The sequence below is a fragment of the Pinus tabuliformis genome, chromosome 7 (assembly GCF_031772625.1).
Source record: "Pinus tabuliformis cultivar Carrire ecotype Pingquan chromosome 7, CPIR1, whole genome shotgun sequence".
NCBI classification, from domain to species: domain Eukaryota; kingdom Viridiplantae; phylum Streptophyta; class Pinopsida; order Pinales; family Pinaceae; genus Pinus; species Pinus tabuliformis.
In genome coordinates this window covers 941,093,078-941,237,256 of record NC_142293.1, presented here as the reverse complement: position 1 = coordinate 941,237,256, position 144,179 = coordinate 941,093,078, and positions in this window count along the sequence as shown.

Here is a 144,179-nt window from a genome sequence, read left to right as displayed (position 1 = left end):
TCTTTGATTATCATAGCTTCATCACTTAGCTTGAGTTAAACATATAGTCCCTACCATTCTCTTTATCGACAATACACATACCAATCCAAGTCAACTGAGTTGTTTTGATTGGGGATGAAGGGTATATAAATGCATAACTAAAATAGATTGTTAGAGTTTTAGTTTCATCTATGGTGTTTCTCCACTACTAGCAGGCCTGGATAGTACCCCGACAGAGTCACTTCAGGAACATAAGTATTGCTCCACTACCAGCGATCCTGGATAGTACCTTGATGGAGTTACTTGCTTCACCTCTCTGTGCAGGAAGCCTTTCTCTTACACCCTTTATTTTTATTTTTTTTAATTTACAAAGAAATGTGCATAGGCACTTATTTAATTCATGATGTGGAATAGGTATCCCGACTTATTGAGAGCATAAGAGGTTTTCCTTCAGAGAAGGATGTTTATATATACCTTTGACATACTTGTTAAGGTTTTCCTTCTCTCCTTACTCTACTTGACTCACTTGACAAGGGTTAACCGAAAATAGAAAATTGATTAGAGTACGCGGTATTAGTTAAGAGTGTAAGCATCATGATTTCACCATGACTCTCTGAAAGGAACATATTTTCCATCATGGTATCATTGACTAGAAGAAATGAAAGACTCACATAAAGAGAGGGAATATACATATAACCAAGCGTTGATAGTTGGACAAGTTCTTCTTAGATTTCACCCTGCTTTCCTTAGAAGCCAAACACAGTCTTATGCGAAAAATAACCTACGGGTGAAAAAGCAAACAATCAAAGGAAAGAAGTGGGATACACAAAACAAAGTAATAAAAATAAAGAAAAAAACAAGGAAAGCCAAGCTAATCCTACTCCTACCCTAAGAAAAACGTAGGCCAACTCACGTAAAATGATACTTCGAATGCATCCACTGGCGCATTGGTTGGCCCATGAAGGTGAGATCATGACCGGCAAGAAATATATACAAGTAAACCAACAGAGACGAAAGATAAAACAATGCAAACCAGTACTTTTGAAGCTTGAATGCATCAACATAAAAGTAAAAGCGGAAGCACATGAAAGGAATTCTGTGGATGTATCATGGTGTCCTAACACATTGCAAGTGGAAGACAAGCATGTACACACGTTCGAACTTGAAAAATGAGAAAATACAAAGAAATATGAAAACTTCAATTTTGCAATAGTGCTTGCTACGTATGACTCCTCAAATTCGTGAGAAATAGGATCATGTGATTCCGATGGAGGAAGTGAAAATGGTAAGATAGATTGATTTTCAATGTGAATAATAAAGTGATGAGGGGCTTGGAAATATTCAACACATTTCTGATCTGAAGTGGAACTGACCTCAAGGCTACGAGAACCTGACATAACCATCAGCTTGGGCTGAAGTGCCTCGATAGCTTGAGGAGTTTCCAATTCATCAGAAGATGGATCATCAAAGACTAGTGGCTTAGAAAGATCAACAATAGACAAATCATAATTGTGATCGAATGAATGAATGAAAAGATCACGACAACCACGATAAAAAAGTTCAAGATGATGGACAAAGGCATCCTCATGATCTGACGAATCATAAAGAGGGGATGATGAAAAATGAGAAATTTCACCCTCTATGTTTTTGGAAAGGTAAGATGAGATATTGGGAGGATAAGGGAAGATAGATTTTTCCTTTCCACATTGAAATGAAAAATTGGCATTCCACGTGTTCTACGAATGATCAGAAATAGAAACATCTAGTAATGAAGTTTCACAAGATGGAATGGAAATGGAAGAATCTTGGAAGATGTTAGGATAAAGTGGATGAGATGCAGACAGAAGGAGGTCATCCTTCACTGCAAATTCTTGTTCAGATTCCCACACATACTCATTAGAAATGATACAGGTTGGCTGTTCAACACCAACTTTGTCCACAACTTGATCCTCATTAACATCACATGTGAGATATGAGACAATTGAACACAACAAACAAAAATTCGAAGGATCAAAGGGACTGAAGAACAGAGGATGAGGAGATATCACTTTGACAAAACCATCATAGTTACAGTCCAAATCTGCGCAGAAATCCTGAGCAAGTGGGGTAGGAGGAGATGGTGATAAATAAACATGTGCATTCTCAACCTCTCCCACCTCGACTTACGAAGATAGAGTTGTTTGATGGGAAGGGGATGGAGAATCTCTAACGCTGAGGTATGTTGGGTGAGGTTGGAAAGATTCTAACTCAAGTGGATTCTCATAAACATGAACAAGATATTGAAATATTTCATCCAAGAATCCCTAGTTAACTTCATCTTTAGGAAATTCAAAACAGTAATGAAGAAAATGATCGTGAAAATTTTGAAGAGATTCGTCAGGTGATTTTTGCAATTTAAATTTATTTATTCATTTATTTATTTATTTATTATTTTATTTCTTTATTTTATTTTATTTTATTATTTTATTTTATTTTATTTTATTTTATTTTTATTTTTTTTATTTATTTTATTTTATTTTTTTTTTCTGTTAAGGTCTTTACGGTTATAAAGAACGAAAGAATGAGATAATTCTCTAAAAAAATTATCAAAAGAGTGTATAGAGGCTGCGAGCAATGTGTGACACCATTGCTTTGCACGCCCTTCGAACATGAAAGTGAACAACCCACAAGCAATATAATAAGACGAGACATCATGTATATCATAGAAGCTAGCAAATGGAATTGTGTGCCTAAAAAAGGTTGCTCCACCTTTGTCATTGAACTTATATCTGGAGAAGTCATCTAAAATGCTTATCGACGCTTCAAAATGTGTAGAGTTAGAAAAACACGTCGAGGTTTTGATTTGGACAGAAGTCATGAAATAAGAGTAGAAATTCAAAATAGACTTCAAGGTCTCAGCTTTTCATATGGCCCTCCTTCTAGCACCAGAAATGTTGATGGTGTTGGACCCACTAACATTCAAGGGATCTCCCCGATATGAAGTTCCAACTAGACCTCACAACATATGGAGAAGGAGTCCCAGCAATGGGTGGTAGTGTAATGGCTTGAATGCAGTAACACGCAAAGGTAAGTATGATAGCTTTGGGTGAGAGTAAGTGTGTGACCTTGCAGAGAGCCAAGTGTGATGGATGAAGGTTCTAACACAGAGAGGGGAAAAGAAAGTGCACCCCTTAGAATCCTATAATAGTACACAATTTGAAAGGAACACAAGAAAAATGACATCACAAGATAAAATGTAGAATAGTCCACAAGTTAAAGTGATGACTTAATCCAACAACACGCATTCAAAAAGATTCATACAAATGCATACAAAGTAGTTCATAAGCATATGCGTAAGTTAAATAACATACATTGCCAATACAACAAGAATAATCCTACTATATTAACAACATATGCATGAAAGCGTGTTGGCTCTGATTTTATTATTACAAGTTAAAGTTCCATACATACATACCCCATTGACAACCACTAGCCCTAATAGTCGAACATTAGAGTCAAGAACACCTAATCCTCCAAAGAAGTATACTCGCTCTACGCTATGGAGAAGCCAAGGCTCTTGACAATACTCCCAAGCCTTTTCTAAGCCTAAGCCTAGCCAAAATTTTGGCTCCCAAAAGCATGTTCTATGAGTTATGAGGTTCTATTTATAACAAAGCGTTGGGTGACCCTTGAAATTCCCCTTTGCGACTCTTTGAATTCCCTCACGACTCTTCAACTTCTTCACTAAATGGCACATTACATTACAAAATGAATTTTCATATTTCAATATTGACACTTGGAATTTCACTTACAACATAATTACAAATAATATTACATTTTCCACATGTAACCATATAAGACAAAATAGGCTAGAGACAACCTAACAAGACAAAAAACTATGATTCCGAAGTTTGGGGGAATTCCAACTCGACAACCTCCAATTGGTGCTTCTCGGTCACATATCAGTGCCAATCTTGGGACTATATGATGGTGCCCCCAAACTATTTGATGGTACACAGTCTTGCCTCAATGGAATCTAGGTACACAGTCTTGGAACTTGTATGAAACTCTTTCTGAAGCATGAGCAACATGGTCTTGACTATGATAGGATCACCGATGTACTTCTTCATTTTGTGTACACTCAACTCTAAGTCTTCTTTGGTGGCCTCTCGTCTTAGGTGCTCCAAGTACTCATTGATCTCTAGCCGAACTGGGTTCTTGGGTTTAGCATCGGTGAGGGAACCGATTGATCGAATCCTGTGGTTTCTCACCATGACATCCAAACTATTGTACAACCACACATATGAATTTTGTATGCTACCGATGAATGAGGCAAGCTGCTCATAGTTCTAGATCAACATTCAGACCTTCGATTTCTCCAGCTTTTCCTATGGCTTCATCTTCTTCTCTAAGTCAAGCGGGGCCCCTTTGTATCGCATTTTCCACTCTTGTACATGGGTGATGACAACATGCATTTTATTGAGAGTTTGAACAAACTCTTTGCTCCACTGCTATAGGCCACGCACACGGACAACTACTTTATGCACGATGAAAAATCCATCATAGAGCTTCTGCATGGTATCAACAAGTGTTGATACTTCAACAAGTATCATTGTCTTCATCTCCCCCAATGTGGAAACTGTATTCTGTGTTATTGCTTGGAGTTGTTCTGCCTCTTGCCTGGTGTTGTAGTGTCCATCGTCATTCAATTTCATTTTCAATTTTACCACAAAAAATAAAAAATCAAATATTATGTTCTAGAAACAAAATTAAAAGAGAATGTGAAAGTCCAAAAGTAGTGATTTGTTTTATATTATTGATGGCTTTCAAATCTGATATAAGGCGGGGCCCCGACCCGTATGTTAAATTTCGAGCAGTATCATAAGATATGAGCAAGCATGGGCTCGAGAAGTAGGTAAAGTGCTCTACGGGGGAACAACGAGCACGAGTTATAACTCAGGATCAACCCCTGTAGTTGACCATGACGTCAAGGTGTTTGACCGAGATCTACGGCTTGAGATTGCTGCAGGGGTTCAAGCCCGATGAACATCCTATACACTCCCTACCCCCATAGTGGGCCACCCACATCGCTTTACTCCATCTCATCTCATCCACATCATTCGTCACCCTCATTCATTACCGTCCACCTCATCCACCGTACCTCGTCACCTCATCTGCCACTCCATTAATTAGTTACATTAATTACAGGTTCCCCCCCCCCCTGTTTGATTATTATATGTATAAAGGACAAGCAAAACCCCGTTGCATTAGTCTTTTGTTTAGTACTAAGCAACCTTGCATCGAGTTCAGCAGTCTGAGTCAGCAGGACCATCTACCCAAGCCATAGATTCAAACAGCGATCAGCAATCACCAATCATACTCTAATTTATGTTACTTTTATTTATCTTATTTTCTTGAGAAGATTATGGTGTCTCTTTCCCTCCAATGTAATATTCTGTAATGACTTTTACTTTAGATAGAAGGTAGTTAAGCAGTTTGACAGTTTGGTAGTTACCAACTGTCCCATGATGTATAAAAAGAGGCAAAGTTATAGAAAAAGGGTCTGAATTTTGAAGAACCTGGAGACTATGCTGTTGTATTCTTGATAAATTGATGATTAATGAAAGAATCAGAAATTTTCCACACATTGTTGGGTATGATTTTGTAATTTCTCTGTTATGTGTCATCATGTTTCTTCCTTTATTTAAATATGGTAATGAAGTTGCAGGTCTTTGTTTACTTATGTGAATGAAGTTGAAGTTCCTTAAAAGAGCGCTCCTATATTTAAAGTTCCTACCCATATATTTCTTCTAAGTTACAGATAGTAGTTTCTGTCAAACACAACATATTATCTTTAACTTCTCAAGGCATTCTTCACAAAACATTCATATTCAACATCACATGGCATTCTGATATTTTCATGTCAGCTAATTATTAAGGGTTAAAAGTCAGGTCCTTCAGGTCCTTCATATGAGGATACATTATACAAATAAGAGACATGCATAAATAAAGTTAATGTCTTAAGCACAATTTCTACACAACCAGGAAATTGGTTTCTTAAGAGACAACATTAATTGGCGCTACTGCCGGGGATGAAATCAAGAACATTTTTCCCTGGGTTGTCAATATTTTCCTCTGGTTGTTCAGTGAGAAGGGAATATTTGGCTGTATTAAATAGAAAACAATAACTCTAGCTTCAAAGAGGCCTCATACAAGGTCAAATACCTCACAACAAAAAGATCAAGCCCTTTCAGACCCTGAGAGACTAGTTTCCAAGAGGGTTGGAAGGCCAAAAACTCCATTTACACCAATTTCTACACCGTCTGCACCTCGCTGCAGTTCAACACATCCTTCATCCAAACATTCATCTTTTATTGACCAAGAGCTACCTTTTACATCCACTTAATTTCAAGAACCCAACTGTCAAGAACAGTCTCTAGAGTCTGTTCCTTTCTCAGTATTCAGAAATATATCTATTATAGTTGTTCAACCTGAACCTATAACTACATTGCCACCTTTTCATACTCCATTTACTCCTCAGACAGATTTACATCTGATGGTACTCAAGGTTCAGTAAGTTCAGGAGCAAACATTGCAGCACTTGCATTCTTGTTGAATAGGCATGCACCTATTCAGTTGCTACAATAGTTGAATCCAATGCCTCAAGAATACTTAAAACTTCTTCCTCGTTTCTCAGGGGAGGATGAAGAAACAACAGAAAGGCATACAATAGTGTTTTGTAATTTTGCAAAAAATATTAATGTTGAACACATGGATGTTGTTTTAAGACTTTTTGTGCAACCCTTGGATGGTGAAGCAAGAAAGTGGTTTAAAGGGCTTCCTAATAACTCTATTCCTACATGGGAAGAGATGGAGTGCTAGTTGACCTGTTGGGTTGTGTTATATTCTTTCCACGTAGTTAACAGGGGGTTTGAGGGGCACCCGTAACCCCACTTTATGGGGTCTGGGGTAGTGCCCCAAAATTTTTTGGTTTTGGACCCTATGTTACGTTGGGCGGACCCACCTATGGTTTTATGCATGATTTTCGCACATGTTTTTTGGACACAATGGTTTTCAGTCCATGGTATTGGACGCGATGGTTTTCGGTCCATGGTATTGGATGCTTCGGCATGTATAAATATGTATTATAACATTGAAAGGAACATAATAAAAAATCAAGCTGATAGTCCCGGTTTTTGGATCCAGGGGAAAATCTCTGTGTATATGTGTTTTATGTGTTCTGCTCTCGCATTATTTATTTTCTGTGTTTTAGAATTCGTATGCAGGTAATTTTTGTACGGGGTTAAAACTGACATTTGGTATCAGAGCAGATTTGGCTTCAAGGGGATGCCTTTGTTACTGAGGGGTTTCGCTTGGGCCTATGGTAGACCATTTTCAGTGGGAGATCTGCGAGATTGATTCTAGTGGTGAAAGAAAATGGCGAGCAATGGAAAGATAAAGATCGAGAAATTTAATGATCAGAGTTTTGAGTTGTGGAAACTCAAGATGGAGGATCTATTGGTGGATAGAGATCAGTGGAGCACGGTAGATCCGGGTACTAAACCAACGAGAGTGTTTGATGAAGAATGGAAGAAGTTGGATCAGAAGGCAAAGAGCACAATACGATTGTGTGTCTCAGATTCAATATTGCTGAATGTATCAGGGGAAGCTACAACAAAGGCTTTGTGGGACAAGTTAGGGACTTTGTACCAATCTAAGTCTCTCGTGAATAAACTGTTCCTATGGAAAAAGCTGTATAACCTGAGGATGAAAGATGGAGACTCGGTGACAGAGCATCTAAATGCATTTAATATTGTGGCAAGTCAGTTAGCATCTGTTGATATTAAAATTTCAAATGAAGATAAGTGCATCAGTTTGTTGTGTTCTCTACCAAATTCGTGGGACAGTTTAGTTATTGCAATAGGTAGCAATGCAACTGCCTTGTAGTTTGATGAAATAGTCTCAGCCTTGCTTACGGAGGAGATGAGACGAAAAAATATGGAGAGCCAAAATGGTGATGCCTTGTCTGTACGAGGACGGTCCCAGAATAGAAACAAAAAAAGTCATTGAGTGGGAGATATAAATCTAGAGGGAGATATAAATCTCCAGGAAAACATGTAAAGGTGGTGTGCTGGAAATGCGGAAAGGAAGGCCACTTCAAAGGAACTGTAAATCTAAAGCTCCTGACAAAAGAAAGGGATCTGATGAGGCTCCTTCTGCAAAGGCGAAAACCACCTCAGATGAAGCTGGGGATGTGTACTTGGCTTCTTCAAGTACACATGTAGATCATGAGGCATGGTTGATTGACTCAGGTGCATCCTTTCTCTTCACTCCCCATAGAGAGTAGTTCTGTGAGTATGAGAAATATGATGGTGGTGATGTCTTCTTGGGGGATGATAGGAAGGCTAGAGTCATTGGTTGTGGAAAAGTAAAGTTGAAGCTGCAAGGTGGAAGGGTTAGAACACTTCCGGGTGTTCTGCATATTCCTGCATTAGCCAGAAATCTGATTTCTATTAGTAAGCTGGATGATGTAGGTGTAAAAACAGTGTTTGAGAAGGATACCTGCAAGATGGTTCGGGGAGCACTGGTATTGATGTGGGGAGTTTGGATTTGAACTCTGTACAAGCTGCAAGGTAGCACTGTTGTTGATGGGTGCAATAGCTTCGTGGTTCCTGAAAGTGGAGCATAAAATCTAGTGGTCTTTGGAGAAAAGACCATGCTGTGGCATCAAAGGCTTGGACATATTGGAGAGAAGGGCCTTAGAATACTTCATGGTAAAGGTATGGTAGAAGGTATGAGTAATATCTCTCTGGATTTTGATTTCTGTGAAAATTGTGTATACGGGAAGCAGAATCGGGTGAGTTTCCCCTCTGGTGGTAAGAGGGCGAAACATATATTAGAGCTTGTGCACAATGAAGTGTTTGGACCTGTGAAGGTTCCATCACTGGGTAAGTTTGTGTACTATGTATCATTTATAGATGAATTCTCAAGGAATACATGGATATATTTCCTTAAGAAGAAATCTGAAGTCTTTGATAGGTTTAAAGAATTTAAGGTTCTAGTGGAAAACCAAACAGAGAAGAAGATAAAGGTGCTGAGGACAAATAATGGTGGAGAGTTTTGCAGTAAGGAATTTGAAGAATTCTGCAAGAAGTGTGGTATAGCACGGAAGAAGACTACTCCATATACACCTCAGCAAAATGGAGTTGCAGAAAGAATGAACAAGACGTTGATGGAAAGGGCAAGAAGCATGCTCAGTGGTGCCAGGTTAGGACAAGAATTCTGGGCAGAGGCGGTGGATACTAGATGTTACCTGGTCAACAGGTCACCTTCATCAGCGTTGGAGGATAAGACTCCATAGGAGGTATGGACTGGTAAGAAACCCTCTCTTTCACATCTGAGGGTATTTGGATGTGATGCATATGTACATGTTCCAAAGGGGAAAAGGACAAAGTTGGATAGTAAATCTGAAAAGTGTATCTTTATTGGGTATAAGAATGGTTTAAAGGGTTATAAGCTTTGGAACCCAGTAACAACGAAGGTTATGTACAACTGAGATGTTGTGTTCAGAGAGGTGAAAGATGTTATTAAACATGAAGTCCAACCAAAGGAACCTGAGAAGATAGAGTTTGAGCTAAAGGAGGAAGAATCAAACTCTACAGCAGAGGAGGAATCAGAAGATGAAGAGCCACAAACTGCGGCTGTGAGAAGATCAGTTCGAGAAAGAAGGCAGCCAAAAAGGTATATTCCATCTGCTTTCTGTTCTAATTTTTCTTTGTCTGTTATTGATGATGATCCCAGAATTGTGAAGGAAGCAGTGGATTCAGAGGATGGAAAAATCTGGAAAGAGGCCATGGTTGATGAAATGGCATCTTGCACAAAAATGAGGCTTGGGATCTGGTGGAGTTGCCGGCTGGAAGGAAACCCATTGGCAACAAAAGGGTGTTAAAAAAGAAGACAAATGTAGAAGGAAAAGTGGAGAAATATAAAGCTCGATTGGTAGCAAAAGGTTATTCCCAGGTGGCGGGAATTGATTTTGGTGATATTTTTTCTCCTATTACCAAGGTAACTTCTATTAGATTACTTTTATCTGTTGCTAAGGTAGAGAAAATGGATGTGAAGACAACATTTCTTCACAGGGATATGGAAGAGGAGATCTACATGAAGCAACCTGAAGGCTTTGCGGTGAAGGGTAAGAAAGAACTGGTATGTAAGTTAAAGAAGTCTCTATATGGGTTAAAGCAGTCACCAAGGACGTGGTATCAGAAATTTGATACATTTATATGGGGACTTAGCTTCACCAGAAGCAAAGCAGATCACTGTGTGTATTTTAAATTAATTGGTGACCGTGTTATTTATCTGTTCTTGTATGTGGATGATATGTTGTTGGTTGGAAATGACAAAGAAGTTATCCAGGATTTGAAGACCCAATTGTCCTCCAAATTCGACATGAAAGATCTTGGTGCTACAAACTATATTTTGGGCATGGAAATTAAAAGAGATCGGGCAAAGAGGAAGCCCTGGTTAAACCAGAGGAAGTATGTTAAGACAATATTGCAGAGGTTTAATATGCAAGATAGTAAACCGGTGAAGGTTCCTATTCCTGTAGATGTGAGGTTATCTGCTGAACCGTGTCCCAAGACACAAGAAGAGGAAGAGGACATGTCCCGTGTTCCATATGCAAGTGCAGTCGGTAGGCTGATGTATGCAATGGTCTATACTAGACCGGACATTGCACAAGAAGTGGGAGTATTGAGCAGGTTTATGTCAAAACCAGGGAAGGAGCACTGGACAGCAGTGAAGTGGGTTTTTAGGTATTTGCGTGGCACTAGTGATTGTGGTTTGTGCTACCAAGGAAGACTAGGATTGGATAGGGTGTTGGATATTCATGGCTTTGTTGATGCAGACTGGGCTGGAGATCTGGATCAGAGAAGATCTACAAGTGCATATGTGTTTAACCTATTTGGAGGTGCAATCAGTTGGATGAGTAAGAAACAATCTGTAGTGGCACTGTCAACTACAGAGGAAGAATACATGGCAGCCACTCATGCAAGAAATGAAGCAGTTTGGATGTAGAGATTGTGTTCACGTATGGGGTTAGTACAAGAAGCTATAAGGATAGACTGTGACAGCCAAAGTGCAATTTTCTTGGCAAAGAACCCCGCATATCATTCAAAGACAAAGCACATTGATGTTCAGTATCACTTTGTGAGGGATATGATAGAAGACAAAAAGGTGTTGCTGGTAAAGGTGGACACTTTGGAGAATACTGTAGATGCATTGACAAAATCTGTGAGCTCTGAGAAGTTCTCTTGGTGTAGAGAGACAATGGGCATTTTAGGGTTGGAAAAATGACTAAGCTCTCTTGTGGCCCCCTGTGGAAAGAAAACAACAAGTGGGAGAATGTTGGGTTGTGTTATATTCTTTCCACATAGTTAATAGGGGGTTTGAGGGGCACTCGTAACCCCACTTTATGGGGTCCGGGGCAGCGCCCTAGAAAATTTTGGTTTTGGACCCTATGTTAGGTTGGACGGACCCACCTATGGTTTTGTGCATGATTTTCACACATATTTTTTGGACGTGATGGTTTTTGGTCCATGGTATTGGACACGATGGTTTTCGGTCCATGGTATTGGATGCTTTGGCATGTATAAATATGTATTATAACATTGAAAGGAACATAATGAAAAATCAAGCTGGTAGTCCCGGTTTTGGGATCCAGGGGAAAATCTTTGTGTATATGTGTTTTTTGTGTTCTGCTCTTGCATTATTTATTTTCTGTGTTTTAGAATTCATATGTAGGTAATTTTTATACGGGGTTAAAACCGACATCACCCAGAGATTGGGAGAGAAACAAGACCATGGGTATTCAATTACAGAGTTTAATGTGCTATTAAAAATAAATCTAATGAAAGTGTTTTTGAGTTCATCAGAAGGTTTAATAAACTTTACAACAGTCTTCCAGTGGAGATCAAGCTCCATCCTACTGGTGCAAAAATAACTTTTGTAGGGGCATTTGAATAAGATTTTTGGGTCACATTGAGGGAGAGAAGATCCACAACCCTTGATTAGATCCAAAATTATGCTTTAGAAATAGAAGCAAATATGGTTTCTGCAGGTAAAGCACCAGAGGCACAACCTACCCAAGATAAGGGAAAGGATAAAGTGGAATCCTCTCAAAATCAAACATTAGAGGATATGAATAATGTGATTAAAAATTTGTCTAGTAAATTGATTAAATTGGAATTGGAGAGTAAGAATTCTCAGAGGCAAGTACAATAAAACAAAAACTTTAATCCTCAATATAGAAGACAACCTCTGAAAAATTTGCAGAAGGAGAGAAAAGACCAAGATCAGGTTCAAGCATCACTTTACTTGGAGGCAGATCCTGATGAAGTACTAGAGCATTCCAAGGATCATGATAATCATATTTCCACATTGTATGCAGGAGATGAAGATGAACTAGGTATTGAGGGAGAAGAATATACTGAAACATATGCAATTTATGATGAGACTGAAATTGATGAATATTCGAAGCAGTTTACTGATTTTATGCAAGAAAAATTAAATAAGAAATATGACTTGAGATCAAGAAAAAGAACTAGAATTCAAGAAAATGAAGGTGGCAGCAAGTTCCAACTCCCCTACAAAAGGCAAATCCACAAGAACCACAACCTGAAAAACAATTAAAGAAAGGAAAGCAACAACATAATACAAATAGCAAAACTCAAATACTTCAAGGTGAGTCTTCTCAAGATAAAAGTGATAAAATTCCTTTAGAAAAAATTGTTTCCATTCCACAAGAGATTTTAGTGATGAAGAAAAGTGAAGATGAAAATGAAAGGAATACTAAACATGTCCATGTATTTAGTCTCACTAAAGAGTTAGAAAAAACTAGAATTCAGGTGCCCCTCACAGAGTTGGTCAAAACACCAATTTATCAAAGAGAGATTGCTGAGTTTATCAACCTATCTTAGAATGTGAATATAAATGACACTGTGAATCTGCAAGAAGATAACCTAGTAGTGGTTTTTGGTCCACATGTGGAGGAGGTAGATTCTCCAACACCTCCTTTTTACATTTCTTTAGTGATTCATGATTTCCTCTTGCATAATTGTATGTTTGATTCAGGAGCTTCACATAACCTTATGCCACTATCAGTAATGAAACAACTGAACCTACAAGTTACTAAACCTTACATAGAACTTTATTCTTTTGATTCAAATAATGTCAAGTGTCTCAGGGTCATTAAAGATATGGTGGTGTCATTAGCCCAGATCCCATCTAGAAGCTTGGTAATGGATGTAGTGGTAGCAGATATCCCTGCTAGGTTTGGAATGTTGCTATCTAGGTCATGGGGGACTAAATTGGGTGCTGTTCTGAAATTGGATTTTACTTATGCTATCATACCAATTTTTGGTGGAGAAGAAACAAGGTTATACAGAGAAACAAGATTTGTTAAAACAATCACAAAGAACGGAGCAAGTAATTCACCTGTGTATAGCTAAGAAAAATATGACTTTTCTTGCTTCATGCTGCATGAAAATGCAGAGTTGGCTGAAGATAACCAGAGGCAACTTACTTCAACCTGTGTAATACAGAGCTGCAAACAAAAGGGGTGTGGAAGTGCTTCTTTGATGGAGCCTGTTCTAAAGAAGGAACAGGTGCTGGCTTCCTTTTAATTACACCTGGAGGTAATATGATCCCATTTTCTTTTAAATTGGAGTTCAAAGTAATTAATAATGTGGCAGAATATGAATCCTTGATCATTGCTCTGAAAATAACAAAACAAATGGGAGTCCAGTCAATTTTCGTTTTTGGAGATTTAGAGCTGATTATAAAGAAAATTAAGAACCATTGTCAAACAAAACACCCTAGGCTCAGGGCATATAGAAATGAAGTGTGGGATTTAGTTGAGAATTTCTTTGAGGATTTCAACATACAATTCATTCCAAGAGATGGGAATATATTAGCAGACTCCTTGGCTGTGGCTTCCAGTACTTTTAGGCCTCCTATAAATCCAAATCTAAGATATGAGGTTGAAATGAGGCATAGGCATTCTGTTCTGGATAATATAAAACAATGGCAGGTTTTTGAGGATGATCAACATATTAAGGAATTCTTGACTATGATTGAATATTTTCAGGGCACCAAGATTGATCAAGATGGAGATGAAACAATAGAAGGTGCAGAAGTAAGTGGTTTTAAAAATTCCATAGTTAATCAAAAAATTATTCAATTGAAAGATAATATTTTGCCAAGGGGGCTTGTCCCTCTTGAGAGACTTTTTAACTCCAATTATGTAGCTGTTAGTTCAGAAAAAATTCCACAAGATGAGCAGATTCAAGATCACAATATTGGAACCCAAAAGGAGCCCAAGTTAGTCAAATTATTTAATGGAGTTCCACTTAATTATAAGAAGAGATATATTAAGCTTTTCAGGGAGTATACTGATGTCTTTGCTTGGTCATATGAGGATCTCAAGACATATGATGTAAGCATTATTCAGCACAAGATTTCCTTGAAATAAGGGATCAAACCATTTAAGAAGAAACTCAAGTAGATCAATTCTTTGCTTTTACCATTGATTGGGAAATAAGTCAAAAAGATTCTTGATGCCAAGATAATAGTTCCACTCCGATACTCTGACTGGGTGGCCAAATTAGTACCTGTAAGGAAGAAAACTGGAGAAATAAGGTTATGTGTGGATTTTAGAAATCTAAATAGGGCTTCCTTAAAAGATAACTATCCATTACCTAAAATGGATCATGTGCTGCAAATGGTAACTGGATCATTTAGAATGTCAATACTGGATAGGTTCTCTAGGTATAACCAGGTGGCTGTTGATAAAGAATATTAGAAAAAGACTGCATTCACAACTCCTTGGGGAACCTTCATGTATGCTCAAATGTCTTTTGGGTTGACGAATGCCTTTTGGGCTGATGAATGCAAGTGCAGCATTTCAGAGGGCTATGGACATTGCATTTGTGGGTGATAAGTTTGTAGTGATATACTTGGATGACATCACTGTTTTGTCTAAGTCGGATGAGGATCATTTGGAACATATTAAAAAGACTTTTGAGAAATGTATAAAATTTGGGCTTTCTTTGAATCCTAAGAAGTCTATTTTTGCTCTAGAAGAAGGCAAACTGTTGGGGCACATTGTTTCGAGAGATGGAGTGAAGATAGATCCAATGAGGGTGCAAGCTGTGCAGAAAATACCCCTCCCCAGGAGTAAGAAAGACATTCAAATTTTTTTTGGGAAAAATAATTTTTCTAAGGAGGTTTGTGTCCAATTATGCTGAAATTGTAAAAGAGATTACCAATATGTTCAAGAAGGAAAATGAAGTACATTGGACCAAGGAAGCCAGAGAGTCATTCTCTAGGATCAAAGTAGCATTACAAGCAGCTCCAATTTTAATTAGCCTTGATTATCAAAATCCCTTTCAATTTTTTTCATTTGCATCAATTAATTCAATAGATGCTGTTTTCTTACAAAAAAATGATGAAGGAAAAGAGCAGATAATTGCTCTCTTTAGCAAGATTCTTAGAGATGCTGAACACAAATACAATATCATTGAAAAATAGGTATATGATTTGGTAAAAGCCCTAAATACCTTCAGGACTTATGTACTACAGTCACAGATCATTGCTTATGTGCCAAATGCTGCAATAAAGGATGTCTTAGTATAGAGTAACGTGGAAGGTAAAAGAGGAAAATGGATAACTAAGATCCAAGAGTATGAGCTGGACATAAAGCCCACAAAGCTGGTGAAAGGGCAGGGATTGGCAAAGATGTTGACAGAGTCAAATTTTCAGGCATTGGGAATCAACTTGCTAACACTTGTAAATGAGGAAATAATTGAAGAAGGTGAAGAAAAATCAAACCCAGGTATGAAGATCCAATATAATTTTTTATGTTCAAAATGGTACAAGCACATAGTTCATTATTTATGTTTTCTCTCTTTTCCCCAATGATTGGATAGAACAAGATGTAGAGCATTAAAAATCAAAGCATAGCCGTATGTGATTGTAGGGGGCAGATTGTATCAGAAGGATCCTGGGGTTATTTTATTGTTATGTTTAACAGAAGATGAATCTATAGAGACCATTACAGATTATCATGAGAGGTTATGTGGTGGACATTATAGTTGGAAAGCTACTGCACACAAAATCCTCTAGGTAAGATTTTATTGGCCCACCCTATTTGGTGATATATATAAGTTTGTCAGAAGTGTCATCTTTTTGCTGAGAAGAAGAGGTTAGCTCCTTTTCCATTGATCCCAGTCTTCATAGAAGAACCATTCAGACAATGGGGACTAGACTTTGTTGGAGAAATTAACCCACCTTCAAGTGGACAGCACAAGTGGGTTCTCACAACTACTGATTATTTCACCAAGTGGGTAGAAGCTATACCTACCAAAAAGGCAAATGACCAGGTGGTGATGAAGTTTTTAGAGGAAAAAAATTTCAGCAGATTTGGGTGCCTTGTCAAAATCATAACTGACAATGCTCAAGTGTTCAGTTTAATTAATTTTGTTGCTTTTTGTCAGAAGTATAATGTCATTTTATTTCATTAAACAGCTTATCATCCACAGGGAAATGGATTAGCTGAATCCACTAACAAAACATTGATGAAAATTCTTAAGAAAACTATTGCAGAGAACCAGAAAGACTAGGATTCGAAATTAGAGTTTTCTCTTTGGGTTGTCTGAGTGACTACAAAAAGGTCTATAGGAAAATCACCTTTTGAGTTAGTGTATGGAACTCAAGCTCTGTTCCCTATTCATCTTGTGAAGCCTGTGATTGCAATGATTCAGGAGGAAGAAGAAGAGCCCAATGCTCTAACGAGAAGGATGCATAAGGTAGTGGAGCTGAGTGAGAGAAGAGATAAGGTAAGAGATAATTTGATTATGTATCAATCAAAGATGAAGGGTATTTTTGATAGAAAAGCCAAAGAAATTGATTTTAAAGTTGGAAACCTGGTATTAAGGTGGGATACTAGAAGAGAAGATAAGGGGTAAACATGGGAAGTTTGATCCTCTCTGGTATGGCCCATTCAGGATCATAGAAGCAAGGGAAAATAATACATTCTTCCTAGAGAATCTTGATGGTGAAACTTTACAGCTGCCTGTCAATGGGCAGTACCTCAAACATTATTTCCAATTCTGAAGCACAAGCATCCTGTCATTTTAGATACCAGAGTGAATTCATTGAACAAATTCCATAGAATTAAAATTGGCTAAGCAATATATGACTCCATGCTTGAGGCGAAGGAACTAATCTGTGGTTCTTAGTGCTTCTATGGAAAAAGCACTATCCCTAGGTGGAGCAAGATGTTGTAGCGTCCATTGTCATTTAAATATCATTTTCAAGTTTATCACAAAAAAGAAAAAATCAAATATTATGTTCTAGAAAAAAAATTAAAAGAGAATGTGAAAGTCCAAAAGTAGTGATTTGTTTTATATTATTGATGGCTTTCAAATCTGATATAAGGTGGGGCCCCGAACCGTATGTTAAAGTTCGAGCGATATCATAAGATATGAGCAAGCATGGGCTCGAGAAGCGGGTAAAGTTATTTGTGGGGGAACAACGAGCATGAGTTATAACTCAGGCTCAACCCCCATAGTTGACCATGACGTCAAGGTGTTTGACCGAGATCTATGGCTTGAGATTGCTACGGGGGTTCAAGCCCGATGAACATCCCGTGCACTCCCTACCCCTGCAGCGGGCCGCGCCCATCGCTTCAATCCATCTCATCTCCTCCAAGTCATCCATCACCCGCATTCATTACCGTCCACCTCATCCACCGTACCCCGTCACCTCATCTGCCACTCCATTAACTAGTTACATTAATTACAGGTTCCCCCCCCGTTTGATTATCATATGTATAAAGGACAAGCAAAGCCCCATTGCATTAGTCTTTTGTTTAGTAATAAGCAACCTTGCATCGAGTTCAGGAGTCCGAGTCAACAGGACCATCTACCCAAGCCACAAATTTAAACAGCGAGCAATAATCACCAATAATACTCTAATTTCTGTTACTTCTGGTTATATTATTTTCTTGAGAAGAATGTGGTGTCTTTTGCCCTCCAATGTAATATTCTTTAATGACTTTTACTTTAGATAGTTAGAAGGTAGTTAAGCAGTTTGACAGTTTTGGTAGTTACCAGTTGTCCCATGATGTATAAAAAGAGGAAATGTTATAGAAAAAGGGTCTGAATTTGAAGAACCTGGAGACTATGCTGTTGTATTCTTGATAAATTGATGATTAATGAAAGAATCAGAATATTTCCACAATTGTTGGGTATGATTTTGTAATTTCTCTATTATGTGTCATCATGTTTCTTCCTTTTTTAAATATGGTAGTGAAGCTGCAGGTCTTTGTTTACTTATGTGAATGAAGTTAAAGTTCCTTAAAAGAGCGCTCCTATATTTAAAGTTCCTACCCTTATATTTCTTCTATCCTGTCAAACACATCATATTATCTTTAACTTCTCAAGGCATTCTTCACACAACATTCATATTCAGTATTGCATGGCATTCTGATATTTTCATGTCACCTAATTATTAAGGGTTAAAAGTCAGGTCCTTCAGGTCCTTCATACGAGGATACATTATACAAATAAGTAATATGCATAAATAAAATTAATGTCTTAAGCACAATTTCTACACAGCCAAGAAATTGGTTTCCTAAGGGACAACACCTAGCATCCTGCAATTTCTTTACCAGGTGTTCATTCTTAGCTATCAAATACTTAACATTTGATCTTTTTGTTCATGCATAGGCCAAGTTGGCTTTGGCAAGGGAAGTTGGATTCTTCCTGGTTTTTGAAACTATCACCGTCTCCTTGATGAATGCAAGTGATGCATGATCATCCGGAAAGTGATTCCTCCGCGTCTGTAAAATATTCTTCCGCAAATCGTTAAATGATAGATTGTACACATCCATGACCGGTCATCGTCGAGGAGAACAATATTTGCTTGCTCGCTTGGGACCGGTTCTGACATTGGAGGTGGTGGAGACTGAGGGATGACCTGTGCTGCTCTCGGAGTCAGGTCAATGTCTTCATTCTGTGGCTCTTGTTTCAACTCCATGTCTGTGACTTCAATCAATTTCTCAATCTGATGAGCAAGCTCCCAATCCTACATCCCTTCACCCTCTTCCTCAACTGTTGGCTTTTCCGGCTAATCAACCTATATCAGCACTATTCGCTCTATCATCGTGCCTTGCCTTTGTTCTTATTCCTACTTATGCTTATCTTCTCTTTCTCTTTGCCTCAACTCCTGTTCTTCCTTCAACTTCTTCTCTGTCTCCTGCAACTTTAGAGCTACTTCCTGCAGCCTCTACTTCTCTCTCTTCCTTCGCTCTGCTCTCTTCATCCGATACTCCCTCTTTGGTTCTGCTACCAAAGCTATCTTCTCCAAGATAGGATCTGCCTTCATTTTGTATATTTTCTCTCCCTCTGGATTCTCAACATTCTTCCTCTTTCCCTTGTCCTGCACTAGATTTCTAGCTTCTGTTGTTGTTGTTGTTGCTTCCGGAGCTACTGCTGCCTTTAGAGAAGCCTTCCAAGTTCTTGATAAAATGACTGGTTCATTGAGTCTGGAGGCATTGTAAAAGCACCTCCAAGGGTCCTCCTCTGGCCAATGAAATGTCCCATGGATCCATAGAAAGTACACTTACGTACAATGGTCCTTGAAAATACCATGAATATCATACCAATTAAAGTCTTTGGTGTCAAACTCAACTTTGACAACTCTTTCACCCAGTGCTTGACAATTTCTCTCGTGTTCACATAACTATGGGTTGTATAGAAGAGTGAGTCCACACTTCACCAACTCGGGCAAGTGATACATCTACTGAAAGTTCTCTGTCCTGAAGGTGGAAATCTTTCTCTCGCTGACACTGCTCAATGTCATAGTCTTTTCATCCATTTGTGAGATAATCTAACTAATGATGTTTGCACATTGGAAGGTCTCGTACCCGCATGCAACCTTTTATAATCCTGATAGTTGGATGCTAAGATAAACCCGCCGATCTTCTAAGTCTGCCTTGAATTCCTTTGCAAAAGTGTCTTTGATATGCTTCCACATCAGTGTTGTGCCCTTCTCAATGAACAACTGAGTATCTGCTTATACGAGTAGATCAAATGATATCTTCTCAATTGCTTCCTCGATACTAATTTCGGTGGTTTCCTTTGATGCAGGTCCCTTGGATGCCATATTAACTGTAACTGCTAGAGAGATGCTCAAAAAATGTTGTACCTGTGGGACAGAGAGGACAATCATGGTAAGAAAACGTTAGATGAAAGCAAAAAAACTTCAAGACAAGATCAAGTAGCAAGTTGTGATCATGATGGGAAGGATTGCACAATTTTGGCTGATAGGGGTGAGTGGCTGACTGTGGGAATTGCATATTGCACAGTCCCAACAGTCAGTGTGGGAACTTGATGGCTGGAACTATGCAATACATAATTTATTTTTGGCCAGGGCTTAAGAGAGATTGCACATTGCGCAATCTCAGTGGCCAATATGGGAGACTGGCTCCTGTAACTGCGTAGTGCACATTTGGAGTTAGCCTAGGCTAGGCTCTACGCAATTCCAGAAGCCAAGCCAGAGGCTTGAGTCTCCATATTGCATAGAGCTAGTTGTGCACAATGAGATCTGAGGAAGGGGACCCAGTTATGCCCAAGGGGAGTGTGAAAAACAGGTAGATATGAAGGATGGTGTGATCTTGAGTGTAGATCTGACTAAGTGTTGCTTCATGCATTTGAAACAAGTGCATGAATTGATTAACTAAAAGAAATCAAAGCATGTGAGGAGAGTCACCACAACAATGACTGTTGGTGAATAAATGGGAAAACTCATGCAACACTTGGGAAAAACAATCTATAACTTGAAACAACACTTTTACAAGCTAAAACAAGTTAAAACACTGATAGTCATATAAAGAAACAAGTGAAACAAAACTCACACAAGCTAGACAACAAAAAACGACAGAAAAGCGGCAAAAGATAAGAAAAGCAAAACTCACTCAAAAAAGCGACGACGATTTTTCTAAAGGTTCCTTCATCTCCTTGAGAATGTTAGAGCTCCAAGATTGAGTGTGCAAATGAATTCTAGTAGTGTCGATTAAATATTTTTGGCCAAGTTAGGGTTTATGATGCACATGCCTAAATAAAGGAAAAAGAAAGACTTGGTGGCAGTTTCTAAAAATAACACAAGTGCCTCCTTCAGGTTACTAAAAATAGATTCCTATTTTTTAGGGATGGTTTTTTCTTTTTGCTTTTTTGGGAAAACTGCCATGCATTTCCCGAAAAGATTGTGCAGTTATGGGAAGGACTAGATAACTCTTCGGCTCATGCACTGCGTATTTTTTGAGCACAGTGAGGTATGCGTAGTTTTTGGGCTCAATGCCAGGTTGCCCCTCCATAAATGCACTTTTTTTTAGCTTAAGGCTCACTGGCAGTTGGGATTATGCAATTCACAACAATAAGGCCAATTTCCTTAAAAAATTGCGCAGTTTTTTGAGGCAAGCCCAGAACTGTTAAGGGACCAAGTTAGGAGATCGAATTGTGGGTTAGAAAATGAATTGAGTGAGAAAACACAAGCCAAGATAAAAAGGATAAGTCTCAGTCAAATCATGGATACCTGGATCAGTGCAATATGAGCTGCTATGGTTTAGAAGGAAGGCTCCAAAATTAAAGGAAAAGAAAAATTTTGGAGGGTTGTTGTAGCCACTACAACAGAAGGCTAAAAAACGTCTCTTCTCTCTATTGGTATTCAAATTAAAGGCGGTGAATGATTTTTCAAACACGTGTGACATAACTCCTAAGGTATGTAATATATTTTTTGACATTGAGTAGTAAATACATGATAAAATAATTATTGTTTCTATTGTTTTTAATGTTAGTACGTTCATCAACATCATGTCATTAATTTGTAACATTTGGATGCAATATGTATGATTAATATTGTTTAATACATTAACCAATACTATTATTTTTTATTTTGTAGATTATTAGGTGAATTTCTGTTACCACCATCAAATGTTTTACCTCGTACGTACTAAGATTTACATGCCATTATGAAAGATATTGGAATGGAGTATCAAGCTATTCATGCATGCCCTAATGATGATATTATCTATTATAAAGAACACCCGTTGAAAGAGAAATGCCCAAAATGTGATGACAGTAGATATCAAACCGATAAAGTAACAAGAAAGGTGCCTCACAAGGTTATTCATTATATTCCCATAATTCCACATTTGTGACAATTGTTCAGGTGAAAAAGTGTAGCAAAACTTATGGATTACCATGTAAGGAATATAAGTGAATATGGTGTTCTTCGAATGCTCGCAGATGGATATGCATTTAGGAATATAGAGGAAAAATGGCTAGAGTTTTAAAGAAAACCTTGTAATATTAGGATTTCATTAGCAGTTGACGATGTCAATCCATTTGGAGAGGCCATATCTACTTACTCGATGTGACCTGTTTTTGTTTTCAACAATAACATTCCTCCGTGGAAGTTAATAAAGAGGGAGCACATAATGTTGACAATGATTATTCTAGGTATTAATTTGTTTAGAATAATTTTTTTAGCACAATAAAATCTCATTTGTCTTGTTCATTTCATAATTATGTCATATTTTTTTGTTGTTAATTTACTCATATATGTTCAATTATGCCTTATAATTATGTTTTATAATTTTTTATTTACTGATATATGTAGTAATTATGTATTGTATGCTCAATTAATTAGGTAAGTACCAAGTCAAAGATATGAATGCATATATCAAGCCTCTTATCCATAAGTTAGTGGAGTTATGGAATGGTGTCACTATGTATGATATCTCTAGACCAGTAATTGCACAAATGGAATTTGAATTCCATGCAATGCTTGTATGGAAAATTCACGATGCCCTAGGGCTAACACATTTCTGTGGTATTTTATAACGTTACCCTGCACTTTAATAATGTTTAATTTTATGAAGTTCATTTCAAGTATTTTTTATTTTAAATAGTTCGACCTTCATTATATATACTTAAAATAATTGATATAAAAATATTCCATTTATTGCAGGTTTTCAAACAAAGGGTAAATTTACTTGTCTAGTTTGTGGTCCTAAGATGAAATATCGTCATTCAAGAAGTTTTGGAAAGGAGGTGTTTGATGAGTATAGGCACTTCCTTTCTAAGAACCATATGTATCGAAGTACTGAAAAACATCTTTTCGATGGGAAATAAGAGATTGGATTAAGACCATGGAGAATGATACCTCATGCATGAAAATTGCAATATAATAGAGTCTCTCAATGTATCAATATACATGATATGTTTGGATTATTTTATATTTTTATAGCATTTTCTTCACTGTACTAATTGACAGGTTATATTTTTGTTATAATATCTTTAACTATTATTCATGTTGTAGGTCGTGGATGCATTAATAACATGGCACTTCCACAAGGAATGAAAATTTATCCCAATCAATTCAATAGACTCCCCTACTATGAGCACCTAGAATTTTTCATTTGTTTGATACAATGCACATTAGGAAGAATGTAATAGAGACCTTATGCCAAATCTTAGATGGAAGGAGAAATAAAGAAAGAATTGTCAAGATTTGTAGTGACATTAAGGAGGTTGACCATGCATTGCAAAGTGTGATTCATTCAAATAGCGGTGGGACAGTCAAAATATAAGCACCCTTCCATGATTATTAACAGAGTAGCAAAGCAAGCATGTTAAAGAGGTTATTGAAAAAAATAAATTTCCAAATGGATTTTCGTCAAACATAAAGAATATCCTAAAAAAGAAAGGTGAATTAGGCGGGGTAAAAAGTTCATGATTGGCATACGTTCATTAAGGTAATTATTTTGGTGTATATATATTTTATACATTGGTGAAACATCTTGCTAATTTGCGTTTTTTCTTCTAATAATTTGGGAAAAAATAATGACCAATCATTATTTTTGTTACAGTATGTTCTACCTTTATCTCTCCCAGAAAACTTTGACAACATTGTCAAACAAGTTATATATGATCTTGGAAAATTCATGAAGTAAGTGGAGACTTATGTGCAAAGTGTAATTTGTTCAATAAGTTGTTGCGTCACATAGTTTTGACTACATGTCTTTTTCTTGTCATCATGTACTATATTATACTTTTTTTGTTGAAACCTATGATTTGCTTGCTTCATTTGTATATGGTCCTCATTTAAAGAAATCGATAGAGAAGATATAAAGTATTGGAGAAAACAAATTCCTCATATTGAATGCGTGAAATGCAAAAGTATCTACCTCTTACATTTTTCAATGCACAAGAACACTACCTCATACACCAAGTCGAGGAGATTGAAAAATGTGGACCCATACAAATAAGATCAATGTGGATGGTTGAGAGACACTTGAAATCACTAAAGGATTTGGTCAGACAAAGGGCACGTCCTGAAGGTTCTATGGTAGAGGGATATATGGTGTATCAAACCATGGTTTATATTCATCAATATATTGATGAAATAGGAAATAATATTAATGTATTGGATCACATTTGGGATGTCAACTTGATGGATGATTTTGAAGGGGAGAACCTAATGGGGAAAAGTAGAATGATCAAAGTGAGATGTAAGTAGATATATAGTGGAGATTTATAATACATTTTACTTATTGTTTTTATGTATATTTTACTTATTTAATTTTTAGTCTTCCTGCATAATCCATAATTATGAAGGTATAACATGGTAATTGATTATATATCTGTGAATTATTTTATTTTAATATATCTAATCGAGAGGGATGAAATACATTTATACATTGCAAATAATAAAGATTCAATGAAGGTATGGATTGTGTTGTATCTTAGGAGACAATTCCTGGTTGTGGGGGAACTAGTGCCTGAGACATTTCAAATTGGATAAAAATAATTAAAATTAATGGCCGGAAGTACAGGGCATGAAGGCTTGTAACCAAAAATTCTAGCTCTGAAACCCTAGCCTTGCAAAGAAGAATGGCTAGAGAAACTCTGAGAATTGTAGAATGATGGACTAGAGGAGTGGATTGAAGAAGAATAGAAAATAGAGTCCAAATTAGGAATTTAAGAATATGAATTTGAACTACTGTAGAAAGAATAATGCAAGACTAAGAAAATGTGAGTGAGGTTCCTAGATGTGGAGTGCAAATTAAGGGCTTTAAGATTATTTGTCATGAGAACAATTAAGTAAATTCATTAAAAATTAAACCGAAGATCCAGCTGCACCTTACATTGTCCAAGAGAGGAAAAGAAATGGATGAATACTGAGACATCAGAGGAAAAATAATTCCTGCAACTTCCCAAAAATAGAATCAAAATGCAATATATTATTTAGAATTCAGAGATATTTTTTTATTACCATGCCCAATCATGAGGACTGGACTCAGAACCCTCTCAAAATCTATTTCTGCCTCCTAGCCTAATTGAACTAACTGATTCCTGAAACAATTTAAGGAATTGTTTTCCTCTTTTTGTAAAAAGGTTTTTTGAAACAATTTAAATTACAAAAAAGTAAATTTTAACATTATATATATAACAAAACCTTTGCAAATAAAAATTAATTTAAATTTTAAAATTATAAAAAGTAAATTTTAACAAAAGACCTTTGCAAATAAAAAACCCGCCTCCTTTACGAGTTAGAAGTGAAATACTAATACATTTCAAGTCCCAAAAAACTGTTAATGAAATTTTAATATGAATGTTAGTATTAAGCTCAAGCTTGGTTAAAAGCCACATAAAGTCTAGCTATAGGTGAAGTGTTGGAGCGTAGGTACCACTGTTGTACTTATGCATACATTGAAAAAACTACATAGAGCCTTCCAAAATCTGATACTGCCCATGGGACCACTCATAGTGGTTTTTGAAAATCGAGGATGGTGTGGCTGTAACAAATTGTAGTTGTTGATTTCTTGGTGGTAAGTACGAGAAAACTGCCTTGTGGGGGTTCCCGACTTGTTAATCTCTGTGCAGTTCATGCCACCAGGAAATGATGGATTCTGGGCATAAGCACTATTGATCGTTGATCGTCATACAAAGTATTGAGCTGTAGTCTCTGACAATTTTGGAGCTATTTCATCTACCATGGTATTCCAAAATATTGAATTAGAGCCTCAATGAATATTCTCTGCAAATTGACTGATGCAATAGGTTATTACACCCGAGTTCTTATATTTTCTTCCAAATTAGGAATATATTCTGTCGTGTACATGTCATCAACCTAAACTAGAAGTGTGACATCTTCAATGTCAAAAAATCCCTCAATTTTATTAATGCAACTAACTTTAGTTGATCTTATGCATGTTGTGATAGTTCATTTGCACCTCTAATGAGATGGAAGATCACAAAGTTCCGTTTCTCCAATTTGCTCTAAAATATATATACCTTATAAAAGTTTCCAAAATAGATGCATTGCAGCTCCACCTTCCATCACTTAATAGGAATGCAATAAAGCATATGTCCGGTGAAAAATCAGATGCCATTGCATATACACCAATTCAAAACATGAGAATACTAATAATGAGGCACTTTACTGGAACTTATTAACTATGCTATATTGAGCTACAATAGATTGAACAATGCAAACAATCTAATAGTGGTAGGTTCTCATGGTATGGTGTGTCTACATTGGTCAAAGAAGCTCAACATAGTGGAGATACCAATCTTACACAAAGGGAAATTGATTTACCATATGGTTTAAAAGATTATCAGGCAAGCATATTCACCCACACTAAGTTTTTTTACAATTATATTGATGCACATGGTATTTTTTTATCCTAATTTTCAAATTTTGCAAGTGTAAATATGCATGCTTATCAATTGAAAATGCATTTTTTTATGTGTTTTTACTATTGTAGTTAAAATACCTTAACAAAATATGGTGCAATGGCCACAAATTTCAGATCAAAATGTTGGATGAAAAGATGAAAACTTCTAATAGTAGGATAAAAACAATATTTCAAGTTATTGATATTTCTTCTAGAGGTGACAGACATCCAGAACTTTTTGAGAATCGATACCATGGGTATTTGCATTATATACTTGAGTGTGACTTTGAATCCTTCAAAATAGTTGTGTTCAATGTCAAATGATTTAGGCTACGAATCCATGAACGTGACCCTGATAGAACTATTATTGAGCATGCTAATGGATTTACCATGGTTGATACAAGAATCTTGAGCTAGGATTAGATCGATATGTTCTTCCAAGCCAATTTGAGCAGGTATTTTATGTAGATGTTCTAGATAAAGTGGGTTGGTCATATGTTGTTATATATGATCCTAGAGGAAGGCCCATAAAGTATAATGTAGGAGAAGAAGATGAAATTGAAGAAGAAGATGATGTAGAGGAGCAGGGGGTTAATTTGGATGAACTATATAATATTGATACTGTGTCAGACGAAGAACTTGAAGAAGTAGAACCAAATGTAGAAGAGCATGTTCCATATGATGATATACTAGACGATGACGATGACGATGATGATGATGTTGATATGGCGAATCCTAATTCCAAACTGGATGATATATATGATGAGATGGATGAGAAAGAAGATTAATGATATCAAAATGTTGAAAGTACGAGCTATGTATTTATATATTTTCAGTTGGTTTTTTCTCTTTCATTCACCTTAAATTTTTATTTTCCTAGTTTTTATGTTTGAATGTTACTGTGTTTCTTTCAAATATATTATAGTAGATAGATTGGGTATCAGGGAATTGAGAGTGATGTGTGGGGGGGGGGGGGGGGTTGTGGGGGGCGCCATATGGGCTTCCACCTTCACTTGGTTGGCCTTTTTAAGTAGAGAACATATTATTCTTGAAATGAAGAGAAGATCATTTACGTTTATTACACAATTTCCACTTTTGACTTTAATGGTTCGTCAAGCAGATGTACTAGGCGAGTTGGGCGACAGGTGAACCAGGCGATACGACGTTCAGGAAGAAATACGAAGTAAGGTTGGCCCATGAATGACCATGAATTGAGTTCCCACTAGGGTGTCTCATAATGATTTTTAGAAATTAACTAAATTAATGTTTAGGTGTTAAAAGCCGGTTTATAATTAATTTATTATGAAACATTGCTGTATTAAAAGATGATAATATTTTGTTGTAATTAATGAGCTAATTATTTCTGTTGACTGATTTACATAATAGGGAGAATTCCCATGCCTTGGACGCACCCACATGAAGGCAAAGTGCTCGAGCTCCCCTTGGGGCATCGCGCACTGGGCACACCACAACATTCACCCGATAGGGGCGTCTGTGCGATGAGTTGGTGGGTTGACCCTACTTGGAAAGGCATGCCCACATAAAATAAGTAAGGTCGGCAATGAATTCCCATGAATAGAGTTCCCACCATTAAGGGGTCTCATAATGATTTTTAGAAAATTGATTATGCAACATGGTACTAAAAAATTATAATATTTTGTTGTCATTGATGAGCTAATGATTTGTGTTCACTAATTTTCACAGTAGGGTGAAAGCTTGCACCCTTGGTGTGCTTGCTTGAAGGCGGGATGCTCGAGAGCGCCCATTGGGGTGTCATTTTCTATGCATGCCAAGGTGGTTGATGCTAATGGGGGTGTCATGTGTTGCACACACTAGGGCGATCGACCCCAATGGGGGCACCGCGTGTTAGGCACACTTGGGCGCTCGTGTGACGAGTTGGACGGTCGACCCGACTTGGCAATGGGTGCCCACAAAAAATAAGTAATGTCGGACCATGACTTCCCATGAACAAAATTCCCATAAGGTAGTCTCATAATTATTTTTAGAAAATTGACTAAATTAATGTTTGGGGTGTTAAAAGTTGGTTTATGACTATTTGATGGGCCCATGACTGCCCATGACTTGAGAATGGGGTAGACATTGAACTTTTTTAATTTTTTTTTAATATTTTTAATTTTTTAATTTTTTAATTTTTTAATTAATTATTATATTATATTTTTAATTATATATATATATATATATATATATATATATATATATATATATATATATATATATTTTCCAGTTTGTGCTTGTATGCACTGAAATTTGACATGTTTATGGTAGATGCATGCATTGATGATATGGGAGGGATTTGAGACTCAAATATGACTCATAGAAAGAATTTGAAAATCAAACAATAAAATTATAACATATATAGATGTCAAGGAGATGAAATTATTTATTACTATTTATCAGTTGCAAGATATAATGTACTTCATAGTCTATTGGTTGAGAAAACTCCCTACTCAGCTTCCATTTGAGAAAAATTCTTACCCTTCATCATTATCTTTCTCATCATTGTCACCATCACCATCATCTTTATCATCTTCATCAACATCATCATCATTATCAACATCATCATCATCATCATCATCATCGTCGTTATCGTCATCGTCGTCATCATCATCATCATCACTTATATGAAAAGGAATGATGCCTCAATGAATCACACATATTTTATTATATGTCTCTCTTATGCTCTTGGTGTCAATCTTATTGTTACTTGTTGCGGGCCTATCCCTAAGTACCAATACACCACTTAACATTTACCAATTAGTTGAAATTATGCTTTAATTAATTGACCCCACACAGAGTGACCCGTGAAAGGGGCCAACGTTGATTTGATTTGATTTTTTATTTTTATTTTTTATTTTATTTTTTATTTTTTTTATTTTTTATTTTTATTTTTTTTTTTATTTTTTATTTTTATTTTTTATTTATTTATTATTATTATTATTATTATTATTTTTTTTTTTTTTCAGTTTGTGCTTGTATGCATTGAAATTTGACATGGCTATAGTAGATCCATGCATTGATGTTATGGGAGGGTTTCAGGTATCATATACAAATATGAGAGGGTTAGGAAAAGTGTATAAGTTAGTAATATGTTTAGAATTACTATTATTTTCTGAAACAAGTTTTCACCAAGTGGATAAAATGAACAATATGTTTTGAGTTATTGTTATTTTCTTGTTATATTTTAAACAATTAGCCCAAACACGTTTCATTCAATTCATCATGGTGTTAAGTATTTTGGAAGCTTCTCTTCATGCCCACCCAAACACACATTCACTTTATGATTTGAACTCTCAATCCCAACTCTCTTCTGTTACATCACCTTCTATACCTCTTATACACTTCACTCTCTGATATCAACAATTCTCTCTCTATGTCTTTCTTCTTCCCTCCCTCTCTCCCCCTCCAACTCCATCTATTTGTCCCTCCCTCTCTCCTCTCTATCCATCCCTCTCTCAAGTCCTCTCTCTCATCCTTCCTCTCTCTCCATTTCTCTTCTATCTCCCTCCCCCCCCATAACTCTCTCTCTCTCTCCCCCTCTCCCCTCCATCCATCTTTGTGTCTCCCTCCCTCTCTGTCTCTTACCCTTCTCTCCCTCTCTCACTCCTCTCCTTCTCTCTCTCCCAATTCCTTCTCTCCCTCTCCTTCACTCTATCTCCATCTCTCCCTTGTTACCCCCTCTATCTCTTCACATCTATGTCTTTGTTATTCCTTCCATACATATCTAGAGTTTAATGTATCATGATATATTAATATATATTATAAAATGACAAAATTGAAATTATATTAAATTTAATATTGAATAAAAAATAAAAAATAAAAACAGAAAAAGAAACTTAAAAAAATTTGAAAAGAAATAAATGAAACACAACCATATATATAACATGAAAAATAAAACAAACTCAAAGCTCCCTATTAACCTGTCGCGTGAGCCCTTGCCCTAGCCTGACCCTGTCTCCGCCCCCTTCGAGCTGTAAGAGGAAAGCCTCCACCATTTCCCTAGCCCTATCCCACCTCTGTGCGTCTACGAGCTGCAAGAGGAAAGCTTCCACCATCGCGACAAAGGCCTCACCCACCTCTAAGATGTAAGAGCAAGTTAACCTCCGCCATTGCCCCTCACTCACCTTAGCCCACCCTAGAGCTGCGAGAGGAAGAGCCTCCACCCACCTCTGATTTGTAAGAGGAAGAGCCTCCACCATCGTGACAGGACCTGAGTGAAGGACAACACGAGGTAGATGACCTCCACCATCACCCCTCCCCCACCTCAGCCCACCTTAGAGCTGGAAGAAGAAGAGCCTTCACCCACCTCTGAGCTGCAAGACGAAGAGCCTCTGCTATTATGATATGAATTGAGGGAAAGCCAACTTGAGGGTCTAAGGAAGAGCAAAAAAAGAGGATGAAATGCATTCGGTAAGTTTCAGCTACTCCAGCCCCACCTCTGAGCTATTTGGTATGTGTTTTCTACATTCTATTGCAATAGAAAATTGAAATTTCTTACTTATTGAAAACACAGAATATATAGCATTAATAAAATGGGGAATGAATGAATAGGGCTCAAGGTATAAATCTACACTACGCTCAAGGTAAAATATGATATAAAAACAACATTTTCATTTACCTAGCCCTAACTAAAACCTATGGAAAACACCTCTTTCACCTCAGTGAAAGAACTCTGATCCATACTATGCTATAATATATAGTACCGCGAGGAGGCTCGAAGTTTTCTGGAAAAAAAGTGTGGTAGAGTCCCACCCATAGATGTCAACACCTATTGGAAGTTGAATATTTTCCAAGATATTTGAAACGTGGAAGAGTCGCTTGTTGTGGATGCTTCTAGTGGCTCGATTTCCCTACCCTGGTCATGTTATGTACCTTTGTCATTTGAAACCCTTGTATGTACTGTACCTCTGTCATTTGAAACCCTTGTATGTACTGTACCTCTGTCATTTGAAACCCTCACAAAACTTGGTAGGGGGTTGTACTAGGACTAACATGTCCTGCTTACTTGAATAACTAATTGTACATAAGCATCACTTGTATCATAAGGCAAGTGGAAAATCTGACAGTTTGTATTGGAGATTTGTATAGTTCTGTAACATTTGGCTAGGAAATACATCATATTTCTGATGGTGGTTGATAGTTACAATGTACACTATTACTAGTGGTAATACTGCACTGGCCTAGGGATTTCTTTGTAGTGAAAATGAGTTTTTAAGCCTTGTTAGAGGATTTCACTAAGGAAACATATTGATCTAAAACTATTATTCTTTTTAATCATGGTATGATGCCAAATTTGGTTCTGCATTAGATTAAATTTTGACATACTTCAATTCGTGTAAATATGATAATTTTTATCAGCAAAAATGATAAGAATTGGTTCTTTAATTTTAACTTGCTTGCTACTTATTTGTTTCTCCTCAGTGGCTTGTTTCTCTTTATAATGAGAATTTGTGTGAAGTTTAGAAATTGTTAGTTACTGTGTGTTTTGAGAGCCATTGAAATAATGTTTCAATGGATGAAAATTTGTGTGGAGTTTAAATTTTTTTAGTTCGAGTGTGTTTTGAGAGCCATTGAAATAAGTAGGCTTCTTGAGGGCTAAATTTGGCCTCTTCTAGGCCAACTTGTCCTTTTGATAGCTTCTATACCTATTTTACATAAAATATATTTCATTTCTTTGATACGTGAGCCCTTCAAGGGACTTTACACCATGATATTGACTTTGATTCTTCTTCACAACCCTAGAGCACTCAATGGGTGATTTGAACTAGGACAAATAATCAATAAGCAAGAAACCCATTTCATAATAAAATAGTTTTCTTTTTAAAAATAAATATTTTCTTTTATTACTTTTGACAAGTACAATAATAACATCTAGTCATGACATCATTATAATTATGAAGACTGACACTAGTTACTTCTTCAACAAAACTTACTTGAAACCCTAACAATGTTCTTTTTCCATAACCTTGAAAAATTCCTCAAAATTGTAATTCAAACAAATTATAAAACAACTTATAGTGTCGACATTATTATTTAATAGAGCAAGTGGGGAGGTTAAAGGGAGGAGTATGCGAAGAAAACTTGTTTTCTATCAATGCGATGTCAATGTAACCTACTTCTTTGGATGAATTATTTTTAGTATTTCCTATATGAATATTAGTTGTGCTAGCTTCTAAGGCTTTAAATAATTTTTCCCCTTCCTGTTAAGTAAGTTTTGATGGTTCATACAAAGAAATATTAGCTATAGTTCTCCTCACGACTCTGACCAAGTCATATTCTAGAGTTTCAATCTAAACATTTTTGTTTGAGGTAGAAGTTACATGCTATGAGATGGTTAAAATAATTGATGGGTTACACGTGAATATCATCTTATGCTTTGTAAGGTTGCGCATAAACAACAAGTTAATTTTACAATGCCCGAATGTTTGTAAAAGAAACATTTAATTCCAGCAAAACAAAATTTCATTCCAATAAAGGAAAATTTAATAATTCTTGAATTTATATACCAAGTAGTCATAAAAATAATTCCACCAAACAATCCATACAAAGACTTCCTAATACCAAGCCAACCACCAAACAAGTTAGACAAAAACTTCTCAAGACCAATCCAGCCACCAAACAATCTTCCTTGAACAAAAACAAGATCTCCAACGAGTCAACATAATGTAACTTCTCTAAATTTTCGCTTCATCAATCAAGTCTGCAACTTCGGATTCCAGAAAATTGAACTCGCAGTAACCCAAGGATCATAAAAACTCGCACGAGTGGGCAAATGATAATAGGAAATCAAACTTCTTTCTTTTGCTAAGATTCTTCTTTTCTTCAATTGGGTGATTTCTTGTCTTCTAGTGTCCTCACACTAATTTTATATCGCATATAAAATGCCAAGATGTGTGCCACTAGTGGAGGTCAAAGTCCTCTTATTTAATGTCTTCACAAGGACTAGAGTGGGCCTCTTTAGGTTGACTTTATCATGATGACTGACTTGGTCATGGGGTCTTTCTAGAATTTTCTAAACATCAAAATAATGTTTTCTTTATTTATACAAGAGCTCAATCAGGTCTATTACATCATGACATAAACTTTGACTCAAGATAAAAACCATAGATCAGTCAATGGGTGCTTAGACCTAAGAACCAAAAACTTTGAGCATGAAATCCATGCTTTAGTAAATAAATTTTCTTTTACAATAATTTTTATTTTTATTTTTTATAAGTACATAAGAAATACATCATGCCATGAGAAAAATACAATTATGAAGACCAATATTAGTTACAACTTTCAATATGAACTTCACATGTTATAGATCTTCAATGTCTTCTAGGGAAAATTTCTCCTCAACTAAACTCGTCTCTCCTTATTTTGTACTTCACATTTATTCTTATCCACGTGCTTGATATGAAGTGAAGTGCATGTGTGATGTCTCTCAAAGGAGTTCAAATGTCTACTTTATATAGAATTCCAAGGGCTCTTTAAGACCAATGGGAGGCCAACTTCACCTAGCTAGCTGATCTGTTCTTGGGAGCACTATATTATTTTTTTCCAAAATACAAAATGATTTTCTTTCTGTCATACAAGTGCCCAAATGGGTCTTTACATAATTACAATGACCCTTTGACTCAAGACAATACTATAGGCATGCAATGGATTCCTGACATATTAACCAAAGACTCAAGCATGAAACCCATGGTTTATAAATTTTTCTTTCTTATTTTTATCAATATATAATAATTACATCATGACATGAGACAAATGAAAATTATGAATACCAAAACTAGTTACATTTCCCAACAGACATGAACATGTTGATTCAACTAAGCCATAGGAGCAACACCAATTATGTTTCCATTTTTATTTTCTCGCTCAGTTTGGGACAAAGTTTCATTTAATATACGATGACAACAAGAGAACTATGGTTCATGATGAGATTTTCCATTACTCAAAGTACAAAGAAACAAGATCTCTTCATGATGATGGCTCTTCTATCCTTTTGCGCTCACCAAGGTAACCTACAACACCTCTGGCAATTTTGGACCTGAGGAAACCCTAGAAACCCTAAGGTGAACATTAGAAGACAAATTAAAAACTTTCAAAATCTTGATGTGTCTCTCAATATGTCAAAGACCCATCTTTATATAGCCTTTCCAAGAGGCTCCATTAGCCCTCTCTAGGCCAAATTTTGCTTTGTTAGCCGACTTGGTCTTGGGAGCCTTCACGACATTTATAATTTGAAAATACTTTTTCTTTCCTTGATGCTGTTGAAAATAGAAACAATAAATGCTAAAAATAGCACTGCTATAAATAGCATTTCGGGATACATTCCAATTTTAGTTACTCCCTGAACTAAAATTGAGAATTAAAATTCGAATTTGATTTTAGCAGCTATTTGTAAAATAATTAATTAATTCAACTTGAGTTAATTAGTTGTAGAAAATCAAACATGAAGTCTATGTGAAGACATGCAACAATTATCCCTTTGATTGAGGAAGTTATCCCTTAATTAAGGAGATAAGGATGAGTTGTAATTAGTTAGCTCAGTTAACTGAGTTAAGTCCAGCTAAATTAGTTCCAAACAGTTGGAGGAACTAATTGTGAGTTCAGTCAGTTAATGCATGCATGCATGCAACTAGTGTTCTCTAGATAACTAAATATTCTCTCATAAATAACTCATGCATGTCAGTTCAGAGAAAGACTTAGTTGAGATTAAAGGAAGGGAAAATGTACTATCAGTTGGAGGAATTTTCTTATATAGGAAACTCATCCATGCAGAAGTAATTGTCTCCTTCAGGATTGTGCAGTTATTTCAAAGGTCAGTGTTGTGTGTGAGGTGAGAATCACACAGGTTGCAGCTGGAGGACCCAGGAAAAACTATGCAAGGAAATAGGAGGCTTGGAGGACTAAGAGAAGGCATATGTTGTGTCTATTCAGTCTATGGGCAACATTGAGGGATTGTATTGAGAGCTGGATAGCTTGTGAGCTAAATATTTGTGTAATCCGGACATATTTCCAATTGTATGATAATACAAAGATCAGGGTTTTTAGCTAAGGCTTTCCCTAGAGTATTCTTCTGTGTTCATGTGTGATTGATTTCTCATTCTATGTTATATGTGTTCTATATGATCTTGCTCAAAATCGATTAAGCTTTTGCAAGTTTGTTTGTAGAAGTAGATCAAGTATTTTGCTTTAGTATATTGCATTATTAGGTGATCTACAGTGGGAAATTCTACATGTTATTAGAGCAAAGGTAATCAAAGTAAAGAATAGTATACAAAATTTTTGAGGTTCATGATCATAGAATTCGAATTATTATCACATCTCAAATTTCACCAATGGCATTGAATGGTTTGAGACTCGAGTATGCCCTTGATGGCAGCTCGAATTATATAGCCTGGAATGATCGCATGGAAGTGGCATTAGAGGACAACGGTTTGAAAGACTTCATTGATCAAGAAGTCCCCAAGGCAGTAGCTGTTAATGCCCAAGAATTGGAGGAATGGAAGAAATGTGTGGCTAGAGCGAGGAGAATCCTTCTGGAGGGAGTTCGAGACCACATAGTCTCGAGTATCCATGGGAAGGAGACACCATTTTCAATGTGGAAAACATTGAAGGATCTATATCAGAACAACAACGATTAGAGGAAGCTGGTGCTGAAAGACAAGATTTGGAAAATCAAGTGTGAGAAGGGCGACACGATCTCTACATATCTGAACAAGCTCACCACCTGTAAGGATGAGCTTGGAAGTGTAGTGACCACGACAACCAATGATAACATGGTGAGTCTTGATCTCCTCAGTCTTCATAAGAGCTAGCATAGCTACTAAGACTCGGTAAATGGAAGAGAGAAACTGCCAGATTGGGAATGACTTTGGTCGGATCTGATGCAGGAGGAGATAAGGAGAAGCACTAGAGATGGATCTTCATCAAAGAAAGATAATGAAGAAAATCTAGCCTTAGCGAGTAAGGTGAGGAAAGGGAAAGTGAAGGCGTCCCATTCCAAATCCAATTCTTCCCATGGTGGGAAGAATATTGACAAATCAAAAGTGAGATGCTTTCATTTTCATGAGGTGGGCCATTATGCTATGAATTGTCCATAGAAGAAATCCAAGAAGGGATCAGATGGTGAGGCACTGGCCTCACAGTTTGAATTGGATTTCACCCTCATTGCATGTATGGTTTCATTAATGGTGGGGTGTGTTTGGTACCTAGACAGTGGAGCTTCATTCCACATGACCGACGACAAGAATATTTTTAGTACCTTGGAGGAGAAGGACCTCCAGATGCGGATCGAGATGGGTGATGATGGAAGGTACTGTGTTTCAGGTGAAGGTACGGTTGTGTTTCAGAGGGAGCATGGAGCTCCTCTCACCCTGACTGATGTAAAGTATGTGTCGGGTCTGAAGAAGAATCTTGTGTCCATTGGTATGCTGGAAGAAAAAGGCTATGATGTAGTATTTAGTAAAGGAAAGTCATTCCTGAGGCATATCGACACTGGACAAACCAAGAGGATTGGGATCGAGTTAAGAATATCTACAAGCTAGAGGTAGATGACTGTGCTGCATTGAGTTCCAAAGCAGAGTTGGTGCAGAGCCAAGATGTTGGTGAGCTATGGAATAGAAGATTGAGCCACTTGCACCATGGGGCCTTGAAGATCATGCAACATATTTCTACCAAACTTCCCAAGGGAAAACTGGAGCAAATGGATACATGCAAAGGTTGTACCTTGGGTAAGTATGCGAAATCTTCCTTTCAGGATCGAGACAGTAGAGCTGGAGAAATCCTAGAGCGAGTTCATACAGATGTGTGTGGACCATTCTCTACAGCCTCCACCGCTAAACAAAGGTACTATGTTATTTTTATTGATGATTTTTCTCGTAGATGTTGGATCTACTTTATGCAGAAGAAGGATCAAACCTTCTCAAGGTTTTGTGAGTTCAAAGCCTTGGCAGAGAAAGAATCTAGAAAGAAAATAAGGGCCTTGCGTAGTGACAATGGTGGAGAGTATGTCTCCCAACAGTTTAAGGACTTCTGTGCAGCAGAAGGAATTAAACGGGAGTTGATGGCACCCCATAACCCACAACAAAATGGGGTGGCCAAAAGGAAGAACAGATTGATTGTGGGATCAGCTCGAGCGATGTTTCATGACCAAAGCCTACCACTTCATTTGTGGGTCGAGGCATGCAATACATCAGTATACTTGCAGAACAGAAGCCTGCATCGTATACTGGGAATGAAGACACCAATGGAGGCCTTTTCTAGGAAGAGACCAGATGTGAGTCACTTTAGGATATTTAGATCATCGGTTTATTGCCATGTGACCAAAGATGCCCGGAAGAAGCTAGATCCAACAGCTGAGTTGGGGATACTTGTGGGGTACACTGATACATCCCATAACTATCGGGTGTTCTTGCCTACCAGTCAGAGGACAGTGGTACACAGAGATATGAAGTTCGATGAGTAGAAATCCATGCTAGTATCACTTGAGAGGGAGCTCAAGTTGCATGCAGAGGAGGAACTTTTAGTTCCTAATGAGGAGGAGCCTCAGACTGATGCGGAGTAGCTGCATGTAGAGGATCCAGGAGTGGAGACATCCACTCATGCAGAGTCTTCCAGAGATGGGTGGAAACACTCAAGTGAAGTTGACAGATTGGTGATGGATGCAAGAGATAATGTGGGACATCCATCCTCTCAGCGCAGACAGAGGAGATCACCCGAGCGGTACATTGGTTACATGGCCCTGGTTGGGGAGTGTGTAGAGACCTAACCTTCTTCTTTTGACGAAGCAGTGCAACAACCAGTCTGGGCTGATGCTATGGTGGAGGAATACGACTCTATCATTCGAAATAGTGTTTGGGATGTTGTCCCAAGACCAGAGGAAAAGTTAGTAGTGAGTTCCTGATGGTTTTACAAGGTAAAGTAAGTAGCTGATGAGAGTGTTGAGAAACATAAGGCAAGGTTTGTTGCCCGTGGTTTCTCACAGGTCGAGGGGATCGACTACGATGAGACTTTTGATCCTGTAGCAAGGTACTCATCTATCAGATCGATGTTGGTACTATCAGCTTAGATGGGTTGGAAGATCCATCAAATGGATGTAAAGACTGTGTTCCTCAATGGGAAGATTGAGGAAGAGGTGTACATTGAGCAACCGGAAGGTTTTGAGACCTTCGATTGTGAGTCGCATGTGTGCCGACTCAAGAGGGATTTGTATGGGCTGAAGCAAGCACTTCGTGCTTGGTACACCAGGATCAACAACTATTTCACCAGGTTGGGCTTCACCAAGAGTGAAGCAGATGTGAACCTTTACCACATCATGGTAGAAGGTAAGCCATTGATCATTGCTCTTTATGTTGATGATCTGATATTAACAGGTGATGATAATTTGATCAAGTCTTACAAGGAGAACCTTGCAAGAGAGTTTGAGATGAAAGACATGGGTCTTATGCACTACCTTCTAGGCATGGGGGTGTGACAGAAGGATGGGAAATTATTTGTGTCTCAAGGCAAGTATGCCAATGAGATACTCAGGCGATTCCACATGGAGAAGTGTAAACCCATGCAGACTCCTCTAGCTGGTAACTGGAGGAAGGAGGATGCTACTTCAGGTGAGGTAGTAGCTGCTATTGTTTATCGGCAGCTTGTGGGTTCATTGATGTATCTAGTGAACACACGACCAGATTTGTGCTTTGTGGTGAACCAGCTGAGTCAAGCTATGGTTCAACCTACCAAGCTGTTTTGGAAGGTAGCGAAGCATGTGCTGAGATACCTCAGAGGCACATCTCAGTATGGATTGTGGTATAGACAGACAGAGGGAGTGAAGCTTCAGGGCTTCATATATGCAGATTGGGCAGGGAGTCCATCAGACTGGAAGAGCACTTCAGGAGGAATCTTAAGCCTTGGTTAAGCTGCAATTTCTTGGTATAGTAGGAAACAAAGGTCAATTGCACTTCGCTCAGTAGAGGCTGAATACATGGCTGCTAGTCAGGCAGCATGTGAGGCCATTTGGATGCGGAAGATTCTAGTTGGATTGTTTGGTCAGAGGATGGATCCAACTGTGATCTATTGCGATAATCAAAGTTGTATCAAACTCTCTGAGAATCCAGTATTTCATGACAGGTCCAAGCACATCGATATCCGGTATCATCATCTTCGAGACTGTGTGGTGAAGAGGATCATGTTGTTGCTGTATGTTTCGACCGAGGAACAGGATGTAGATATTTTGACTAAGGCATTATCAAAATGCAAGTTTGAGTTCCACAGAGACAGGATTGAGGTGACAGATAATCCCTTTCTTGTTGAGAGGGAGTGTTGAAAATAGCGACAAGAAATGCTAAAAATATAAGTGCTAAAAATAGCACCGCTATAAATAACATTTCGGGATACATTCCAATTTTAGTTACTGCCTGAACTAAAATTGAGAATTAAAATTCGAATTTGATTTTAGCAGTTGTTTGTAAAATAATTAATTAATTCATCTTGAGTTAATTAGTTGTAGAAAATCAAACATGAAGTCTATGTGAAGACATGCAACAGTTATCCCTTTGATTGAGGAAGTTATCCCTTAATTAAGGAGATATGGATGAGTTGTATTTGAGTTGTAATTAGTTAGCTCAGTTAACTGAGTTAAGTCCAGTTAAGTCAGTTCCAAACAATTGGAGGAACTAATTGTGAGTTTAGTCAGTTAATGCATGCATGCATGCAACTAGTGTTCTCTAGATAACTAAATATTCTATCATAAATAACTCATGCATGTCAGTTCAGAGAAATACCTAGTTGAGATTAAAGGAAGGGACAATGTACTATCAGTTGGAGGAATTTTCCTATATAGGAAACTCATCCATGCAGAAGGAATCATCTCCTTCAGGATTGTGTAGTTATTTCAGAGGTCAGTGTTGTGTGTGAGGTGAGAATCACACAAGTTGCAGCTGGAGGACCCAGGAGAAACTGCAAAAGGAAATAGGAGGCTTGGAGGACTGAGGGAAGGCATATGTTGTGTCTATTCATTCTATGAGAAGCATTGAGGGATTGTATTGAGAGCTGGATAGATTGTGAGCTAATGCTTTGTGTAATCTGGACATATTTCCACTTGTATGATAATACAGAGATCGAGGTTTTTAGCTGAGGCTTTCCCCAAGTATTCTTCTCCCAAGTATTCTTCTGTGTTCATTTGTGATTGATTTCTCATTCTATGTTATATGTGTTCTATTTGATCTTGCTCAAAATCGATTAAGCTTATGCAAGTTTGTTTGTAGAAGTAGATCAAGTATTTTGATTTAGTATATTGCATTATTAGGTGATCTACAGTGGGAAATTCTAAAGATGCAAATTCTCGAAAGGGTCTGTTAAAATATGACAAGGACTCTTGATTGATGAAAAACCCCAAGATCATTCAATAGATGCTTGACCTAATGACAAAGTGGCTTGAGCATGAAATCCATGCTTTACAAAAATTGTTTTCTTTCTTCTTTTGATAGATACATAAGAACCACATCATGACATGAGTCAAATTACAATTATGAAGGACAAAACTAGTTACATTCTTCAACATATCGAAGTATGTGGGTAATTTTTTGTAATGGAAGATTAAATGCTATCAGATTATGTTGAGTTCTCAAGTTATCGAGTGAGTTCATTGGTTAGGATGAATAGGTTCTCAAGTTCTCAAGTTTTTAAATATTACTTGAATATTTTAAACGCAAAGAACTTCCTTATAACTCACTTGTACTAATATAATGTTCTTGTGGTTTCATCAAGACGTTTCTCAACATCCCTTATGACACTCGCTAACAATTTCTCTCATTTGATGGAGTGTTATAGGACGTTCAACCAAACATGTATTTGTCAGATCTATCCTCCTTGAGTGACGGAAGTTCATATAGGATAGAAGAAATTGATCAAGCATATTCTACCTTATCTAGCAGGCGAAGATCAACTAGAGGTGAAAATATTAAAATAAAATTCCATAGACGCATGGAATTTTTTCTCGCTAAAGGGGGTCATGTTCTTAAGATGATGCGAGCATAGATGACATTGAGCAACCCTTGAGGTATAAACATCTAATGAAACAATGGGCATCCAAGGATCTTCCTGAAATAAACATTGATATTTCTGTCAATGAAAGGATATATCACATTTCCCCGTCGTCATTACATGGTTTGGGGATATTTTTCATGGATGGCATAAATGCATGTTACAGAGGATTAACTGAATTGATGGAGTATGTCGGAGTTTGTTACAACTAGAATGATTGGGTACAACTATTCCAATATACCTAAAGTATGCGCAGATATGGAGTGGCCACAAATTATATACAACTAAAAGACAATGATGAAAATAGAGGCGCAACTATGTATATTGATGGAAGGCCAAAAGCAACATGAAATATTGTAGGGTTTATAAATAGTACACGACCCATCACCACAAATAAGAAAACAAATTGCATATTCTAGGGACGTGAAGGAAATCATGTATTCATATGTGCCATTAAATCAATAGTTGCAAGGGAAGAGTTTCTCATTGATTATAATTTCAATAGAATAAATATAAATATTGCTATGATGGGGGTGATATGTATTCAATTTTACCCAACTTGTAAGAAATATCTATTGTATGTTATGATTGTCATTTACTACGTGAAGTTTCTATATAAATTTAGACATATGCCAATATTGGTTTTCTTATTAGTATAATGATGATTAATTGTGGATGAATTGCAAATTACACTTATTTGAAAAACATGGCGATAAGGGGAAGGCATCAACCTTATAGCAATCCATAAATGCTCATGAGGAAGAGGTTGCTAATGATGCAATTTTTATGTCCGTCGATCCAATGCAAGAAATAAGGAAGTTTAAATACAAAGAAAACAAGGGACTTAATTCTTTAGTTTTGATTGAGCCTTAGATAGATGAGATAAAAGGCAAAATAAAAACTTTCTGCAAAAAGTTCATCGGTATGGGGTGAGAAACTCATTTAATTATCCCAATTATTTGTTTATGATTCCGTTAACTCATAATTTATAAAAAAAAAACTTTATTTTACAAGCGTTTTTGGCGGAGCTCGATCCTCATGCTATGACTATGGGCTAAGCGGGCATTGGTAGCAGTGTCAATGCTCCACCTGTGAGTGATTCATTGGTCATTTAGACTAGTACAACCACTCAACCACCTACAATATGATCTGCACACTTGAATAACTTACGTTAGGATCTACACATGATGCGGTGGATGCAAAGCATGATACAATTGCACAATTTGAAATGAGATTTCCTGTGTCTCCCCATGTTACTAGCACGAGACCACTATCGATCACATTTTTGGTAGATCATGACAATGTCCCTTTAAAAATAAGGAAACTTCCAGGTATTTAAGAAGTTTTTTAAATATTAAGTATAACCTAAATGAAATTAACGTATAGTCTATGATTATTTTAAACTAATGATAATATCATTTTGTAGGAAATGATGTATTTTATAGGCATTTGAATGAAATAACCTTGGAAATATTTCGGCCAACGATTCGCAAAAATTGGAAATTCCAAAGTTCCAAGTTAAAAGAGGAACTTATTAACAAGATTTTTTTCTTGTTCGGTGATGATTCCTTCAACAAATATGGAGTTACCTCAAGGGAAACCCTACATTTAAAATATTTGCGGGACCAGTATAGGTCTCATTTGGTAAGGTCCAAGTCACATGAGCACCCTCCATCAATTCCAAATATTGAGTGGAGAGCGCTCGTGGAAAATTCACACGAGAAGGAACTTCAAAAAGAAGGGAAGACTCCACAATGACTAGGAAGGTATGAGACACTTTTAATAATGTAATTATGATGCTTTATCATCATTGTGGAATCTAATTAAGTGTAACACCCTTCGAGGTAAATGTGCATATAAAAAACATAATAGGAACATAGATACAATAAACATATCAGCCATCAAAATCCATATATATATATATATATATATATATATATATATATATATATATATATATATATATATATATATATATATATATATATATATCAATGTGGATGCCACCGGAGTTTTTCGTCTACATCGTGAGGAATTTGAGTGCCTCCTAGTCTCTCAGGCTTTACCATGCATCCGCAGTTTGATCTAGGGATTACTAGGCCCTACACCGAGACATACTCTCTATGCTTTACCGTGCATTCCATCTCGAAATCACTAGGCTCAACGAAGAGAAAATCCACCTCTTGGATTTACCGTATATCCCGCCATTCACCGGCAAGGATTCCTAGGCCCACTGAGGCACACAATCTGGATTTACCGTAACCCATAGTTTGGTTTAGGGGTTACTAAGCCAATGGATTCATGCATCCTCAATCTAGTTCAGGGACCACTACCACCATTTGTTTTTCAATTCGGAGATCCACCCCACTCAGCTTCGAATCCAATTCGGCCATCCCCCACAAAACGCATGAGAGAGCCCATCTCATCCAAGCTATCAGGAAATGACAAGGCTAGGCTAAAAATATTGTCACACCTGGCAAAACCCATGCCATGGTAGAAAAAGAAACACATGCAATGCCATGCATGCCAAATATAGCAAGGAAAATACACATGCAATCCCATGCGTGGCAATCTAGCAAGGAAAATACACATGCAAGTTGACACCAACAATGAAGCCTGTTGTAGCTGCTTGATCCTGCCTTTCCTTGCTTGATATTTGATTCCTCTTTCCTACTTTTCCTTTCTTGCTCCAATGCCAAAGTGCTCCAAAAAAAGCTATAAGAAACCAAGAGTATGAGAGAGAGAGAGAGAGAATAATGAGAGAGCTCAAAACTAAACTGACCAAGTCTTGCCCATTGATTCTCAGAAGCATTTTTATTAATGAGGCCTCTATTTTCTTCATTTTCCATTAGTTTCCTTCATTTTCCTCCTCACATGCAACCTATGACCTTTCACCTCCTTTTTCTCCTAATTTCCATTATTTTCCTTCATTTTCCTCCTCACATGAAACCTATGACCTTTCACCTTCCTTTTCTCCTAATTTCCATTATTTTCATAAATAAATGTGCCAAAATACCTCTTTGCCTCTTTAATGCCTTAGCCATTGCCTTTGCCAATTTCCTTAGCCATAAACAACCAAATGAACACCCCCTAGGATGTCTTGCCCACCATTCAGCTTGGAATACGTGTCCCATCATCCGTGGTATTTATATATTTTTACATGGAATTTTCACAAGGGTTGTTACAGAACCCTCCCCCTTGGGGGAACACCGTCCTCGATGTTCAATGACACCTATAACCAAAAGACCATTGAAAACAAAACATACTTCCCATGGAGCTTTATAACACAACTCGTTGCAGTATTTACAATGAAAGATTTGCTCAAAATCAAAACATCATGACAACATGACAACATACCGCATAATGGAACTTTATAACATAGCTCATTACGGTATTTACAATAACCACATATACACATATTCACATATGCACATTTTCTCAACAAATAAAATAATATGAATCTGCAACAAAGGAATCTAGAGGCTCACACCTCCACCCTCAAAATAATACTAGGATCCACCTCCTTCCCAGGAAGTCCATAATCCACTGCAAATTCAAATCTGCATCCAATGTCCAGCGCTATAATCTCACACCACTTGTCCTCTTAGTGAATAGTTACTGGCTCATTGTTCCAGGGTGCACTCCCAATGTGCATCTGATTCCATCTGGCAATGCTAATGACCAAAACAAATCCATCTGTGACCTTCCCTTCTCTGCTACATAGTCCCTCGGGAATCCGGTCACCCCTTCCGTGTAGTCACTCACCTTCCAAGTTCTGCTGGCACCCCCATCCTAGGCAGTCCATCCCTTGGCAAGGCTTTCTCGCATAAGAAGATTCAAAGACCAAGGCATATACCTGCCTCACAACTACCATACTAGTCATAGAATTCTCATGGCAATCAATTGACACTATTGGGTACCAGTGTCCCACAATGGCCCTGCTCCTGACGTGCTTTACCAACAAAGCGTTGCATGTTTCAATTCCTTTGTTGCTGCTGCTAATTCTTGCAGTCGATTTCGACCACTCGACTGGGAATATTCATGCTTCCTGTACCAAGAACATAACTTCCATTAGATTCAAAATAAAGTGAAATAAATTCAAATCATATCTCATTGGTAGTTCGTCAATAAGGTACACTTGGAATCTTGTTCGCTTCCTGTCACAAGAATTCAAACTAACATCTTTACCAAATCAACATATATAAATATATCACATTAGGTTAGCTCAAACACAACCATCATAATCATAAATCACACGTAACCATCATAAACCAGAATCATAGATCATAAACCAGAATCATAGATCATAAATCATAATCATAATTCACATGCATACCAAAATCGAAATAAAATACCGATACTTATCCTTCATTGATCCTTACTTCTACCTCAGTTCTTTTTGTAACACATTGGATTGGTTGCCACACCCGAGAAACGTCCAGTTCCTTCTCCTCAACCATGTGCACCTACGCATAGTGTGCATCACACACATACGACCACATACAACATGCAATTCCATGCAACACATGCCTCTACACCTGACATACAACACATACACTTACACCCAGTGTATACAATACAATGCATTCATCTATACTCGCTGTGAAATACGACCCAATGCATGTACCTACACAGAGTACCAGACAACGAGTACACATGCCACAATACCATGACTACATGATGCACATACATAATACCACATGCCCTCAACACAACATTTATGACATGCACACAATATCACATGTGCACCAATACCATATTTACAACATGTACATAGTACCACCTATAAACTGCACCACTTGCACAACGTGTGCATAAAATCACATGTACACAACGCCACCTGCACAACGTGTACACAACCCCAAATGTACACTACACCACTGTACCATGTGTACACAATACCACATGTACATAGTACCACACGCATGATGTGTATGCAACACCATATGTACGTAACATCACATGCACGACATGTACACAACACCGCATGCTCATAACACCTTATGTACAACATGTACATGACACCACATGCTCACAACACCACTTGTACAATCATGCACACAACACCATATGTACAACATGCACACAACACCACATGTACATAGCACTGCATATCCAACATGTACATAGCATCATTTGTACACAACACTGCATATCCAACATGCACAGAGCACCATATGCACACACACCGCATATACATCATGAAGACAATACAATATGTATACAACACCCCATATGAAATATTCACACAACCTTATTTGTACCATCCTATACATAACATTGCATAAATAACAAGTACACATGCTATATATACGCAACACCACAAGTGCACACATCATAGATGCAACATATACAACATATACAATGTATGCACAAAAATAGTACCGCACATCCAAAACCACATTGTTCTTACCAAGAAACATTGCTTCTAGTGTCTTATCCATGCTCACCCTAGCATGCCGCAAACCACACGACTTTCACTTTGCTTGTATATTTGTCATGACTACTCTTCCCAATTGGTTCCTCGTAAGACCATGAACCTCTTCATGTTTTTCTCCTGCATAAGCAATCATTCCTCCACAAGAGTGATCCCTAACAACCCTGTTAAATAGTAACATAGATACATGGAGACATACATACATATGTAAATGTTAGCATAAAACAATCATGATACTATTAGACAATGACATACATACATACATACATACATACATGTATACATATATAAACATCAACATAATCATGATCTTAACAAAATTGTTAGATAACATAAGGTCAAGTTTAAGAGAACTTCCTTTATTCATGCATGACATGCATGATATTGAGAAAAATAGTTCCCAACATAGACAAGGCATCTGACGGCTTAGATCCATTTACTATACCTTTTCTAGTTACCTTTCTCATGTCTGTACTACCATGGTCCATTTACCACAATGAACCCAACTAGTCCAAACGACCGTCGTAGTCTTCCCTTCCGCTGCAGTTACTCATACACCAAGCTCCATCTGAGCCTTACGTCACCTCTTGGGTACCACACATCTCTCCCTGAGATCCATCAACTTTCCTCTTTCCAAACCAATTCCCAAGACTCAAAACAATAAAATGAAAGACAAGAAACAAACAAGAAGAAGACCATAAAAACCAATATCAACATGACTCTGTAAACAAAGTGGTATGGCCATACACTAGAAAAAAAAGCCACAAATCAAGCTCAACAATTAATAAAATACCAAAATCACAAGACTAACAACAAACACCATGACTTAATTCCCATGGTTCCCAGGGAAAGCTCAACCCGAGCCTTTTTCAAGATTTCATGGCAACTTCTCTTGCCATGCAACTGCCTGCATCATGCTCACATATGTCAACCACATGTTCAAAATATCAAGACAATCATATTTATCAATTTGAAATCAACTAATAAAAACAATCACGTTATAATCCATAGTCATTAGACATAATGCTACAACTATCAACTACATTCAAGTACATATCAATTGTCTCAACACATACATGTTAGTACAATAAACTTAAAACAAATCATTTGAACACATACTCATATTAAGAAATTCATCAATCATTTAACGACTTGCAAACATACCAAGTTATATAAATCAATTAGACGACATAATAAGCACCAAACAATCAAATACCAAATAAACGACATAATCAACTATGAAGCACCAAGTATAATACAGAAGCAAACTCACACCTTAGTGTACCTCAAGGGAGGCTATCTTGTATGCATAATCAATCTAGTTAGCGAGTATAACTTTACAACATGTCAACATAAATCATAATATCCATAACAGTAACTAACTAACATGTTCATATTACAGGCACATAAGCATCTGTCGTTCATGCATAATAATCACATATGTATGATCAATTTAAATTAGTAGACACCACATCACAAATATGTCATCTCATATCTGAGTATTGCAACCATAACTATCTGCATAGGTCAAACCAGGTTAACACAATACATATAACATCAATATCTTCAATGCAATGAACATAACCATCACACATATAACCAATCCAAATTACGACATCAAGATCTCAATGAAATAACTCTAATCATCAAGTTAATAACATATAATAACAATAACCTATATATCATACTCATCAACAACATAAAACCGAATCGTCAAGTTAAATGTCATATAAAAATAAAAAAGTTAACCTGCAACATACTCATCAACAACATATAGCATAATCATCGGGTTATCTAATATAAAACAACAATAGCAATGCATACAACTACATGTTACTATCATTCTTGACTATCTGACACATGTGCATATAACTACACTAATCAACCAACAACTATCATGAATGTAACCATAACATCAAAAGACATGTACATAAAACTAATACTAAAAATCGTTAACTTACATACCTGCATGCTCAAATGCAATACTGATATGATGATCTGCCCTTGCCTCGAGGTCCAATGCTGCAACTTCACTTTGATGATCTGCATCTCTTGCTTTATCTCAACCAACTCATTAGCATCATAACAACCAATAACACCATGATGACCTAAATTGCATACCATGACTTCACAAGGCATGTTTGACCTACTATTCATGCATACTATAACCAAGACCATACATGCATAACAACTGAATATAGACATATAACACATGAGTACCAAACCATATACACATCATTCTAGCTAGAGTCCAATGATCAAGGCATGACCATATCAACTACACAAACCATGACCTCATGCATGACAACAACCATTAATACATTGTACACATTGCCACATGTAACCAACAATATGCATAAGCAATGTCAAATCAACTACACATACGCATAAACACATGTAGTCGAACATAAGTGATCAATTCTTGTAATCAACCTACAAGACTGATACATGTAATCAAAATATTAAAAAATGTAACCTAACATACAAGCATGTAATTAGGTATCATGAAATCAACATGTAAGCGACATATAATTCATACACAGTCAGTCACATGTTTCAAAAATTAAGACATTGTGTTTATTAATTTGAAATAATCTTTCACCAATACTAACAACATATAAGCATACCCCCTTACTATCAATGGTCCACATTAAGGTAGAAGGAGGAAGCTACTATAATGGCCCGATCTCCAAAGCTCTACTAAATTTAATCACACTTGAAAATAAATTTATTTTTGTTTCTTATACATTTGTATGAGACTAAGTCAAAAACATTTCACTTATTCCACTTGTAACATAATAACTAAAAACATGCCACTTTTCCATTTCCTTACATGCAACTTTTCAAATTCCTTGCATGCAACCTTTCAAATTCCCTACATGCAACTCTTCAAATTATTTGCGTGAAAATAGGCATAGATCAGCTACATCCATATTACCATACTACAATACTATCCCATCCAAGAAAAAATAACATTTTCTTCAAACAATTACCATACTTTTACATTTTATTCAAACAACTACTATACTATTACATTTGCATGTAAGCACTTCTTCAAACACTTTACATGCAAACTAATATAGCAAACTATTTGCATACAAGTAAGCATATATCAACTACATAAATACTATCACATATCAATACTATCCCCAACCACAAACAACATACTCATTGGGGCATTTTATCAAACAGTTTGTATGCAATTAATAATTGAACAATTTAAGCATTTCATCAAACAGTTTGCATGCAAACTAATATATAGCGAACGATTCAATGCATATATCCTAAACTGTAGTAGTACAAGTTATGGAAACTGAACCATATGATAAGTGGTATTTTCCCTCACTATGGTTCAAGTTTCAACTTCTGATATTTCATAGATGAAAAGTTATAACAAAATACCCACACAATCCTATTTGGTGCACAATTCTAGGAGTATCTAGAAAGCTCGATTTACACTGGTCATATCTCCTAAAATATAGCAAATAAATATCTGAAATTTTTATCACAATATTAGTGGGATTTCCCCTCATTGTGGAAAAAATTTCAGCTCCTGAGAGTGCCCAAAAGAGAATTTATAACGAAAATGACAGTGTGACCTGTTTGAGGCTTGATTTTAGGAACATTCAGAAGGCTCGACTCCCTCTACTCATATCTCCTAAAATATTGCGACCCAATATCTGAAATTTCTACCACATAATAAATGGTATGTTGTCTCAATGTGGACAAATTTTTAGCTTTTGAAAGCCTACAGAAGAAAAATTATTGTAGAAATGCCAATGTGACCTGTTTAAAGGTGCATTCAGGAAGGTCATCTTCCTTGGATCATAATTCCTAAAGTATTGTGAACCAATATCTAAATTTTTTACCACATTATCAGTGGGATTTACCTTCAGTATGGACAAATTTCACACTTCTAATATTCCACAGAAGAAAAGTTATAACAGATATGACATAAAGGTCTGAAACTTAACCTTTTTTCTTCATTTTACCTATGATAGAGCCCATCCAGTCCAAGTGTTTGAACCATGCTCTGATACCACTTGTAACACCCTTCGAGGTAAATGTGCATATAAAAAACATAATAGGAATAGAAATACAATAAACATATCAGCCATCAAAATCCATATATATATCAGTACATTTTCACATGAAAATCAAGGGAATGAATTTTTCATTAATAAATGCAATGAAATAACCGGTGATGGGACTACCACATTCCACCCGACCATAGATTGGTTGAGCCAAGTCTCTCTTCAGCCAATCACCCCTATGCCATATTCCAAGCATGATGTGGGACTCATATAACACATCAAAAAACACTAATCAATGTGGATGCCACTCGAGTTCTCTGCCTACACCGTGAGGAATTTGAGTGCCTCCTAGTCTCTCAGGTTTTACCGTGCATCCACAATCTGATCCAAGGATCACTAGGCCCTACACTAAGACATACTCTACAGGCTTTACCGTGCATTCCATCCATAATCACTAGGCCCAACGGAGAGAAAAGCCACCTCTTGGCTTTACCGTATATCCCATCATTCATCGACAAGGATTCCTAGGCCCACAATTTGGCTTTACTGCAACCCACAGTCTAGTTTAGGGGTTACTAGGCCAGTGGCTTCATGCATCCTCAATCCGGTTCAAGGACCACTACCACCATGTGTTTGTCAATTCGGAGATCCACCCCACTTGGCTTCAAATCCAATCCGACCATCCCCCACAAAACGCATGAGAGAACCCATCTCATCAAAGCTATCAAGAAATGGAAAGACTAGGTTGAAAATACTGTCACACTTGGAAAAACCCATGCCATGGTAGAAAAAGAAACATATGCAATCCCATGCATGCCAAATCTAGCAAGGAAAATACACATGCAAGTTGATATTTGCAATGAAGCCTGTTGTAGCTGCTTGATCCTATCTTTCCCTGCTTGATCTTTGATTCCTCTTGCCTACTTTTCCTTTCTTGTTCCAATGCCAAAGTGCTCCAAAAAAAACTCTTAAGTAACCAAGATTATGAGAGAGAGAGAGAGAATAATGAGAGAGCTCCAAAACTAAACTGACCAAGTCTTGCCCATTGATCCTCAGAAGCCTTTTTATTAATGAGGCCTATATTTTCTTCATTTTCCATTAGTTTCCTTCATTTTCCTCCTCACATGCAACCTATGACCTTTCACCTCCTTTTTCCTATAATTTCCATTATTTTCCTTCATTTTCCTCCTCACATGCAACCTGTGACCTTTTACCTTCCTTTTCTCCTAATTTCCATTATTTTCGTAATTAAATGTGCCAAAATACCTATTTGCCTCTTTAATGCCTTAGCCATTGCCTTTTCCAATTTCCTCAGCCATAAACAACCAAATGAACACCCCTTAGGATGTCTTGCCCACCATTCAGCTTGGAATACATGTCCCATCATCTGAGGTATTTATATATTTTTACATGGAATTTTCACAAGGGCCGTTACATTAAATTTTTCAATGTTATAAATATAAGCTACTAGATACTTCCAAAGCCACACAAGCTAGAATAACCAAACATGGGCAACATCATCTTGGCCTGAGTGGTTACTCGAAACTGGCCACAAAAATTGTAAGTACATAAAAAAATAATTTGCATCCAAATTATAAAATTTTTAATTTAATATCATAGAAGAAGAAAATTTCATGTTATAATGAAAAATTGTGGGGGACACAATTCAAAGAGGCTCCCACAGAGGAAGACCTAAAAATTTCTTTCAAGTACAACTATCAGGTTGTGGTTGAACGAAGGATAAGCTTGGCGTCTTCACAGTCTTCCAACACCCAACACAACACTCAGGAAAATAAAAGCAACAAATATATTTTATAAATCATTACTTTTACAATCTATTGGTTATTGTTTTTGGCCATAAAGTAATGTGCTTGATCGTAAAAATAAGGCAAGCAACGTAGATACAATACACGAGCCCACTGATAGTGGATTGCTTGATGTTGAGACTGATCTTCAACTCGGTACTGGAGGTATTTCACATGTTATAAAAAAATATAGTATAGAATAAATTAAAAATATTTCAATGCAAATGGTGTACTAATTATAACCTTTCTTGTTTCTACACTAGAGCATATACATGATGTGGCCAAAGAAGAGGAGGAACAAATGGCCACATCCAAAAGTATTCTTCTTACCTCCACTACTGAAGCAGGTAAAGAACAATATAGTACTCTTTTTATTAATAAACATTTGTAATAATAATAACTATAAGTATGAATTTAACATTTCTTTCTTATTGCATTTGATGCTTGACCCCACTTGCAACAACATATTTTTTAGGACTAGGTCAGCAACAAGACATATTACACTAGAGACCTCAACAACTGAAGGGGGCTAAGATCAAGACATCCTGGCTAATTACATGTTAAACAAGAGAAAGAAAGCTGATAAAAAATTACTGAACTTGTTTAGTTGGAGCCCATTTTTTTGAGTACCACATTTTTGACTGAGAGGTTGAGTGACTCCTGGCATGTGCACATATAACTTTATACTATCTTAATAAATTTTTTTGATTTTTTCATTGCAAAAAATTAGAATGGTTTTGTTTCATATTGTGTAAACATATTGTTTGTGATACTAGGAGGGTGTAGAATACCATATATTTGATAAATTTGTGGTATAAGTCAATTAACTTTGTTAGGAACACCAAGAGCCTATAACCAAATTCTTCTGTTAAACTAAGCCTTTACACAATCTGTGCCCATGATAAGTCAACCATATGCTAATTTGTATACCTATCCCACTCCTCCATACACTACCACACTCCTATCTTAGGTGCTAGCTACTCCTTCAATGCCTAATCACAACAATTTGTGATTATGATGACAATTTAAGTACATATGTATGTAATGTCCATGATGGGATGTATGAATTATCATCCCCAAATTTCTTGTCAATGATTATAACCTTAAATGGGTTAGCACTGGTCTATCTCATCATCTCCAAATGACCCGACATATGAAAATTTACAATTTCTGTCATCATCACTTCACACTATCTCATAAATAACAATTTCTATATATTATATGAATGAATTTATGGAAGGCCATCCCCTCTACCTATCCTATGATTGGTTGTCACAACAAGTGAATAAAGAACAATTGACAGATCTTTGTTGACAAGATCCCTTAGTTATAAATTGTACTTTTTTCACCTTTCTCACAATCAATCATAGGTTAGGTAGAGGGGATGGTATGCCAGAATATTCATGCATATAATATTTAGAAGGGATAATCTAGGATACAGTGTGAAGTGATGATGAAAAACATGGTAAATTTTCATCTATCGGGTCATTTTGAGATGGTGATTACAAACCATTGCCAACTCATTCATGGTTATAATCATTGATGGGAAATGTGCGAAGGACAATTCATACACCTCATCATGGACATTACAATAATGTGTACTTAAATTGTCATCATAATCACAAACTATTGTGAATTGACATCTAATTTATGTTAGAATTTTGTTAGACTAATATAGATTAGAAAATGCAACCAATATATAGACTAGTTACAATAAATATAGTAGAAAATATAGCAGCCATTCCAACAGTGTCGACTAGTCTATATTGATGCTTCATGGGATGGTGTATCAACTCATCTCATGCTTTATCCCAATAATCATTGAATGTCATAATATTGCTCCGAGGTTCTATTCAAATTCTAGCAATTTATAGGACATGTAGCCGTCCACTATTTGCATTGCTCTCTAGCTTCAAGTGGTACACTAAGTCTACGTTAATTAGTATAGGTTTAATGAAGGTAGTTTATTGTCCTCAAACCATATTCAGAAGACCTTGAAAACATTCCTTCATAGGTATGGGCTCATGTAGGTTATTTATATTCTCTATTTTCTTAGTTTGATTGATATTAGAAGTCTCATGCTCATAACATACACACACACATACACATATGCCAATATTTACCCAATATTAATCATTAATATCTATGCATCGAACATAGCTCTCGACTTCTATACTCCTATTCAGACTTCAGATCTTATATATGTATGTGAAAGACCTCTTTGTCCTATTCAAGTACGATGGCTATAGTTTTCAGACTAGGTCTTATATTTTAACATTGTGTTTTCAAAATTAAATCAAATACCGTGTTCAAAACGTTAATTTCAGTCTTTAATCATGATCAATATTTGTTTCTGGATTTTTGAAATGGTGCAACAATTCAGATGCTTAGTTTCAAAAATAATTCTCATGCATGTCATTTGGATGAGACCTAATATATTGAAGGATAAATGTGCAATTATTAATTTTCCAATGCTATTAAATTTCTCATTCTAAGCATCTAAAAACATCATCGACTACACTGTTCCCTAAATATTTTATATAAAACCCTCTTGTCTATTCCCCTAAACCTTGTATCTTCAAAACGGTAGAACATTCACAAAGAATCTCCATATTTCCTTTGTTGTCCTCTTCTTGGCAAAACATTCAACTGTTGTAGCATCTCCACAATCCATTAATTATTCATGTTTAAAAACAAAATGATAGACATTCACAAAAACTAGAACTGAACTTCAAAACCTTAAAAAAGGAAACAATTACCACAATATCAAAATGGAAAAGTACATTTCTACAGATACTTCTTAATACAAGGCGCCAATATTGATCAAGACAACCAATATTGCCTCAAGTCTTCACCATTAGCGTTTTGGACATCTATGAATTCCAAACATACTCATGTATAGATTCCATACAGGGTACTGGTGAAGATGGGAGACAATATAATTGGTTGCATTGACCAGTGTTGACGCTCTGTATGGGAATTATCTACAAAATTACACTTTTATGTTTTGATATTGTGGTAATTGTTTCCTTTTTTAACTTACAATGTTGACTAGTCCACGAGGTAAAAAAAGTCTAATGTTAATTTTATTAATGAATAATAACAAAAAAGTATCAATTTCACATTTTGTTTATTTGTTATCACTGATGATCCACCCCTATTGTGGCAACCTCGACAACGTCATGAATACACAACTAGGCCATCAAAAAAGAGAAAAAAATAAAATAAATGATTGTAATATTTATATCATTAGAAACATCACGTACCATATTATGGAAACATACTTTTGATGATAATATTTTTTGAGATGAAGTATTTTGTGTCTATGATTAATGAATGCATGAATGTTATATGTTAATGAATAATTTATATGTCTCTTTATGTACGTGACATTGTTTCATATTCTATAAACATATTTTTTATGATAAAATTTATTGAGATGAAATATTTTTTGGATTTACGAATGAATGAATGTTTCTATTTGTTTTTTTTTATGTATCTTAATATCTTGCTTTCAACTATTTCCTATATAGTAGATAGATTGGGTACTGGGGAATTGAGAGTGATATCAGGGGGGGTAAGAGAGTTTCCACCTTCACGTGGTTGGCCATGTTTAGAAAAATTTAGGATTTGGATAAACTGGAGAAAAACACCCTTAATCCAATAGATAAACAACAAAGGTAATGTTGTCTTCGCTGCAGATTGACCGAGTAGAGGGAGGTTTGCTCCAAGATTAAACTACTCCAATATTTTATTCTCGAAACCAAGAGGACCTCATTCAAGTATTCATGCACTCAAGTATTTTTAATTATTATTTATTCATGCAATTAAATATAATATTTGTTCAAATTTAATCTAAATTTGCCTCATTGGTCTCATGAATATGTGTAGGACAACTAGTTTCAATTTAGATGTTGAAGAGGAACAACTATCTAAAGAAAATAACTCAATATGGTAAGGGTTTAGGTGAGACAACAAATTTTTTTTGATGTTTGTGCTGCATGTCTTGGCCGAGTGGGAGTTACATAAAGTCTTATAAGAAATAACAAACTTTTCCATGAAAATAATTCATGTAGTATTTGTCTTTCTTTGACAATTGTGTTTATATTTGAGTGAAAGACCATAAACTGTCATTTTTCATGTAGGGTAGTAGGAAAAAATCTTACTCTTTTAATTGGGCATAAGGCATTGGTATTTTTTCTTCTATTTTATTAATTATTTATCACATATAATTTTTCCTCCTTCCTTTGTTTTGTAGGTACTTTCATTCACATATTTGGATTTGAAAGATTAACTGCAGTTGGAGTCATATATGCGAAAAAACTCATCAAAGTATTGCTCAACTTTATCCCACCAAGCGCTTGACTAACAAATTCATGATTTAGTTTTGCGTTGCATTTGATTTCAAGTAATTTTTTATTTCTACATTACAAATCTTCCAATACCATAGATGTTGAGACAAACTAGGGAAAACAAAATTAATGTTTCTTTTATAATGTTTTCTCTTGTTATATTGGCAATTCTTGTGATATAATGTCAGTTTGTCATCATCATTATTATTTTGTGTTCATCATCAAGACAATGTCAATAAAGAAGATCACAATGCAAACAAGAACACCAGAAATAGGCTCTAGGATAGGGCAAAAACCCTCCATAGGGGGAAAACCAAAAAACTTCTCTTCTTATAGAAATTCAAGGAATACTTCTAAGACCTTTGATCAAGACAACTCACCAAGTGATAGGCCAACCACCAAAACAATAATTCTTCTCTCTATAACTCGGTATGTTGCTCTTCTGTAGCTAAAAATATGAACAAAGATAACTTTCTTCTCATACGTGAGAGATTTCCTAACAAAGAACCGACGCACAAGCCAAAAAAATAGGCCTTATTTCTTTCATTTCTATTCTTCACCTCTTTCTCGCTATGAATTTGCCTCAGACTTCTTGAAGAGACCAATTTACTTGTGTGACTCAAATGACATCCAATACCTATCCTTTGTTGAGAAATCTAGGGTATTATGTGAGTTAGATTCGTCAACTTGATTTCTCTTATCTTGACATTTACTTGTGAAATTATTTGTTGATTATGTTAGTGTTACTTTTATCAAATAAATGCCAACATGAAGATCACAAAGACAAGAACATAAGATGTAGGCACACAACCAAGGAAAAACCCTTGTGGAGGAGAAAACCCATTCAAATATTTCTCTATTAGATTAAGTCAGGTTGAGACACACTTGACCCTTCGAATAAAGAAATATAATTACTCCAACCACCAGACCAGTTCCTTCTGCAATTATCTATGCAATCATGGTTCTTGGCTCCTTCTGTTTCAACTTCAAATTTTAGACCCTCCTTCTACAATAGTCTCAACCTTCCTGCTTTAGAAATATCGACCTTCCTTCTGCAATAGTCTCAACCCTTTCTATATCATCTCTGCAAGAAGGAAATTCGGCCTCCCTGTAATTGATTTTGCAATTCACATTTTCAAACTCCTCTATATAATAGTCTTCTAAGTTTCTCAACTTCCTCTCCATTTTTCAGACCTGTAATAGTTTCTCTTAATTCTTGAATGAATGCTTCAATTCTCTCCAAATGGTGAAATAATAGGCTATTTATACTTATTGGTCACTATGAATTTGAGCCGACATCAACAATTTTACATGAAATTGACTTGTAGGCTTTTAACGATGGCCGACTTGATTATCTTTTGTTTGGAGGTAAACTTTGAAGGATGAATGGTAATCCTTTTGGGAGAAGGAACTTATTTGGTGGAGGAGATATTTTGACACAAAAACATTTTTCTTGACCTTAAGGAGTCCAAGAAGGGTCTCTTACATAAATGACTTTGACTTTGACTCACAAAAATTTGGCTTCACAATGCCCAAAAAATGTATTTGAAGACAAACATTTAAGCAATTAGATTTCAGAGCCCTGCCCTTTTCTCATTTAGTGTTGTCTTTTCTATAATGGCTATGCAGTCAAAGGAACATTTCTTGTTAACAAAATATTTCCATGTAAAACAATCCATTTTCGAGAGTCGATAATAAAATTTGAAAGACATGAAAAGTATGTTCGCTGCCCAATTATCAACTCCTTGGAAGTTTATGGAACGAGCTATAAGTTGAGGAAAACATCCCTTTCAATACGTTTGATCACATTGCTTACTTATGGAGAGGTTCCAAAAGATTTCTTTATTAATCTTGTAATCAATTCTTTAGAAAAAAATTCAAAATGGACTTAGAGATGAAACAAAAGCTTGGAAAGTTGTAATGCAATATAGAGATTTAGATGAAGACCACATATGTATTAGAATGTTATCATGTGGAATTACTTTTCATGAATGAATTCTTGTTGAGTTGACCATAACCACCCTTGGGGTACCATGAATTAAATGTGAAGAAAAAATCTCAAAATAGGTATATCAAATAAGCACATGCTTCTAGGGGCAATGCAGGGGAAAAACTATGGATAACTATAGACATGGAGCCTAGTTACCGAGAACTAGGCCGTTAGTTAGTCCCTTGATGCCGATAGGAAAGAGAGGAAAAACTTATAAGCCCACCAGTTAGTGAAAGATTCCCATGCTAATGGTAAAATACCCTAATAATTAAATATAAGGTTAGTCTATGTGTTTCATTCCTGGTACCTTTATGTGTTGCATTTCACATGGTATTCAAACATTTATGATCATTCAATGTCCAAGACTTGTATCCATTTCACTTGAATGAATCAACTTATCTATGTGAAGTCATTTCTGGATCTATTTGATCCCTATTGACTCAATCATAAAATACAAGCTCCTAGGGACCTCTTGATCAACTCAAAGTTTTATTAAAGTGTTTATTCTCTAATTTTCCATTATTGGCGTAGTGTTATCTATGATTAGTCATAGTTCACATTTATAATATGGTTCACAGTTATTTTTGGCTCTTGCTCTCATGTCCTGTAGCTCATGAATAGTATGGTTCACACTTATGATTTGAGGCTCGCACTTTGTAGCTCTATTTCTAAGGTTCACTCTCTAAGATATATATATATATATACACACACACACACACAATGATATTGCATTCTTTGTGGTAGGATATTCTAGGAGGTAAAAGTATTCCTCTTTATATAGTCTTCCAAGTGTTTGACTTGACCTCTCCAAGCCAACTTCATATTTGTTGGAAAAGATGTCACTTTTGTCCATCAAGAACAATTTGAATAAGAGGGTCTAATTGAATTCCTAAAGATGCTATCAAGGAGGGTTGAAGTCACCACTGTAATAACCAACTAACTACCCAAAAAATGTACTCTGTCAACATCAAAAGTGATCACAAAAGGGAGGGCAAAGCCCTTTGCAATTCTTGGCCAAAACATAAACACACACAAATATATAAGCAATCCAAGTCATTGTATCAACTAACCCTTAAGGAGAACCAAAATGAATCCCATATAACGTTCTTAAGCTTCTTCGCACTTGTAGGTATACCCTGTAGATATCTACTCTTGACATATATTTCCATTATGTTCTTCCCCATTCATTAATTTACACTTATACTCAACATTATATGGTTCACATGCAAATCACATTGTCATAAGATTTAAAGTTTTCCATCAATATTAAGTATAGTCATTTAGGATCTAGCTCAAGATGCACTCTACCTTAACTTGCATACAATTTATAGTAGTTGGTAGGTCATTAATTCTAGATATTTTACTCTTGCTCTGATTTTGGAAATAAAGCCTCAACCAGAGTTATTTTTAAAATACTTCTATTCCTGAAGCATGTAACATTAACACTTAAACAATCTAAGTCAATAAAAGTCAATTTTCATGCAGATATCATCACTGGAAATATTTCTCTCAAGTCCAGTAAGTTTATTTTACCTTCCATTTCCACTGATAAGTCTTAATTGTTCAACTTTTAAGTGCATTTTGTCCCCAATTTCACATTAATGGTTAGTTTTCCATAATTAGTTCTTTCTCACTATACTTGCAAGAACTTAATAAGTACCATGTTAAAGTTTTCTACCAAGAAAGAAAGGATTGTTTTGGGTGACTATCTCAGAGCTTAGTGCTCAATGATAACAAGAACTCCAACACAAGTTTCCTCCTAGATATGTCCCCAACCATAAGGGACATGAATTTTCTAGATTGGTCAGTCACCTACACAATTATCCAACAATTTGAACATCCCAAGAGTAAGGGTCCCATCAAGATTTTTGATTTGGAGGGAAATTATGAGGAAGAGGGTCCTCACAGAGATGAAATGGATAGTGCCACCTATGAAAACATCACAAAGTCTTGTCTCCACTCCATAGTTGCAAGACCAACCATTTCCCTGTATTAGGGGATGGTAAAGTGGTTCTTTGACCACACAAAAACTAGAAATTGCACTATAATCAATGATAGTGAGGAGGGATTGGATTGTTGGGGAGATAGGAAATCCTTTACCAAGAAGGAAAAATGGGTCTACCCAACCATGCAGTTTCACCCAACATATAGGCTCACCATTGCACTAGTTAAAAAAAAGAAAACAAAGACCTCTGTTGAATATTCGACGGAAATGACTGACCGTCTCATATTCAATGACTATCATTCAAAATAATCTTTAGATAATCAATGCCCTAATTAACGAACAGAAGCATCGATATTTTAAAAATCCTTTCAGACAAAAATCTCATTCGTCGCATATCCAATGCTTAGCCAACGACCTGTGAGCATCAGAGTGATAACACTCATGTCGCACAATTTATCTATACTGTCGATTACCCAAGCATAAATGTCAGTTTTTCCCATCATCAAAAATGACTTATATGTTGAATATCTAATTGTGTATTGTCATGATACCTTCCGTGTATTCTACATTCAATACGTTGGATATCTGTTTATTTTTAGCGTCGCAGAACCGACTTCTAAATGTCGGTTTTTTAATGACAATTTTGGCCTTTTATGTTTCAGATAATCGACATATCTATCATCAAATATCCGATGGTTATTAAGATGTCTACTGTTCAACATAATTCAAATGACGATTTGGTGAGCATTGGTGTGTCGGATAACCAATGCCAAAAAGTCACATATCCGACTAATAGTCGTCAGATTTTGACCCCATTTATACTAGTGAGTGGAAACATTTAAAGAGCATTGTATAAGCTAAGTGGGTCCCTCTCGAAGGTTTTTTAATCTCTTTTCTCATCGAGTTGAGCTATTTTGAGTGGGACAGAGGATTTCAAAACCCTTTTCTCCATTGGGTCAGGTTATTATGAATGAGTTTATGTGGCATAACTAGTCACGAGGTCAAAGTGGGCCAAATGGGAGGTATTAAGCCCAAAGGTATAAGAAGTGGCAATTAAAATTGCAGTGGGTTGCACGTTAAGGAGGAGGAGCAGACTTACATGATAGGGGTCATGTGGCAGTCAATAGGGTGGAGATTTTAGGTGGGTCAACCTTGATGCTTTGTGAATTACATAATATGTAATAGATCGGGCTTGGGGTTTTTAAGAACTCAGTCATGAATGATGGTCATAAGGTGCTAGAGTAATAAGGAGGTAAGGCATTGTTGTAAAATACATGCATATACTATATGACAGATTGCGAGGTAAGCCCCAATGCTTGAATACATATGGTTGTGTTGATATGTGAGGAATAACCCGAAAAATGCATTAAATGGGGAAATCCATCACCGAGTAATTCCAAAGAAAGGGGAGTTAATAAAAATGGGCATATGTTTAAATTTCCTTGCGATGCTTTTAATGAAAACTTACAGCCAACCATTTTATAATAGGGTTTGTATGTTAACCCTTTTAGTTCCTCCCACTTGTAGATGTATACAGGGGGGGGATTTATTCTCTTATGGGTATGAATAAAGAGTCATGCTAAGTAAATTGGGCATTATGGGTTCGAATTAAATTGGAAATTAAGCATGCTCATAATTGGGCCTGCATCATTTGGTATCAGAGAAGGAATGCTTTGAAAAGCTGAAAATAAAGAGGTTGAAAGGAGATAGTATCAAAAAAACTGTTTAGATGGTAAGGTGAGGTGTAAAAGCATAATTAAATTTAAAGGGGTTGAAAGAGGTAAATTTTTTTTTTTTTTTTTTATTTTTTTTTTTTTTTTTTTTATTTTTTTTTTTATTTATTTTTTATTTTTTTTTTCTGCTTGCATTTTATATTCTATTTGAAGATTGATGCCATAGGAAAATAACTAGAGATTTTGGGAGGATAGTGGAGTAGAATGTTATGAAGTAAGCGAAAAATAAGACAAAGTCACAAAGGACTAGAGTAGGCTAAAGATACAAAGAAATGGTTAGAGAGGAGTTGATGTGCCTTGAGGAGGATTGTTTTGAAGAAAATAGAGCAGAAATGCTTTTGATCCAAAGGAAATATTGTAAAATATTATATAGTATTTTATAATTAACTCTAGTTATGAAGAATTGTTTGTGTAGATAGCAGAGAGAGAAGAATATCAGTAGAAACTATGACAATTAAAACTACGGGAGAGGAAGGAGATATCTTAAAATAAAGAGACTGTGACAAGACCCAACAAAAAAATGAAATTGTTGAAGCACGGATAGTAAAGGAGAGTGGAGAAGTGAGTTTAGGAAATTGCAACAACCTGAAAACTTTGAAACATGAAGAGAAGACATACTCAAAGAAAGAAGGAAAAGAGGTTCTACTATAAAGGAGCAGAAGAAGACAACTTCCAACAAGCAGAATTTGGGTAGAAGTTGCCATAGGTAGTTCCACAATGATTGTGGGTAGAATTTCCTAGACAAATACATAAACGAAGAGAGAAAGGAGGAAGAAAATGCTTTTTGCAACTCACTGGTGGACAAGGAGTGTTCCCATAGGAAGAAGGAAGGAATGACTATTGGAAGTCACGATGAAGGTTCCGAGAAGAGAAGTCACAACCAGAGCAAAGAAAGTGTTAGAGTGGTAAGTATGAAAGGGATGAGTGATTAAGAATTCGAGAGAGATATGGTTGAATTGGAAATTGAATCCAATCATTTGAAGCAGTTGCTACAGGAATGTCAAGAGGATCATAGATATGGCTGGAAAATGCAAAGGAAAGTGAAATGGCATCCATTACAGAGGAAGAAAAAAACAAAAAATACATGTCAGGATGAAGGAAGAACTCAAAGTAGTTGAGTATGAGATGATTAATTTTTAACAAAGTTTATTCCTTGATGAGAAAGAAGCTGATAATTTTGAGGATGAATTCATAGATAACGTGATGGGATATGAATTTATTTTAGACCAACATGAAAAAGAAGCAGCTAAGGCATTGAAAGAAAAGCCTTATGTATTTGAATCTGAAATTTTGTGTATGTATGCAGGATTGGCAGGTGATGATCAATGCATAAGTAATGTGTTTATGCAGGTTGATGAAGAAATAATTCTTTTAGAAGAGATGATTGAGATGGAGAAATTTTTTGAGCATGTATTTATTCACTATGAAGATGGTGAATTTAACAGGGAAGCTATTATGGAAGGAGAGAAAATTTTAATTTCTTCTCCAGAGGAGGATGAAACAACATCATCTCAAGGATATTATACACATATGGGAGACGAGGAATTGATAATTGAACACATTTCAATATTAATTGAAAATATTGTGCTAGAGGAAGAAAACATGTATGATGATATGGAGTTTTTGGAGGAGTGGTAGACATAAAATCCAAGTAAGGGATTTTGCATAGAGGACACAAGTACAATTCAAGAGGATTTCTTTTAAATTGTATGAAGAATTAAATTTATTGGAAGGGATAATAGAGAGCCAAAGACTACATATTTAGCTTGTGAAGACAAAGTTGGAGGAATTGGCATTCAAAAACAATGAGGAGAGGACTACAACGTATGATCAATGGATTGGCAAGAATTTTATAACTCTTATGTTATAGGATGATATACAATGGTTTAAGGACATAGACAACAAGAAGGATCAACCAAGGATAGATGTTGATGTAGTGATTAATGAAATTTGGATGCTGATGAGGAAGACATCTAGGAAAAGATACAATAGAAAAAGGAGAACAAACAATAAGGAAATGCAGTTGATTTAAAGGCTTTGCATTATAAAAGAAAGTGGACAACAACAATACAAAGTATGGAAACCTGAAGAATTGAAGACAATAGTACAAGGACGTGACATAGAAAAGGATCGATAACAAACTAAATTTTTTGATCCAAGAGGGCTTCATCAACATACACATGGTCAGGAGACCATGGTAATTTTTTTGCCTTGGGAATTTGATGCATGAGCATCCCACTTCCAAGTCAAAATGTATTTTGACTAGAGTAGGCATATTTTGATTTACCAAGGGAGTTTGTTCCCTAATTGATTGTAATTATTTGATTATTCATATTTTCCTATGTTTGTAAGGAAAATTAGAGAAATTGTGAATATTGTAGTTAGATATACTCTAGAGAGAGAGAGATATCAATAATATTTGAAGTGAGTTGGAGATATTTTAGGGTAGTTATATATATAGAAGATAAAGTGGATCTAGAGAATCCTAGAATAAGGGATTTTTGAGTAAATAGTGGATCTGAACTAAAATTTTGTTCAGAATCCTTTTCCTATAAAAACATGTAATTAGAAGTGTGAAGGTATGTATACATGGGTGTGTTGATCTATTTTTGTATGATTAGTTTTGCTGTGCTAATAACAATTACAGATTTATAAACATGTACTTGCTTCTTTCTTTTTGTGCTGAGGTTTCCTTAGTTGTTGGTGCTTGAAAAATGCTATTTACAAAACTCTATGGATTCTGAGACCTACACCAATGTGTTGAACATGTCCAAATTAGCTAAAAATGACTATTGGATCACTGAAAACTGACTCTGGCTGCTCTGGGTATGACCCCCTTCCCTGGTGGCTTTAGGCTTCCCTAAACTTCCCTCTACAAAAATCACCTGTAGAATTCTTCTATTGCCTTTGAAACCTATACCAATGAATTCAGAAGGTTGAAAAAAATCCAAAATTGACTATTCATTTTCCAAAATTGGTTGAAAATTGAGCAAGATAAGCTTCATTTAATTTTTCTCTAGGAAACCCCGCTAAATCTAGAGAGACTCTAGTTAAGTCCACCAAAACAGGCAGTTCTACCGAATTTGGTGCTCCCTCCAAAATATTTGCCAACTTAATCTCTAGTTAATTAATGTAAAACTGGATTAATTAACTATTAAGCATAATTATGGGCGCTAAATGCGCGTAGCGCTAGCCCCTAGGTTCGGGTTTTGGGCTCTTGGTCGAATGGGGAGGGGACTGGCCCGCATGGCTGGCTGCCTCCTCCCCACCATTGGCAACACTGTACGCAATACATATAAAATCGTGGCAATGTTTAACAAAACTCTATCAGTGGTCCGTTGGTATAGCATAGAGTTCGTGTGGGGGAGGGTACGGGTTCAAACCCGCCTCTACCCAACCCATATAAGTTTTTTCCATATAAAATATATGCGCCATATATATAGTTCAAACCATATGAGGATTTAGGATTAAATTTTAGATTTAATACGAACTTTAAACTTTGGAATATGTGGTTGGTAATGTTTATAGTTATTTATATATATATATATATATATATATATATATATATATATATATATATATATATATATATAATATAAATAATAATTATATAAATGAAATGATATTTTAAGGTCCACGAGACTAAAAATAGTCTATGAGAACATTAGTTCCCTATTTTTCACTTTTTGCAATTCAATCATTTTCCGATTCAAATTGATGATGGGCTGACCCAACCTTCCAACAATCCCCTCGCTAAAAAGACAATGCCAAGAAACTAATGCTAACATGTTCTCATAACTTTCTCATAAATAATAATATTAAAATAAAAACAATTCAAATTACACCTTGGAGCTAACTAGGCAATTTCACCTTCACACAACCAAACTGACGAATCCGGAGGTGACACTTGTTACAACCCCATTGGGCGAAAACTGAAGAAGATTCCCCTTGCTGAGTGGATTGCCATTCTATCCTATTCTACAATTTTTTTAACTGTTTAGGAAAACGAACAACAAGCCTTTTCTCCTTCATCTAGACTCTATTTTTGGTGAAACAAATTGTGTTGTGATCGTCTTGACGAGACAAACACATTTGTATAGGTTTCAAGCCAATATAGGAACTTTTATTTTTAAGCTAAATATTGAGAAAATGATAATTCCTCCCCACTAGAAGCCTTTTGGACCCCAAAATATCAATATTATCTAACAAGTAGATGAGGGTACAACCTCCTCACCTTTTCAAGCTTGATCCAATTGGCTTTTGACGAATTTGTTTCCTTGAGCTCCTCTCTAAGGAAATCAAGATTCACTTGCCTTGAGGACCCCACTCTTCTGTCACGGATGGCGTCTTGCTGAAACTGATTCAGAAATTCTGTAGGAATACATTCAGAATGTTAAATCTGAACATTCCCTCCTTGCTCAACAACTTGAAGCCTCTTTTTGCAAAACTGACACCAGCTTGCACTATCAAATTGGAACCTATGATTGACATAATACCTGTACTTGTATTTTCCCTTTTCAAGTTGATCTCGCACTGTTTGTTGCACCATTTTTAGTCGTTCATAGAAACTCATAGTTTTTTCCATGTCGCTATCAAAAGGAACATCCTTCTTACTATGATGGCATAACAAAATATAATGCAAATGGATAAAAAATTTCACTACTTGGTTTACATGACTCAAGCCCGATTGTACATCTTGAAAGTATGAACTTTTCTTAACATAACTTTCATGTAAAACATAATGACACCTGAATACAACAGTTACATAACCAATAGGTCTAAAAGGCATAACAATGAACTTGTTGCTTATACCTCTTTTGTGCCTTCGAACCAAGTGAAATTTTTGACAAGTATCCATCCAATGAAAGTGCTTGAATCGTTGCAACTTAATATTTACACCATGGAAATCTTCTGAATGAAATAAGATGGTGAAGTTGCTTGCAAAAACCTGAAACTCAAATGAACCTTTCAAGTTTGAAAGAGCATAAAAAAGAATTGAACTGATCTTTTGGTTTGAAGCAACACATGCCTCTTGCTGTTTTCCTCCCCATTGGAATACTTTGCACACACATGACAATGCATGCTAAGGAGCTTCGAAAGAAGAAATGTCAACAACAACTATCGTCCAACATTGGGCTGCTCCTAACAAACCTCTTATCAAATGATGATCTTGGGCGTTGACCAATCAACAATGGCATCCAACTTGGAGAAGCTTGCCTTCAACTTATCTCTTCCAATATCATAGCTCAAACGTATCAAAGAAGTGAAACCCAATTTGTATTTTGTTATCTTCAAAACATCAAACAATTTTCCTTCATAGATGACATGTGCATAAGAAAACTTTCTAAACATGTTTATGTCACCCAAGTGGACAATTTCTTCAAGAAATGACTCTTTTTTGCCATAATTCAAATACATGTATGTAATAGAAGTGCTACAAAGAACATACAACATTAAAAGCCATACAAACCATTCTTGTTTGGTGTTATGTATATTCTTTCACTGACCTCTTTTTACAACTTTGCTTTGGCGAAAACTACTCCTTTTGTCCTCTTTCTTGAAATACTTACCATTCCTCTTTGGCACCATAACCATCGGTGCACAACATGGCATAAGGGATGATTGAATGATCCCATTGTTCAACAAACTTTTGCATTACATTGGTGTCTCTACACTTTGCAATTTTGTCAACCCTTGCATGCTAACATCACAAAGAGAAACCTCTTGTTGCAAAGATATTTCATGTGAAGTTTCTTTCTCCTTGAAGGACGATTCTTTCACAACCTGAAATACTTCATCACTTTGATTAACTGAACCAACCAAATCAGAATTTAAACTTGCATTACATGCAAAAAAATTTTCATAAACAATATCATCATTTGGGTTGAACTTAAGAAGTACCAAACTTTTACTTGAATTCACTAGTTTTTTTGCCTGCCCTGCATTAACCAAAGAAATGTTCAATTTTTTGCGACGGGCTCTCACTATGTACTCCACACCATCCTTGAACAAGTAATACTTGATTTCGTGGTAGTAAAACACTGCTTTCCGGTCATACAAATATGGACTACCCAACACCACACCTAAAATATCAAGTGGTACCACATCTAACTCTACTTCGTTAACAAAATTTGCATTGATTGTGAACTTAAACAAACATTTTCTTGTAACCTGTAAACTGGTGTCTCTTGTTATCCATCCCAAAGGGTATGTTTTATGGTGGGGTATAGTTTCAAGATTCAACATGTCAACTAAGTCTTCAGAGATTAGATTTGCTTGTGACCCACCATTGAAAAGTGTGTCCATCTTGGTGTGTTTAGATATGACCCTAACATGAAATAACTCAATTCATCTCTTTTCATTTGAAGTAGTAGTAGTGTTACAGTTTTGTGAACTAGTGCTTGCAATATCTTGTTTTCCTTTGATTCCCATGACAATGATTTTGTTTTCGTTACCTGATTCAGAACCTAAATCTTCATGAGTGATAACAGTGGCTTTCTGTTTCCCTTTATTGTTGAACTTATTTGGTCTCATTTCTGGATGCAATTTCCAGCAATGATCCTCATTATGTTCCTCTTTTGAACAATGTTTACAAATAAATTTCTCCCCTTCTTTCTTCACACTTGCATTTTTCTTACCTTTCCATTTACCTCCTTTCTATTTCTCCTTACCCTTAGGTGGCTTTTTATTACTACTCTCTTCATAAGTGTTCTTTCATTTAGATTCAAGATGCGTGGTTTGCACACATACTTCATCCAAATTAGTTGGATTGAAAATAAGAATAGTGTGTTTAAGATAGGAATGTAAACCCCCAATATATTTTAGTAGTGTATCTTGAGAATTCAAATTCACTCCTAATAACAAAGCCCTTTTCCTAAACTCCTGTGTATAATCTTGGACTATTTGGCTTTTAAGCTGCCTTAAATTCTGCCAACTCATAATGGCTTTTTGCATAAAGGCTAAAGGATAGAACTGTATTTTAATTGCAGAAACAAATTCAACCCAAGTGATGGATATCTTACCATGGATTCTCATTTCCTCTTGAGTCTTTGCTTCCCACCAAACTAATGTAGCTCCTTATAGCCTTAGTGAATCCAACTAGATCTTTATGTTGTCTTCTTGAAGGTTATGAATTCTGCAGTATACCTCCAACTGTCGAATCCAATTGTCCGACTTTTCTGCATTCACTTCTCCATTGTACATGGGAAGGTCGAATTTTATGTCCAATTTCAGTAATGGAGTCTTTCCTTTTGTGGTTTTGGAATGAGTATGGGAAGTTTCAGTGGTGGTAGTGGAAGATGATGCTGTGTGAGATGATGGAGATGATGAATATGGTGGAGATGGAGGTGGATTTCCACCATTCCCTTTGGAATCCTTCCTCTCATCCTTTTTGTCCTCTGAGCTTCCTTCTCCACGTGGAGGTTTAGAACTCTATCTAACCATTCTGTGTTGGGTATACAACCAAAGTCCCACATTGACTAAAAGTGGGGAGGATCATGTGTATATAAGGATGGACAAATATCTCCATTGGTATGAGGCCTTTTGGGGTAAAGCCCAAAAACAAATCCATGAGGGCTTAGGCCCAAAGTGGACAATATCATACCATTGTGGAGATATGTGGTGTCCAAAGTCCTTACAAGTGGTATCGGAGCCATGCCCCGAAGTTAGCCAAGTGGATGAATCCTCGGAATAGTGAACGAAGGTGGTGGGCCTCGGTAATATCATGTTGGAATCCGTGGATGAGCTCGGGTTAGACAGGCGGTGTGCTCCAGATTCTTCATGGACATGTCCTGGTCCCAACACGGCGAAGAGGAGTTGACCTGGGATAGAGCAAGCTCTCGAGGCAGGTGGTGCTTCCATGTAACGCGGTTGGTAGAGAGTGGACAGATGTATAATCATTTGAGAGGAGGCTCGATGGTCCTTTGTTCGAGGGGAGGATTGTTGGGTATACGACCAAAGTCCCACATTGACTAAAAGTGGGGAGGATCATGGGTATATAAGGATGGACAAATATCTCCATTGGTATGAGGCCTTTCGGGGTAAAGCCCAAAAACAAATCCATGAGGGCTTAGGCCCAAAGTGGAAAATATCATACCATTATGGAGATATGTGGTGTCCAGAGTCCTTACAAGTATTTTTAGGTAAACTTGACTCAGGATAAAGTCAAAGTTGACCAGGTTAAACAATGATGGTTTTGGGGCACATGGTATTGTGCACCCATAGTATTCTGCCCGTGGTATTATATGTAATGGAGCTTATAAAAGGCTGGAAGGACTTCATTGTAATGAAAGACCTAGAGGTGAGTGGTGAAGGCTCACTTGGTCGGATTGGCCAGGGTTTTGGCCATCGCTAATAAGATCTTATTAAGTTGGGTTTTTCCCCAGATTTGGGGTTTTCCCGGATAAACATTTGTGTTTATGTGTTTATGGTTGTTGCTGGTTATTTTTATATTTATTCCTCTCAGTAATTATTTATGTTATGCAGTAAATTTCTTAACAACTGGTATCAGAGCCAAATATTGGCTTCAAAGGGATTCTTTGATGTCAGGGGTTTATAGTGCCTGATGAGATCAATGCAGCCTTTCTTTTTTTACAGATCTGGGTCTGGAAATTAATGGTGGAACAATCGTATGTGAAAGAACCTCGAGTAGAATGTGTGGAAGACAGTGCCATAACTGCCAGGGATCGCAGTGCATTTGCGATATTTACCGGTTTGGAACATGTTGACGAATTGTTCGGGATTCATGCGGCTATTTAAAGAAGGTTGAGAGATACCTTTGGTAATATTAAAATTCAAGGCTGATTTTGTTCGGAGCTTTTTTCGTAGGGAATCGATAAGGGATATTTCCTGTGTGTTCTATGCCATGTTGAAAGATGGAGTAGGCGCGGGCTGCATGCAGGTTAGCAGAAGAAAATTGTTCATGCAGCTTCAAAAATTGTTTGTTTTCTGCTACGTGAGGCCACCGATGCTGGAATCTACGAGGTTCTCGTCAGGCTCGCAGTTGGAGCGGTTTGATAGAAGTTTTTGAGCAAATCAAATTGAGAGAGGATGGGTCAAAATCGTAGCAACAATAAACAAAAAAAAATTAACGAAGTCAAAATTATTGCATGTAAATGGGCATACTACTATAAGACCTGGTAAGGCATGTGTACCCCTCGGCGATCACCAAACTCTGGTTAGACCTAGGTGATAGGGGGGATGTCGGGTTAACAATACCTCGGGTAAAAACTTTGAGGGAGGTAAGGGCTAGAGTGAGCGGGATTGTCTCACTTAGCAGGTTTGGCTGGAGTTAGTCAAGGAACCCCAAGTCAAGTTTAAGGGGGGAATTGTTAGGTAAACTTGACTCAGGATAAAGTCAAAGTTGACCAGGTTAAACAGTGATGGTTTTGGGGCACATGGTATTGTGCACCCATAGTATTCTGCCCGTGGTATTATATGTAATGGAGCTTATAAAAGGCTGGAAGGACTTCATTGTAATGAAAGACCTAGAGGTGAGTGGTGAAGGCTCACTTGGTCGGATTGGCCAGGGTTTTGGCCATCGCTAATAAGATCTTATTAAGTTGGGTTTTTCCCCAGATTTGGGGTTTTCCCGGATAAACATTTGTGTTTATGTGTTTATGGTTGTTGCTGGTTATTTTTATATTTATTCCTCTCAGTAATTATTTATGTTATGCAGTAAATTTCTTAACAACTGGTATCAGAGCCAAATATTGGCTTCAAAGGGATTCTTTGATGTCAGGGGTTTATAGTGCCTGATGAGATCAATGCAGCCTTTCTTTTTTTACAGATCTGGGTCTAGAAATTAATGGTGGAACAATCGTATGTGAAAGAACCTCGAGTAGAATGTGTGGAAGACAGTGCCGTAACTGCCAGGGATCGCAGTGCATTTGCGATATTTACCGGTTTGGAACATGTTGACGAATTGTTCGGGATTCATGCGGCTATTTAAAGAAGGTTGAGAGATACCTTTGGTAATATTAAAATTCAAGGCTGATTTTGTTCGGAGCTTTTTTCGTAGGGAATCGATAAGGGATATTTCCTGTGTGTTCTATGCCATGTTGAAAGATGGAGTAGGCGCGGGCTGCATGCAGGTTAGCAGAAGAAAATTGTTCATGCAGCTTCAAAAATTGTTTGTTTTCTGCTACGTGAGGCCACCGATGCTGGAATCTACGAGGTTCTCGTCAGGCTCGCAGTTGGAGCGGTTTGATAGAAGTTTTTGAGCAAATCAAATTGAGAGAGGATGGGTCAAAATCGTAGCAACAATAAACAAAAAAAAATTAACGAAGTCAAAATTATTGCATGTAAATGGGCATACTACTATAAGACCTGGTAAGGCATGTGTACCCCTCGGCGATCACCAAACTCTGGTTAGACCTAGGTGATAGGGGGGATGTCGGGTTAACAATACCTCGAGTAAAAACTTTGAGGGAGGTAAGGGCTAGAGTGAGCGGGATTGTCTCACTTAGCAGGTTTGGCTGGAGTTAGTCAAGGAACCCCAAGTCAAGTTTAAGGGGGGAATTGTTAGGTAAACTTGACTCAGGATAAAGTCAAAGTTGACCAGGTTAAACAGTGATGGTTTTGGGGCACATGGTATTGTGCACCCATAGTATTCTGCCCGTGGTATTATATGTAATGGAGCTTATAAAAGGCTGGAAGGACTTCATTGTAATGAAAGACCTAGAGGTGAGCGGTGAAGGCTCACTTGGTCGGATTGGCCAGGGTTTTGGCCAACGTTAATAAGATCTTATTAAGTTGGGTTTTTCCCCAGATTTGGGGTTTTCCCGGATAAACATTTGTGTTTATGTGTTTATGGTTGTTGCTGGTTATTTTTATATTTATTCCTCTCAGTAATTATTTATGTTATGCAGTAAATTTCTTAACATTCTGGTGTTCCTCTCTTCATAGAGGACTTTAACCATCTCAGTCAAAATATAGAAAGCTTTCTTGAATTCTTCCTCTTCTGAAGAGGGACCTTCAGGCTCTCTTTCTCCAGACATAATGGCTATGGATTTAGGCTCAGAAATTGGTACTGATTGTACTTCTTCAATCTCAATTGAAGGAAAAACTTGAGGAGCTTCAAGTGCAGCTGGAATTGGAACTTTGGGTGGTGGAGATTGTCACCTTATGGCTCTCCTTCTTCTGGGAATTACCTCAGGAGTTGCAATCAATACCTTTCCTTCTCCTTTCTACAACTTTAACCTTGTAAGCATCACAATTTTGCAACCAATAAAATCCTAATTGCACAAAATTAAGCAATCAAGCAATTCAACCTTGGGCTCTGATACCAACTTTATCTGTTTTTGTATGATTAGTTTTTCTGTGCTAATAAAAATTATAGATTTATAAGCATGTACTTTCTTCTTGCTTTTTGTGTTGAGGTTTCCTTAGTTGTTGGTACTTACAAACATGTAAATTTCCTTAAGTTAAACAAGACATTCATGAGAAAAATAGCTTCAAAAAATAATAATGAACAAAAAACATTTACAGTGCAGCAAACCATCAAAGAGGAACATTATCATAGTATTTTGATGAAGGAGTTCACCCCTCTTGGGTTACATCTCCTTGGTCTAACTTCCATGGCTTCGACCTTTGTATTAGCTCAATGTGAAAAAAATGTTGTTTACAAAGCTCTATGGCTCCTGATACTTGCACCAATGTGTTAAACATGTCCAAATTAGCCAAAAATGACTATTGAATCACTGAAAATTGACTCTGGCTGCTCTGGGTATGACCCCCTTCCCTCGTGGCTCTAGGCTTCCCTGAACTTCCCTCTGGAAAAATCACCTGTAGAAGTCTTATATTGACTTTGAAACCTATACCAATGAATCAGAGGGTCGAAAATATCCAAATTGACTATTCATTTTCCAAGATTGTTTGAAAATTGAGCAATATATCCTACATTTAATTTTCCCTAGGAAACCACCCTAAATCTGGAGAGACTCGAGTTAAGTCTGCCAAAACTGGCAGTTCTGCTAAATTTGGTGCTACCTTCAAAATCTCTTCCAACTTAATCTCCAGTTAATTAATGTAAAATGAGATTAATTAACTGTTAGGCATAATTATGGGCGCTAAATGTGCTTAGCACTGGCCCATAGCTCTTGGTTTTGGGCACTTGGTCACATGGGGAGGGGGTTGGCTCCCTTCTCCCCGCCGTCGGCAACATTGTACAAAATACATATAAAATCGTGGCAATGTTTAGCAAAACTCCACTAGTGGCCTGTTTGTATAGCATAGAGTTCGTGTGGGGGAGGTTATAGGTTCAAACTTGTCTCCGCCCAACCCATATATGTTTTTTCCATATAAAATATATGCACCATATATATAGTTCAAACCATATGAAGATTTAGGATTAAAATTTAGATTTAATGCGGACTTTAAAATTTGGAATATATGATTGGTAATGTTATATATATATATATATATATATATATATATCTATAGTTAAAAAAGCTATATAATACAAATAATAATTATATATATAATATATTATTAATAATATTAAAATAAAAACAATTCAAATTCCACCTTGGAGCCAACTAGGCAATTTCACCTTCACACAACCAAACTAGCGAATCCGGAGGTGACACTTGTCCCAACCCCATTGGGTGAAAACTGAAGAAGATTACCTTTGCTGATTGGACTACCATGTCATCATTCTGTCATATTCTGCAATTGTTTTCGCTGTTTAGGAAAACGAACAACAAGCCTTTTCTCCTTCATTTGGACTCCGTTTTTGGTGAAACAAATTGCATTGTGATTGTCTTCACGAGATGGATGCATTCATACAGGTTTCAAGCCAATAAAAGAACTTTTATTTTTGAGCTAAATACTGAGAACTTGATCATGTGTGAGAGTCTTAAGAGGAATTTTAGGCCGAATAGGGATACAAGGTTGAGAGCGAATTTACTGTAGATCAGTGTAAGAGGGACTTTTATAATGTGTTGGCTTGAGGGGGCCTGACCTAGGTTCAACGTTAGTTAGCCAAACAGATCCCTACACTACTGGTCCTTTCGGCATCAACCCGCGGAGCGCAGACTGAAGTCTCACCCGAAGCAGTGCGGGGGGATGCTGGAACCAAGTTTCTACACCCTTGAGATGGTTGTGATGTCAGTTTATTCCAACTATACCTGCCTTCACGTAGGTTTCTTATCCCTTTGCTCTACCCTTCAGTACCTTCACGAATTGTTACAATTTTCTTCTGCACAGCCCTAACCAGGGGCTGAAGTCCTTTCGCGTTGCTAGCGCAACAAACTGCAATATCTCCTAAACTGGGCTAAGTATCTTACTTATCTTATTAACATATCTTAGTTAGCTTCGCTTAAACAGACGTTCTTTCTTATGTTCACTTAACCAGCAAATTTACATATATTCCCGCATCGTATAAGCATTAGAAGTGAAATTCATACCCAATATAACAGGTGCATAAACAAGAAATAAAGACACAAAAATTATAGAATACTTCTCTTTATTGATAATTCCAGAGGATTATAGGCTTGACTCGCCCTGCGCACTTAGCTGCGAACTTCTAGGCCTCTGCGCACTCAGCTGCAGAACCTCTACTTACGCTACTACCCAAGACTTAGACTTCTACTTCAGAGCTATCTCTCATACATGTTTAGACTTTTTTCCCATGCCTCTAACTACTTAGAGCTTAGCTATATTTATACAATCCCATGGTCCGTGGACCATGGGTAGATCTTTTACAACCAACATTACATTATCAAAATAAGGGCAGACAACCCTATGACTCTTTAAGATCTATCCACTTCGTGACCACAAAATGTGGAGTCTTTACATTTGGATTACAAAATTGGACCAAAATATGGGCTTTTAGCCCCAAAACTGCCCTTAGGGGATCCCGTTCCCAACGAGCCCCCAACACAAACATTGTAACTCACCCTCGAGTCACTCTGTGGGTATGGAGATATTAGCGCGAAGACCTCCCAACTCTGTTTTGATCACTACAACTTCAGCAGCGCACTGAGCGGCCGTATGTTGGACTTCTTCCACACGATGTTTGGTGACTGCTGCTGCTGAACTGCTGCCTTAAATCTTCTGCTAAGTTGCTTGCAGTTGTGCGAGATTTCCTTTGATGGAGGTTGTAATTGTATAAGCCTCGTCTATCCATGGATGTATGCATGATTTTAAGAGCACTTCTTTGTGCTAATCGACATCTACCTGTTCCTTGAGCGCCTTTACCTGTTACATAGGTGCAGGTCATTGCGTAAGGGAAACCATTTGTGTAGTCCCTTTGACCACATCGTATTTCTGTTGCAGCTCATTCACCTTTGTCTCCAAGTACTCTACATTCGAGTCCTCCTGTAGAGTGATCAGGACCTCGAATGCTTGTTCAAAGAGTTGTGTGCAGTCCGCTACTGCACTGTCAACCACTACTATCGCTGTTGTAACCGCGGTGGTACACTTTTCTCTAACCTCCGGTGGAGTTGAAGGTTGAGCCCTCAACTGCAATTCTGCGATCTGCAGGTTCAGCTCTAGCTGAACCCTGACCATCTTTCATCGAGTGTCGCGCACCCCAGTTGCTAACTTGCAGACACACACCTCAACTATTTCCTCTGCTTGACTGGCCAACTCCGGGACCATCCAGTAGGTTTCCTCCACAACCTGCATTATCTACTTATTCTGCTCTAATGCTTTGTTGCGCTGTAGGCCCAACTGATCAATGTTGATGCGCCGGTCACTCATCACTTGTAGAGCATGACTCTCCTTGGCCCGAAGTTCCACGGTGACTCCATCCTGCAAGAGGTAGAGCGTCTCCCGAGGGAGTGCAACCATATTTAATCCTACTCGTTTGGGACTGCTAACCATGGGCCTGTCGGCCTCATTCTTTGTAATGAGTGCTCCATGTGGTAGCGCTATCGTGTTGGTCACCCATGTGCGCAACATCTCCTAAGCAGCTGAAGTGCCGATCACGAGGCTGGTGGACACTATGCTAGCCTGTGGAGTGTGAACCTACAACTCCTATAGTTCTGTTCGACGAGCCCACAGTACGAGCTACTACTGTTCTTCAAATTGTTGGAGGGCCTTTGCGGTGACATCCCTCACCATTTCTCTGATGTCATGCAAATCCCCCTCAGTGAGGGTGATTGGGTCAAAGGACGTTTTGGATGCCTTGGTTTTCTTTCATGGCACTGCCTTCTCTTGCGGTTGCAGATGCTTGACTTGGGTAGACGTTGTCTACGGGTTCGTACCACCTTGTTCTATCTCTGTCTCTAGTTCAGTCCCCGGCGAAGGTGACTTCTGTTCTTCATGCTCTTCTTCTCTTGTTTTCTGCTGTTGTTCGACCAATTTCGTAGCATCACGTGCTGCCTAGGCCTTTGTCTCTGCTTCCTCTTTCCTACGCTTCTCAGCCAGCTACACCATCTGGAGCTTTGTTTCCTCCTTTTTATGTTGCGCAGCAGACTTGTCCGTTTCCACTACGGAGCCTGCTGGGGCGCGCCACTCCGGCGGCCAAGACTCGAGGACTGCAAATATCACATCGTCAGTCGCCAAATATGGCAAGCTGTCCCATGTCTTTGTGGGGTCCTTTCGCGCCTTGATAAAGACATGGTGGAAATATGCTTTGAACTCTGAAAAGATTTACAAACTAGCATAGACTGTGGGCGACAACCGCGGCTTGCGATTGATCCCCATTCGGATGCTCATCTCCACTAAGACCCATAAGATCTTACTTTCTCTGATACGCTACGCGTCCTTGGTCACCGACAGTGAAGCATACTTTTCTACCTCTGGAAGGTCCGGCATGACTGAAGGGAATGGGCTGTCTTTTGGCATGTCCCATGCCACCAGTACAATCGAAAGTAGGAGCCATGCATAGTGAAATGTTTTTCCTTTCTCCTGTGCCTCACGATAGTTCGCAAGGAACTCACTGCATAGATAATTTGCCTAGTTGAACTGGATTCCTTCAGCACATTGGGCCGCTAGTGCAATCACTGGTGCGGGCACCTCATCCGCGTGACACTTCTGCATCACCTTCCCTGCTAATATTTGTGTCGCGACCTTGACTGCAGGGTTGTTAATGCTGGAGATGGCATACCCTCGCTTCTTCTTCTCCAGCTTGAACTTCTTCTTCATTGCTTCCGCGAGGGCCAACTCGCCACCTTTTCCCTCTGAAATTTTGGCTGGATCCTCCCCTGAGTAAGACAACCGTGTAATCCAATGAATTAATTGGTCTTTGGTGGGAATGGGCTCCTCTAGCCACAAACACCCATCATGCACCAAGCAGAGCAGCTGCCTGATGACGAAGACAGTCACTGAGGCGCAATGGTAATGCGACACCCAGAGAAGGTTAAGCAACCTGACTTTCTCTACACCTTTGAGCCATGTTTGTGGCTCCAATTGAATTGTTCTAGCAGTTGCGTCAATCCTCTGGTGCATTAGACTTTGCTCAGTTGCTAAATGCGGGAACTTCTCGTGGTCTGTGAAGTCCCAATCTTTAAATTTCAACACAGGAACCCACCCAAGTGCGGTCCCTCAAAAAAAAATATCATCTGGGAGTGGCAGAGTTTGCAGAGAGCTCTTGCTCTCATTTATGTCCTTCGACACCTTGGCTTTAACCTTGTGCGGAGGAACATATTCAGGTAACCGGGTAATAGGGTCCGCACCCTGGGTTTCAACTTCCATCTCTACGTCCTCCTCATCCACCAGGATTTCTTCAAATTCTTCCTCTTTAGCCTCTAGATTAATGGCCTTCCCCTTTTCCTGCAAGGTGAGTTTGGTCCTCTATGGGTTTCTGGGCGAGACGCGCACCGGGATCATAGCTTGCTTATCCTTCTTAGGTCTCAATGTTCTGGGTGATTTAGGGACCTCAATTATCACTCCGACGCTCTCTGGGGCTTCCACTTCCACAATTTCCTGTGTGACTTCCTTGGGTGTCGACATCAGTCTAGTTAGAAGGTCCTGCGTCTCCTTTGGAAATGTTTCAAACACTAAACTTGCTCTCAAAGCCTCAAAGTTCATAAGGTCCATACGCACTTGATAGTGCAACAACTGAATTTTCAAAATGCCAAGTGTTTTTCACTGGATAGCCACTTGTAATTTATAGGGGTTTTGAATTCAAATTCGACTGTTCCCCCCCACATTCGGCCCATTAATGCTAGATTGGCAGTAGATTTTCAAGAATCTAGCCCATAAATATCGCCTTAAATGCCTTCTATACGCTCCATTTGGGCTCAAACCGACCATCAAATCGTGAATAGTGATTTTAACGGTCAATTTCTGGAAGATCTGTGCACTAGTGCAACTGTCTTCGTGCTGTTACGAACCTTGTGACACTTCACTGCTGCGCGTAGTCTTGACATCGTGCAGCTCTCAGGCAGTGTATTTTATAGTCCCGTGCCTCCTTTTAGATGCTTGGAGCGCTAATACTGTGCCACTTTCATATAGTCACATGGTTAGATCACCAATGTATGGCTTCAAGTGACTGCCATTCACCTTTCCTGGGAAAGGTTCTCCATTTAACTTGACTAGCTGTACCACCCCTCCGTCGGTAATCTCCTTAATAACATACGGACCTAACCATTGCATCCTAAACTTTCCGGGAATTTATCAAACTTATTATCATACAACAAAACCAGATCGTTTACCTTGAATGTGCGCAACTTGATGTAACGGTCGTGCCATGCCTTTTCACGCTGCTTTTGGACCTACTGGTGAAATCCAGCCAAAAATCGTTCTTCTTCGAGCTCATCCAGCTGTGTGAGCCTCTCTTCCATGGCTCTGTGATCCATCATACCTATGAGCACTGCTATGCGTAGAATAGGCACGATGTATTCCATATGCATCATGGCTTGAACCCCATATATTAGCCTAAAGGGTGTCTGTCCCGTCAGCTTTTTGCATGTCATCCAATAAGCCCATAACACTGCAGGTATGCGTAGGTCCCAATCACTTCATTGAGCATTGCATACCATGGTCAACGTGTTTTCAAGCACTTTATTGAATGCCTCCACTATCCCGTTAGCCTGTGAGTGATAAGATGTGCTCTTTTGATGATACACCTGAAATTCCTTCATTAGTGAGCTGATAGTCTCATTCAGGAAGTGCGTACCATGATCATTCATCAAGATCTTTGGACATCCAAATCATGTCAGTACATGTTCAAATAGAAACTTCGCGGTAGTTGCGCTTGTGCAATCCTTCACCGAATGTGCTTCTGCCCAACGAGTCAAATACTCTGTCACAGTGATAATATACCTCGCGCTTGTCTTTCCTTGGGGCTGAATAGGTCCTACAAAATCTGTAGCCCATTTTTCAAAAGGTTGCATTGTCATTTGTGGATTCAAAGGCATTTCATCCCTTCACGATGGCCTAACTGTTCTTTGACATATATCACATGCCTTGCAATATGTTTTTGAATGCTGATGAAGGGTTGGCCACCACAACCTTGCGCGTAGAATATTCTATGCGGTTTCTCTTCCTGCATAATGTCCTCTCATGGTGCCCCCATGAGCATCTACGAGGATGATTCTTCGTTCAAACTCAGGTACTTACCTTCACAGTATTTCATCATTCCCCATCTTGTATAGATTCCTAGCAATGACAGCGAAGTCTGCCGTGCGCACCACTAGTTCCTTCTTTTGCTGGACAGAGTATCCTTTCGACGCAGTTCTAGTTGTTAGAAAGTGTATTATATCCTTGAAATGTCCATCCATGACACACACAACAAAGAGCTATGCATTAGGTAATCCTTCCTCCAAATTAGTATGTTCCTCCCTTGTCTCAATGTGTGACAGGTGATCTGGTCGTGCGTTCAATCGTCCAGGCTTCACAACAACTTCAAAATTGTACTCTTGGAATAATAAGATTTATCTACAAATTTGCCCCCCCAACACAGGCTTATTGACCAGGTACTTTAGCGTGGACTGATCTATATACATCTTAAAGTGGCCTCCTAGCAAGTAGCGTCGATACTTCTGGAGCGCATATACCATAGCTAGCCCTTCGCGCTCAGTGGTGGAATAGTTCTTCTTTGCTTTAGATAATTTGCAGCTTGCAAATGCGATAGGGTGGTCCAAACCTTCTCCTCCATCTTATGTTAGTACTTCCCCCAGTGCTATACACGACGCGTCGACATGTACATGAAACTCTTTCTTCCAATTCGGGAAGACGAGAATCAACGCAGTAACCATATTTTCTTTCAATATATCCAAGCTCTTCTTACAGTCATCGTTCCAGCAGAACGTGACATCCTTCTTCAAATTTTTTCCATTGGTGTAGTGATCTGGGCATAGCCCTTGATAAACTTTCAGTAATATCCTGTGTGTCCTAGAGTAGTGCGCAACTGTTTCACACTCTTCGACGCTTCCAAGTTCAGAATCACTATGATCTTTGCGGGGTCTACCATCAGCCCTTGTCTGCAAACCACATTCCCCAATAGGTTTCCAAAAGGAATGAAAAACAAACACTTCTTGAGGTTGAGCATGATTTGGTATCTTCGACAGCTATCCAACATCAAGCACAAGCCGTCTACATGGCGCTTAACCAGCCCAAATACAGTCTAGTCATCAAAATAGACCTCTAGGAACTTACGAATATATTCCTTGAATGCCACAACAACCATGCGCGAAAAGATAGCAGGCGCATTCTTCAATCCAAATGACATTATAGTATATTGAAAGCAACCCCATTTAGTTGCGAAGGTTTTCTTTCTCCTATCCTTTGGCGCGATTTTGATTTGGTGGTACCCAAAGAACCCATCAGTGAAAGAATATGCTTCTTGACCACCTACATTGTCCAACACTTCGTCCGTGAATGGAGTTGGGAAAGGATCATGCACATAGGTGTCATTCAGTTTTTTGAGACCCATGTATATCCTTATCTCATCCTTCTGCTTCTTCCCTTGCACCACCGTTGGGCTTACCCAATCAAATTCTTCCACAGGCTTAATGATGCCAGCTACTAGCATTTCGTCTAGTTCTAAGCGGACCTTCTCCTTGTATTTTAGATTTAAGCAGTAAGGCCTCTGCTTAACTGGCTTCACATCGAGCTTTAATGTGATCTTCATCACTCCTAGATCTCCGATTATTCCTTTCAAATCCATAAACTTGGTCGGGAATAAGACCTAATACTCGTAAAGTAATTCAACGACCTTATCCACCATCGCGTCATCCCAGTAGTCTCCAATCTTTGCAAATTTGGGTTCTGCCTCCATACCAATGTTCACCTGTTTAGTTCTCACCGGCACGGTATATCAGGGTTCTCAACCTGTGGTCCTTGAACCTTGTGGTGGCCTTCTGTTTCTGGAATGTTAATATTTCGTGGATCCTCATCCTCCTCTTCAGTAGTTACATTATAACATTCTTGCGTGCGACTCAGCTAATTAGCCCATGCAGGCTGACTCAGGTCTAAAGGCTCCTGTGGTATTCTAAATATGGTTGCATTCACCTCTTGTAGCACTTCATCAATACTATCAAACCCATCCTCAAAACTGAATGTCATCATGAATCCTTCGCACAGGATATCCCATTCACCTGTCCCATGGCAGAGCTCTGTTTCTATATACCAATTCATTGGGATAACATCTAGGGTATGATAGAATAGGTGCACCCATTCAGGTTGCAGCTTTTCCCCATAAGCTTGCGTCGATTTGGCCAGATGCACGCACGAATCATCTTGCCCATCATACTTGTCTGTTAGTCGCATCTTAGGCTTCCCAAATTGTGTTTGCATCATTCTCCTACATTCACACTAATCATCAAAGGTTCCTTCGTACGTACCCAACCATCTTGCGGGTGTAGTGCGCAGTACCCAGTCCAAGGCTTGGAAAAGTTGCTTTTCTGATACCTCCCTTTCAAATGCATCCAAGAAGGCATCTACCTCATTTAGACCATCATAAGTAGGAAAATTTCTTACTTTTGTCGACACGCAATATAGTGATCAGGTCATCATGTTGCAATTCAACGTAGTTAATTCATGTAACGGATTCTGCCATCGTTCTATTTCTTCGTCGAAATCCGACGTGCAGGAACTCTCACGCTCCCATGTAATCCTCCCATCCACGTGGGATTCACCTAGTCTTGGTCTCGTGCTGCTATCTTATAGATGCAGCCCAGATCATCATCACTCCCATAGTCACGAACTGGTTCCATATAGCGCGATCCTTCATAAGGATCCAGGGGTATTATTACGTGTAGTGAATTCTTCTCAAAGATCATCTTTTGCTTCTTTAGATTGATTACCCTGTTCATATCAGTAGCCCAATTAATTGCTAGGAGCGTAGGGTAGGGATTGCTGTCATCAACAATCTCTATTACTTCAAAATCTACTAGCGCACTCCCTCCCTCAATATCCACGGTTACTCCCCCCACTCGCTCCATGGGTATGATTTTTTGTTGATTCGCCATCCTTAGCTGAATCAGAGACCATTGCAGCGTAGGTCTCCCCATTCGCTCCCATGTCTGTTTCGGTAAAACATTCGCATATGATCCCAAATATAAAATGACTTGATCCATCTCGTATTCTCTAATTTGTGTAGTAAGTTTCATTTCACACGACGTCCTTGTTTTATGCTTTCTGATCTTTCAAACTACGCGTGACACTCCTGGCGTAGTCCCAACACCTCTGTTGATGAGTTCCTGTAACCCTTTCACGGCCTTACTGTTGCAGTAACTTCATACAGGTTTCCAAGATAGTTGTGAGCATAGAGGGGTCCATCTCCCACTTAGGCTTATCTTTGCTTCCTGAAGTGGAGGCCTCATCGAAGGTCTTCTTAGCTTCCATGAAGGCTTCCTGAGCGCAATCAAACTCAACTTCTTTCGCCTAGGCTTTGCGAACCTAGGTACTATCTTCTGGTTGTTTCCCCTTGTCATCTCCTGTCGCAATTCCACTTCGGAGCACTATATTTACGTTTGGATCTTCCTCATGTGGCTCAGACCTCATAATCTGTAGGTTCTAAGTTGGGGGAGGTGGTAGGCCCCTTTGTCACGTATCCTAACTATCAACATAGGGACAATATTTTGTTTCATGATCAAACAGTGTGCAATACTTGCATGACAGACACGTTGGATTAGTACAATCGAGGGCATAGTGTCCTGGTCCTCTGCAATTGTAGCAAATCAACTATCCTTGACCTCTATTGGGTCCTCCTCCACCTTGGCCTTGTCTGTGCCACTGAAATCCTGTCTGCACCATCCCTGCATTCTGGTCAAGGGGCCGCGTTTCGGCCTGAACCCTGTAGGCCAAAGTTCTATCCATCATCAATTCATAGCTCCTACAAGTACGCTCGTCATGTCCCACCGACCTACAAAAGTTGCAGAATAATTGTTGCGGTGTTTTCACATACTTCTATAACAAGTGAAAATTGTCCATGGCATGTTTTCCAGCTACCTGACAGATAGCGCACCATAAATCAGGCACCGCGCTAGGTCCTACTTGAGCTTCTATACTTAGAGGCATCGAACCTCCTCCTGTAAGGTAATTTGTGAAGACCAGGCAATGGTCTTTGTGATGACCCCGACTCTTGCATTTCAAGCACCATACCTCTTCGTGTACTTCGGTTCGAACTGTCCTATCCTGTTTTAGACTTTGCATCTCAAGGTACAGATTCTTTAGCTGCACATGGATCTATTGGACTCCTAGATTAGGATCCTGCATAGGAGTCTCGTGTAGTCTCATGGAAATCTCCAGGGCCTTTGCTTGGGTTGTTATCTTCTACTGTGACAACGCACTCCTTAAGTGTGGTAGTAGCGAAGCCACAAACCATTCGTGATGCTGTCCATATGTCAAATTCAAGTTGGCTTCGCGAATCATATATTTCAGCCTCTGATTCAGCTCTTAAGGCGTCTTGTCTGGTTGCATCACGATCTCCTTGAATCCCAAAATTGACTGCGCTTCAGATTTAGGCCTGCAAAATTCCCTATTCAGTGCTGCTTAGATGTCCACTACACTAGCATTCAGGTTATCGTTGGAGTACTCAATATACCAAGTCAGTGTGCGATCCTGTAGGGAGCTAACCAATGTTTCTTTCTTTATATGGTCATTTGTAACACCTTAAGCTTCCCACATAGCCCTCACAATGAACCAGAATTGGTCCGGTTCCTCATTTCCCCAGCCTTTGAACAAAGGCAACTTCACTGTATTTTCCATACTGAATCGCAGTGGAGGTAGAGGTGGTACGGGTGAAGTTGGAGGTGATGGCGGTGAAGCCAATTATGGTGTCGGTAGAGGTGGTATTCACGGAAATCCTTGTTTTATCAACAGAATAGCACTTCGAGGAGAGACCTTCACGGTCCCTTCTTCATCTCTTTGTGGAGGTGAAATCAAGGGGCTATGCTCTGGACCTTTATTTCCTTCGTTTTTGTAAAATTTTCTGCTTCACGTAGCCCCAAACATCAAGGTAGCTGCATAACTTGCTTTTCACACAACAACATTTTAATCCAAGCATTCAAATATTTCACGTACTTACCTCGTGGTCGTTTGAAAAAGCGTTGCGCTACCTCGCTATAGCTGACTGAGTTGTCGACCGCGAATTCTGTCACAAATCCCCCTATGACGCAATCAAGCCAATGATTGACAGTGCAGGCGATCTCATCCTCCGATGCTTCCAACCTTCGTACTAGCTCTGGGGTCCATACAATAGGACCATCGAGTTTCCACCTTCCTTAGATATTTTCTAGCTTCGTGATCCACTTGTATAGCTCAATAGGAAAGGAGGCGAAAAGGATTTTGTGGATCTCCATATACAGGTACCTGTCTAGCCACTATTATTTTGATAGTCGCGGGTTTCTATTTTCCTGTGCCGCGAACTTGTGAATCCTTTTGTCCAACCAGCCTTCGATTTCTTTCTTAGTTGGATTCTAGTGATACGACATCACAAATCACTTATGCAGATTCTGGTCCTGAAAACAAAACCATTTGTTGGCTTGAGGGGGTCTGACCCAGGTTCAACGTTAGTTAGCCAAATAAATCCATATACTACTGGACCTTTCAGAATCAGCCCGTGGAGTGCGGACTGAAGTCTCACCCGAAGCAGTATGGCGGGATGCTGGAACCAAGTTTCCGCACCCTTGAGATGGTTGTGATGTCGGTTTATTCCAACTATACCTGCCTTTGCGCAGGTTGCTTATCACTCTGCTCTACCCTTCAGTACCTTCCGCGTAGCCCTAACCAGGGGCTGAAGTCCTTTTGTGCTGCTAGGGAAGTGAACCACGATATCTCCCAAACTGGGCTAAGTATCTTACTTATCTTATTAACAGATCTTAGTTAGCTTCTCATAAACAGATGTTCTTACTTGCGTTCACTTAACCAACACATTTACATATATTGGTGCATCATATAAGTGTTAGAAGTGAAATTCATACCCAATATAATAGATGCATAAACAGGAAATAAAGATGCACAAAGGATACTTCTCTTTATTGATAATTCTAGATGATTACAGACTCGACTCGCCCCGTGCACTTAGCTACAGGGGTCCCTGCACTCAGCTGCAGACTTCTAGGCCTCTGCGCATTCAGCTGCAAAGCCTCTACCTATGCTACAACCCAAGACTTAGAATTCTACTTCAGAGCTATCTCTCATACATGTTCGATCTTTTTTCCCATGCCTCTAACTACTTAGAGCTTAGATCGATTTATACAATCCCATGGTTTGCGGACCATGGTTAGATCGTTTAAAACCGACATTGCAGTATCAAAATAAGGGCAGACAACCCTATGACTCTTTAAGATCTACGTGCTCCGCGACCACAAAATGCGGAGTCTTTACATTTGGATTACAAAATTGGACCAAAATATGGGCTTTTAGCCCCAAAACTGCCCTTGGGGGATCCCACGCCCAACATAATTATTTATTTTTTTAATAGAGGAATTACCCACGTTTAAACAATGTGTATTATGATGTGTTATTGGGCCCTGTAAAATATATTATATCGAGTAGAAGCCTGTATGATGTAGGTATTCAGAAAAGCTTATGAGGGGTTCATGCTACATATATATGATATACTTGCTATATAATGGAAGCTTTACAATGTAGAGAGTGCAAATCCAAGAAGTGGAGTTAAAATCAGATATTGAGTGCAAGAACGAGACAGAGTTGGCTGAGTATGATCACAAGAAATTACAGGAGCATAGAGCCATCATAGAATTGTTAAGTGCGGATCAATAAGAAGATTAGTAATTCAAAATGATTAAAGTACATGGTGGAAGTGTGGTGATATCAGGAAAGAACCAACACTGCACCGTTGTTTGTAAGCTTGCAACTAGAAGAATCAAAGGAGAAAAAAGGAAACACTTAGGAGTTTTGAGTTGGTGAGAATATGTTAACTAATGAATTGATAGTGGACATATAGTCCCCTGAGAGTTTAGAAATGAAAAAATTATGAAAGTTCCAGGGGCCCAGAAATTCCCATTACCCGAGCCCATTAAGCCTAGGCGTGAATTTAAATTGTAAGCGAGCATCATAGGAACTAGGCACCAAGATGACGAGAACAACAATTGATGGAGTCTGACAGTCGACAAAGAATGTTTTGTTTCCTAGAATAGAGATAACCCAGAAGTTCCTTTGAAAATGGGTTACCTTGATAGGTTGAGCTCAATGAAGTGGTCTAAATTAGAGGTGAATATAGTGGGGACGAGACAATTGTATACATATAGGTGGATGAGTGGAAACATTTAAAGATCACTTGATAAGCTAAGTGGGTCCCACTCAAATGTTTTTGTAATCCATTTGCTCATTGAGTTGGGCTATTGTGAGTGTGTCTAAGGCTTTCAAAACCCTTTTCTCCATTGGTTTGGGCTACTATGAATGGGCTTACATGGTGTTAACTAGTCATGAGGTCAAAGTGGGCCAGCCTAGAATTTTTAAGCTTAGAGGAATAAATAGTGGCTAGTAAACTTACAAAGGGATTGACTGTTAAGGAGGAGGAGTGGGCTTACATGATAGGGATCTTTTGGCAGTCGATAGGGTGGAAATTTCAGGTGAGTCGTCCTAGAAGGCTGTAGTATAGATGCTTTGCGAATTGCATAATATATAAAATTTTGGGCTCAGGATTTTTAAGAACTTGGTCATGAATGATGGTCTAAAAGTGTTAGAGTAATAAGGAGGTAAGGCATTGTTATAAACTATGAGCATATATTATATGGAAGACTGCAATGTAAGCCCCAATGCTTGAATACATATGGCTGCATTAATATGTGAAGAATAGCTCGAAAACTGCATTAAAGGGGAAAAGCCATCACTGAGTAATTCCAAAGAAAGGGTGAGTTAATACAAAAGGGCAAATGTTTAAATTTCCTTGCGAGCCTGTTAATGAAAACTTGCAGCCAATTATTTTATAATAGGGTTTATATGTTAACCCTTTTAGTTCATCCCACTTGTAGATGTATACAAAGAGGGATTTATTCCCTTATAGGTATGAAGGAAGCACCATGCTAAGTAAACTGGGCATTGTGGATTCACATTAATTCAAAAACTAAGCAAGCTCATATTTGGGCTTACATCAAGTCACCTCTAGACCTGTTGTTGGTTAGAAAATATACAACTATATCCATTCATGTTACTTTTCCACAATAAATACACAGATACAAAGTAAATTATCTCCCATATTTCCTCCACTCTCATTAAACAGTAACTTAAACTAATCAAGATTCTTATCTAATATCTTCTTGGGAATGTGTAAAGGGATCTCATGGTCCTCCCAACCATAAGATAGCTTCCACAACTAGCTACCCTCGAGTTTTACACCTTCCTGTTAGGGAAACAATTCTAGGAATATTTATCTTTAAGGTATTTCCTTCTGAACCCTTAAAGCAATGTCCTGTTTTTTTGTTTTGTTTTGTTTTTATTTTAATTAATTAATTAATTAATTAATTTATCTTGGGTTCAAACCATTATTTCTCTTCCACTTGTTATATTTAGGAATCACTGTCTTTCTCTCCCACAATAATCCAAAATAGAACCAATTTCATGAAATTTATGTCCAACCATCTCTTCTTTTTTTTCTTGGTTTGTCTTTTCCTATTCAGTTGAATAACAATGGAAAAAGGAGAATACTTTTTTTTTCTTTTGTTTTTTTCTCCTTATTGGGGCATAACCAATTACAATTGTTTCTCTAATAGTTAGGAGTTAATTTCCACCTGACAAACCTTACTACATTCTAAAGAGTTTTAACAACAAAAATAATTTCTTTTTTATTTTTGAAGAAAATATAATTATTTATGTGAGCCAGTCTTTTCTAGACTTTTAATTTTTCAGTCACAATTAAATAATAAAAGTCATGAGTGATTATCTAGGGGTGTGATCCGAATTCAAACAGGAATGCAACAAATTATAGGTATAACCATAAACACAAAGATGTAACATAAATAACGCTTCATTTCATTAATATCAAATACTGAAATATGCTTACAAATAGAATGGAAATAAGACTAGCTCGGGTGATGGTATCTTATCTCTGGGAAGATATGTGGCAGCTACATGCCTTTGAACTGTGTTACAATGAGGCTCAACGGCATATTTATTATTGGAAAACATGAGAAAACCCTAACCCTAGGAGACATAATGCCAAGAGTTTGTGGGCCTCATTGGGGTTAGTTGAGCAGCCAACTCTCCAGGGTCATAACTTGGTCATATTATTTTCTAAATTCAGGCTTCTGTACTTTGTAAGAAAACTCATATGGAACAATATCTTCATGATAATTCTCATAATTTCCCAGCTCAAAATCTTGGTGTTCTCAACACCTTAGCGACCAGAGCTTTAAGAGTTTCTGATGACAACCATCTCAATGAAGAGAAAGCACATCTCCTAAGTGTTTTCTTTAATAATGGGTATAGTAGACACCAATGTACTAAGGCTTTCCTCAGAGCTGAAAAATGTCATAGTGCTAAGAAATATACCTAGGATTGATTTTTTGGTATTCATCTTCCTTTTATCCAAGGGACCATTGACAAGATTATGAGGATCCTAAGGAAGCATAGGGTGGCTTCAACCTCTAGACCTTTAAATACCATCTGAAGCTCCCTTAGATCTATAAAAGACCCAATGGACCCCATCCTCTTGTGGGAATCCCTACATTGGTGAGACTAGTTGCTCGATTAATCAAAGGAGTCGTGAGCATGTCGCTGACATCAAGCATGGCCAGATCCACTCCATATCTTTCGCAGAGCATGCAGATAAATCTAAGCATCACATCTGCATTGAGGAGGTGCAATTCGTTGCTAGGGTTAGTCATTTCCATCATCGTAAATTGAGGGAGGCCCTAGAAATTGAAAAAAGACCCAATAATTTGAATAGAGACGATGGTTGGATTATTAGTAGAAGTTGGGTCCCTGTCTTGTCCTCTTAGTTTTCTAGGTTTCTTTCTGGGATTTATTTTGTTTGTTTATTATATATGTAGGTATTGGTGTCCTTTTTATAGTATTTGTTGTTGATTTATTGTTCATTAGAGTTTATATTCTTGATCCTTCGTGTTTTCTTAAGTATTTTATCACCCTATTCATTCTTAACTCCTTTTAGTATTTTTGTTATTTGTTTAATGGGCCTCAACCCTATATTTCATTGTTGACCCTGTTTTATTTATTGATTACTTTTCTTTGATATATATATATATATATATATATATATATATATATATATATATATATATATATATATATATATATATATATATATATATATATATATATATATATATATATACATACATACATACATACATACATATATTTGTTTTGACTTGTGTATATTTTTGTTTTATTTTATTTTTTCCATTAATTAATTTTATTTTAGTTTATTTTATTTTATTCCCATTAATTATTTTTAATTATTTTAATGTTCTTGTCTTGATTAGGGCCTTGACTATTTTTTATAATTTTTGACTTCCCTCCTTGTTTGGAGTTTGACTTTGATTTTTTTTTTGTTTTTTTTTTTCACAATAATATTTTTTTAATAATATTTAATTTTAATAAATATAATTAAATATAATTTTTCAAAAACTAGCCAATTAATATAGCCGTTACTTAACAATATTTGTTTTTAATATATTAATATATTAATATCATAATTTAAATATTATTGTTCAAATATAGTCGTTACTTGAAATTATGGTCTCTACATTGCTCTCTATTTAAACCTTTTCCATTGTCTTCCTCTTCATCTGGTCCTGATGATGAACCACACTTGTTGGTTCGAAACGCATCGACCAAAAATTTCTCTTATGTGATTTCTACCGAAAGACTTTTCTTAATGGTCATATTATCTCCATTTGGCATGTACGATACCTTGTTGGAAAGGTCTCTCCGAGTACTACAGGTTTTGCCGCAGGCCCCCACCTATAGCCACGAGCTTGCTGCAGACCTTAAAAAAATGTCGTTTAGGGGGTCAAAACTTCTCCTGAAGTTTAGGACCCGAAAAACTGCTAAAAATAGTAAATCATGAAATAAACAAGGAAACAAACGAAATTGGCTAGAAGTCTAGGTGGGATAGGTGGGTGACCACAAATATCCACTTGGATCATTCCTCCCCCCTTAGGAAGAAATGGTCCCCATTGTGTGTAGAGCCTCCATGAGGTGGGGAAATTACTGTTGAACCTAGTCCCTGGTGAGCCAATTGCTTTGGTGCAGGAGTTGGCCAGCTTTGGCAACCTGTTATAGTTGGATCTTCTATTGGTGAGTGTTGTTGACCTATGTGTCCATAATTTGATCAGTTGTGGCATGTTCCATGTAGTCTGGATTTAACTCTATTGGCGTGAGTTGTTATGCAATGTCTGATGTTTCTAGTAATGGTGGGAAGTATGGTCGAAGGCGGTCCACATTGAACACTAGGTGCAGACCAAGGAATGGGGGAATCTTGAGCTCAAAATCATTGTCTCCCACAACCTTGGTAATGGTGTAAGCACCATATCAGAGTGTTGTGAGCTTCTGATGGGCTCCAATAAGGTGTTCTTTCTGCAAATGCAACCAAACATTTTCGCCCACTTGAAACTTGTGTGGCACCCAATGTTGATCATGTCGCTGCTTGTACTTGTTATTTTAATTCTCTAGGATGTTGTGAACCTATTGGAGGATGATTTGGATGCATTCATTAAATTTGGTCGCTTATGTACCTCAGATGAGACATGTGTGGATTTTTTTTCTGTGTAGTCGCCTGAGGCGTGGAAACATCAATAAGGCACAAAAATTGAAATCCTAGACCCACTTGAAAGGGACTACGACCAGTGGAGCAATGGAGAGCTCTATTATAACTGTGCTGCACATATGGAAGAATCTCATCCCAGGTTCGAATATGCTTGGAGTTGTATATGCGGAGTATGTGCACTATCATCCTGTTGACGACTCCGTTTGGCCATCAGTTTGGGGATGGAAGGCAGTCTACTTGGTGAGCGTGGTGTCCAATAGTGTCCAAAGGCTTGACCAGAATGTGCTCAAGGACCTACTATCCCAATTTGATATAATGGTCTATGGGATCACAAAATGTACCCATACTCGTTCAAAGAAGAGTTTTGCAGTGTCCTGTGCTGTGATACTCTTCTTGCAGGCTGCCAATATAGCCGTCTTAGAAAATATGTCCACAACCACAAATACACAGTCATTACCATGTTTGGTAGAAGGGAGGCAAACATATAATCCATGGAGATGGATTCCCATGGCTGACTGGGAGTAGCCAGAGGAGTGTACATGCCTTTCTTTTTGATGGATATCTTGGCGATGGCATAGGCAATGTAGGATCTGATATATTTCCCAACATCTAGTCAGAGTTTGGGCAAATAGAAGTACTTTTGTAATATAGCCACAATTTTCTCCACCCCAAAGTGTCTTGTGATTTGACCGTAGTGTGCCTCCCAAATTAGTTTGGCACGCTCGCTTGAAGGAACAAAAATGTGGCCCAGGTAGCATATTAATGCGTCCTAGAGGTGGAAATCAGGAAATTTTTGGGGGCGAACTCTGGATCATTTTTGTATAATTGCAGCCATCTAGAGGTATCGTGACCACAAGAGTTGAGAACAGTAGTCAGTGTTGCAACTAGGGGTTGGCTGAGGCAGTCTTCAACATGATTGGTGCTACCCTTTTTGTATTTAATGTTCAAGTGGAATTGTTGCAGATATGTAGACCACTTCTGATGATGATCATTCTGCAACTTCCCCTGTGTCTATAGAAACTAAAGAGGTCAGCGCTCAGTGTGGATGACGGTCTCCTTCCGCAGAATGTAGTGCTTCCACTATTAGAAATCCTGCATGATGGAATACATTTATTTATCATAGGTGGGGTACTTCCAAATTGTATCGGAAAATGTCTCACTATGATAGGCCATTGGATGCCTGCATTGGGTGAGGACTGCACTGATAACATAGTCTGAGGTGTCTGTCTCAATTTCAAATGGCTATTGCAGGTCTGGTAGTGTGAGTACCGGTGTAGAGCAAAGGCGACACTTCAACTCAATGAATGCCTTCCGTTGGGACTCGGACCAGGACAACTTTTCTTTCACCCCACCCTTAGTAATTTGACTCAAATGCCAAGTGACATGGGAGAATCCCAACACGAACCTTTGATAAAAAATTGCAAGGCCCAAAAAGCTGTGAAGCTCCGTTAGAGTGGTCGGGGTTGGCCAATCCGGAATGACTTGGATGCTAGTTGGGTCCACATGCACGCCACACTCGTCTATGATTTACTCCAAGTATTGAACCCGACTCATGCCAAAGGTGAATTTCTCCAAGTTGGAATATAGTTTGTGTTGTTGAAGGGTTTGGAGGACCTGCCAAATGTGTTGCAAGTGTTCTTCTCAACTCTTGCTGAAGATGAGGATGTCATCTAGATAAGCCACCATGAATGAGTTGGTGAAGGGCCATAATATGTCATCCATTAGCCTCATAAAAGTATCGAGGGCATTTGTCAACTTGAAGGGCATAACCAACCATTAAAAAAGGCCTTCCTCAGATTTAAAGGTCAGCTTCCATACATCTGTGGGCTCTATTGGAACCTTTTGATAACTAGACTTCAGATAGATCTTGCTGAAATACTTGGCCCACTTGAGTTGATCCAGCAGGTCATCAATCCATGGGATTGGATACTTGTTCCTAACAATGATTTTGTTTAATGCCCAATAATCAATGCAGAGCCTCTAGGTTTTGTCCTTCTTCTATACTAGTACGATCGGGCTCCTACAAGGTGAGGAACTTGGTCGGATGTGCCCTTTTTGCAACAACTCCTAGATTTTCCGCTTGATCTCTTCATTTTACAGAATGGAGCAATGATATATCAGCCCGCTGGGTAGAGGTACTCTGGTATTCAAATCGATTGAATGCTTGACCTGACAATGCAAGGGTATTCCTGTCGGTGAGGAGAAGATGTCCTTGTATTTTTCCACGACCGCATCCACCTGATTCTGTTGCTTGGAGGAACCCTTCTCGGGGGCCATGGACATGGCTACGACCTTCCCCTTACTTTGAGATCGAACCAGAAAGAAAATAAATTTCCCAGTCTGGGAGATGACCTTATTGCCTTAACAGAGATCAAAGAGATGGTGATAGGTGGGGCTACCTTCGGAATCTTGTATAACTTAGTACCCAAAGAAATAATAACAGAGCAAGGTCTAGACTCATATTCAACATGCCACTTCCATAAGTATGATTGTCCCAATAATACATCACAAACTTCAAGAGGATCTACATCACATAGTACCTCATCTGTGAAGGGCTTGATGTTGTAGGGAAGGCAACACTGCTGGCTGACACAAAGATCTCGTTCTTGGTGAAGCCACTCGATGGTGTATGACTGTGGATGTGATATAGTTGGTATGCCCAACTGCTTCACGACCTCTACTGAAATGAGGTTCTTGTAGCTCCAAACATGAAAATAATCATTGAATCAATTTGTAATTATTTACTAGGAAAGATGTGTTGCTGTTGAATCTGCTACTGAGCTGTAGAAAATCCTGTAGATTCATAAGCTAATTCAATTTTCTAAAGCAAGAGACAAGAATCTACTCCTACTCTTTACAGTGGAAGCCCATAAACATCGAGCAAACAATAATCAATAGAGGAAGAGAATCAAAGACGCATAACCCAATAAATATCCGAGGAAAGCCACAAGTCAAAAGCCCACTATATGTTTTGTATTAATTCGAAAAATCAAGATGAAATTACAATTCTTGTTCTCTCTAGAATAATCCCAAAAATCAACAAATTCAATCTCCAACTCATAAGAAAGCTCAAAGCCAAATCTTAGCCTCTTCACAAGCTCTCCAAGTCTTTATTCCAATGCACCCTTGGTCAAACAATTTGGATGAATACAATATGCTCTGTTCAACATTGAGGTTAACCTGCACAAGTATTTCCTATCCTCTGCCTAATGACGTTATTTGTCCAATACTTAGCCAAATTTCCAAGCGTCCAAGCTTCTAATTCTTTACACAATTCATGCGAAAATTAACCCATATTTAAATGGAAATTCCTCATCCATAACAACACAATCCCTTCTAGGTTCAATTCCTGATTGAATGCACCAACTGTACAAATCAGAAAATTATACAAAAAATAGTACAATGTCCCTGCACTCTAGTATCAACTCGGCCTTTCTCAAAATCAACATGCATGATTTTTTGATGAGGTAATCTTTAGTTAACCGGAGTAGCACTAGTTGAGTGCGTCAGTGCACCAATTGGTTGTTAAATCATTATTAGTTCCTCAAACAATTTGGAACTAATTTAACTGGACTTAACTCAGTAAACTGACTTAAGTAATTACTACTCATACTTAACTCATCCTAGACCCCTATAATATAGGGAGAACATATACATGTCTTCAGCAAGACTTCCAACTCGAAATTCCTAAGTTAACTAAGACAACTCACTTTAGTTAACTATTACAAGTTGCTATGAGAATAGAATTCGATTTTAACTCTCAGTTTAATTAAAGGAAAAATTAACTGGAATTTTTGGATTTTATTTTTATTATTTATTGTTTCTATTTTCAGCACTCCCTCTCAACAAGAAAGGAATTCAACTTGATCTCGATCCCGAACCTTTGGAATGTTTTGCATGCAACACTTCTCTCTAGCATTGCTGCTCTAACAACTCCAGAAACATAAAAAAAATTCAACTTGAATCAGAATGATGCCTATGTCATCAAAGTCTCTAACTACTACTTCCTTTGTCGATTAAAAACTCTGTGCTTCTGTTGATTCTGCCTTTCTGCACTATTGTCAACCCTTCTATATGCTTCTTCAGTATCTGACTACTCTCGCATCTATCACTTTGATCTCTGACTACATCAATCCCATTGATTCCTCCCACTACTATGTACTTTGGGCTCCCGTATCAAGGTACAATCCATGAGTTAAAACCACTCAATGGACCCTGCCCAATTTCAGCCCTCTTGGGACTATCACTTCAAATCACCCCACCTCACACCTGGAGGTATGACTACATGTGATCCCTCTACCCACTTGGCTCGAAATTACCCCTACTAAAGGTCTCTGCATAACTGGATGCCTCCACTCAGTCTCCTCTCGGCTTCTCCAATTGTGGCTGCTCCACAATTGTCTGAGTCTGCTTCTTCTCTGCTTGAGCGGATCTATCCACTCAGTCACCTCTCATCTTCTCTAGTTGTGGCTGCTCTAGAAATTCCTGAAGCTGCTTTAGAGGCTTCTTCTGGGGTTGCATGTTGAGAGGTGATTTACTCTCCCTCTCAACCACCAAGTCTCTAACCTTTGCCCTTCCCCTCAAGGCTTTGCATGCATCTTGAACCTCGAGAGCATACAGGTTCTTGGCTAGCACACCAATACGTTTCATCTGTCCCGTCGTCACAAATTTTTTTGGAAAAAGAGTTGATTTTAAATCAATGATATCTCCATCATCCGAACTCTGATTCGACCAATTTTTTTTTGAATTTGGGTATTTTTTCATAAAGAATCCAACTATGCTATTTGTTTCTTAAAATTTTTCACAAAAATTTTCAGATATGCTCTGCAAACTCGAGGACCGAAACTCAAAACTTCAAAATGTCCTCTAGTATACTGTTCTCAGTTTTGATACCATGTAGAAAATCATGTAGATTCACAAGCTCATGTAATCTACTAAAATAAGAGACAAAAATATACTTCTACTCTTTATATCGGAAGCACATAAATATCGAGCAAACAATAATTGAAAAGAGGAAGCACATCAAGGGCAGATAACACAATAGACAGGGAAATCCACAACTCAAAAGCATCCAGTCATGCAAAGATCTCCAGTAGGAGAAAATGTCAAGCCAAGTGGGCAGAGGGATCACATGTAACCACACCTCCATGTGTGAGGTGGGGAGATTTGAAGTGATAGTCCCAAGAGGGCTGAAATTGGGCAAGGTCCATTGAGTGGTTTTATCTCATGGATCATACCTTGCTACGAGAGCCCAAAGTACATAGTAGGAGGAATCAGTGGGATTGATGCAGTCAGAGACCAAAGTGACAGAGACTAGAGCAGTCAGATACTAAAGAAGTGTAGAGAAGGGTTGAAAACAGTGCAAAAAGGCAGAGTCAACAGAAGCACAGAGTTTTCAGTCGATAGAGGAAATAGTAGTCAGGGACTTTGATGACAGAGGCATCATTTTGATTCAGGTTGGATGTTTTTTCGTTTTTGGAGTTTCTGGAGAAACAACACTAGAGAGAAGTGTTGCATGCAGAACATTCCAAAGGTTCAGGATCGGGATCAAGTTGAATTCCTTTCTTGTGGAGAGGGAGTGCTGAAAATAGCAACAAGAAAGGATAAAAATAGAATCCAGAAATTCCAGTTTAATTTGTCCTTGAATTAAACTGAGAACTAAAATCGAATTCTATTCTCATAGCAACTTGTAATAGTTAACTAAAGTGAGTTGACTTAGTTAACTTAGGAATTTCGAGTTGGAAGTCTTTCTAAAGACATGTATATGTTCTCCCTATATTATAGGGGTCTAGGATGAGTTAAGTATGAGTTGTAATTAGTTAAATAAATTTATTGAGTTAAGTCTAGTTAAATTAGTTCCAAACTGTTTGAGGAACTAATAGTGAGTTAATAGTCATTTAGTGCAATAATGCGCTCAACTAGTGCTACTCCAGTTAAGTGAAGATTCCCTCATCAAAAACTCATTCATGTCAATTTTGAGAAAGACCTAGTTGAGACTAGAGTGCAGGGACATTGTACTATTTGTTGTATAATTTTCTGATTTGTACAGATGGTGCATGCAATTAGGAATTGAACCTAGAAGGGATTGCGTAGTTATGGATGAGGAATTTCCCTTTAAATGCGGGCTAATTCTCTGAGGAATTGTGCAAAGAATTAGAAGCTTGGAGCCTTGGAAATTTGGCTAAGTATTGGCCAAATAAAGTCATCAGGCGGAGGATAGGAAATACTTGTGCAGGTTAAGCTCAAGGTTGAACATAGCATATTGTATTCATCCAAATTCTTTGACCAAGGGTGCATTGGAATAGAGACTTGGAGAGCTTGTGAAGAGGCTAAGATTTGACCTTGATCTTGCTTATGAGTTGGAGATTGAATTTGTTGAGTGTTGGGATTGTTCTAAAGAGAACAAGCATTGTAATTTCATCTTGATTTTCTAGATTAATACAAAACAGATAGTGGGGTTTTGAGTTGTGGCTTTCCCCAAATATTTATTGTGTTATGTGCCTTTAATTATCTTCTGCTATTGATTATTGTTTGCTCGATTTTTATGGGCTTCCGCTGTAAAGAGTAGAAGTAGATTCTTGTCTCTTTCTTTAGCAAATTGCATTAGCTTGCAAATCTACAAGATTTTCTACATGGTATCGGAGCTGAGAACAATATACTAGAGGATATTTTGAAGTTTTGAGTTTTGAATTAGGGGAGTTTTGAGGTATAAAATGGGCCTCCTAAGGAAATTATAAAATAATAGTGGAAATAATAAAATAAGATTTGATTACATCATCAATTTTTAAAGGGAAAGAAGAAAAAAGAAAAATTTCAACTCGTATTTTCAACTTATCTCCATATTGTTTTATTCAAATTTCGAGCAACAACACTCGTTGGATGCATAATTTGATTCCTCATCCAAGGAGTACCCATGTTTCATACATTTGATGGACCTTGCTACATAAAAAATGAGAAATACATGAGAAATGTGATTGCAATCACGTTTTTTCACGTATTTCTCATTTTTCGTGTAGCAAGGTCCATCAAAAGTATGCAACATGGGTGCTCCTTGGATGAGGAATTAAATTTTGCATCCGAGTACTCCCGCTCAAAATGTGAGTAAAACCTTAGGGAGATAAGTTTAAAATACGAGTTGAACAAGTAGTTTTATTATTTTTACTTTTTTACTCCAAATATGGTGAATCATCCCCCATGGTTGAAATCATCATATTAAATCCTATTGGTTCTTATAAATTTTATTTTGGTTGTACCTTTTTCTTAGGAGGCCCATTCTAGACCTCAAAAATCCCCTAATGGGGCCGCGAGTTCTACATGAGCCTCCTGCTCTACTGTCAAGACTCCTCTGCACTCCTCAATATATGACTGACATTGATCCTCTTGCTATTGAATACTATGGGCCCCTGTGGCAAGTGTAATGATCCATGAGACAAACACACCTCCATGGACCCTACCTAATTTTTTGCAACTCTCCGAACTAGGGCTCTACATCACTCCACCTCACTCCTGGAGGTATAGCTGCATGTGCTCCCTCTGCCCACTTGGATTGAACACTCCTGCTATTGGTCCTCTTCACCACCATCCTACTGGTCAACCCAACTGCCAAATAGTTGAGGCTTCCTCTTGATATCTAAACCATGCTCCCTTTCAACCACAACATCTCTAATCCATGCCTTTCTCCCCAAGGTTGTGCATGAATCTTCCTCTAATTTGTAGAGGCTCTTGATCCTGACACCAAATTACTTTATTTGACATGAATAAAGATGCTTGAGGTAGGCCTTCCCATTTTTGAAGACTACCTCATACCCTTTGTCTGCAATCCTCAATTTCTTTATTAGTTTAAGTTACTTGGCTTCGTTGTTATTTTCAAATAACTCATCACGATTCTTCCACATAGAAAAGGAAGTCCCTTTTCCATGTAGTTTCAAGACTATGTGGTCTCTCACACCCTCAAGAATGATCCTCCTAGCTCTAGCCACACACTTCTTCCAATCTGCTAGATTCTGAGCATCAATTGTTGTTAGTTTCTGGACACCATTACCAATGAATTCCTTCAACCCATTATCTTTCAGTGCTGCCTCTATGCGGTCCTTCCAAGAAACATAATTCAACCTTCCCTCATGGGCATACTTGAGTCTTAGTCCATTAAAAACCATCCTGCTAACTTTGAAGAAATGATCCTGCAAGTGCGATCCTCTTGCAATAACAAGTTCAAAATATCTTCTCTATTGTGAAACTGGCTTCGATACCATGTAGAAATTTCTACAAATCTACCTTTGATACCATGCATAAATTAATGTGTAGATTCAAAACTGTTCATGAAATTTACTAGATCAAAAGACTTGAAGATACTCTACTCATTTGCAGAAATCAATTCACGATCGAGAACAAAAATCATTAACATGCATCAATATTCAACACACATACACAAAGATTTATCTAGGGGAAAGCAAATTCTCAAAACCCCTTACTTTATGTATTACATTAATCAAAGAATAGAGAAGAAATACAATGCTTTCTCAAGCCTGAGCAACCTCTACAAGTGCATAGTCTATCCCTCTACCTCACAAGTTGACTCTGACCAATACTTAACCAATGTTCCTGCCTACCAAGCTCTTATTTCCTTGCGTTGTTTGATGAGGAATTGACTGCTATTAATTAGGGAAATTTCTCATTGAGAATTGTGCAATTCCTTTAGGCCCTTCTTTGACTGTATGCACCACTTGTACAACTTGAAAAATTCTACAACTGATAGTACACTACCCTTGAACACTAATCTCAACTGGGTAACTCGAATTTCATGCATTCATGAGTTAATTTAGGCTGATTTTTTAGTTAACTGGTTAAACACTGAAGTTACACCCCAATGCTAGACCTCCACTAGTTCCTCCAACAGTTAGAACTAGTTTAACTGACCTTAACTCAATTTAACTGAATTAAATTGTTACAAATGAAATTAACTCAACCTAGGCTCCTAAAATTTAGGAATCACTGTACACAACTCAAGTTCATGGCCCCAACTCGAATTAACTAAGCTAACTGAGTGATAACAACTATTTCAACTCAGTTAACTCATTCAAGTTGTCTAGTGATGTGGAATTTCAATTTTCTCCTAATTTAATCAAAAGCAAAATTAAATTAGGAATTTCTTGCTGCATTTTCAAAGAGCATACCATTGTGGTAACCTCATTAGAAACTGTGTCTTTGGGATTATCTGTGGGGGCATATTTGACCATCTCTGGAGGAAACAACATGTATATCCAAAGGGTGATCTAAAACCGTGGCAAGAAAGTAGCATTGCTACTCTCAAATGTTCCACCATTGTACAAGAAAATTTAATCTCATAATAAAATTCATTTTCCTCTACTACCTGTCAAGGAATAGGTGGTCCATTCCTAGAATATGTTATTGTAGAAGGTAGAATTTGAGGTGCACCATGTGACAAGTTTTCAATTTAAATACTTTTCTCTTCCAATTGCATGACAACTCTTTGTTTTTATATCACGATATTTCAAAATACATTAGAGGTCTCTTTGTATTGTCTCCTCGCACATACAACCTTTTATACCTATTTTTGAAGTGTTTGAAATGCCTAAGTCACCATCATCATATTTTAAGAATTTTCCAAAAGCCATACAAATGTAAGCTGTTGGAGGCATTGAGGAACTGAAGAGATGAGCACAACCATTTTCTAGCCTGAATTATACATGAAATTAGAATAAATTCACTGATGGTGATTGTTTCAAAGTGAAATTCAATGGCGCACACAATAAGAAAGTGTAATTTGAGTAACTATACGTACTTGATTGTTTAGTCTTTGATGGCACCTTAATTGCCAAAACATTGTTGGTGATTTTGTTAGTATATGTGAAATTTATTTGAAAACAACAATTTTATAAGATAATAGGAACAATCTAGCAATAGGTGGTGACCTTTTGATAAATGCATCAACGTAGTTTACATTTTCCGCATAGTCTAAGGAGGTGACATTTTCTCTAGGAAAATAATGGAAATTCTAGTACGATTTTGAGAAAATCTAGTGGAAATTTTTGGAAATTTGGGTTACAATTATCAAGCTTTAGGATATTGGGTGCCCTAAGGGTTTTGATGGTGTTGAATCCATTATCACCATAAAAAAGTGATTCAAGCACTCCTAAAGTCAAATTATTTGAAAAACAAAATAGCCGGATTTCAAATAGATATGGACGCTTAGGTGAAATTGTCGTCTTGATAGACAACACTGATATTTTCAGCCATATACATAGAAGGTAAATTTACCAGTTATGTTTTTTGTTAGATGAATGTGTAAAACTTGCAACTTTTCTAATATTGGACTAGTGTTGTGCTAGCTTGGGTTAGGGTTAAGGAATATGACGGTAGTGAGGCTGTGAATAAAATTTGCGGTAAAGATCACATGCATCATGGATAATATGAATCTATCGGTGTGTGAAACTTCTTATCTATGGTAGGATTTTATAGTGATTCTGTATTTTCATGATTTTATTTATTTATTTAACAAGTTCAATTGTGACATTTTGAAACAATGTAAACTATTAAATGAGAATTGTAAACTCAAAACAAGAACTCTAGCCAAAAAACCCAAAAAAACATGAAAAACAACTCGAAAATGAAAAATGTTGATGCTGGAATAACCTTTTTGTTTTTTTAGGGTAAATTTTCAATATTTTTTAAAAATGACAGTGAAAGCCAATAAAGATCAAATTTTTTTCGTGCAAAAAACACTCTAAAAACAAAGAACGTTGATGCTAGAATACCATTTTTTTTTTCGAGGTAAAATTTCAACATTTTTTAGTAATGACGTTAAGGATAAAATATCATGACTCTGAAAATCCTTAAAATTCCAATGATTTTCAGGCATGCCATTAAAGATAAAAATCACGTCTTTGAAAAGTGTTAAAATTCCAACATTTTTTAGCCATGGTGTTAAAAATAAAATACTTATAACTATTTTCAACCATAGCATTAAAGATGAAATATCATAACTCATAAAAGCCTTAAAATTTTGACAAATTTTCAACCATGGAATTAAAACCAAAGATTATGAATACATAAAACCTTAAGTTGTCAACATATTTCAACCATTGCATTATGGAAAAAAATTGACTAAAAAAACTTAAAAAATGAACACTCGAATGAAAGATTCATTATACTAAGAGTACTTTCTTTTTTAAATGCTAAAAGTATAACGTCTTTAAAATCTTAGACTAAGACAATTTGACACATTACAACAAAAATTTAAAAATCAACTATCAAATTGAGATGCCGTGTATTCGAACTCAACCCATTGTAATGAAAACTTAAAGATCAACCATGAAATTGACACATTGTGGGGGTGGACTCGATCCATTATAAAAAAAACTTTAAAATCAACTATCAAATTGACACATGATGGGATCGAGTTGCTAGTCGAGGATCGAAACAGACCCTGTAGAAAAAAATAATAATAAATAAATATATAAATAAATACAAATTCAAAATTCAAAAGAAAACAAAAATTAAAACATTGAGAAAACTAAAAGCTAAAACAAAAACAAAAAACACAAAAGGTTAAAAAGAATAATAACAAGTATATATGAAATGAAATGATATTTTAAGGTCCACGAGACTAAAAATAGTATATGAGACCGTTAGTTCCCTGTTTTTCGCTTTTTGCAATTCAATCATTTTCTGATTCAAATTGATGATGAGCTGGCCCAACCTTCCAGCAATCCCCTCGTTAAAAGACAATGCCAAGAAACTGATGCTAACATATTCTCATAACTTTCTCTGATGTCTTTGAATGCATCACATTCCAAAATGACATGTTTTTCTGATTCCACAGCCCTAGATGTACAAAATGTACACACCTATTCTTCCCAAGCTTCATTAGGCCTTTTCTACCATCCTATTTTACACTGACGTTGATGTGAGTTGTTCCTTAATTGAGCAATAAGAACCTTTTCCCTCCACGAAATGCTAGCTCCAATGAACTCTTTTTGTTGTAGATCACACGTAGGGTTGAATTCCTCAATGTAATATTTCTTCTTTCTACCCAACTCTTTTCGCCATACCTTTTTACGAAACTTCTCCATAACAAAATTCTTTAGTTCCTTGCTATTTGTGGGACAGACATTGAGGTATATATTCCATTTTTCCATCCATGCGTAGTTTTTTTTCATCCATGTTTTATTTCTTTCACTCATGCCTTCATTGAAGATAACATTAAGTCATCTACCTACTCTCATTTGCTCAATGCTTTTTAGATATCTTATGAGCAGCACCATAGCAATTTCTTCAATGGGAGTTGCTCCCGTTTCACTCAACATTATCTCATAAGCTACTAAATTTTTTATTTTGAACTTTCTCATGATCAAGCGTTTATGGATTTTCTCAATTTGTTTCCATTTTGAGATGGGATTGTTGTTAGCCCACAATTCACACCCATATAGCATCACTCGACAAACTAGGAGTCCAAAAAATACTTTAATCATTTTCCAATCCCATAACTTTGCCTCTCTACATCTATTTTGAAGAGCATATAATGCTTTCCACCCTCCTAAAATTCTCTTCTTTTTGCAGTCCTCCTAATTGAGTTTTTTGTTGAAATCAATCCCAAGGTACTTGTACTTCAAGAATGTTGTCTTCAAAGAAAAAAGTATGCTGGCTCTACTTCGTTTTATTAGAGAAAATCATTATTTTGGTCTTGCTAGTATTGACTTGCATCCACACCACTCTACAAAATGCTCAAGGGCATATAAGTGTATTTGCACTCCATGGGCCGATTTTAAAATCAATACATTGAAATCATCAGCATATAAAAGAAGCTTTATCACAAACTCCCCCAACCGAACACCATCTCCACCTTGCAAATTTAGCCACTCTTCCAATTTATCAATATATAGAGCAAAAAATTAGGGGATAGAGGGCAACCTTGCTCGACTCCAATGTTACTTCTAAAGCTTTCTGAAATACCTGTTGAGATTATAATTTTGACTTCTTCATAAAGTCTATGGGTAGTGGCTCTATAATGCATAGGAATTTCAAGTTCTTCCATTCTATGCCACAACTTATCCCTAGGGACCGTGTCAAATGCTTTTTTGAAGTCAACAAAGCAGCAAAATACTTTTTCTTTGTCCTCCCAAACCTTTTCAACAATGTGTCTCAACGTGATACCATGATCCACTATAGAATGTTTCGGCCTAAAACCCGCTTTTCCTCTTGCCCTCTTTTCTTTTACTTCTGCCCACTTACTAATTTTGTCTTCTACCATGCTGTTGAAAAGCTTTGCAAACAAAGGATTGATCATAATTTTTATATAGTTGGATGGATTATTAATGTCTCCACTTTTAAAAAGGGGTATTGGTGGGCTAGTTGTCCAGTCTCTTGGAAATCATTACTGAATGATGTTGTTGAATATTTCCATGATGTGCGGTGCAAGAGTGTTCATTCCCATTTTAGATATTTTGCTTGAAGTTCAACCTCATCCTTTTCCTTTCTTGTTTTTAGTTTCTTAATTCCATTCTCCACCTCCTCTAACATGAAGAGCTTTGAATTTGTGTTGATCATAGGGGGGGTTCCTCCTCATATTCTTTCTCATAGAGTTGCCTTGCATATTCAAACCATTGATTGACTATAATATTATTTTCAATTTGCTTCTTCCTTGGTTGTAGTTCCTCCTAGAAAAGTTTTGGATTATTCTTGCTTAAATATATTAACTCTTCTCTCCTTGTTTGTATGAACTCATCTTTTTTCCTTTTTAGTATCTGCTTATATAAATTTACATTCATCGTCCCCTTTCCTCCCTTTTTAAAGGTTCTCCTTGCCATTTTGCATTTCTCATCAAACCGAACATTTATAGGAAAACAATTTGATTCTGATTTCCTATTTTTTGCTCTTTTGCACTTCTCAATTGCACTTTGAATTATATTTGTTAACTCATGTCTGTTGAAACTTTTGAAACTAATTTTCTCCTTCCGAATTAATCTATCTAACATTGTCTTGAAGATAGTACAATTTTCTTGTGTTAGATAATTTAAAAAATAAAAATAAAAGACAATATTAGATAAAATAAAAAACAAAATAAAAAACACTAAAATAAATAAATAATATATTAAAATAAAATTAAAAAATAAAAACATTTAAAAAAATAACAAAATTAAAAACATTAAAAAACTAAATTAAAATAAATTAAAAAAAATAAAAAAAATTAAAAAAATTAAAAAATAAAAGGAATTTAAAATTAATAAATAAATAAATTTAAAACCATGGTCCCATGGGCCTTGGGTGGGTGGGTGCATGAGTGGGTGGCGAGTGGGGGGAGCGAAGCCCACATTCGCCCAACCCCATGCCCCCACAAGCTCTGGGTGGGGAAGTTTGATTCCAGGAATTAGACTTCCCTGCCTAGGGTTGTGGGATCGCAAGGCTGGGCGGGGGTGGCAACTGTGTGCAGCGTTAACCCTCCGCCCAGCCTCGCCAACTCCCACCCCTGCCCAGCCCCGCCACCCCACGACCTTGGGCGGGGAATTCCGGTTCCCAAAATCAGGCTGCCTTGCCCAGCTTTGTCGTCTGCAGTTGCCCCCTCACCGACCCCATATCTCCATAGCGCTAGGTGGGGAAGTCTGATTCCCAGAATCAGAGTTTGCCGCCCAAGGCCTGTGGGGCCGCGAGGTTGGGTGGTGGGGGGGCCCGCATGGGCTCCCCATGGACCCACGAGCCTTGGGCAGGAAAATTCAGTTCCAATAATCATATTTCCCTCCCTGAGGCCCATGGATCCGCATTTTTTTTAATAGTTCTTTTATTTTTATTTTTAATTTGTTTTCAAGATGTTTTTTATTTTGATTTTTTAAATTTTTTATTAGTTTTAAATTTTATTTTAATATATATATTTATGTTATTATTATTATTATGATTATTATTTTAATATGTTTTTCTTTTTAATTATATTTTTATTGTTTTTTTTTATGTTTTCTATTTTTTATTTATATTTTAATGTTTGTTTGTTTTTTTTTTTAATAATTTTTTGTTTTTTAAATTGTTTTAATGTTTTTAGTTTTCAATGTGTGTTTTTTTTATTATTATGAAGGATTTTTTTTTAATTGTATGTTTTATTTATTTTTTAATATTTATTTTTGTTATTTTTACTTAAAATTTTATCTGAATCATTTTTTTCAAAAAAAAAACTTCAAATGTTACTATTTTTTGATATAAAGTTCATAAAAATTGCTATTTTTCCAATTGTTTTTTATTTAAAAATTTCATAAATTTTTTTATTAAACATGTCATTTTTAGTGAATATGTGTGTTTTTTTTTTTTTTTTCCCTTAAGGAAAAAGTCATAATTTCTATTAATATTAGGAAATTACATTTTGTAGATGCTGTCGCATATTCATATGAGGCCAATGGCCTGTCTGTATAAACAATATAACCTGAAAGAGCTGGATCTCCACGTAGGGAGTCATATAGTTAGCTGTCTATGATATCCACATTTTTTACAAAAATACTGCTCTGTTCTATGAGCACTGATATAGGCCGTTACATAAACTAGAAATGTACATATAAGTCCATGTATCAAAATTTGTCAAAAATAGCTGTAATTGTTTTTGGCGGGTCAATGTCACGTTCTATTGAGGTCCACAAAAGGCCTGTGATAGTATTGATGGAAGGTTCCATCAATCTTCTCCTGGATGAACCATTGATCTAATTGACTGTGCGCCGCTTCTTTGGAAAGTTGGTCCGCTTCTGTGTTCTGTTCCCTGTATATATGACGACAGGCAAAGGATTCAAAAGATGTTGTCTTTCTTTTGGCTTCATCCAGTATGTGTCTCAAAGAATATGCATGACAATGAGATGCAGAATTTAGCCAATTGCAAACAATCTGTGAGTCCCCAAACAATTGCAAGTGTCTGCAGTGTTTTTGGTGAGCAAAATGTATGATGTGTTTTGCTGTGCATAATTCGGCAAAGTTGTTTGTGCCATTTTCGAGTTTGATCTGGATCCTGTAGCAGTGTGATTCATTGATGTGTAGAACAACTCCTCCACCACATCCCGCATCCTGTGCGGATCCATCGAAGAAGGCCCAGGGCTTTGACTTATCTATAGCAATGGGATTAATGGAGCGGGGAGGGGGGTTGGAGACTGTTTCAGGTATAAGATTATAGTCTGCTAAAGTATGATTCAGGATGGTGGGCCAGTGGGGATCTTTATTTTTGAAAATGATATGATTTCGAGCTATCCAAATAGCTCTGCAAACCAAGAGCGGCATGTTAATGATCTTCCCTGTGTGTTCACGATTCCAATGGTCCCAAGCCTCCTGTATGTTCTCACCATGCCACTCAGTAAGGGAGGAAAAATGTGATGTTATCCTGTGCCAGAAATCTCTTGTGACTGAACAATGTAAGAAGAGGTGATCCGTGCTCTCCTCGTCGTTGCAGCACAGGTGACATCTGTATGGCCCGTGGAAGGATCTTTTTAAGAGATTTTTCCCGGTGGGAACCTTATCAAATATGATGTTCCACATTAATAATCGGCAGCGGGGAGCAGCTTTAAGCTTCCAAAGATTTTTCCAGAGAGGGAGGATATTCGGGGGCATATGTGGCTCCATTAATTTCAGGTACCCCATTTTGGGAGAGTATAATCCATGTTTTGCCATGGCCCAAATGAGCTCATCCGGTCCATCTGTCAATCTGATGTGAGCCTGGGTGAGAGCGTCGGTGAAGTTACCCCATTCGTCCTGCCATTTTTCAGGTATACCCAGAGTCTCAGATGTAAGCCAAGCCTGTTGAAGGAAGTTTGAGTTTTCACTATCACCAATTTGATTGATGTGTGTGATGCCTCTGCTGTGTAAATGATTGATGAGGCCCTCCGAAAGTCTGTGTAAGTTGCCACACCCGACCCATGGGTCCTTCCCAATTCTAACGCTATGCCCACTCTTGATGCGCCAGGTTATACCCTCCCTCAGAAGTGGAAGGGAGCACAGCACTGCCTTCCAAATGTTGGATATGTTATGCCCAGGCTCTTGTGGCTGTCGGAACCAATCCATAATATGTGCAGGTCTGATGTATTTTGCTTGGGCGACCCGGGACCATAAGCTGTCGGAGGTCAGTAGCTGCCAACCGAGTTTTGCTGCTAGAGCATTTGCAAAGAGTTCAAGCCTTTTGATGCCCCAGCCTCCCCAACATTTTGGCCTGGCAATGGTGTCCCATTTCACCCATGCGAAAATTTTCCCAGAGTGTTGTCCTTTCCATAGGAATCTAGAGCATATACTCTGAATTCTGTTGAGTACTCCACGCGGTATCCAAGCGAGGGTCATCCAGTAGACTGGCGTAGCTTCAATAACTGCTTTAATGAGAATAAGCCGACCCGCTCAAGAGAGGAATTTGTGATACCATATCTGTAGTCGTTTTTCCACCTTGGCTATCAGCCAAGTCCAGTCAGCAATCTTGTAGCCAAGAGGTTTTAGTCTGTACCCCAAATATTTGATACCGTCAGCAAGGGTGGATGAGGAAAAGGGGAAGCGATGTGTGGCATAAGCAACTTCATGCCTAGAGCATCCAATCGTAGTGATAGTGGATTTACTATCGTTTACCATCATCCCCGTAGCTTGCTGAAACAGGAGAAAATTATTGTGGAGGGCGGTGACATCTCCTATACCTCCATTTAGGAATATGAGGATATCATCCACAAACAGTAGATGTGAGAGGAAAAAATTCCCGGATATCTTGATACCAGTAAGCTGATTCCTATCCTTGGAGGTAATGATAAGCCTGCTAAGCCCTTCCATGACTAGAAGGAAGAGGAGAGGGGAAAGAGGGCAGCCCTGCCTGAGCCCTCTTTCCGATGTGAAGAAAGGAGTGGCTTCCCCGTTGAGGAGAACACTATAAGGCACATCCGTAATACAGCTCATGACCCATTTTGTGAAGTGGTATGGGAAGCCGAGGTGAGTCAGAAGCAATCTGATGTAGAGCCAGTTGACTCTATCAAATGCTTTGGATAGGTCCACTTTCAAAATCATTCCTTTTTGCTTTTTTGTGTGGAGGGTATGAAGGAGTTCCTGAGCAGTAGCTATGGCTTCATGGATCTGTCGGTGGTTTAGGAAAGCGAATTGTTCAGATGAAATGTGGCGAGATAATATTGGCTTCAAACGGTTGGCAATGATTTTTGCAACAATTTTGTATAGACAATTGCAAAGGGATATGGGTCTGAAGTCATTGAAAGATGCAGGGTGGTCGGCTTTAGGGATGAGGGCGATGAAGGTAGATTTTAGGGCCGAGGAGATTCTACCGTCTTGCCTGCAAAGTTCGATGACTTTCAGGAGATCATTAGCCAGTATGTCAAAAAAAGCGATATAGAACTCAATGGTCCAACCATCCGGGCCAGGGCTCTTGTCCTTTTTAAACCATTTAATGGTCGCTTCTAGTTCCTCCATGGTCACTTCCTGAGTGAGGTCGTCATGGTCCTCTTGAGAGACGAATCTGGGGAATTTCTCGGCCACCCTCATGATTTCGAGTATGTTGGCCTCCCTGGGTGCCTTGAAGATGCTTTTGAAATGATCAGTTGCTAGCTTTGCCAGGTGCCTCTGAGATGTGATGGTATGTTCCTGATCATCCTTTAATTCCCATATTGTGTTGATGGCCTTCCTGCCATTAGAAAAATTGTGGTAGAATTTGGTGTTGTCATCCCCAGCTGTGAGCCAAATGGCTCTGCTTCTCAGCCTCCAACTTTCTTCTCTTTCTTTCAGGATCTGTGTCCGTTTGGCAATGAGAGAAGTGTATAGATCCTTGCTTTCCTGAGTAGGGAAAATACCTCCTTCATCTTCCTCATGTGTTGTGATGATCCTCTCTGCCTCGCTCAAAGTTTGGTCATCACGGAGATGCTTCTGATGGGCCCAGAGCTTAGAGATCCTTTTGAGCTCTGATAATTTCCTGGTGAAGCCTTCAATAAGGTTTTCACCGTCTCTGATGGGGTTGTTTTTCCAATACTCGGTGACCATCTGGGCGAAGGATGGGTCTTGTAACCATGAGGAGTTAAACTTGAAAGGCCTCTTAATTTTGTGGTGGGTGTCAGAGATCTCCAGATAGATTGGACGATGATCCGAGATGCCCCCTGATCCAATCCATTGTCTGATGTGAGCAATTCTATTGTGTAGGGATTCTTTAATCAGGAATCTGTCGAGTCTCCTGGCTAAGCTTTGATCACCACATTGATTGTTTGTCCATGTGTGTTGTAGTTTTGCGATAGGAGTGTCTATCTAGTGGTGATCTTCCAGCAGAGTAGATATCGTTTCCGAAAAGGGGTCCACCCTGGTAGCATGACCCCAGGATTCACAGAAACCCATGGTGAAATTCAGGTCTCCTCCCATAATGATGTTATCCTCACGTAATAAGGCAGTTCCCAGAAGGGAGCTCCAGAAGGTTACCCTATCAGTGCATGGGCCATATACATTGATGAGGCGAAGGTCCAATTCCATGGAGCGAACGTATGCATCTATGCCAATATACCCTCGACCGCCCCAGGTATTCTTCAGCCTCAGAGTTTTATTGTTGATTCCTATAGCCAATTCGCCCGATCTCCCGGAGGCATCTAAGGCGAAGAAGGTCCAGTTGGGAAGCCAAGATTTGAATATAGGTATAAGAGTGTCAGCAGGACAAAGAGTCTCTTGCAGATAAATAATATCCAATTGCGCGAGGGAGAGTAATCTCCTGAGTGCTAGTTTTTTGGGGTTACTAGCAAACCCTCTGCAGTTATAGGATAACATCTTCATGATGGATGGGAGGCAGGGCCTGTCTGTGCTCTAAGGGCCCTAAATATGGTCTGCTGTCGTCCAATGGCGACTTCAGCATCTGCAGTATGTCTAGCTTTTGATATGCGAGATGGCCTACCCCGAGAGTGCTTGAGAGAGGCAGGCCCAGAATCCAGGGCAAGTCCAATAACATCCGGACCTCTGTCTTTAGATCTGGGGCAGAGGGAGTATCTGGGGGGAGCAGGGGAAGATGGGGCCGGGAGCTCATCAGAAGTAGTGGGGAGAGTCAGCGAGCTTGAGAAGGAGACCAGAGGGGGGGGGAGGGATGGGGCAGATAAGAGAGGAAGGGAGAGGAGCGGTGGATGATATAGATGCAATGGGAGCCGAAAGAGGGGGAGGATGCAAGTTATGTAGATGTGCAGATGCAGTAACTTGATGATCATACAGAGGCGTTAAAATAAAGGATGTAGATGGGACTGACATACCCGACGAAGCATCTTCCATCGGAGCAGTGGCTGCAGGAGCAGAGGCAGATGAAGTGCGGGTCCGAACCCCCGTCAAGGAACTCGGGAGATCTCCATCAACCTGTCCCTGAGTGACCCCGGGCTCCTCAGATGGAGGATGCGCAGGTGATGGGGAGGGTCTGGCCAGTGTATCGTCTTGTTCGTGTACCATTCCTTTGCGGAGAAGGGGGCAATCCCGATAAAGATGCCCAACCTTGTGGCACCTGCGGCATTTGTATGGAATCCCTTCGTAATCAATGATCTGCCTCCTGGATGAGTCCCTCCACTGGATCGTGATGTATTCCTGCAGACCTCCCCTAGTGTCCAAGTTGATGAGAAGGCGCGCGTAAGCCATCATGCCCGTGTGTAGATACGACTTGTCATAGTCCATGTAGCCACCTATGGCATTTCCAATTCTTTTGAATATATCTTCTGACCAGTACTGCAAGGGGAGACCGGGAAGCCTGATCCATACAGGTCCTATCCCAATCTGCTCAGTTGCCGGGTCGAACAACGGGGTCCATCGCTTGAGAAGGACCGGGGCGTGCTCGAACTGCCAAAACGAGGAAAGGACCCAATTTGTGTGGAAGGCACGAGCGAATCTGGATGCGAACCATCCTCTCACAAAGGTTTGCACGAAGGGGATGTCAACCAGATGATGTCCCCAGACTTCAGTAGCCCAGGTCTTCAGTCGCGTAGCCATGTAATTCCTGCCTCTAATGCGGCCCACCAGGACTCTGTCTGCAAAATCCATGACCTCGCCCCACTGTATGTCTTCTTCAAGCCTGAGAAAAGTATCCTCCGCCCTGGATTTGAAGCATCGGTACTTCGATTTGTGACCAGATCTCGACGGGGGGTTTGTGACCGGGTCGGGGCCAAAACCTTGAGGGGGAGGTACGCTGGTAGCGGGGGGCAGGGGGATGTTACCGGAGGAGGAGAGGGGTCCAGAGAGTGGCGGGATCCCGGTGAAGCTACCAGATAGAGTACCGGAAGATGAGGAGGCGGTTAAGGGGGGAGCGGATGGCGGATCGACATTAGCTGACCAGGGTACCGGGGTTTGAAAAGGGGCGGAACTAGGGTTAGGGTTTATACAGCCCGCAACAAAACCCAGGGTGGCCGGAGAATGGGGAGGTGTGGACAAAGCCGGCCAGGTGGGGGGGGAATCCGGGAGAATCACGGGATAATGTCGCGGCGATAACCCAGCAGAATATGAAACCAAATTTTCCGGGAGATCCGATGTAAGCATACCTTGTGATGTGGAATAGGGTGTGCGCCAGATGGAAACGCCCTCCAGCGGGTCCTCCGAGTAGTCAACAACATCCTGATCCTCCATATTGACAGCGACAAACCTCGGAACAGCAGACACCTCGGTCGCAGTTAACCGCAGAGAAATTAGGGTGAGGGCGGTATCTACCGTAACCGGTCGATGGCGATTCGGTAACGTTGCGGAGGAGGCGGTGGGTGTACAGGAGCGCAGGGGGAGCCCGAGCCCGATTGCGATCTAGGGTGAACGACGACCGGGGGATGATGCGGGTGACCGGGTGGGTTTCGTTCGCGAACCGCAGCAGAGAACAGAAACCCTCACTTCTAACTGAAACCATCGCGCTCCATTTCCGCAGAGCTCCCCATCGTTTCCATATTAATCACTAGATTGAATATACCCTGATCATATTATCTCTTGCCATATTATTCCTTTAGTGAATATGTGTTGAAATACATATTTTCTTTTAATTATATCTATATGTAAAATGTATATTTTTTGTTCAATGTTTAAAATTATTATTTTTTAGTGACAATTATTTTATGTGTATTGAAATATTAATTTACGATATATAAATATATAAAAATCCTAACCTCAAAATATTAATGTTATTATTTTTTTAAAATTTTGCAAAAAAAAATTAAAATTTCATTATAAAAAACATTGCAAAGAAAAATAAAAAAACACATGTTTGGAAACCCTTAAAAAACAAACATCTTAAGACGAAAAACAAGAAGAGGAATAAAACAAATTGAAAAATCATTAAATAATCAACATTTAAAAAAATGTGCATACTTAGGACATAAGAAAATTTGAAGTGTAAAGAATACGCCTTTAAAAAAATGTTGATGCTTTTCAAAATTCGCATGAAAATTACCAGTATTTAAAAAAAATTATCCACACTTAATACATTAGAAAATTTAAAGTGTCAAAAATAGGCCCTCTAAAAAAGGGGTTGATGCTCCATCAACACTTTTCAAAACCAACATGAAAATCACTAACATTTAAAAAAAATGTTTATACTTGAAACATACGAAAATTGAAAGTGTCAAAAATATGCTCAAAAAAGAAATAGGTGTATTCTGAATCAACACTTTTCAAAATCAGATGAGTTTTTGCTACCTCGAAAAAACGGGTACTCGGTATAGTTCCTGTTTGATAGTTTACATTGTTTTGACAATAAGTATTCTTGAATGTAAAGACATTATCAATAATTGTGTTCCCATTTTCAATTGATTAATTTTTCAACTTAAATTTGGATGTATTTTCTACAATGAACAATGATATGATTACAAAGTTATTGCATGCATTCAATGTTTGTCTTCTTGAGCTCCTTGTACTAGGTTGTCCGCAAGTCCAAAAACCTCCTTAAGGATGCCCAATGTTGTTGTTTCCACTATAAGCTCAATATGATCCACTTTTAAGGCCAACCTGCCCATTGTTGTATGCAAACGGACTACATCAGCCTGCAATGACTCAAGTTGTTGACAAACCAAGGAAAAATGAGAGCGAGCCTCCATGGCTACCTTGTCACCTTGCTCAAAATGAGGGATGCCAAATATGACATACTTACGTCACCTGAGCCCTTGGTTTTGCTTCGCTTTTTTACTAAACTAAGCGCTCCATCGTGCATAAATTTCTAGAATTATACCATCTTGTCAAAATTTCTAGGACTAGTAGTCTCCATTTATAAACCATCATTCCTAGACTGCATCTACCTCCAACACTCTACTCGCATTCAATTCCTTCTTCATGGCTCTGTGATTGCCTGACAATATTTTCCATCACCAAGTCACCTCTGTTGTGCGTGGGATCAAGCGAGATTAAGGTTTTCCAGGTTTGCTGCATGCGAGCATGCTCGACCGTAGCACCATATATTAAAAATAACATCCACAACCTCCACCTACTGAGCATCATGGATCCTTCCTCCTCAAAGACACAACTGGAGAGGAATATGATGCAATACATCAAATTTGTAGGCCGCTAACTCCATACTTCCGAGGAATTATTCCTCATGTGGACAATTAGTGTCCTGATAATATTTAATTCAAAGTTATTAAAGCTCCATATCTGAGTGGATCGGGATATTAAATCCCAAATCAACATTTGATTTTTACTCATGGAATATTTACTATAGTTGGAGTACCATGGTCTAAAATGAATCCACCTTGTTCTAGGGTTGCTCCTTTGTTAGCCATTGAGTCTGCAACTTGAATGTGGAACCTTTTAGTATGATAAAACTTGACTTTTTCAAATTTATGAATTTGCGGATTTTGAGAATCATTAAAGGGAGATCAATTTCTAGAGCTTCTCTAGCTTTGAGGACTTTTTGAATTACAATAATGGAGTCCCCAAAGATTGCTAAATGGGAAATATTCTTTGCAATTGCCAATTCAGTACCTTGCAATAGAGCAAGAAGCTTTGCCTGATTATTGGTTTCCCTTCCTAGTCCCAGGTGAATTGTGTTTCTATTTCTTCCTTGGGGTGATAAATTACCCCTCCTGCTCTTGCCTTCCCTGCATTAAATGGTCTATTTTCATGTATTTTGTAATGATGATTTTTGATTCTTAATTTCAGAGCTGAAAAATGTTGGAATTTTAACCCCAAAATGAAAAAAAGGGTGATGTTGTATCAACACTTTTCAAAACAAGCATAAAAATCACCACTAATACAACCTCTAAAAACATGACACCTCAGTCAAGTTCTCATTAAGTTGGTAATTTTGTTTAAAGATAAGCATATCTTAAAAAACACAATGTATAGAAAGTGTTGCGAGAAACTATTCTGTAAAGTTTTGATAATGAACGGATAAGAAGAATGTAAGAGTAAAGAGTAATAGATAAGGAAAATAAGTGACATTATTAAAATTAAAACAAGACAAATGACCAATGAAACAGTTAAAGAATTAGAATAAAAGTTTTAAAATCATTGTTTCGAGGTCTGCTTGGGGTAGCTCAATTGGAAATGGCCGTGGAAATGAAGTCTTACTGAATCGGAAGTCTTGGGTTCAAATCTTGTGCTATCCCCCCGATCGGGGTGAGAAGTTGGACATATGAAGATGTAGTCCTATTGAGCTTACAAAAAGAGAATCATTGCATCAAGAGGTGCTCTTCAGCCTAGTATGGAAGAGATATTGTAATGTTTATCATTTTGACTCAGTTAAAATAAAATAAAATAAAATAACATTTTTGGACATCAACACATGGTTTTTCCAATGGTCTTCTGGATCCATGTTTTTCCCTAAGGTATTATTCTCTAATGTGGCCTATTTAAAGGCTAATAATCAAACCAACCTAGATCCATATTAACTTTGGGTCTACCAAACGCTGATAGGGATCAATTCTCTTTTCACTCTAAAAGATGTTTGCACCTCAAGAGAGAGATTTGATCCCTCTAGGCGCTTTGTAGATCCAAAGTTAAGATGGATCTAGTCTAGTTGTTAATTTTATAGCATGTGTACTTGTCTTGATGTTGTCCAAGCACATTTACTTCAAAATTTCAATTACTTGGACCATCATTCTTGTAAAGTTTGGTACCACCCCACTGTTTATGGTTTTGTCATTTAGTTTTCTAGGGCAATCTTGTCTCATTTGTTATTTAATTGAAATAAACTTATAACTTTATTTACAATAAAATGATATGTTTTCATCTTATTTTTAAAAATATTTTTATTTAATTAAACAAAGTCTTTCGGTAGAAATCACATGAGAGAATTTTTTTGGCTGACGTGTTTCAAACCAACAAGTGTGGTTCATCATTTAAGCCTTTGCCATGGTCTGCCTCATCATCTGGTCCTGATGATGAACCACACTAGTTGGTTCGAAACGCGTCGGCCAAAAAACGTCTCTCATGTGATTTCTACCGAAAGACTTTGTTTAATTCATTATGGATCACAGAAGCTTGAATACAGAAAATATTTTTATTTATTTATTTTTTAATAAAATGAATTAATAATATATATTTTCCTTTGTTTGTTCATGGCATCTTTATTTCTATGATATACATAATGCTTTTGTGCATATACACAATCTTTGTTTGCTAATTCGTAGTAATTGGGAATGCTTTTTCTCCTGGGAAAGACATATTCAGTAATAGTTGGTGAGAAGGGGTAAATACTCCTAGATGTGAAAAAGGTAATATTACAAATGTTATATAACACACATGCATAAATGATGGTTAGTTGTTCTTTATGATAGCTTCAAATATGAACAAATAAATAAGTAAACGAGTACATAGATTTAGAAAAAATATTTTGAATGTGGAAATAAAATAATTCTTAATATGAAATATCAAAAATTAGTACCCACACATTTAATATGTATATTTGTCAATTGAGCATATCCTGAGTGGTTGGGAGGTAAGAATGGAATCCTTCCCACTGAAGTTCAATTCCCACAAGTGACATGATAGATGTTTACAACATCAGAAAAATACATATGCTCCTCATATGGGATATACAATGTTGTACTTCTAAACAAAATAATATATATGTGTGTGTGTGTTTGTGTGTTTAATTCGAAATGATATATAAATTTCAAGTGTTAATTTTTGAGGTTTTTTATAATCATGATATTTTGGTCTTTAATAACATGAGTTGTGTGTGCCAATATCATATTAGAAAAAGTTTAACCAACTTTCTTATCTGTTTTTAGTATTTTAATTAAAATAAAATAAGTTTGTTATCCATTTTGAGAATTTCAATGAATAAAAAGATGTTCACTATTAATTAATTAATTAATTAATTAATTTATTTATTTTAATTTTAACCATATTTGAGAGATAAATCATTAACATTTTTCCTTTCAAATTTTATCCATCTAGAGGTCAACAAAATGATCTTACTTTGTGTGTATTGTCCTCTATTTATTTTATATTACAAATTACAATCAAATCATACAGACCACTAATTATGAAAAAAGGGACTTCATTGCCTTGTATTTTCTTGAATAATGTATAATTATGTTGACATTAGAGAAAATTTGAAGCCTACAATGGGCCTCATAACGAATATTATAAAATAATAGTGGAAATAACAAAATAAGATTAGATTACATCATCAAATTTTAAAGGGAAAAAACAAAAAACTTTTTTCAACTTATCTCCCTACATTTTTAATCAAATTTTGAGTGGGAGCACTTACTGGATACGAAATTTAATTTATCATCCAAGGAATACTCACGTTGCATAATTTGATGGATCCTGCTACACGAAAAAAGAGAAATACATGAAAAAATGTGATTGCAGTCACGTTTTTCATGTATTTCTCAATTTTCATGTAGTAGGGTCCATCGAAAGCATGCACCATGGATACTCCTTGGATGAAGAATTAAATTCTGCATTGAAGGAGTTCCACCACTCAAAATTGGAGTAAAACAATAGGGAGATAAGTTGAAAATACGAGTTGGAAAAATAGTTTTTATTTTATATTTTTATTTTTTAATTTTTTTACTTTTTAACTCCAAAAATGGCGAATCACCCCTCATGGTTGACATCATCATCTTGAATCCTATTGGTTCTTATACAATTGATTTTGGTTGTACATTTTTGTTTTGAGGTCCATTTTAGACATCAAAATTTCTCGAATGTGCGACTTAAGGGTGGTTTTTTTATACGTGGAGTTTGATAAAAAACATAATCTTTTGGTTGTTTGTGTGATTTTGAGCTTTAATCTATAGCATAAAAATATTAATATTTTGTATTTATAATTTTTTTATTATTATATTTTTTAAGGTAAATTCTATTAATTAAAAAAGGGAATTACATTAACAATTAAGAATAGTTATTTTTACCTTTTGTAGGGAAGATTACACCACAATTAAAATGTACTCTTCTAGGGGACATAAGAGCCATCTAAAGATTAAAGGTATGACATCAAACAAAACTATACCAGGACATTGACCTATTTTACCATATACATAATATGCTGCAAAAACAAGACCATAAACTTGTTCCATCACACAGTTAGGAGAGCGGTTCAAAGTTTGAGCCTGCAACTGGAATAGGGTCCATTGGGTCAATTAAGTATCTAACAACCACTAGAGGGATGTTAAGGTGTTGTTCAATCCTTGTCAACTTGCGATCTATATTTTATAATTTGTAGTCATAATGCTTCATGTGGTGATGCATATAATCTAGGGTTTGTAGTATGTCCCTTCTAGACTCTTGATTGTCCATTAACATGTGCCCCAAGAGGAATTTATTTGCCAATACAGATCCACTGCCTACAAATAATTATTTTCTCTATCGTGTGCATTCCATATGTTTGGGATCCAACCTATCCACTATGCCACTACCTTAGAGTCTGAAAGGGAAGTTCTTTGAGAGGAAGCTTCCCCTTCAGACTTGGTCAACTCTTCTTGCACATGCACGAGGATCTGTTTCCTGTACCTTGTTGCAAATCTTGAAACTTCTTTCTGTAACTTCGAGTTTCCTCTCCGAGTTCTCTCCTCGTAGTATGCATAACCTCTCCTCACCCTACCTCTCTCTCCCTTGACATGATAACAAACATCTCGACAACAAGAATTAGACAATGTAATCTATTTTGAACCAGAGGATCTTCTCTCCTCCAAGTCCAACATGATTTTGGTGGACCCAATACTGCTCAATACTTGGTCTCTACTCTAGCAGTAGGGAACCCTGTCTAGAGGGCCAAACAACAATTGAATTTTGTTTCAACCTCCAAGATCTGTCAAATTCTTGAACCTAATTTCTCCTAGTTATATTGAGCCACTTGCCACACCAACCTTCCTTTAGACCTCATCCCGTAGCAGTATAACAAAGACACCACCCGTCCCTTGCAACTACAAGAGAATACGGTCACAAATGTCGTTCAATCCATGCACATAGGAAAATTTCACTGTCTCAGTCAATATCAGGGGTTGTCCACCATAGTGAATTTCCCCTTTCACCAAGCGAGTTTTAAAACTAGACATAGTTCCCCTAACACTTGAAGAGCATGAACACACCAAGAGAAATGCACCAATACATAGAGGAAAAGAAACCCAATAAGCTGCAAAGCATGAATAACATGCCCAATTCCAAAGTAGAAACTTCCCACCACACAAATAACATGCCATATTCTTACCAGACAATTCATTTTACTCCCCTTCTGACTCGATAAAAGGGAAACAATAGAAATATAATTACCAACTCTCACCAAAGAAATATCATAGGAGGAGGGTATTCATAGAAAGGATTGGATAAGGAGAGAAACACAAGAAGATAGAGAAGAAGGATTCCAAATATCAAAATGGAAGTTACTTGGAGAGATGGAATTTTACCTCAGTTCCATGTGTCGCTCATGTAATCTCAGTGGTATAATCATCTGAATTGTATAGGTGGTGCATGCAATCAGATGAAAGCCTATGAGGATTGCACAATTCATAATTGTGGTATTTCCCAATTAAATATGGGCTAATTCCCAAGGGAACAACACAAGGAAGTAGGAGCTTGGCAGGCAACATAGTTGGCTAAGTATTGGCTTGAGTTTGTTTGGAAAGCAGTGAGATAGATAGAGATAGTGCAGAGGTTGCTCGGGCTTGAGAAAAGCATTGTAATCTTCTCAAATTTTATATTTAATGCAATACATAGTAGAAGGAGTTTTTAGTTGTACCTTTCCTAAGAAAATCATTGTGTTATGTGTGATTGAATTCTTTCTCTTATATGACTCATAATTTCATCAATCGTTTATTGTTTCTGCTGATGAGTAGAGTAGATTCAAGTCAATTATTTTAGCATTTCACAAACTGAAGTTTGAATCTACAAGGAATTTCTACATGGAATAAGAGCTGAAATCACTATAGAAGAGGAGAATACAAGTTTGTCTTTTGCAGGAGAAATCAAATTTGCAGTATCATACTTCAGAGCCAGTAGGATGTTTTTCTATGGATTGAGACTCGAATATGCCATTGAGGGTAGTTTGAACTATATTTCTTGGAAGGATAAGATGGAGGCAGTGTTGGGAGACAACATGCTTAAGGAATTCATAGACAAAGATATTCCTAAGCCAACTGATGCTTTGGATATAGTACAATGGAGAAAGTGTGTGGCAAAGGCGAGAAGGATTATCCTAGAAGGAGTTTGATATCATATTGTCTCGTATGTCCACAGTAAGGAAACTCCATTTGCAATGTGGAAGGCCTTAATAAACTTGTTTCAAAACAATAGTGACCACAAGAAGCTGGCACTGAAGGACAAGCTTAGAAAGATCAAGATGGAGAAGGGGGACTCAATACCGAAGTACTTGACCAAGTTTACCCAATCTCGGGATGAGCTTGGAAGTGTCAGTGTTCCAGTTGCTGAAGATGATATGGTGAGCCTAGCACTTATAGGCCTTCCCAAGAGATGACACAGTTACTAGGACTCAGTTAATGGGAGGGAGAAGATACCAGAGTGATAGCGATTGTGGTCTGACTTAGTACAAGAAGAGATTCGATGGAACACTAGAGATGGATCCTCATCCAAGCATGATGATGAGGATAACTGTGCCTTAACTGGGAAGGAGAAGAAAGGAAAGGGGAATTCATCTCATTCCAAATCAGATTCTAGTAAGGGCGGTAAGATGAAGGACTTGTCAAATATTAACATTTTCATTGTCACGAGCTGGGACACTGCCATAAAGTGTCCACACAAGAAGGCTAGTAAGAGCCCATTAGGAGGAGTGGTAGGTGAATCTCTTGCTTCACAATTTGAGTTGGATTTCACCCTCATCGCTTGCATGGTGACATCGATGATGGGTAGTGTGTGGTACCTAGATAGTGGAGCCTCATTCCATATGACCGGCAACAAAGATTTCTTCAGTGACTTGGAGGAGAAGGACCTCCAGATACACATCGAGATGGGAGATGATGGGAGGTATAGCATGACGAACATCGATACTGTTACCTTTCAGAGGGAGTTTGGTTCTCCTCTCACATTGAAAGATGTCTTGTATGTTTTAGGTTTGAAGAAGAATTTGGTTTCAGTTGTTATGTTGGAGGACCGTGGCTATGATGTGATATTTAGAAAGAGAAATGATTTCCTTCATCACATAACCATAGGATAGGTGAAGCAAATTGGGGTTCCAGGTGAAGGACCTCTACAAATTGGATGTAGAAGACTGTGCCGCTCTGAGCATAAAAACAATGAAGGTGTGGCATAAAATATTGGGTCATGTGCACTATGGAGCTTTGAAGATCATGCAACAAATTTCTATAAGACTTACCAAGGGTACACTAGAGTACAGAGACACATGCAAAGGGTGTATATTGGGGAAGTAAATCAAATATTCCTTTCATGATAAAGAAAGTTGAGCGCAAGTGATCTTTGATAGAGTTCACTCAGATGTGTATGGACCATTCTTGATAGCCTCCACGTCCAAGCATAGGTATTATGTAATATTTGTTGATAATTTTTTCGTAAGTGTTGGATTTTCTTCATGTAGAAGAAAGATGACGTTTGCTAAATTTTGTGATTTTAAAGTACTTGTTGAGAAATATACTTGCAAGAAAGTTAAAGCTCTCAGAAGTGATAACGGTGGAGAATATGTGTCGAATGAATTCAAGAAATTCTATGCATCAGAAGGCATTTGACGAGAGTTAATATCACCTCATAACCTAAAATAGAATGCGGTGGACAAAAGGAAGACCAAAAGTATTGTGGGAGCTACATGTGCGATGCTACATGACCAAGGCCTACCGTTGCACTTGTGGGCTGAAGCATGCAACACAAGTGTGTATTTTCAGAACAAAATTCCTCATTTAATTCTCGGTATGAGTACACCATAAGAAGTTTTTTCAAGTAAGAAACTAGATGTGGAGCACTTCAAGATCTTTGGTTCATTAGTTTATTGTCATATTACTGAGGATGCATGGGAAAATATAGAGCCAAAAATTAAGTTGGGAATATTTGTGGGGTACACTGATACACCTCACAACTATCGGGTGTAGCTTCCATCCAACAGGATGACAGTGGTTCATAGATATGTGAAATTGGATGAAGAGAAGGCAATGAGATGTTCCCTTGAGAGGGAGCTTCAGTTACATGCAGATGAGGAGATTTTAGCTCCAAAGGAGGAACCTCAGGATGATGTGGAGTAGCCACATGCAAAGGAGAATAGAGTGGAAGCACCCACTCATGCAGATACTTCCAGAGATGGAAGGAAGTGCACTAGATAAGCTGACAGATTGATGCATGATGCTAGAGAGAATATGGGAGCACCCACATCACAACGCAGGTAGAGGAGGTCACCAGATTGGTACACTATCTACATGGCTCTGATGAGCGACAGTGTAGAGGTTGAGGCATGCTCATTCAAGGAAGCAGTGTAGCAACTAGTATGGGATGATGCCATGGTTGAGGAGTATGACTCCATTATTAAAAAAAGTGTTTAGGAAATGGTCCCAAGACCAAAAAACAAGTCAATGGTGAGTTCCATATGGATTTACAAGGTAAATCAAGCAACAGATGGGAGTGTGGAGAAACACAAGGCCAGATTTGTGTCCATAGGATTCTATTAAGTGGAGGAATTGATTACGATGAGACCTTTGATCTAGTTGTAAGGTACTCTTCAACTAGATCCATTCTAGCTTTGTCAACGCAAATGGGATGGAAGATACATCATATGGATATAAAGACAACATTCCTCAATGATACGATTGAGGAAGAGGTGTATATTAAGAAGTCGGAAGGATTTGAGACCTTCAACAGAGAGTCGCATGTGTGCAGACTCAAGCTAGTGTTGTATGGACTGAAACAATCACCTCGTTCTTGGTACACTAGGATTGAAAACTATTTCACTGGGTTAGGCTTCAACAAAAGTGAATCATATGCGAACCATTACCATATTATGGTTGAAGGTAAATTGTTGATTATAGTATTATATGTCGATGATTTGATTCTAACATGCGATGAGAGGTTGCTAAAATCTTGCAAAGAGGATCTTGCAAGAGAATTCAAGATGAAGGACCTGGGGCTCATGCATTACTTTCTTAGTATGGAAGTATGGCAAGGAGATGGGGAACCATTTGTCTCTCAGGGAAAGTATGCCAACGAGATACTGAAGAAGTTTGACATGGAGAGAAGTAAACCCATGAAGACTCCTCTAGTAGGTAATTGGAGGAAGGAAGATGCTACTTCAGGTGAAGTAGTGGAGGCTACTATTTATAGACAACTTTTGGGTTCACTTATGCATTTGGTGAACACACGATTGAACATGTGTTTTGCAATTAACCAACTTAGTCAAGACATGGTTAAGCCAACTAAACTTTATTGGAATGCAGCTAAAAATGTGTTGCGATACCTCAGAGGCACCATCCAGTTTGGTCTTTGGTACATACAGATAGAGGGAGTGAAGCTTCAAGGCTTCACAAATGTAGATTGGGTAGGGAGTCCATATGATAGGAAGATCACATTAGGGGGAATCTTCAGTACTGGGTTAGCAACAATTTCTTGGTACAACAAGAAGAAAATATCAATTGCACTCAGTTCAACAGAAGCAGAGTAAATGACTGCTAGTCAAACAACTTGTGAGCCTATCTAGATGAGGAAGATACTTGTTAGGTTATTTGGTTAGCATATGGATCCTACTATGATTTACTATGACAATCAAAGTTGTATCAAACTCTCTGAGAATCCAATTTTTCATGATCGGTCCAAGCATATCGACATCTGGTATCACCATCTACAAGATTGTGTGCAGAGGAGAATCATATTGCTAGATTACATTCCCATAGAGGCACAAGATGCAGATATATTGAGAAATGCATTGTCAAGATGCAAATCCGAGTTTCACAAAGGAAGGATCAGGGTAGAATATAATCCCTTTCTTGCTGAGAGGGAGTGTTGAAAATGCAAAAAGAAAATCCTAATTTAATTTGTCCTTGAATTAAATTGTAACTCCACATCTCATGACAAATTGTAATAGTTAACTAAGTCAATTTGACTTACTTAGCTCAGTTAATTCTAGGTGAGGGTCTAACTAGAGTCATGTAGAGTGTCTCCTACAATTAGGAGCACTAGTTGAGTTTATTTTGAGTTGTAATTATTTAATTCAATCCAACTGAGTTAAAGTCGGTTAAACTAGTTCTAACTAATGGAGGAATTAGTAGGAGATAAGAAACAATGGGGTGTAAACAAAAATAGTAGGGGGTAACCAACAAAAAAATCATGTTTCTAGAGTAAATTCCCATATAGGCGCATGATGCGGATATATTGACAAAGGCATTGTCAAGATGAAAATTCGAGTTTCATAGAGGAAGGATCAGGGTAGCAGATAATCCCTTTCTTGTTGAGAGGGAGTGTTAAAAATGCAAAAAGAAAATCCTAATTTAAATTTTCCTTGAATTAAATTGTAATTCCACATCTCATGATAACTTGTAATAGTTAACTAAGTCAATTTGACTTAGTTAGCTTAGTTAATTCAAGTTTAGGGTCTAACTAGAGACATGTAGAGTGTGTCTTGCAATTAGGAGCACTAGTTGAGTTTATTTTGAGTTGTAATTATTTAATTAAATTCAACTGAGTTAAAGTCAGTTAAACTAGTTCTAGCTAATGGAGGAATTAGTAGGAGATAAGAAACAATGGGGTGTAACCAGCAAAAGTAGGGTGTAACCAACAACATAATCATGTTACTAGAGTACATTCCCACAGAGGCATAGGATGTAGATATATTGACAAAGGCATTGTCAAGATTCAAATTTGAGTTTCACAGAGGAAGGATCAGGGTAGTAGATAATCCCTTTCTTGTTGAGAGGGAGTGTTGAAAATGCAAAAAGAAAATCCTAATTTAATTGTCCTTGAATTAAATTGTAATTCCACATCTCATGAAAACTTGTAATAGTTAACTAAGTCAATTTGACTTAGTTAGCTCAGTTAACTCAAGTTGAGGGTCTAACTAGAGTCATGTAGAGTGTCTCCTACAATTAGGATCAATAGTTGAGTTTACTTTGAGTTGTAATTATTTAATTCAATCCAACTGAGTTAAAGTCAGTTAAACTAGTTCTAAATAATGGGGGAATTAGTAGGAGATCCGAAACAATGGGGTGTAACTAGCAACAATAGGGTGTAACCAACAACAATGGGGTGTTACTTACTATAGTGGGGTGTGAGTTACTATAGTGGGGTGTAACTTACCGTAGTGGGGTGTGACTTACTGTAGTGGGGTGTGACTTACTGCAAGGGGGTGTAACCTACTATAGTGAGGTGTAACCTGCGGTAGTGGGGTGTAACCTATAGTAGTGTGGTGTAACCTGTAGTGATCAATAAAATAAAGGTTCACTCATAATTAACTCATGCATGTCATATCAAAGAAAGGCCCAGTTGAGATTGGAGTTTGGGAAAATGTACTATCAATTGTATAATCATTCGAATTATATAGGTGGTGCATGCAACTAGAGGAAGGCCTATGAGGATTGTGAAATTCATAACTATGGGATTTCCCAATTAAATATGGACTAATTCCCAAGGGAACAACGCAAGGAAATAGGAGCTTGGAAGACAACATAATTGGCTAATTATTGGCTTGAGCTTATCTCAGAAGTAGTGAGGTAGATAGAGATAGAGTAGAGGTTGCTTGGGCTTGAGCACAACGTTGTAATGTTCTCATATTTTCTGATTAATGAAATATACAAATAGTATAGGTTAAAAGTTGTGGCTTTCCCCAGAAAATCATTGTGTTATGTGTGATTAAATTCTTTCTCTTATATGCTTCGTGATTTCATCTATCATTTATTGTTTCTGTTGATGAGTAGATTAAATTCAAGTCAATTGTTTTAGCATATTACAATCCATAGTTTGAATCTACAAGAAATTTCTACATTAATTTTTCCATGCTTGATTTCAAGATCATCCTCCTCTCATGCTTGAATCCACCCTCCTCAACCATACGACATCCCTTCATTTATCACAGAGATGGCTTATTTCAAGGGTAATCTCGTGTTATGAAATTTCTAGGGGGAACATTGCCATGTCCCCCTACCTATTGGTCAGGTGGGGCAGTCGCACCCATTCCCCCTTCCCCCTGCTTCTCTCCACTAGTCACCCCATATGAGATATTTTATTATTATAATTAATTTTAAAAATATTATTTAATAAAATTCAATAAGATATATGATGAACTTTTAAAACATGTATTTTAATATTGAAATGAAAAAATAGTGATATTGCATCAACACTTTTCAAAAAAACATAAATATAAACACTAACTACAACCTCTAAAAATATGAGAACTTGGTCAAGTTCATGCTAAGTTGGTCACTTTTTAAAAAAAGAAACACATCTTAAAAAGTGTTGCAAGAAATTGTTGTGTTAAGTTGTAATAATGAATGGATAGGATGAAGGTAAGAGTAAAAAGTAATGAATATGGAAAATTAGTGATACTATTAAAGTTAGACCATGACAAAAGACCAAAGAAATAATTAAATAATATCATGTAAGTATTAAAATCATGTTAATTTAATAATGTGTGTACTTGTCTTGATGTTGTCCAAACACATTTATGCCAAAAGATCAATTACTTAGATCATCATTCCTGTAGTGTTTGGTACTACCCCCTCTTTGTGTTTTGTCATTGAGCTTCTAGGCTAATCTTGTCTCATTGTTATTTATTTGAAATAAACTTATAACTTGTATTTATAACTTTTATTTGAAATAAACTTATAACAAAGATATATGCCTTCATCTAATTCCTTAAATAATTTCTTGGATATTTTTAATGAAATGAATTAAAAGTTGACAAATTTATTTTCTTCTTTTTTGTTCATGGCATCTTTATTTCTATGATATACATGGTGTTAGTGTGCATTTACACAATCTTTATTTGCTTCATAGTAGTTGTGGGGACAATTCTTTTTGTTGGAGAGAGGCATATCTCATAGTAGTCGAGAAGAGGTGAATGCTCCTAGATGTGACAAAGGTAATATTAGAGATGTTATATAGTGTGCATGTATACATGATCAAATACGATCAAGTACTAGAGTTGTTCCTTATAATAATTTCAAATACTATCAAATCAATGAGTAAATGAGTACATAGATTTAGCAAAAATAGTTCGAATGCATGAAATAAAATAATTCCTAATGCTATTATTGCTAGTTGTCGCTGATCATGGGTTTGATTCTCTTTGATTCCCCTTGGGTGAGACCCTATAATTAGGGTTGATCATTTACTCAGTCTACCATCCACGAAATGTGGGGAAGTACTCTAGGGTTCCCTTGCTTTCATTCCAAGTCATAAAATGGAGATAAATAAATAAAAATAGAAAAAATTCTTAATGTGAAATATTGAAAATTAGTGGCCACACATTTAATATGCATATTTGAAAATATGTCATTAATTTGAAATTATATATGAACTTGTAGTAGTACTGTTGATTCCTAAACATTTGAAAATAAAGAAGTACAAGAAATAATATATGCATTATAATGGACCAAAACAAATGTAGCTAAAACTCAGCACATCTTAAAAGATGTTATATAGTACACACATCGAAATGACAATTAAATATTCTTTATAATAAGATCAAATATGAGTAGCCCTAAGGGTTAGCTCAGTTGATTGAGTCCTCGTTGTTAAAGTACCTTTGCTAGAAAGGTCACAAGTTGAATTCTCTCAACACTCTCAAGGCCAAGCTCCCAGGTTGAGAAGACAAAAAGTAATCCCTTCGAATTGATCTGTTTAATACAAATATTCCATGAATGTAATAATCACCAATCTCAGAAATTTGTGAACAAAAAAAAATCAAAATAATTAATAAATAAGTACATAAATTTAATACATTTAATTGAAACATATAAAATAAATAAATAATAATAAAATTGTGTTAAAATATATATTTAAAAAAATTATTATTTTGAAATATTATATGAAGTTGAAATAATCACATTTAATTCACAATCATGGGATTAAAATCAAGTAAATGAAAAGGCCTATGCATAAAGATAGACTAAAAGTAAAAGCATGTAAAGTGAATCACATATTAAAAGATGCAATATATATGAAATAATGTAAGAAAGTGTTGTCTTGTAATGATGAATGGATAAAAATAAAGTAGGAAGAAAAAATAATGTACCGAGAAAATAAGTGTTTCTATTAAAGTTATAACATAACAAGATGCTATAAAAAACAAGGGAAGCTACGATGCAGCAAGTCCCTGCATTGAGTGGGGTAGGATGCTTTTCTGCCCTAGCGTGATGGAGCAAGTAAGAGAAGTGGTTGCTGAAGCGACATTCTCATAGAGAGAGCTTTCCTTCCATCAGTGTGAACCAAGTACAGTTTTGAACAGTCTTGCTGAGGATGAGATTAGTCTTGGTTTCTTCATGTTGGTCGATCACTGGGAGGTGATGGACATATAAGTCCTGGAAGTTCTGCGTCAATGAATAGAAAGCTCTGATGTGACTTCTCATATTTTCTAATTGAACTCTGCTGACTTCCACTTGTTTTTTCAATCTGTCATGGGCTGATTCCATTTCACAATGAAAAAAAAATTAAAAAAACCTACGTTCATCTTTTTTATATTTGAAGTGCGATAAGAAAACAGTAACTGAGTTTATAAATTCACAAATTACCTGGCTTGGGTTAAAACAAGTGTGATGTTCACCATGTTTACTGTAAACCTACACGATCTCTGTACCATCATGAGGTAAGTAACACCATATCTATGTAGAATGACTGCTACTTACTAAGCTTATAGTAATAACAAGAAAGCACATTAGTTGATGAGGTTACTTGATACAGGTAAGTAATAGTGACCATTAAGCCTAATACAGCTAATAACATGCTCTCCTATCAAACCTCTTATGACAGTAAAGAAATGGTATTCAGACTAGTTCTCAAACCTTAACAAGACTAATAGAGTATGTACATAATATATATGGGATTAGATTTGGGTTCAGATGGTTGTTCCATGTAAGTGTGGAATTCATCTTTGAGACTTGAGGCCTTGCTCTTCATATGGTGTGAATTCTCAGATCTTGTTGGGCTTCCACAGTGTTGCTTATAAAAGCTTGAAGGTAGTCTTGTTCTTTCAACCTGTCATGGGTTGATTCCAGTTCACTGATCTTTATCTTCATGGCTAGAATGTTGTCACTAGTGGCTTGGGCCATGGCAACATTGGCTGAGGCAAAAGCCAATGCACAATTTTGCAGATGTTACAAGACCAGAGGATTGAAGTGGAGCTTTTCTTCTCCCAGATGACTAAAACAATTCTGTTATAAAAAGAACCCTCAGAAACCATGGCAGACAATGGAGATTCATCTAATATGCAACAATAGTCATTGGGGAGAATTAACTGTATCAACACAGTACCAGAGAAATTCAAGAGGATATCTAAACGAATTATTGGCATTGACTCTATCTATGCATTCCATTGTTAAATCAATGTCAAAGAGAATCAATACAGATTCTGTCATTAGGTGATAAAACAAGCTGCCAACTATGACAATTGTGGATTTCCATAAGTTACTGTAATATTATTTTGTTGTTTTGCTTTTGGTGATGCAAAAAATGTTGGACAGTTATTCTGAAGTTCATACATCTAAACCTTTAAGAGATGAGAGTTACTAATGAGTCACGACATATAATATAAATTACAAGTCATTCAATTTGGGACTGGTTACTCTCAATTCAACAGATGTCCCAAATAAATTTCTTTATTATCTCTGATCTCTAGGCCTTGTTGAGTGACTTTTTATAATTTTTGAAGGCTATACTTGTAATTAGTTTGTTGTAAGATTCACCTGGGCACCTTCTTCCTTCCAAGCAGGATTTGAACATGGTGATTAGAGATATTTACAAACAATACATCCCGATCATTTGAATTGCCCCTTGTTGAGGGCCTTAGCCCTAAGATGACTTTCTTTTTCTAACTCTTCATGTATTTGAGAGACAATCTTATTGGCAGACCTGCATGTACTTAGAGAAATTGGACTACCAGAGCAATTCAAGAGGATATCTAAACGAACATGATGAATGCTCAAGGATATGGAGGATATTTTTGAATATGCATTTATTAGGACAAGTTGAAGATGCATATACTATCATGAAAGGAAATGCAACCTTGATGCATTCAGTTAGGATGCACTGTTACAAGATACATTGATAAGAAATTTCATCATGGTGTAATCAAGAGTTCAAATAGTATTTTAAAAATAGACCACTAAATCGGATGCTTTGCTGCAATTATATCTGTAACTCCCTTCCCCTCCTCTTCATTGTTATCTTATCAAAAATGCATTATCTAACATATATTACTCATCAAATGTTACAATTACTGTAATATTATTTCGTTGTTTTTCTTTTGGTGATGCAAAAAATGCTAGACAGTTATTCTGAAGTTCATACATCTAAACCTTTAAGAGATGAGAGTTACTAATAAGTCACGACATATAATATAAATTAAAAGTCATTCAATTTGGGACTGGTTTCTCTCAATTCAACAGATGTCCCAAATAAATTTCTTTATTATCTTTGATCTCTAGGCCTTGTTGAGTGACTTTTTATAATTTTTGAAGGCTATATTTGTAATTAGTTTGTTGTAAAATGCACATAGGCATCTTCTTCCTTCCAAGCAGGATTTGAACATGGTGATTAGAGATATTTACAAACAATACATCCTGGTCATTTGAATTGCCCGCTGCTGAGGGCCTCAACCCTAAGATGGCTTTCTTTTTCTAGCTCTTGAAGTCTGGTCGATGGTGCATGAATGGAGCTCCTGTCAGTGCAACATGATGAAGCTAACTCATATCATTCTGACAAATTTGTCATCGAACATTTAATCTAGATCATGGTTTGACTCATGGTGTTCAAAAGCCAGTTCCATGAATATATTGACTCTCCTGGCAAGATTCCATGGGAGGAGACCCAGTAACAAGTTACAACCATTCTGAAAAAATTGCTATGCTTGATTATTTTCCATGTACCTTTTTCACCATCATATAATGAAATAATATGGATTTTCCATAGAAAGTAAAACCTAAATTGAAATGTAAAGTATCGGGAAATGAAGAAAAATAACCATCTGAAAGGGTTTGAAGAGACTAAAGGCAGCAAAAGCCCAGTCAACATAGAAGATTGGTATCACATCGGCATAACTATCTATCCAATAGACATGCATCTACTGAACAAACCTTACTGGCCAAGGGAGATATGCAAGGAGGATTGAAAAGAAACTATTCTTCTTCCAGCAGAAAAAGGAAACACTAAGAGGGAGTTCACAGTCTAGCCTAATACTGTGGGAGACTCGAGAACATATGTACACACTCACAGTAGCTAGATGCATTGTGAATCTATGACAGAAAGCTCTATAGTAATTAGTTTTCTTTAGTAATACAGAGATTTTATTTGGCATTGGAGTTAAGAGACTAAAGGGGGTTTCCAACTCCTGTTAAGGTAATTTCTTCTGACAGTGACCCCTATTTTTTGCAAAGAGTATTGTTTGTCTGAAGGATGTCGATGTAGACAACTTTTCGATTTTTTTTGTAATTCTAACCTATAAAGCACTCCTAACATGATGAGTGTATTTTTTCATTCTACTGTTGAATTGTATAATTATAGAACTTCCATCAAAAGTATAATTACAGAACTGCCATTGAACACTGTTGAATGGTATAATTACAAAACTTCCATTGAATACTAGAAGAAGGCACATGCTGACCAGCTAGAAGAGGGTCAGGCCAAAGGTATAAAACAAAAAATAGCTTCAAATATATTTTATAATTCTTTTAAAGATGAGTTTTCTAACCTAAAATGATTATCATATGTATTATCTCACCATATTTCAATGTCCGTGATAATGTTATGAAAAGCCATATAATATTGAAAAGCAATAAATCATATTATTGAAAAGCAATAAATCAGTCATATATAAAATAATATTATTATTACAAATAGTAACATATGATATATTTTGATAATATAAAGGTATAACACGTGAAACAAGATTTTCTAAGTGATTTATTGATAGAACAACCACGTGTACCGAAATTTCTTCGCCAGATGCCTAACACATTCATTTCTATGTGTCCATAGGATCTTGGCTTGTTCTTCATGTAAGTTGTTAGTACAATAGCGTAGAAAATACAATAGCTACAGTCCACGAGCGCTTGTGCATTAAGCGAAATAAAAAAAGCTGGGAGAAGAGGGTTTTTATAGGTACTAAATATAAGCTAGCTAAGTAGCATCATTATGAAATGAAGAAAATGCAGATGCATAAAAAGAATGATTATTATGGGTTTAATCAAGATTGATGTTCCCTCCCGGCTAAAGGAGAGCCTTTTCGTTGTCCTGAACGATTCTTCTTCGCCTGTCCCGAAATCCAGCGTTTCATCGGAGGAGCTTGTGCAGAAGTTTAAGAACCTGTTCCAAGGCCACCACTTCGCTACCTATCCAGATGCAAAGCAAGAACCAGCATCTCCACCCGCAGCAGATCAAGATTGAGGAACAGTTTGAGGGCTTCCTTCTGTTGAAAGGCAACTTGACTTTGAGTCACACCTGGGTCTAGTCTTTATGGTCTAATCTATCTAGCTATTCGAGTCAGTAGAGTTTATTCAGCTCCCGCTTGAGCTCTTAAGCCAATCACTAATGCACGCACCTTTCGACGGTGGCTTAGGTCAGGCTTCTTGGGCTTGCTTCTGAGGGTTGGGATCTGGGTGATTGATGGATTCATGGGAATATTGGTAAGTGTGAAAGACGCATCCTTGGCCCGCTTCTTGGGCTTGATTCTGAGGGTTGGGATCTGGGTGATTGATCGATTCATGGGAATATTGGTAAGTGTGAAAGACACATCCTTGGCCCCCTACTTATATAGTTCTGACTAGAAGCAGTTGGGATTTTTTAGACCAAGATGAAGAATACAAATGTAGTGGCAGCAACAATCGGAGCAACAGAAACTGCAGGAACGTTATAGGCAAGAAAATAAAAAGGTTCAGGGTCAGGGGTGGAGTTTTTACAATATATTCTGTGACAGCCTACAGTTGTACGTGGCAGCTTCATCTTTCAATGAAATGCTCGGCTCCTTGGATTCTCATTGTTGTTGGGAAAAGTATCTATTCAGAATGCCCCTATCCCACTCTAAGGTGTGACAGTGCCAACAAACAAGGAAAACTACTTGTGTATTCTTCTTTATGAAATGTAAACGAAGAGGAAGGATAAACTAACCTGTGTCTTGCGCTAGTTTGTTGATCCAATCGCTCCTCTCTTCAATAGCTCCCAGCTCCCTGCTCCCTTACCGGCCCAGCTTCACCAAATTCCTGCAAGATCATAGAAGAGAGAAACTACACGAAGATATAGATTTACATTCATAAAAAGCTTAGGATCAGATTAAGCTAAACATGCAAATATAAAAAAACATCACTGATACACAAGCATGTAGAAGAAACTCAAATAGTTTTATTAATGCAATAAGAAGATCCAGGAGGAGATACAACCAAGTGAGTCCCGATCCAGCATCTACCTCCCAGCAAAGGAATCCCTTCCTCACCTCCAACAAAGCATAAATCACCCAATGTACTAATATCAATCTCAAACCAACAACAATTCTCTGCAAAGTACAAAATTCCAGCCTCTGGATCTCTGGGATGAGGGATACATATATAGATGTAAGCAGAGAGGATGAGTCAGCTTATGTTTTGACTTGTGGCTTCTCTCTGTCAGTTCTTGCTTCCACTTGGAGACTGAGAGCCTCTTACTCATCACTGGTCGAATTCAGTGAGGCAAGTGTCATTGGAGAAGATTCTGGAAGCTTCCATTGTCTCTCCACCTCGTTGAATGACTCTGCCACTTGTCATTTCCCGCTCAACGCACCTGGGTAGTGCATTCAAGTGCATTGCAACGCACCTAGCCAGTGTATTTGGGTGCTTTGCAACGCAGCCAGCTAGTGAAGCTTCTGAATTGATCCTGATTTGACTAGTTTTGAGCAATTTCTGGTGGAGAACTTCTGGGAGAAGCTGTCATTGGTTGACCTTGTTTCTTTAGGAGCTGGAACAACATCTTTAGGGACTTAGGATCCCTTGGTTTATGGACATTTCATGCTTATAGCTATAAGGCACAAAAATGTCTATAACAGTTGCCCCCTAAAGTATGAGGCAGTTTATCGGGTGAAATGATTTATTAGGAGGATCTGAAGTTCTTTCAATGCTGGGAGGAGACCTGTAATAAGATACAATACAATACATTATTTTCATACTTTTTTCATGATCTAGCTGAGGAGGGCATTCCCATGCTCAGCTTCATAAATTCATTTTTATGTACATAGGACAGACAATCGTCTGATGGTAGACTGATGATTCTGATGAAGTCATCATCCTTTTGGTAGGATGATCATCTGTGCTGTAATGCTGTACATGTCAATGTCTTTATTTTTCCTGAATATATATCGCAGCCCGGATTGATGAAACTAGATCCGGGGTCTTCAATCTCGTCCAATCTTCACTCGAAGTACAAGTCGATCCATGTGAGAAATGTTTTTGAAGTCGAACATGGAAAGACATCGCTTGATTACCAGTCAATGATGTAAACTGTTAACAAGCGCGAGAGGAATCACCGATAAGGATGATGACCCTCAAGGTACTGCAGTACAATTCACATGGTGTGAATAAAGGACTTGGCGTCGAACACCACGCAAAATCTTTCGGTCGAAGGTCATTGATGTATACCTGTCGCCGGAAGTGAGAAACTTGCCATTGAGGCATGCAAGCTTCAAAGTACTGAATGGGGTGTTCCTAGATCAACTTCTTGGATAATGAGCTAATGTCGACAAGAAGCGATCCGTCAAAGGAGGGCCTTGATGAATCCCACATCAATGACATGGAACGGAGCAAATGATTTTGATGGAGGTGAAAACGAACTGATGATATATGGTTCAGGGTGGCGGTCATGAAAGAATGAAGTATAATGTATGGCAGTGGATGGGACACGGTTGACTTCTCTGGATGACTTCTCTTGAACATGTCGGCGACACTTATGTGATGGATCGGTAACATTTACCCCAAATGTGGATGGTATGGCGAGACCATGGTGATGTGACCGGTGAATGAAACAACCCAACCCGACTCAGGCACGGAGTGGAAGTGTCATGTTCAAGAGCGACTTGCTACCAATAAAGGTTCTTTGAGTTTCTTCCCAATTTTTCCCCAGTCATTGCTGACCAGTACCTATTTATTTTTGTCAAGCTTGAGGAGGATAACATATGCTTGTTCTATAATTTGCCCTTCGGGCAAACCCATCGCTATGTTTTAACGAGCCTAGCGATAGTGAAACTCGTTCTCGTCTAAAGACAAGTTTGTCGCTATTAATCTTTTTAACGAGTCTAATGACAAAGATAACTCGGTCCTTTTCATTTTTAGGGAGTCTGAAAAGGTACGTAAAGTTAACTCCGAAATTCCTTTTTCGTCATATAATCCCTTAAGTCCGAAAAAGTATAAAATAATACAGAAGGGATGAATTTTTGATAGTTTTAACCAGCCGAACAAAACAAGCGCTCGATCTTTTTGTGCAATAATCCCTCAGGTCCAAAAAGATTAAAATCTAGAGGAGGGATAGATATTCCGGTCGCTTTAACGAGCTGGAAGGCCAAAACTCGGCCATCTTTTCATATTTTACGAGTCAGATGAAAAGAGCTTAAAGAAGACTCGTCTTTTGAGGAACGAGTGATAAAATGGGTAGCAACTGATTCCAGGTAAGGGTTGGAATTTTCCAAGCACGGCAGTGTCACAAGGATGGCTAGTGAAATCACTCTTCGCAGCTGTTCCTCAAAATGGGTAAACAATCAAATGGAGGTGAATGATCGGCCAATGGAAAAGTGGAGGTGATGGTGCAAACACGACCAAGGCTTTAATGGCTGATAATGTTACATTCACGGTGGTTATTTACCGGAGGATAGTTCATTTTTTAACGAGCTTAAACGCGGGTTGAAACACTTGCTCGGTCTTATTTTTATTTTTTAACGAGCATGAACTATGTGCTAAAACTACTCGATTAATCCAGTCATATGATAAGAATGTCTCATATAAAACGGCAACATTTAGATTTTGCCCCACATCCTTTCTTTATGCAAGTTAGGAAACGACTAATCCTACGAGTTTAAAGGGTTAGCCTACAGGTTTAAAGGGAGGACCTAAAAATTTAAAAAATAAATAGCCGCCCCTTGCTTGCACTCCAAAAGGTTTGCATGCCCCCAGGTATAAAATAGAGTTTCGAGGTCTCCCTCTATTCGAGCTGAAAAAACATTCGTTTTATCAGGAAGGGTCACCCTTTATTCGAGCTGACAAAACATTCATTTTATCTGGAAGGGTACTACCTCTTATAGGTTACCCAAAGATTGTTCTATTTACGGTGTAAACAAAACGCTTCCCTGGCGACGTCTACCGAGATAAACAAAGGTGAGTGACGACGCCCGCCAACTCACATAACTTTGACAAGAGAATCTTATTCTAGAATAACCCCTCTTCCAATCACGGACGGGGTACAGACTAGTCATATTCTCCCGCAGAAACCCACTCTATACCCGAAGTTTTCCTGCCGAAGCAGACCAGGACGCATGCCCCCTGGGTTCCAGTCATATCCCTCCGAATTACTCGCACTCATCGGGAGGACGGACCGTAGGTTGAGACATTTCTTGCGTGAAGAGACCATTTAGGGATGGTATATGACTATTTGCGATGCGTGATCCGGGAAATGAAAGCTGGTCCACGAGCTTGACCACTCTTCCTTCGTGCGGAAAACACATTACTCTAAAGAGTGAGGAGACGATGGCTCCCATGCAATAAATATAGTCTCGTCCAAGGAGTAGGTTATAATCCAAGGGTCCTTGAACGACCATCACGTTCATTTGAACGGTCTTCCCTTTCAATGTTATGGGCACATTGGGGAGGATCCCTAAAGGTCGACTGGTTCCTTTATCAAAGCCTGTCAGATTTCTCATCTAAGGCAAAAGCGATGGCGAACCAAGCGCTTTCCAAGCAGTAGATGAAAGGATACTCACAGAAGCCCCTTCATCTATGATGGTACCAGCCATGACCATTCTAAATATTTGGACGATAATTCTGAATGGTATGCTTGCTGGTAAACGGGGTCTGCCTAGTTGATTCCAGTCGAAGGAGACAACTAGGTTGCTTGGAGGTGGGACCAAGTAAACGGCCGGGTACGGCTCTGACGAACTTCCTTCCTGCGATAAAGGAATCGATAGGTTGCCCCCGTGTTCGTCGGAGTCTGTGTTGATGAAGAGAATTTGGATGGTGTCATCCTTGTTCTCTTCAGTGACTGTGTCATTCGAAGATGAATCCTCTGAAGGCAAGACTGGGTCAACTGCCGCCTCGACCTTTTGACTTTCGTCGGGTATGGATTCAGCTGGTTCATCTTCAATGACCGGCGCTTCAGCTGACCACTTGAGCGGGCTAGCTGGATTCTCAACTAACGAAGGACTCGGCAAGAGTTTTTTATATCCAGGAGGAAGTCGTAACGGTGAAACCGGACGATCATCCAAAACTCTTTTAGCTTCGTCTAAGAAGGGACAACGGTGGATGGCGTGATCGCCTTCGCACAATTTACAGGGAGATCTAGCTCTCCCATTTTGTCCTGGGACTTCACTTTCGCTAGTTGACGGTGTGTTTTCAACATGGCTATCAGAGGTTGACGCCACTGGATTGTACAAACGGGGAGACCAGTCCCTTAGTATCCGAGGGATGCAGGGACAATCTCTGTGAAAGTGGTCTCCCTTGCAAATGACACATGGCGATTTAGGCCTGGTCAGTGCAGTGTGTGGATTTTCGTTAGACGGCACTCGTTTGCCCCCAGTTGCTTTTGGCTCCTTCTTCTTCTTCTCTTTCTTCTTCTTTTCCTTCTTCTCCTTAGGAACTTGACTTTTGGCTTTGCCAACCCCATCAAGCGAAGAGGAAGGAGGAGAGGAAGAATTAGAGGAAGTAGAAGGTTGGTGGGTAACTCTGGACTGGTCTAACTGCTGATTCGATTGTTTAGGAATAGTGGTGTTCTGAACGACATTGGTTGAGAAGAGCCAGACTGGCAAGCCAATTTTCAGTCCTGGAAGCGACAATGTGGCCATATGGGGTGCACCAACATCTCCCCAAGAGGAGAAGAGACTAGGATTTCCACCAAGGGGAATTCCTTGGTTGGTAGACTACATTTTCTCAACCTAAGATCAACGTAGGAAAAGGGTGTGAATGTTCCGTTTAAAATAAATTTTACGACGCTTGGACACAATTTGTTTTTTCAATTTTAAAGAGTCGAGAAAAAACAAAAGATGACTCTAGTCTCCTTCGATTTTTAATGAGCCTGAAGTGACAAGTGCTCAGATGGACCTTTTCCGTTAAGGAGTCTGAAGAGGAACGAAAGGGACTGCTCTGGAGATCTAGGTAGAGGGTGTGCCAAACCAATCACAAAACTGCAGAATACGTTTTACGGTATGGCAGTCAATCTTCCCGAATGCTGTGTTCGGTGCATTGCGATCAGTAGGGCGGCCGACACGGCTTCCTATGGATAAAAGGTTTTAAGCCTATAGGGGTCTCCCAATATATACTCGACGGTACGTGGGAGCACAATCCGTACTGGCACTTATCGTCTCACAGTGGAGGAATCACCCAACCATCAGTGAGGACAACAGTTACCAGGTTTTACGACGCCGGAACACGTCTCTAGCCTAGACCTCTATGTTGTGCGTTAAGTTCCAATGCGTTGTTAGATTCATTCAATTTATTTTAAGTTGATCTTTCTTAGAAGTTTGCCTTTTTGGATCACCACGAGATGTAGATGTAATTCCTAAATGCAATCTAAAGATGATAAGCAAGCATTTATCTCTTTTCAACAATGAAAATCCTAGCTACAAGGGGAAAAGAAAGACACAATCTTTTCTCAAAGAGCAAAGAGCACACTGTAAATGCACTTTTCCTAAATCAAACCATACAAACTATCAATATGCAAATGCACAAATGCATGTATTTGTTTTCACTTTCTTAATATTGATGCCTAAAAAGAAAGTTGATGTACAAATTTGAATTTGCTTTCAAGTGAACAACACAAACAAGCTTCTTTTTCAAAATCAAAAAGGTAGAGAAGATTACGACACTTTATGATTTTGAAGTAAACACTCGTTTCGACACTAGAAAGAGACAAATTCAAACCAAAGCAAAATTAAAAAGTATAATCAACTGTCAACAGCACAAAAACTTTCTCCTAAGATCAGAATCGACACTTACGACAGATCTAAATCTAAGGACGACAGTATGACTATTTCACTTTTCAATGGAAAACTGTAAATGATGTAACAAATACACAAAGAACACCTACAGTCTTTTTGTACAAAGGAGGCGGAATTAAGGCATAGAAAAGGGGTTTTCAGATAGGTACACACACTGATAACAGGCTGCAAAAAACAGAGATAAAACTTAACAAAATGAAGCAAAGAACCTCAGCTGCACAGGGCAAGGGCTGATCAGCGCACCTGTTGCACAGAGAAACTGAATTGCAGCGTAGGTAGCCCTCTCGGGACCTGCGTTGAAATGCATAACCTCTTCACAGAGCCTGCGCTGGGGCAGAAACGAGACTTCTATCCGGGTTCTGGGTCACGGTTTGCAGTTTAATCTATGGATTTTGGCCGAGTAAAAGCTATCAGTTAGGTACAATTAGAGGGATGATTTAAAGGAGGACTAAGAACTATCACAAAGGGCAATTAGAGCATTTGTGGATCAGCTGTTCAAATCATAAACAAATCCAGTGAGTGGATTGAAGTAGCAGCTACTTTGCATTTGATAATGGCAAATGCAGTTCGATTGCTACTTCTGTGTTTATGAAGCAAACAACAAAAGAAACACAAACAAACTAACTAGACACGATCCCCAGCAGAGTCGCCATTTTGTTGTTGGGAAAAGTATCTATTCAGAACACCCCTATCCCACTCTAAGGTGTGACATTGCCTTAGCAACAAACAAGGAAAACTACTTGTGTATTCTTCTTTATGAAATGTAAACGAAGAGGAAGGATAAACTAACCTGTGTCTTGCGCTAGTTTGTTGATCCAATCGCTCCTCTCTTCAATAACTCCCAGCTCCCTGCTCCCTTACCGGCCCAGCTTCACCAAATTCCTGCAAGATCACAGAAGAGAGAAACTACACGAAGATATAGATTTACATTCATAAAAAGCTTAGGATTAGATTAAGCTAAACATGCAAATATAACAAAACATCACTGATACACAAGCATGTAGAAGAAACTCAAATAGTTTTATTAATGCAATAAGAAGATCCAGGAGGAGATACAACCAAGTGAGTCCCGATCCAGCATCTACCTCCCAGCAAAGGAATCCCTTCCTCACCTCCAACAAAGCATAAATCACCCAATGTACTAATCTCAATCTCAAACCAACAGCAATTCTCTGCAAAGTACAAAATTCCAGCCTCTGGATCTCTGGGATGAGGGATCCATATATAGATGTAAGCAGAGAGGATGAGTCAGCTTATGTTTTGACTTGTGGCTTCTCTCTGTCAGTTCTTGCTTCCACTTGGAGACTGAGAGCCTCTTACTCATCACTCGTCGAATTCAGTGAGGCAAGTGTCATTGGAGAAGATTCTAGAAGCTTCCATTGTCTCTCCACCTCGTTGAATGACTCTGCCACTTGTCATTTCCCGCTCAACGCACCTGGGTAGTGCATTCAAGTGCGTTGCAACGCATCTAGCCAGTGTATTTGGGTGCTTTGCAACGCAGCCAGCTAGTGGAGCTTCTGAATTGATCCTGATTTGACTAGTTTTGAGCAATTTCTGGTGGAGAACTTCTGGGAGAAGCTGTCATTGGTTGACCTTGTTTCTTTAGGAGCTGGAACAACATCTTTAGGGACTTATGATCCCTTGGTTTATGGACATTTCATGCTTATAGCTGTAAGGCACAAAAATGTCTATAACACTCATGATGAAGAAGAAGACGCCCTTCATCTGCCCTCGCAATCTCCACCCACCTGGGTGAGTCACTCGCCATCAACTGCGTTCTCTACCTCCATGAACTCCTCGATGAAGTCCACAATGAGAGGCTCAAAAACTTTCTTATCTGAATCCAGTCACTAGATTCGAAGGTCATTGCTCTGGCAGAATGTGAAGTAGACCACAACCGCCCCACTTTCACAAACCGTTTCATCGAAGCTTTGAACCATTCATTTATCCTCTTCGATTCCCTAGAAGCCACACTACCCCCGAAGAGCCAGGAGCGTCTCGACGTTGAGCAGGTCTGGTTCGGCTGAGAGATTACCAACATCGTGGCCTTGGAAGGACATGGAAAGAACGAAGGCTCACAGGAAGGGTAAGCTTTCGTGGCAGCTACCTAGTTTTTCTTAAAAATTCTTGTTTTCTTTTGGTGTGATAGAGGGCTCTTGGTGTGATAGAGGGCTTATGACACCTATTTACATGTAAACGAAACGGTGGCAGGCGTACATGCAGTGGTGGTGTACATGCAGGTGGTGCGTACATGCAGTGGTTGTTCACTCATGGATAATATGATAATATAGTTACATGTACTGGTGG